Source organism: Sus scrofa, chromosome 1 (genome assembly GCF_054392235.1).
Source record: "Sus scrofa isolate SSC_HxYL_T2T_F1_AM1 chromosome 1, Sscrofa_HxYL_maternal_Yorkshire_Landrace_v2.0, whole genome shotgun sequence".
Lineage (NCBI taxonomy): Eukaryota > Metazoa > Chordata > Mammalia > Artiodactyla > Suidae > Sus > Sus scrofa.
Genome location: NC_139383.1, coordinates 122,465,153 through 122,607,995, shown reverse-complemented (window position 1 = coordinate 122,607,995; position 142,843 = coordinate 122,465,153). Strand labels below are relative to the sequence as shown.

General features: G+C 37.6%; 1 protein-coding gene and 1 pseudogene across 12 annotated transcripts; both read left to right on the top strand.

The window, feature by feature from the left end:
- The first annotated feature begins 23,779 nt into the window (after nt 1–23,779).
- On the top strand, nt 23,780–111,256 carry MINDY2 (MINDY lysine 48 deubiquitinase 2). Of its 11 annotated transcripts, none has more exons than XR_014810433.1 (10): nt 23,780–24,734; nt 43,915–43,972; nt 58,947–59,011; nt 65,079–65,237; nt 75,615–75,717; nt 82,653–82,795; nt 99,672–99,845; nt 102,749–102,982; nt 104,531–109,387; nt 110,306–111,256. XR_014810433.1 is itself a non-coding variant. In XM_021094552.2 (9 exons), exons 1-9 carry the CDS (start codon nt 23,880–23,882, stop codon nt 104,654–104,656), a joined length of 1,917 nt encoding a protein of 638 aa, XP_020950211.2. In that variant the 5' UTR covers nt 23,780–23,879; the 3' UTR covers nt 104,657–111,256. The 11 variants fall into 11 exon arrangements, 4 of the variants coding, with proteins under 4 accessions (XP_020950211.2, XP_020950201.2, XP_084824702.1 ...); XR_014810428.1 differs by having other exon boundaries at nt 104,528–109,387; XM_021094552.2 differs by having other exon boundaries at nt 104,531–111,256.
- Nucleotides 111,257–123,717: 12,461 nt separating this feature from the next.
- Nucleotides 123,718–128,068, top strand: LOC100157447 (small ribosomal subunit protein uS17m-like; annotated as a pseudogene). The gene is made up of 2 exons (XR_014810606.1): nt 123,718–124,431; nt 127,931–128,068. The product of XR_014810606.1 is annotated as a small ribosomal subunit protein uS17m-like (transcript).
- The last annotated feature ends 14,775 nt before the right edge of the window (nt 128,069–142,843 follow it).

Sequence of the window (142,843 nt, the reverse complement as noted above, 5' to 3'; positions counted from 1 at the left end):
TATCTTCTAAAATTAGCAAGGACAGGGAGTTCCCTGGCAGTCTAGTGGTTAGAGCTCTGTGTTTTCACCATTGCGGCTGGGGTTCACTCCCTGGTCTAGGAACTGAGATTCCACCACAAGCCACTGCATGCTGCAGCCCCCCCCAAAAAATATAGTAAAAGTAGCTGGAGTTCCCTTGTGGCCCTGGCATTGTCGCTGCAGGAGTTGCAGTCACTGCTATGGCTCAGGTTCAAAGTCTGGCTTGGAAATTTCCATCCACATGCGGTGGGTACAGACCAAAAAAAAAGTAGCAAGGACAGTAAAATCAGAGTAATAATAGTATCTGGCTGTAGGTAAGGAAATGGAAGCTTAAATAACTTAAATAAGGTGCCATAAGCCTGGATGCTGGTATGCGGCAGAGCCAGTACCCAGAGTTAAATTTGCCTCCAAAGCATGTGCTTTATTCACTACAATATGCTGCTGTTCAAATGCAGTTGTCTTCTCAAACACACATGTCACTTTCCTCTTTTATATCTTTGCACATTTTATTCCCTCAATAAAATTTCAATAATTCATTTTAATATGTGTTTGTTAGAATTTTGCTCTCTGTATAAACGAGGTGATCAGAGAAGGAAAGCACTTAGAAAATCCGCTTTTGGGAAAAGAGATCAGTGAAAAATGGTATTTAAAAGTCATATCAGAAATATCACTTTCCTTTAAAATTAAATATATATATAGTTCAATATATGGCTTGGGTTTCTCCTTTGTAAAATCTTCACTATCTTTACCACTACACAAAATTAAACTTGACTATATTGCAATGGTTTGTTAAAAATTGTCCCTGAAGTTCCTGATGTGGCTCAGAGGAAATGAATCTGACTAGTATCCATGAGGACGCAGGTTCAATCCCTGGCCTCACTCAGTGGATTAAGGATCTGGCATTGCCGTGAGCTGTGGTAGGTGAGTCACAGACATGGCTCGGATCTGACCTTGCTGTGGCTGTGGTGTACACCAGCAGCTACAGCTCTGATTCGACCCCTAGACTGGGAACCTCTATTTAGGGTATGGCTCTAAAAAAAAAGAATAAATAAATAATAAAATCTTCCCTAATTCTTTTTTTTTTTCTTTTTGTGGCCGCACCCAAAATATGTAGAAGTTCCAGGGTCGAGGATCAAACCCATACCACAATAGTGACCCAAGCCACAGCAGTGACAATTCCAGATCCTTAAACCAATGCACCACCATGGAACTAAATCTTCACTAATTCTCTCTTTTCTTTTTTAACTCAATGACTTTTATTACATTTATAGTTGTACAATGAGCATCACAACCCAATTTTATAGCATTTCCTCCCAGACTCCCAGCCCATTCCCACACACCCCCACCTATCTCCTTTGGAAACCATAAATTTTTCCCTAATTCTTAAAGATAGTAATGAATCACATGTTATAGGAGTTTTAAAAACAGAATCTCAGAGAGTTAAGCAAATATATAACAAATGCTTAATCTTAATGCCAGAAGAGGATCCATTTTACTAATTTATTCAAACTAGGAGAGCTCCCCCACTTCTGCCTAAAATCCTAATATCTTATTCTAACATTCAAGGTGCTCCACAAAACTCATTTGTCCAAATTTTCTTTCTTCTCCATTAAATGAGACTTTAACTCTAACCTGTCAAACTACACTTGGGAACACCAGCATCTTAAACTTTCCCCCTTCCAAGATTCTTATAACTCTGTTTTCTTTCTGATTATACATTATGTTAAAAAAAAAAAAAAGACAGTGGACCCAAAATGGAATTGCTTATGCTAAGCCCCAAGTCACCAAACCAAGATTTAATTTAATAGTTTCATTTCCCTCAGAAATAGAATCTTAAACCAGTCAATCAGGAATCAGCTGATCAGAACTTGTTAGGTAATGTACCCAATAGTCCCCACCTATAACCTAGGGAAAGTTACTTTGCAGTAACCAATGCACTTTTTGGGCCTAGTAGAACTTTCTTGTTTTCACTCTCTTCTCCCTGTGAAAGCCTTTCATTTTGTACAGATCCTCACAACTCCTTTGTATTGCTAGATTGGATGCTTCCTGATTCAACTCAATTTTTGCTCAAATAAACTCTTAAAAATTTTTACTATGCCTCAGTATATCTTTTAGCAAGGATTGCATACATAGGTTTTCAAGGGCTGGTCACAACCTGATAGCTTGTAAACAAACAGACTCACAAACAAGTTCAGTTTGATGGGCAGTTAAATTTTATTTTCTTAACTATATGGCAATATTCAACAGTTAGGGGCTTTCATATTAAAAACTTAACTATTCTTGGTTACAGCTCTGATTAAAACATTTTGTTCTCTCCATGAAAAAAAAAAAAAAAACTAGAAGCCAGATTTTCTGCAAAAACTGGAAGGTTAAGTAGACTTAAGTTCCTGCAAAACATCAACTGGCTGAAATTGACTAGAGGCTGCCCTCCTTGAATGAAGGGGGTCTAACATCACCCCAGCCTGCATTATTCCTGTCAGTATTTGACCTTCTGACTCTTGTTTTAAGAATTAGACCAAGTGCCAAAGAGTCCTGAAGTGTTTTCCTAGATTCTCGGGGCCCTCTAATCTCAATCATATTTTAGTTCAAAGTGCCTATTATTTATTATCTTTCATCTGCAATGAATCATGTGTTACTCTATGGAAATTCTCATATTATTATCCTGACATTGCAGAGGACAGAGATAAAGAGGCTTTGAGGCAAAGAAGCAAGCATTTTTTTAACTCGATGAATTTTACTATATTTATAGTTGTAAAACCATCATTATAACCTAATTTTAGAACATTTCCATCCAAAACCCCAAGTCCATCCCTCCCCCCAACCTGTCCCCTTTGGTAACCATAAGTTTTTCAAAGTCTGTGAGTCTATTTCTGTTCTGCAAATAAGTTCATTTGTACCTTTTTTTTTTTTAGATTCCACACATAAGTGATAGTATATGATGTTTATATCTCAATGTCAAACGCTAGCACTTAGCACAATAATTAATTTCTAGGTGCATCCATATTGCTGCAAAAGCCATTATTTCAAACTTTTTTATGGCTGCGTAGTATTCCACTGAGTATATGTACCACATACTCTTTTTTTTTTTTTTTTTTGCTTTTTAGGGCCTCACCTGTGGCATGTCAAAGTTTCCAGGGCTAAGGGTCGAATTGGAGCTACAGCCACAGCAATGCCAGATCCAAGCCTCTTCTGTGAACTATACCAAAACTCGTGGCAACACCAGATCCTTAACCCATTGAGCAAGGCCAGGGATCAAACCTGCACCCTCATGGAAACTAGTCGGATTAATTTCCGCTGAGCCACAATGGGGACTCCCCACATCTTCTTTATCCACTCCTCTGTCGATGGACATTTAGGTTGCTTCCATGTCTTGGCTGTTGTATACAGTGGTGCAATGAACATTGAGGTACATGTGTCTTTTCGAGAGTCATGGTTCTCTCCAGATAGATGCCCAGGAGTAGGATTGCTGGATCAAATGATAACTCTATTTTTAGATTTTTGAGCAATCTCCATACTGTTTTCCATAGTGGTTGTACCAATTTACATTCCCACCAGCAGTGTAAGAGGGTTTCCTTTTCTTCACACCCTCTCCATCATTTATTGTTTGTAGATTTTTTGATGATGGCCATTTTGGCTGGTGTAAGGTGGTAACTCATAGTACTTTTGATTAACATTTCTCTAATAACTAGTGATGTTGAACAATTTTTCATGTGTTTTTGGCCATCTGTATGTCTTCCTTGGAGAAAGGTCTGTTTAGAGCTGCTGCCCATTTTTTTTGATGGGGTCAATTGTTTCTTATTTAATTTTATTTATTTATTTATTTATTTATTTATTTATTTATTTATTTAGACTTTTCTAGGGCCGCACCCACAGTATGTGGAGGTTCCCACACTAGGGGTCAAATCAGAGCTGTGGCCGCTGGCCTTCGCCAGAGCCACAGCAACTCGTGATCCGAGCCATATCTGCAACCCATGCCACAGTTCACGGCAGTGCTGGGTCCTTAACCCACTGAGCGAGGCCAGAGACAAACCCACAACTTTAAGGTTCCTAGTCGGATTTGTTAACCGCTGTGCCACCAAGGGAACTCCGATTGTTTTTTAATATTGAGCTAAAGGAGGTGTTCATATATTTCAGATTAACCCCTTGTCAGTTGCTTTATTTGTAAATATTTTCTCCCACTCTATGGGTTGTCTTTTCATTTTGTTTAGGGTTTCCTTTGCTGCACAAAAACTTTTAAGTTTAGTTAGGTCTCATTTGCTTATTTTTGTTTTTATTTTTACTACTCTAGAAGGTGGATCTGAGAAAATACTGCTGCAGTTTGAGTCAGACATTGTTCAGCCTAAGTTTTCTTCTAAGATTTTTATAGTATTCACTCTTATATTTAGGTCTTTAAACAATTTTGTGTGTGTGTGTGTCTTTTTAGGGCCACTCCCATGGCATATGGAAGTTCCTAGGCTAGGGGTTGAATTGGAGCTGAAGCTGCCGGCCTACACCACAGCCACAGCCATGCTGGATCGAAGCCACCTCTGCAACCTACACCACAGCTCATAGTCCAGGGATCAAACCTGCGTCCTTATGGATTCTAGTTGGATTCGTTAACCACCGAGCGATGACTGGAACTCTTATTTAAACCATTTTGAGTTTATTTTTGTGTATGGTGTTAGAGTGTTTGAATTTCATTCTTTTATGTATAGCTGTCTAGTTTTCCCAGCAACACTTATTGAAGGGATTGTATTATCTCCATTGTATTTTTTTTTGCCTCCTTTGTCATAGATTTGCTGACCGTAGGTGCATGGGTTCAATTCTGGGCTTTCTTTTTTTTTTGTCTTTTTGCCATTTCTTTGGGCCACTCCTGTGGCATATGGAGGTTCCCAGGCTAGGGGTCGAATCGGAGCTGTAGCTGCCAGCCTACGCCAGAGCCACAGCAACGTGGGATCTGAGCCGCGTCTGCAAACTACACCACAGTTTACGGCAACGCCGGATCCTTAACCCACTGAGCAAGGGCAGGGACGGAACCCGCAACCTCATGGTTCCTAGTCGGATTCGTTAACCACTGTGCCATGATGGGAACTCCAATTCTGGGCTTTCTATGCAGTTCCATTCATCTATATTTTTGCCTTTGTGCCGGTACCATACTGTTTTGATGACTATAGCTTTGTAGTATAGTCTGAGGTTAGTGATCCTGATTCCTCCAGCTCCATCTTTCTCAGGACTGCTTTGGCTATTAGAGTCTTTTGTATTTCCAAACAAATTTTAAAATATTTTTTTTCTGTTCTGTGAAAAATGCCATGGCTAATTTGATAGGGAATATGCTGAACCTGTAGTTTCCCTTGGGTGGTATATTGATTTTGACAATATTTATTCTTTCAATCTAAGAGCATGGTATATCTTTCCATCTGGTTGTGTTGTCTGATTTTTTTCATCAGCATCTTACAGTTTTCAGAGTACTTGTCTTTTGTCTCTTTAGGTAGGTATGTTGCTAGATTTTTTTTTTTTTTTTGATGCAGTGGTAAATGGGATTGTTTTCTTTCTTTCTTTCTTACTTTATTTCCTTCTTATGGCCACACCCACAGCATATGGAAGTTCCCAGGCTAGAGGTCAAATCGGAGCTATGCCACAGCCACAGCCACGCCATATCTGAGCCACATCAGTGATCTACACTACAGCCACGGCAATCCCAGATCTTTAACCCACTGAGTGGGGCCAGGAATCTAACCCACATCCTCATGGATATTAGTTGGGTTTGTTACCCCTGAGCCACATTAGGAACTCCCCTAATTTCTTATTCTGATCTTTTGTTGTTAGTATATAGAAATGCAGTTGATTTCTGTGTATTAATTTTATATCCTAGGACTTTATACCAAATTAATCAATGAGCTCTAATGTTTCTCTGGTTGCATCTTTAGGACTTTCTAGGTACAGTATCATGTCATGTGCAAACAGTGATACTTTTACTTCTTCATTTCTAATCTGGATTCCTTTTATTTCTTGTTCTTCTCTGATTGCTGTGGCAAGGACTTCCAAAACTATGTTGAAAAGAAGTGGTTAGAGTACACATCTTGGTCTACCTCCTGATCATAGTGGGAATTCTTTCAGCTTTTCACTATTGAGAATGATGTTAACTGTGGGTTTGTCATATATGGCCTTTATTTTGCTGAGGTGGGTTCCCTCTATTCCAACTTTCTGGAGAGTTTTTTTTTAATCAGAAATGGGCATTGGATTTTGCCAAAAGCTTTTTCTGTGTCTATTGAGAGGATCATATGGGTTTTTTTATTCTTCAGTTTGTTAATGCAGTATATCACACTGATTGATTTGTGGATATTGAAAAATCCTTGGATCCCTGGGATAAATCCCACTTAATCGTGGTGTAATCCTTTTAATGTATTGCTGTATTTTGTTTGCTATTATTTTGTTGAGGAATTTGCATCTATGTCATGAGTGATATTGGCCTGTAATTTTCTTTTTTGTGATGTCTTTGTCTGCTTTTTGGTAGCAGGGTGATAGTGGCCTCATAGAATGAGTTTGGGAGTGTTCCTTCCTCTGCAATTTTTTAGAATACTTACAGAATGAGAGGTGTTAACTTGTCTCTGAATTTTTTTTCTTTTTTCTTTTTTTGCTTTTTACAGCCGCACCTGCAGTATATGGAAATTCCCAGGCTAGGGGTTGAATTGGAGATACAGCTGCCAGCCTTCACCACAGCCACAGCAATGCTGGATCCTTAACCCAGTGAACGAGGCCAGGGATTGAACCCACATCTTCATGGATACTAGTGGGATTAGTTTCTGCTGCACCAGGAAGGGAACTCGCAACTCTTTTTTAAATTTTTTATAGAATTCACCTGTGAATCCATCTCGTCCTGGAATATTGTTTCTTGGAAGTTTTTAAATCTCAGTTTCAATTTCAGTACTTGTGATTGGTCTCTCCATCTTTTCTATTTCTTCTTGGTTTAGTTTTGGAAGATGGTATTTTTCTAAGAATTTGTCCATTTCTTCTAGGTTGTGCATTTTATTGGCATATAGTTGCTTGTAGTAGTCTTTTATGATCTGTCGTATTTCTGTGATGCTCATTGTAACTTCTCCTTTTTCATTTCTAATTTTATTGACTTGATTCCTCTCTCTTTGGTTTTCGCTTTTTTATTTCATTTATTTCTGCTCTGATCTTTTTTTTTTTTTTTTTTTTTTTTGGTCTTTTTGCCTTTTCTAGGGCTGCTCCCATGGCATATGGAGGTTCCCAGGCTAGGGGTCTAATCAGAGCTGTAGCCGCTGGCCTACACCAGATCCACAGCAATGCAGGATCTGAGCCATGTCTGCGACCTACACCACAGCTCACAGCAATGCCAGATCCTTAACCAACCCACCGAGCAAGGCCAGGGATCAAACCCACAACCTCATGGTTCCTAGTCAGATTTGTTAACCGCTGAGCCACGACTGGAACCCCTCTGCGCTGATCTTTATGATTTCTTCGTCTAACTTTGGGGTTTGTCTGTTCTTTTTCTAGTTGCTTTAGGTATAAAGTTAGGTTGCTTATTTGAGACTTTTCTTGTTTCCTGAGGTAGGCTTCTTTTACTATAAACTTTCCTTTTAGAACTGCTTTTGCTGTATCCCATAAGTTTTGGATAATTGTGTTTTCATTTTCATTTCTCTCTAGGTATTTTTTAATTTCCTCTGATTTCTTCAGTGATCTGTTTAGTAGCATGTTGTTTAGTCTCCACATGTTTGAGTTTTTTGCAGTTTTGTTTTCTTGTTGTCGATTTCCAGTCTTATAGCATTGTGGTCAGAAAAGATGCTTGATATGATTTCAATTTTCTTAAATTTACTGAAGCTTGATTTGTGGCCTAGAATGTGATCTCTCCTAGAGAATGTTCTGTGTGCACTTGAGAAGAATGTGTATTCTGCTGTTTTTGAATGGAATATTCTATAAATATCTACTAAGTCCATCTGGTCTAATGCATCATTTAAGGCCTGGGTTTCCTTGTTGAATTTCTGTCTGGATGATCTGTCCATTGCTGCAAGTGGGTTGTTAAAATTCTCCACTATTATTGTGTTATTGTCAATTTATTTTTTTAGGGCTGTTAGTAGTTGCCTTATATATTGAGGTGATCCTATGTTGGGCGCATGTATATTTACAGTTGTTATATCTTCTTCTTGGAACGATCCTTTGATCATTATGTCAAGTCCTTTGTCTCTTATTCTTTATTTTAAGGTCTGTTTTGTCTATTATGAGTATTGCTCAGCTTTTTTTGATTCCCATTTGCATGGAATATTTTCTTCTATCCTCTAACTTTCAATTTGTGTGTGTCCCTAGAACTGAAGTTGGTCTCTAGAAGACAGCATATATATATCAGTCTTGTTTTTGTATCCATTCAGCCAGTCTATGTCTTTTGGTTGGGACATTTAGTACATTTACATTTAAGGTAATTATTACATGTATGTTCTTATTCCCATTTTGTTCATTGTTTTGGATTTGTTTTTGTTTGTCTTTTTTCTTCTCTCATTCTCTTCTTTTGTAGTTTAATGACTATCTTTAGTGTTTGGATTGCTTTTCTCATTTGCACATGAACCTATTGCAGATTTTTGTTTTGCAGTTACCATGAAGTTTTTATATAGGAGTCTATATATATATACAAGATGCTTTGAAGTTATTGGTCTCTTAATTTAAAATGCATCTCCAGCATCCTGGATGTGTACCTTCCTCTTTTCACGATTTCTCGTTTTGGTAGCATATTTGTATGTGGATGATTTCATACCTGTACTATATGCATGCCTTTGCTGATGAGCCTTGTCATTTATAATTTTCTTGTTTGTAGTTGTGGCCTTTTCTTTTCTACCTAGACAAGTTCCTTTAGCATTTGTTGTAAAGCTGGTTGAGTGGTGCTGAATTCTCTTAGTTTTTGATTATCTGTAAAGCTTTTGATTTCTTTTTCAAATCTGAATAAGAGACTTGCTGGGTAGAGTAATCTTAGTTGGATGTTTTTTTCCATTCATCACTTTAAGTATATTGTGCACTCCCTTCTGGTGTGCAGAGTTCCTGCTGAAAAAAATCAGCCTTATTGGGTTCCCTTGTCTGTTTTTTGTTCCTTTTCCCTAGCTACTTTCAATATTTTCTCTTTGTCTTTAATTTTGGTTAGTTTGATTAATATGTGTCTCAGGGTATTCATCCTTGGGTTTATTTTATATGGTATTTGTTGTGCTTGCTAGATTTGAGTGAGTGATTCCTTCCCCATGTTAGGGAATTTTTTAGCTATTATATCTTCAACTATTTTCTCTGTCCCTTTCTCTCTCTCTTTTCTTTCTGACACCCTTATAATGTGGATGTTGGTGTGTTTAAAGTTGTCCCAGTGTTCTCTTAGATTGTCTTCATTTCTTTTCACCCCTCTTTCTCTATTCCACATCAGCGATTTCTACCAGCCTCCCTTCCACCTCGCTTATTCATTCTTCTGCCCTATATATTCTGCTATTGTTTCCTTCTAGTGAATTTTTTATTTGTTATTGTATTTTGCATCTCTGCTTATTTGATCTTTAAATCTTCTATTTCTTTGTTCAGTGTTTCTTGTAATTTATCAATCTTTGCCTCTAGTTTATCTCTAAGATCTTGAGTCATCTTTACCATCATTAGCCTAAAGTCTTTTTCATGGAGGGTGCTAATCTCCAGATCACTTAGCTGTTTTTCTGGGGGTTTTTCTTGTTTCTTTATGTGGGTCATACTTTTCTGCCTTTTCGTTTTGTATGGTGTTTGTGTGGTGGTCCCTTTTTGCAGTCAATAGAGTTGTAGTTTTCTTGCTTCTGATGTCTTCCCCCTTGTGGCTGAAGTTAGTCAGGGGCTTGCTGCAGGCCCACTGGTATTGGGGCTGATTCTTATCCCTCTGGTGGGTGGGGCTTTGTCTGTGGTTGTGATGAGAGGCACCTGTGTGCCTAGGCAGTCTTTAGGCAGCCTGTTTGCTGATGAGTGGGGCTGTGGTCCAGGCTGTTAGTTGTTTGGCCTGGGGCTTCTCTGCCCTGACAGGTGGGGCCGGATTTTTCCAAAATGGCCACCTCCAGGGGATTCCATGCTGAGGATTATTCCTGAGACCTCTGCTTCCGCTGTCCTTCCCCTGTTTTCTCAGGAGATCCTCCAACATTCACAGGTAGGTCTGACCCAGATTCTTGTGGAGTCTCTGCTTTTCCCTGGGACCCAGTGAACATGAAAGCCTATGTGTGCCCTTCAAAAATGTATTCTCTGTTTCCCCCAGTCCTGTGCAGCTCCTACACAAGCCCTGCTGGCCTTTATCACCAAATGCCCTAGGGGACCCTCCTCCCAATGCCAGTACCCCAGGCATGGGAACCTACTATGGGGCTTGAAACTCTCACTCCTGTGGGTGAGCCTCTGTGATATAGCTATTTTCTGGTCTGTGGATTGCCCACCCAGTGTGTATGGGATTGCTTATATCACATGAGCATCCCTCCTACCATCTTCATGAAGTTTCTTCTTTGTCTTTTGGTATAAAATATCTTTTCTGGAGTTCCCATCGTGGCGCAGTGGTTGACGAATCCAACTAGGAACCATGAGGTTGCGGGTTTGGTCCCTGCCCTTGCTCAGTGGGTTAACGATCCGTCGTTGCCATGAGCTGTGGTGTAGGTTGCAGACGCGGCTCGGATCCCGCGTTGCTGTGGCTCTGGTGTAGGCCGGTGGCTACAGCTCCGATTCAACCCCTAGCCTGGGAACCTCCATATGCCGCGAGAGCGGCCCAAGAAATAGCAACAACAACAACAACAACAAAAAGACAGAAAAAAAAAAAATCTTTTCTGGTATTTTTCAGTCTATTTTGTTGATGGTGGTTCAACAGTTGGTTGTAATTTTGTTGTTTTTGTGAGAAAAGGTCAGAGGGCGTTTTTAAAATGTTACAGGGTGCAATGATAATTATTGGTTGCTCAGTCAACAAATACATGTTTTGTTCCTGATTTGGGGATTCCCAGATCACCAAGACAATATTCCTGATGTAGTGCCAGGCACTAAGGTAATCAATACCCATACATGACCCCATTTACTCTTTGTAACAATGCTATGAAGTAGACAATTTCCCACTTTACAAATGAGGAGGCAGGGGCAGACTAGGTCTCTAACTGGATGAATTCATCCTTGTTAACAATGCACAGTCTGGAATCTACTTCTTGGCTTTGAAGATCACTGCAAGCTAGGTGGATCAGCTGACAAAAACTAATTCATTAGAGGTAAATGCTCAAGGGACTTATGTCTTGGTCAAAAATGTCACCTTATTATTTTACAAGTTAGATATTCATGTTAACAAGTCAATGCATTCTCTTTTTTGGTCCTCAATGCTTCAGAAGCTAAGCCATAATTGAAAGTGGCTTAGTATGCAAGGCATCAGTGAAGAAGAAATTAACTGAAGGCTTTTACTGGCCAGTTTATCCAACTATCCAACTTACTATGCCACATTAGAATCTGTCAAGATTCTGCCAGACCACCTACCTGCTCAAGTGCCCTCTTCCCATTTTAAATAGTGATTTAAGCATATTAGACAAACCCACATGTTTTGTGATCTTCTCTAGACTCCATGCAGCCTACTCTCTGCCTTTTTGTTGTTATTATTTGCTTTATTCAGTTATAAATCATTAGGTCACAACTTTTTATATCTACTCAGACTTTGTTTCAATTTCCAGGCCTTACTTTTGCTTCTTTTGGACCTGAAAAGAACCTTGTCTTCTAAGGGAACCATGAGAAATAGCTAATCTGTTTCATTTTATACTGGCTTGGTTACCTAATTCTCATCTTTCTGGGAAGCACTTCATAGTAGCCGTTATGCATTGCTTCAGGTATCCTATTTTTATTTAATTTGTAGGTGCTTATGTTTTGTCTTCCTAACCAGATTGTAAACCAGTTTGAAGGCAGTGATAATAACATATTCGAAGAGTTTTACTATCTGTTCCCATTTTATTCACAAAACCTCTGAGCAAAATCATTCACACTAATATTTTTCCCCTGTTTTTTTTTTTGTTTGTTTGTTTGTTTTTCTTTTACAAAAAGTGAAAATTGAAGTTAGGAGAAGTAAATTGACCTACCTAAGCTTATAAAATCAGTCAATGGCAAGACTAAGTTCTAGTCCCAGGTCTTGTGGTCTAAAATCATCATACTTTCTACTACATTAATCTGCTTACATGTGACTGTTCTTAATGTTCTCTTTTGTGCCCCAAAGCATTACATTGGAAATACTGAATAAATACTTAAAGAGGTTCGTTATTGTAATTATAAGCCAATGAGTCATAATTCTTACTATATGCATATTAACATAGCAATTTGTATACGTCCCAACAATGCAAATGGTTATTATTTGATATCATTCTAGATGAGTTTTTCTCAGTGTATAGCCAGTGGCATACCAGAATATAGTCATTTAGGATGTCTGTCAAAACTGCCATTCCTGAGTTTTTCTCCAATTCTGTTGACTCAGACTGCCTGGAGATGGGAGCCTAGAAACATGCATTTCAACAAGCTTTCCACCTGAGAATTAATCACATTGAAGTTTGACAATCACTGTTTTAAATAAACATATGAGGGCAGAGTGAATATAAAATAAAAGTTTCTCTTGGAAAGACAATGTCAACACATAAAAATATATATTCCAACATACAAAAATAATAGAGAAGAGGGTACATTTCCTTGATTTTAAGATACCCTCAGTTGTAAGATACACCACGGGTTTCATAATAGTTTTTGACGAAAAGAGGATTAAATCCTCAAACAAGTTTAATTCTTAATTTAGAAAATTTTAAATATTAAGAAAATGTACCTTAGGCCTAAGGAAATTCAGTAAATTTTATTTTAAATGGTGTAGTAAAAACAGAAGAGTCTGGAGATGGAAAAGTGGATATTGTGTGAGTAGACTTTGAAAAAAAAATTTTTTTTTGGTCATGCCCAGGCCATGTGGAGGTGCCTAGGCCAGGGGCTGAACCTGCACAACAGCAGTGACACAAGCTGCAAAAGAACACCTTTTTAAATTTATTTTATTTTATTTTATTTTTTTTTTTCTTTCTTTCTTTCTTTCTTTCTTTCTTTCTTTCTTTCTTTCTTTCTTTCTTTCTTTCTTTCTTTCTTTCTTTCCTTCTTTCAACTAGGGAGACTGGGATTCCTGCTGTGATGCAGTGGGTTAGGAACCTGAATGAAGTGTCTCAGGTTTCTACAGATGTATGGGTTTGATCCCTGGCCTGGCACAGTGGGTTAAAGGATCTGGAGTTGCTCCAGCCACAGCATAGGTCACAGTTGTGGCTCAGATTCATTCTCTGGCCCAGGAACTTCCATATACCATGGGCACGGCCATAAAATTAAATAAGTAAATAAATAAAGGAAATGAAATGCGCCAATGATTTGTATAGATATAATTAATGGAGTGAAAAAAACTAATCTATAGAAAGAAGGTTGTTGTTATACTTTAGTAGCTGATAAGGGTGGTTAAATAGAATGAAGATAGGTGAGTTAACGAATCCGACTAGGAACCATGAGGTTGCGGGTTTGATCCCTGGCCTTGCTCAGTGGGTTAAGAATCTGGCATTGCCATGAGCTGTGGCATAGGCCAGCAGCTACAGCTCCGATTGGACCCCTGGCCTGGAAACCTCCATATGCCACGGGAGTAGCACAAGAAATGGCAAAAAAAAGACAAAAAAAAAAAAAAAAAAGAATGAAGACAGATGAAGAAAAGCTTTTACTGCCAGGCCAACTCATGATATTTAGTGGTTAAGGGAGTACTTTAAAAGGTTTTTCAGCAGTAGTTGGGAATAATGAAATCACTATTTAATCTAGCAATATTTACAATATACTCAAAAGAAAAGAAATTGTAGTAGAAAAATCAGTTTACTCCAACACACTCACTGACCTAGGATAGCACCAATGTAATGCAAGGTCTGGATAAACATTGAAGGAAGAGTCAAATCTTGATTTAACTTTCACTTCTGGAAATTTATCTTAGGAATATGATTTAAGTATAGATATAAAAATTTGGTTCCAAGGATCTTGACTGCAATGAAGTTCAAAATACCTAAAAAATGAAAATGATCTAAATGTCCAAGAAATAGGGATTGGCTCAACCATAAAAGAGTATATTATTAATTCACCAGGAATGTTGTGGATGAATGGATATTAATACATAAACTTATTCACAACATATTTATAATTGAAAAAAATGTGTTTAGGATGGTTTAATTCTTATATACAAAAATATGTATGTGTTCAGATGCCTCAAAAAGTTTGGGAAGAAGAGATATACACTGAAGTATCACTAGTGTTGTTTCTAATACTTCATTCTACATAGTGTGACAAAGGGTGTTTTTTATTTTCTTCTTTTTGCTCGTCTATGTTCTCTATTTTTCTTTTTTCTTTTTTTTTTGTTTGTTTGTCTTTTTGCTTTTTAGGGCCACACCAGTGGCATATGGAGTTTCCCAGGCTAGGGGTTGAATCGGAGCTACAGCTGCCAGCCTGTGCCACAGCCACAGCAAAGCAGGATCCAAGCATCTGCAACCTACACCACAGCTCATAGCCACACCAGATCCCCAACCCACTGAGCAAGACAAGGGATTGAACCTACATCCTCACGGATACTAGTCAGATTCGTTTCCACTAGGCCACAAAGTGAACTCCCTCTAATTTTTCTAAAATGAATATGTTTTTGTTTTGTACTAAAAATGGGACTTGCTGACTGTGAGGAAATTAAAACAAAACTACTTGAATGTTTTAAGCCTGGGTGACAGAGACTGATACTAACATGGAAAAATGTGGAAAGACAAGGACAGAAAAGCATTTCGAGATATTTCTCAAGGGAGAGTATATAGAAAAATGGCCAAAAGATTAAGTGTGGAGAAATGTGGAGTTCTGGGAGAATAATGAAAAATAACATTGGTTAAAGACATGGAAGCAACTTAAATGTTCACCAATAGGTGAATGGATAAAGAAGGTGTGGTACATATATACAATGGAATACTACTCAGCCATAAAAATAACAAAATAATGCCATTCACAGTAACATGGCTAGCCCTAGAGATTATCATACTAAGTAATGTAAGTTAGAAAGAAAGAGAAAATACCATATGATATCACCTATATATGGAATGTAAAGTATCACACAAATGAACCTATCTACAAAACAGAAATAGATTCAAACAGAGAACAGACTTGTGGTTGCCAAGGGGGAGCGGGAAGGGAGTGGGATGGACTGGGAGTTTTGGAGTAACAGATGCAAACTATTACATTTAGAATAGATAAGCAATGAGGTCCTACCATGTAGCATAGGGAACTAGATCGAATCTCCTTGAATATACCACAATGGAAAATAATATTTCTTTAGGAAAAGAATATAGGAGTTCCCATTGTGGTGCAATGGAAACAAATCCAACTAGTATCCATGAGGATGCAAGTTCAATCCCTGGGTTAAGGCTCTTGTGTTGCTGTGAGCTGTGCTGTAGATCTCAGCCATGGCTGGGATCCCGCATAGGGTGGCAGCTGTAGCTCTGATTTGACCCCTACCTTGGAAACTTCCATATGTGCAGGTGCAGCCCTAAAAAGAAAAAAAAAGAAAAAAGAAGTAGGAGTTGCCACTGTGGTTCATCAGGTTAAAAACTCAACTAGTATCCATGAAGAGGCAGGTTTGATTCCTGGCCTTGCTCAGTGTGTTAAGAATCTGGTGTTGCTGCAAGCTGCAGCATAGGTTGTAGATGTGGCTTGGATCTGGCGTGGCTACAGCTGTGGAGTAAGCCTCAGGTGAAGCTCTGATTTGACTACTAGCCTGGAAACTTCCATATGCCACAGGTGTGCCCCCCCAAAAAAAGGGCAACAACAACAATAAGGAATGTAGGAGTTCTGTGGTGCAGTGGGGTTAAGGATCTGGCGTCGTCCCCGCAGCTGTTTGGGTCACTGCTATGGCTGGGGTTCAATCCCTAGCTGCCGTGGGTGACTCCAAAAAGGAAAAAAAAAAAGAATGTGAACAAAGTTTAAAAATTAAAGAAAAAATAAAGAGGCTCAAATGTTCTAAAGTTAGATTAGGTGATGGTCACATAATCCTGTAACAATATTAAAAAAAACAAAACTTGGAATTGTGCAACTTAAATGGGTGAATTATATAATATGTGAACTCTATCTCAAAAAACAGGGTTTTTTTTAAATAACATTGTAGAAGGTGAATTTAGAAGCCCTTTTATCTTGCTAAGGTTTATTTATTGGCAGAAGGGATGAGGAGAGGAGGCTTCCCTTAATGCTAGAATAGCAATTCTTTATCAGAATCACCTAGTGGTCTTGTTAAAACACAGACTTCTGTGTTGCTCTGCTCTATACCCAGAGTTTCTGATTCTGTAGATCTGGGTAGGACTAGCTGGCTGCAACAATTCTGTTTATACTGTTGAAAATGGAAATTTGCCGTTGTCTCTCAGAAATGTTAAAGGATTTGGATAAGCATAATGACTCATGCAGATATTCTTTGCTATTAAATTTCAGTCATGGTCAAGCTTAGGGTTACCAACAGGGAAACTGAGGGCAGGAGGGATAAGTTGGAGGATGTAGTTTGCACATGCACACTACTACATATAGGGTAGCTAACAGGGACTACTGTATAGCAGAGTGTGGTCTACTCAGTGTTCTGTATTCTACATGGGAAAAGAATAGAAATATGTATGTATATAACTGATCCACTTTACTGTTAACCTAAAGCTAACACAATTTAATTCAACTATACTCCAATAAAAACTTTAAAATTTCGGGATTAGGAATTCACATTTAGGTAAAGACGGGCTAACACATTTTTGTGAGGAAATTGTTATGGCATATAATGTACATTATGCCAGATGAGTTGTTTAGCTGATTATTTTGGAATCATTTTTCATATTGGTTTGGTATTCATAGCAAAGTTACCATATACCATGCACACAGTATATTTAGCACCGGAATAGTACATTGGGGTTCACTCATGTTGTCATATGTTCTGAGTGCAGACAAGTGCTGACAAACACCTCATACAGAATATGTTCACTGCCCTAAAATTTTTCAAAAAAATATAAAAAGAGAATTTACATTTTTAACAATTCCCAGGCGGTGTTGATATTGCTAATCCCCAAACCACACTTTGAGACCAATTGTACTAGAGGTGAGAGAGATCTGGCAAATTGTTGGGTTGGCAGGGCAGAAATATGCTTGAGAGACGTCCTAAGGCATTGAGATATGCTTAATCCAATAACAAATCCTTAACCAGCTAGCCAGCAGAGCCCCTTCATCCCAAAGCAAAAAGAGCCCAGATTGCAGAGGAGCAAGGGGACTTGGTTTGTGACGGTCAGTGAGAAAGAGCCTGGGTGCAGGAAGTTAAAAAACAAAACAATTACAACAAAACCCTTAACCATTGGGAACAGGGATTGTGAGTTGAAAGTAATGAAATATATTCCTTGAATTCATTCCTGTACTCATATTTAGGTCCCATTTTTAAAAAAGACTACATAAGTAAAATTGAGAAATTTGTTTCATTAAAACTCTAGCATATATTAGAGCTATAATAAAAGGGGAAAGAAGGTCATTTTCCTCCATTCACCACAATGCATCTTTAACACCACCAGGACAGACTAGCATCTGGTGAAACAGCATGTGGTAGAAGCAGCACCTGGTAGAGTATCATAGGATTGGATTTGTTCCTGAACAGGTGTGGGACTCCTCATGGGGGCTCTCAGAAATAATTAAATAGGGGATGTACTTTACAGGAGGCTGGAGTTTTTGCATAGTCAGTTGAGGGCCAGAGCCAGGGCAATTTGAGTTACATGAAAATCTCTGATTTCAACCTAAAATTTTATCACCCTCTCTTGCACAGAAAGCTAAGAGAAGAGGAATAAAGGTATATATGCCCTGGATCTGTGCAATCTTCTGTTCAGAGCCAATTTTGATTCAGATAACAGTAAAGAACCATCATCATTTGTAGGATCATCAACAGAATAAAAGCAAGATGTTTGAACTATAACTCTTATATAAGATAAACTGCAGACTGGGGAATAACTAGAATGTGGTTATAGTCTAGTAGTAATGTGATAAGAACTCAGCTACAAAGTGGCTACAGACGACCAAAATAGTAAAGAGGAGTCTAATATCAGAAAGACCTGATGAGAAAATAATCAGTAAATAAACTAGGGTAAAAGTCAAAGATAGCACCAAGTTTTCTATCATTATAGCTAGAAAAGCTATGATCCAACTACGAAAAACAGGCTTTTAACAGAATAATTATTTTGAGAATTAGAGATACATATTTTTGGATTTCTTAAGCCTGAGATAATAACTAGCCTGTGCTTTAATTAGAAGAGTTTAGCTTAATTTCTCCTTAATTATCTCACACCAAAGATTTTGTTCTTATTCAAATTTAAGTTATTGCTTATACCACTCCTTTAGTATTACTAAACTCACTTATATACTCAACGATCAATCCATGTGACTATCTTATTTCACAAAGAAATTTTGCTCTCTCACAGTATAAAGCCAATGCTTCACACTTGAATTCCCCATATCTCACTCTCTGGCACTAATGATAACTCCATACTAAGTATACTATTTTATAGCATATGGTTTAGATATTCTTTGAAAAATATAAAGGATATATTAAAAATTATGATCAATATTATAAGAGATGAAAGGTCAGAAAGCCATCAAACAATATAAAGGAACTAGAAAGAACTCTTTGAAATTAAATGTACAACAGTGTCAATAAACAATGCATCAAAAAGAATTGAAAAATAAATTTGAGGAAATCTTAGAAAGTAGAACAAAAAGTTAAACAGAATTAGAGAAAAGATAAGAAATATAAAAGAAATGAAAAAATAAATTTCCCAAAACTGAAGGATATAAATTTCTACATTGAATGTGATCTCCAAATGCCCAGCCCACCGACTAAAGCAAGACCCATCCAAAGGTATATCAAATACTGAAATGTCAGAACACCAAGAAGAAAGAAAAGACCAAATAAACATTAGAGAGAGGAAATAGGTTATATACAAAGGTTCTGGAGTTTAATAGTATCAGACTACGACCACCTAGAAGCTAGAAGATAGTTGATCAATGACCTTTTTTTTTTTTTTTTCTGTCATTTTACAAATTCTTCTTTTCCTTTTTTTTTTTTTTTTTTTTTTTTTTTTTTGTATATTTAGTGGCATATGGAAATTCCTGGGCTATGGGTAGAATTATAGCAGCAGCTGCTAGCGTACAGCACAGCTCATGGCAACGCTGGATCCTTAACCCACAGAGGGAGGCCAGGGATCAAACCTTCATCCTCAGGGATACTAGTGATAGTAGTCTACTAGTCGGGTTCGTTAACCACTGAGCCACGACAGGAACTCCAATAATTTTTTTTTTTTTGTCTTTTTTTTTTTGCTATTTCTTTGGGCCGCTCCTGTGGCATATGGAGGTTCCCAGGCTAGGGGTCAAATCGGAGCTGTAGCCGCCGGCCTACACCAGAGCCACAGCAACTCGGGATCTGAGCCGCGTCTGCAAACTACACCACAGCTCACGGCAACGCCGGATTGTTAACCCACTGAGCAAAGGCAGGGATCGAACCCGCAACCTCATAGTTCCTAGTCGGATTCGTTAACCACTGTGCCACAACGGGAACTTCAATGACTTTTAAATGAAGAAAAAGTATCTCCAATGTTTAATTTTATATCCAGACAAACTATAAAATAGCTAGAATAAAGGTCTAGCTATTTTCAGACAAACATGACCTACAAAAATGTGCTTCCTATGCATTCTTTCTCAGAAAGCTAAGAATATGTTCCCCTAAACCATGGAAAAAAGAGAGGAGGTCAAGAAAGGAATCAACATGTAAGAGGGGAAGAAGGAATTCCTAAGATAACACAACAATAAAAAGAAATCCCAAGATAAGAGCTGTGCAGCAAGCCTATAAAACAAGTCCAGATCAGAGCAAGAGAGCTGAGTGTTCCAGAGAGAGGTACTCATGATTAACATGGGTCTGAGAAGTAACTTGATATGGTTAACCATACTATAAGTTAACCATACTGAGTTAGTGATTAGATGAAGAGTAAACCAAACAAACGAAATGATGAGCCAGTTGTTAATTCTAGGAAAAACAAAACTTTAACAAGAAAAGTAACCACAGTCACAGTAAAATACCTGGTTTAGTGGTGAATGATGAATATATAACTGTAATATATTAAATTTTTGAGTTCTTTGATCAAAAATTTGAAATAGGAATTCCCATGGAGGCTCAGTGGAAATGAATCTGACTAGTATCCATGAGGACTCAGGTTCAGTCCCTGGCCTTGCTCATGGATTAAGGATCCAGCCTTGCCCTGAGCTGTGGTGTAGCTCCTGCTGGATCAGGCTGGCAGCTGTATCTCTGATTGGACCCCTAGCTTGGGAATCTCCATATGCTGCAGGTGCAGCCCTAAAAAGAAAAAAAAAAAAAAAAAAGAAAGAATTGATAGGTTGGAGGCAGAGAAGGAAGAATGGTGTGAAAGAAAAGAACTAAATGTTCATCTTTCATGGGAATAAATCAATAAACAATATCTATATATATTTTTTTGGACTTTTTCTAGGGCCGCATCTGCGGCATATGGAGGTTCCCAGGCTAGGGGTCTAATCAGAGCTGTGGCTACACCAGAGCCACAGCAATGCAGGATCTGAGCTGTGCCTGGGACCTACACCACAGCTCATGGCAATGCTGGATCCTTAACCCACTGGGTGAGGTCAGGGATCGAACCTGCAACCTCATCGTTCCTAGTTAGACTCGTTAACCACTGAGCCATGACGGGAACACCTTAATATCTATAATTTGTAAATGAAGAAATCAGAGCATAATTATGTTATTCAGAAATGGGGATAAGGAGCTAAAGATATCTATGAGACTGTGTGGAGGTATACAAACCCACTCCATTGCAGTGACAACTCCCAATCCTTAACCCACTGCCCTACAAGAAAACTCTGGAACAGCTTTGTTTTACATAAACTATTTGACTTTTAAACTATTAAATCTGTAATTTTGAAAATTACTTTAAAACTTTTGCATAGTAACCAGTTTTTTTTAAAAAATGGTATGTTTTACCTCACATTTAACTAAAGATGCAAATAAGTCACAAAGAATAGATATTTTCCAGTGCATTTCCCACTAGACACCACTCTCCACCTCCCTCAGAAAGATAATATGTACATCTTCACAAACTTAAATACTACATACATTTGATCATCTTGACGTATAATTGCTGACAAAACATGAAAAGAACTACTGGTTCTGTTTTTTTCTGTCATAAATAAGTTATTAAATTATGCATATGAGGGAGTTCCCATTGTGACACAGCGGAAACAAAGGAGAGTGAGATGGAAATCCCATCGAGGCTCAGCGGATACAAATCTGACTGGTCCATGAGGATGCAGGTTCAAACCCCTCGCTTAGTGGGTTATGGATCTGGTGTTGATGTGAGCTGTGGTGTAGGTCTCAGAAGCAGCTAGGATCCTGCACTGCTGTAGCTGTGGAGTAGGGCGGTGGCTGTATCTCCTATTTGACCCCTAGCCTGGAAACCTCCATGTGCCTGAGACTGTGGCCCTAAAAATAAACAAACAAAAAAGCTAAAAGAGTGAATTAGCATTTGAAACATAATCCAATAAAAACTACCAGGCAAAGTTTATCTAAGCAGTGTTTTTTTGAAAAATGGTGAGGAGTGGTGAGGCGCTCCTGCTGTGGCCCAATGGGATTAGTGGTATCTATGCAGTTCTAGGATGCAAGTTCCATCTTCAGATCTCTGGCAGATACAATGGGTTAAAGGATTGGTGTTCCCACAGCCGCAGAGTAAGTTGCAACTGAGGCTGGGATCTGATCCCGGGCCAGGGAACTCCATATGTGCTGGGATGGCCAAAAAAGAAAAAAAAAAAGAAAAAAAAAAAGTGAAAGGCCATTATGAGATGCATGTTTCATGAATTTTGGCTCTACTATGGTTTCTGGCCTGTAAATAATTCATTCATTCAATTTATTCATGTAATACACCTTTACAATTTTCCTTTTTTATAATCAAGGCATCATGCTAAATTCTGAACTTCCTGAAATCTGTAATATTCCAGTTTGTACTTAACCTTAAATACTATAAAGTCTTAATCCAGGAATATATGTCTTATTCTGTTAACTTTTGTAATTCCTTTTAAGGAAAAAATTCTAATTTGGGGGGGAGGCAGGGTTCGTGGCACATGGAAGTTCTCCTGGCCAGGGATCAAACCTATGCCACAGCAGCAACCCAAGGCACTGCATCCTTAACACAATACACCACAGAACTCCTGGGTTTTATTTCATTTTTAAAAATTTGGACAAGAATACTTATTGCTTACAGATTGACCTGGAGACCAAAAAAAAAAAAAAAAAAAAAACCCACAAAACTCCTAAATTCAATATTCTGAAGAAGCTTTCTATTATTTTTCAAAATTTCCCCTTTGACAGGAATTGGATAAATATTATATCATGTGGAAGGAGCTCCATCTTCTGCATTATCAGAAAACGGTAATTCCCAAATATTTAAAATGTCGTAATAAGACCACTAGGCAGTAAACCTCAAGAAGCTAGGAGCCCTTTCTCTTATTCATCATGGCATCCCCAGTGCCCAACAATGTATCCAGCAATGTACTGGGGAGGGAGACGTGTTAAATGAATGACTGAAACACTAAGTAATTTTGTCTAACCAAGAGATACAAGAAGACCACATTATATTAGGGATCAAGAATTTATATATCCGACTAAGAAGGAAGACCTGTCTTGTCAATTTTTTGGATCCCCAGAACTTAGAAAATGTTGAAAGACAAAAAAAAAAAAAAAAAAAAAAAACCCAAAAAACAAAAACCCCAGACACACACACACAAAAACCTTTGTGGGAGCAGGTCAGAGTAGGATTCAAATCCCCTTTTATTTGTCACTAACAAAACCTGCAGCCTACTCTGTCTACCCTTTCTGAAAACTGAATGGCCTTCAGAGGAGTTGATTCTCAATAGCAAAATCACTTTTTCAGGAACAGGCACTTTCCCACTCCATGCAAAATGAGGCCAAGTTAACAAAACCGCAAGGACTTGGCTAATGCAAACACAAGCTAATTTATTATGATTGGCCCACATTACCCACTTTTTTTTTTTTTTTTTTTCTCTGAGCAGGCCAATATCCACAACCGCACTGATGCCTCCTGTAGGGAGAACGTTTTCACCAGTAGCTGGTGAAGAGCACAGCATTTCTCAGCCAGAACCAAGGGAGACTGGAATTTGTGCAGTGTAGGCATCCAAACGCCTCAAGTGGATCCCGGCCTTTTAAAATCTGCATCTCGTAAGAAATTCCTTCAATTTTCCAAATTACACACTGAGGAAACAAATCTGCTGAGCCCTTCAGGGACGAGCTGTTTTCCAAGTTCTACAACCACTGCCATCCTTGATCCCAAGGCTGAACCACACACGACCCGGCTCCCAAGGGTCACACCCGAACAGTCCGCCTCCCTGCTCGCCTTTAAAGAAGCCGCGCGCGGTCTAGCTGCCCCGGAGTTCAACTTCCGGCCACAAAATAAGAGGATGTTTTTCCCCTGGCCACGCCCTCCACGCCCCGCCTTCCTAGTGCGAGCCCGGGAGCGCGCGCGCGAGGCGGGGCCGCGTGGGAGGCCGCGGCAAGGTACACCCTCAGCCCGCGGCACGCGGGCACGCGCAGGCCTGTTCAGGGCAGGCAAACAGAGCGGCGCGCGCGTTCGCGCGCTCCCGGTGCCCTCCCCCGTGACGTGCTTGGCCGAGGCCGCGCAAGGGCGCTGTAGCTGCCAGTGCCGCTGTCATGGCGTCCGTGGCGCTGTCTGAGGAGAACCCACCGCGGTTTCTTTAGAGCAAGGGGCGGGCAGCTGGGTATGGAGAGCGGCCCCGAAAGCCTGCAGCCGGTAGAACATGGGGTGGCCACCGGGCCAGTGCCAGAGACAGGTTCTCCACAGGAAGGGCGACAGGACACCAGGCTTTCCGCTGGGGATGGTCCTGGAGTATGGGCGGCGGAGAGCAGCGGCGGGAATGGGCAGGGGGCGGCGGCCGCCGGGAGGAGCCTCCCGGACTCGGTTTCTCCCTCCGGCTCTCCTCCGGTCCTTGTACCCTGCAGCTCCCTCCCGAGTGTGGACTTGAAGGAGAGCGATTTGGAGAGTCGTGCTGCTCAGAAGGCGCCTCTGAGAGGGCAGCACAAGGTGACCGCCTCCCCAGAGATTGCCGAGGCCGGAGCCGGCCATGGGTTGGGTCCGGCCGGAGACGCGGGCGCCCGCCGGGATCCCGCAGGCACCTGCGGGGCAGGGTCGACGGCCGCGGGCTTCGAGGAGCCCAGCAGCGGCGGCGGCCTCAGCAGCAGTTGCAGCGACCCGAGTCCTCCTGGGGAATCGCCGAGCCTGGACTCCCTGGAATCGTTCTCTAACCTGCATTCTTTTCCCAGTAGCTCCGAGTTTAATAGTGAGGAAGGAGCTGAGAACAGGGTCCCCGAGGAGGAGGAGGGCGCGGCGGTGTTGCCGGGGGCTGTGCCTCTGTGCCGGGAGGAGGAGGAGGAGGAGGAGGAGGAGGGGGAGGCGGCTCAGGTGCTGGCGGCCTCCAAGGAACGCTTCCCGGGACAGTCTGTCTATCACATCAAGTGGATCCAGTGGAAGGAGGAGAACACACCCATCATCACCCAGAATGAGAATGGCCCCTGCCCTTTGCTGGCCATCCTCAATGTTTTGCTTCTGGCCTGGAAGGTACATTCCGTAGCTTTCTATTTCCTGCAGCTTTTGGGGAGGGGGGAAAAACGGGGTAAGGGAGCTGCTGCATGTCAGCTGATGGCTTCTTCCTTTCTTTCCTCATTCACTAGTCAGTCCCCTTTTCTTCTTACATGAAACTCATTTCGAGACGCTCTCGGTGAAAGAATATTCTCATATGTATATCAGAAAGAATTGCACTTGCGGGCAACCTCGGGTCTCTTGTAGTGTTTAACAGTTAGAGCTCAGCATTCAGCGGTGGCTGATATACTTAGAAACTACCAGGACTTAGCGCATCCTAAACCCTTTGACCGTTTTTAAACTGTATTTTCCTGTTATTGCTTCTTACTGATTTTATCACGTGCAAAAAGAGTGAAGAATTGGGGGAAATCACCTTCAGAAATTACCACCAATCCATGATATTAGAACAAGTTTTGATGGTTACGTTTAGTCTGTTTTCCAACTCATGCTTGCTCCATTTGGGGTGGATACTTAAGGAAATGGTGATAGAGAAGATGTAGCCCCTTAGACAAATTCCATTTAAGGAAAAGCCATGGTCTGAGACCTAATTACCATAACTTCTTGGTTTTCAAAGATTCTTTTTATTTTATGCCTGATTTTTACTTGCCTCATTTCTTTGACTACATAGTTTGGCATTATTTCCAATAACTACACATCAGAATGTGTTAAGGGAGCTACAATTATAACAGCTAAAATAAAAGATATGTTCAAGTTAAAGGAGCGAAAGAAGGAAGGGCTCTTCAAACGTTAAGTATATTGAGGACTCGAGAGTGAGTTACCTATTAATGTGTTTTATTTAAACTTGCAGTTTTAGAGTGCTAAGAAGGCGCATCTTAGAACACATATTTTACTTTCAAATTGAGACTTTATGGGTAAAATGTTCCCTAAAAAAACCCAAACACCTGAATTATCGTGACCACTCGGAAAGGAAATGAAGTAAAGGGAATAGCATTTATTAAGTACCCTCATCTTTCTGTGTAGCAAGGGCTGATGCAAAAGAAATGAGATTTGAGATCTTACCTATATCTAGTACATAATGGCACTAAAATATTTTGAGTAAGCCTGTCTGCTCTTGAAGAGCTGTCAGGCTATTTGGAGTTGCAGCATTGACTTGACTTGAAATTATTAAAGAACAATGCAAGATGATACACTATAAATACTAGGTTATAGCTAGTACATTGGAATGCATTAACTATCCCAAAAGGAGAAATTTTTCTTTCATCTGCTGTAGTCCCAGAGAGCTTCATGGCATTTTTTTAGCTCTTGAAGGAAGGTCTTAAGGAAAAGTAAGATTTAAAAAACAGGGAAATGGAATTCTTGGGAGAGGGAAGGTTATAAACAAATGGGATAAAAATAGAATGGGTAGTGGTATGTGTGTGTGTGTGTGTGTGTGTGTGTGTGTGTGTGTGTGTTGGATGACAGGAGTGGTAAGTTCATATTGCAGAATAATAGAGGATAAGATTGAAAAGGTAAAGAACAACCACTTGATGAAGGCCGCTGAATGTCAGACTAGGGAGTTGAACTTCATCTTATGAGCCAAAGTCCCCAGTCTTTTTATAGGAAGGAGTAACAGTTTCATTCAGGCTTTTCTCACCTCCTAGTTTCTGTATAGTATTGCAGAAGTTCAAAAGAAAGATCAAGTACTATGGTTTCACACATTTGGGGATAGATGAGCATTGAACTGGTCTTTGAAATACAGGGCTTCAAGTGAATGATCATATGTTTGGGTTCCCATTATGTGTGAGGTACTAGAAATACAAAGATGAGTAAGATGGAGGTGTGCCTCATGTAGCTCAGTATTAATAGGGAAGCAGACATAAACAGTAATCACAATGCAATGTAGAAGTTCTGAATATGCTAGGGAATTACAGAAAAAAGTATAATTGTGAATGGAATGTGTTAGGGGAAAACTTCATAGGAGAGGTAATCTATGATCTGGGTCTGAATGAGAGAAGTTCCTTACATGCAGAGGGGATAGTGTATTCAAAGATGCTGAAGCAAAAAAAGGTTTGTTCTATTTGGGGACTCCAACCTTGGTCTAGTGCAGTGGAGGAGGAGAAGGAAATGGCAGTAGCAGAAAGTAAAATTGATAGGTTGGGTTAGACCATGAATGAGCAGGCATGCTACTGAATTTGGTATTATTTTATAAATCATCAGTTCTTAGACTTCTTTCCGCCTACAGACTATTGATGAATACAAAAATTACTCAGTAATTATCAGTGATTGATAGGGAGATGGATAAAGAGAAACAAGGTTGAATAGAACAGTGTTCTCAAAGTGAGCCATAGGTTCTACAGGTCAAAACTGTTTTCATAATAGTACTAAGCTGTTTTTCGCCTTTCTTACTTTTATTCTCTCACAAGTGTCAGTTTTCGAGGCTGCATGATGTGTGATGACATCATTGCTTTGACAGTTAATGGAATGTGTTGAAAATTTTTCTCAATGCTTATTTCCAGTATTGTAAGTATTGATAGATAATAACCTACTTAAACAAGAACTCTTTGCGATCCTCAGTAATTTTTAGGACTGAGGAGGGTCTTGAAACCACAAAGTTTGAGAAATGCTATAGTAGAGAAAAATGATAAATAGGATATGAAGGTAGTTGTCAGATTTCAGAGGACCCATCACTAGGCACATTTCTATGTAGTTGATAATAGGGTGGTATTATAAATTACTGGATACAGGAATGACATAATGAAAGTGGGTTTGTGGGTTTTTTTTTTTTTTTTTGAGATTTAACTAGAAGTGAGATTGTAGTGAATGTAGCAGGAAAAATTGATGAGGATAGCTCTTTTGCCTGGGGAATTCTTTGCCCCTTCTCTTTGGAGAGGATAATGTCAGAGCCTAAGTGATGAATTGATATCTAAGCAGATATAGGAAATGAAGGATGTGACACTTTTTCTAATCTGGGTAGTAGAGACTGGTTTGGTCATTCAAAAAGATAGGGAAGGTGTTTTAGATGGGAAACGATGTCAAAGTTTGATTGCATCAGGTTGGAAATGTCTGTTATTAGGACATAAAAATAAAAATGTTCATTATGCCTCTAGAAGCATGCAATGGCCCTCAGGAAAGAGGTCAAAATTAACGAGAAAAATTAAACTGGGGAGTTACTGCATAGGTAGAAGTATGATATCTATAAGAATAAATGAGTTCTCCGTAGAGAGTGGTGAATGATAGTTCTCAACTTTTTTCCATCCTAATATTTTTGAGGAACTACAAATTGCCAGCATAAACATCCTATCTATTTCTCTCTATTTTCCCACTCCTTCTTCTATCCAGTTCTCTGGTAGAAATAGAGAAAATGGAGGACTAAAGATTAAAGTTGGTGGGAAGAAGGGAATGCTGAGTGGTAAGAATGAGAATGCAAAAGAAACCAGTATAGGCACAATTTGAGATGTAAATGAAAACTAGAAATAGGACAATGTCATGATAGTAGTCTGGGATAGAGACTCTACTTTAAAAAAAAAAAAAAGGTCAGTTATCATTGTCAAATGCAACAGCATCAACGAACTGGTGGAGTAGGAAAGATTTTGCTAAAAAAGAACAGGTATAACAGAACAACGTTGCTGAAAAGTTAGGATAAGCTTGGAATCTTCAAAGTTGGTGGTAAAATCCTCTTTAGAGCAAGTGAACAACAATCTTTTTTTTTCTGAAATCATCAAAGGAATGGGACAAGGAAGTTACAGGATCATGTTAAGGTAGACAGTTGAAAAATTGAGGCCTCATTTTCTGTTTTGGCAGAATAACAATTGATCTCATCAGTAATAATGACTTTGCCAGTAATTAAGGGGAGAGGTTGATTTTGTGAGAAAAATTACATTGTGTTTTAAAGTAGTTCTAAACTCACTGGAGATTATGCCTAGGAATTTGAGGCATAAGTAGAAAATAGTAAGTGGTAATGGATAAATTGGGGTATTCTTCAAAAACTTCCAATATATCATTTTGCTTTGTTTTTGTTTTTTCCCAGGTAGTTCTCTTATACCTGGAAATAGAAGCAGGAAGTATGGCTGGTTAGGATTATCAAGTTATCAAGGATTGGGCTTTTTTTGGGGGGGGGGTCATATGCTAGGCATATAGAAATTCCTGGGCCAGGGATCAAACCCTTGCCACAGCTGTAACCAGAGCTACATTAAGTGACAATGCTGGATTGTTAACCCACTGAGCCATGAGGGAACTCCAAGGATTGGGCATTTTAAGGGTTGATTCATGGAGTCAGTGGGATTAGAGTTGAATGTGAAAGGTGGTCATCTCTTTTGAGGGAGGATGAACTAATGAGAAAAATCAATTAAACTGAATATATTAGGAGGATTTGATTGATTCAGAGGAAGTAAAAGGTCATGGTTCTGGGTGAGAGATGACAGTTAAACATTAAACAGAGTAAGTACTGAATTGAAAATGTTGGAGTTTTAATTCAGAGTGTTGGTTTAGGACTGATGGGAAGTAGGTGATCATTAATCTTCTGTAAAACAGTTCAGCCCTGATATCCAACAAACCAAGAAAGAAGGAAATCTGTTCATTAAATTTAATTCAGGCTCAAACTTATAATTCTCTTTAACTGACACCAGATAAATTTACCCAAATTTATATCTTGGAATAGATTTTCATTTTGTTTATTTTAGACTGTTTTTTATGTTTTTTTTTAAATCTTTCACTTAATCTACCAAAAACAGTGCCATTTATGGGTGTATATGAGGGCTGTGACCCAATTAATCAGTTGTATTTATAAAACTCAACAAGTCATAACATACATAAACTATAAAATTAAACCTTTTTTTTTTTTTGGCCATGCCTACAGCATACAGAAGTTCCCAGGCCATGGATTGAACCCCACACTACCCCTGTAACCAGAGCCACAGCAGTGACAGTGCTGGATCCTTAACCCACTGAGCCAGGTGGGAACTCCAGTACTCAATTATTTTTATGTTCAGATACTGTGCTAAGTATTTTTCACGTATTATATATGCACTTTCTTTTTTAATTTTCTCAACTATATCATGAAATCCTTTTGTAGATATTGTTTGTATTTTACGCATATAGAAAATTGAGGTGCATAAAGTTTAAGTAACTTATCCAAAGTAAGATTATTACTCACTTTAGAATCTGAACACTTATTTGGGAAATTTGATTAGAAATTTAAATTCAAGTTAACAGTAAGCCTGGTGGACAATAGGTCTGGGACAATGCAGGGTAGAAGAAGAGCTAGTGATAAAGTCAGAGAAGGAGAAATAAACTTCGCGATTCCTTAGAACAAATCCTGGATAGTTCTGTTTTTAGCCTATTATTCTTTATCCCATGTCTTCCAAATTATCTGACACTTCCAATTTCAGACCCTTTCTTGAGTTCTGTGGCAAATGAGCTTGCCTTTACCCTCAGTTTATTAAATATATTCTTTGATATTTTCTTTCTTTTCTTTCTTAATATTTTCAATAATTGGTAACTTTTACCTCTCCTGCTACTACTCTACTTCAGGTCACTTTGATCTTTCATCTGAATTACTTCAGTAGCCTTCTTGGTGGTCTCTTATGTTACCCTGTTCTCATCTATCTTTCAAGCAATTAATCTAAAAGTTTCACTCTCATTTTGGCTTTGGGTAGGTTTTTCAGCAAGGCAAGCTTGCTGAGCTGCCTAAATATAAGCTCAGTGAAATATGAACTAAAGATATCTACTTTTACTCACAAATCTTTTATTGGGGAAATTTCATTGGAACAACATTCTTTATTCTAAAACCCTGTGAATTGCATATAAAATAGGACATTCTTGGAGTTCCCTGGTGGCCTACTGCATTGAGTATCTGGCATTGTCACTGCTGTGGCACAGGTTTGATCCCTGGCCTGGGAACTTGTGCATACCATAGGTATGGCCAAAAAAAAAAAAAAAAAAAAAAAAAAAAAAAAGTCGTTCTTGAAAATCTAATACATATGAATATATCTGCAGTTTCTGCTGTTTTAAAATACTTTTAAATAGGATTCAGTATTACTCGGAGAATGGGGTCTAAGTTACGATGATGGTGAAAGTGTTTGAAATGGGCCTAAGTTCCTAAGCTGAAGGTTGTCTCTTATTAAATATTCCTGATTTGAAATACTGATGGAAGTTCCCCTCGTGGCTCAGCAGAAACGAATCCGACTAGGAACCATGAGGTTGCGGGTTCGATCCCTGGCCTCACTCAGTGGGTTAAGGATCCAGAGTTGCTGTAACCTGTGGTGTAGGTCACAGACACAGCTCAGATCTGGCGTTGCTGTGGCTGTGGCGTAGGCCTGCAGCTGCAGCTCCGATTAGACCCCTAGCCTGGGAACCTCCGTATGCCATGAGTGCAGTCCTGAAAAGCAAGAAGAAAGAAAGAAAGAAAGAAAGAAAGAAAGAAAGAAAGAAAGAAAGAAAGAAAGAAAGAAAGAAAGAAAGAAAGAAAGAAAGAAAGAAAGGAAGGAAGGAAGGAAGGAAGGAAGGAAGGAAGGAAGGGAAGGAAAGAAGAAAGAAAGAAAAAGAAAGAAAGAAAGAAAGAAAGAAGGAAAGAAGGAAAGAAAGAAAAAGAAAGAAAGAAAGGAGGGAGGAAAGAAAGAAAAAGAAAAGGAAGGAAGGAAGAAGAAAGAAAGAAAGAAAGAAAGAAAGAAAGAAAGAAAGAAAGAAAGAAAGAAAGAAAGAAAGAAAGGAAGAAAGAAAGAAAGAAAGAAAAGGCGGGTGGGCAGACAGACTGATGGCAAGTAGAAAGTTAGATTTACCAAAAGTCTGAATTTTACTATAATTAAGTATAGTAATTCTTCTCCCCGCCTCTGTACCTCTGTGCTGTGGCAGGTGAAAGTTCCTAGGCCAGGGACTGAACCTGTACCACAGCAGGGACCCAAGCTGCTACATCACAAGGGAGCTCCCAGTAATTATTCTTAATAATAAATGAATACTACCTTTAAGAAATTAGAATATAAAGCATAATGTATAATAGCCTATAATACATGTTTATTTGCTGGAGCCAGAATTAAAGGCATGTTGAAAGGATCAGGTTTTTTAGTCCTTATTTTGAAAACAACTACAATTCTTCTCTTTGATTCCCATTAATAATACTTCCGGAGTTCCCGTCGTGGCGCAGTGGTTAACGAATCCGACTAGGAACCATGAGGTTGTGGGTTCGGTCCCTGCCCTTGCTCAGTGGGTTGACGATCCGGCGTTGCCGTGAGCTGTGGTGTAGGTTGCAGACGCGGCTCGGATCCTGCGTTGCTGTGGCTCTGGCATAGGCCGGTGGCTACAGCTCCGATTCAACCCCTAGCCTGGGAACCTCCATATGCCGCCGGAGCGGCCCAAGAAATAGCAACAGCAACAACAACAACAACAACAAAAGACAAAAAAAAAATAATAATACTTCCAATACAATTTCTTTACAATTTCAACTAAAAAATCATGAATACTATATGATTTACTACATATTCAGTGACTATGTGAATTTAGTGAATCAATGAAACTTGAACTGAGAAAAAATTGTATTAGTGATCCATTTTACCGTAAATAATGCAGAAATAGACTGCAACACAGTCTATTCATGGACAAATTAAAAATATTTGTCTCCTAAGTTCTTTTTTTTTCTGGCTTTTTGTCTTTTCAAGGCCACACCCACAGCATATGGAGGTTCCCAGGCTAGGGGTCCAGTCAGAGCTATAGCCACAGCCACAGCAACATGGGATCCCAGCCACGTCTGCAACCTACACCACAGCTCACAGCAACACTGGATCCTTAACCCACTGAGTGAGGCCAGGGATCAAACCTGCAACCTCATGGTTCCTAGTCGGATTCATTTCCACTGAGCCACGATGGGAACTCCTGTCTCCTGAGTTCCAATTCGACTTTGAATTTGAATGTTTAAACTTCACAGTTATAAAGCAGACATCATTTTCTTCTACAAACTAATCTTCCCTTACAAATTTCTTATTTTTATTAAGTATATGGATCTTAAGTTTTAGGGTCTCCTGAGCCATAGAGTCAGCTTCAGTTAATCTTTTTTTTTTTTTTTTTTTTGGTCTTTTCTAGGGCCACACCCGAGGCATATGGAGGTTCCCAGGCTAGAGGTCTAATTGTAGCCATTGGCCTATGCCAGAGCCACAGCAAAGTGGGATCTGAGCCACGTCTGCAACCTACACTACAGCTCACAGCAATGCTGGATCATTAACCCGCTGAACAAAGCCAAGGATCGAACCCACAACCTCATGGTTCCTAGTCGAATTTGTTGACCACTGAGCCACGATGGGAACTCCTGCTTCAGTTATTCTTTTCCCAACATCCTTCACTTTTCATTGGTCACAAAGTTCTGTCATTTCTTCATATAAAATATATTTCAGATGAACTATGTAAGATTTCACTGAAAGTATTGCTGTTTTTGAAAGTCAGTGAACACTAGTATAATGGAAGTGATAATTGGCTTTGGAGTCAGCCCTCAATTCACATCACAGCTCTGCTACTTTAGACAGATTAACATTTTAATGCCTTTCTTCTTTGAATGAAGGTAAGTGCTTCATAGGATTGTTGTGGATTAAGGCAACATGCAAATGGAATGGCCATTAGTAGAAATTCAATATATTTATTCTTTTCTGACTATCCTGTCCTACAAGGTCAGAGACTGGCAAATACTTATTTTTTCCCAGTTTTACTGAGATATAATTGACATACAGCACTGTATAAGTTAAAGCTGTACAGCATGATTTGACTTCAATACATCATGAAATGATTACCACAATAAGTTTAGTGGACATCTGTATCTCATATAAAGACAAAATTAGAGAAATAGAAAAAATATTATTTTTCTTTGTGACCAGAACTCAGGATTTACTCTCATAACAACTTTCATTCAACAGTGTTAATATTACTAATCATGTTGTGCATTACATCCTTAGTACTTATTTATGTTATAACTGGTCATATGTATTTTTTGAATGCCTTCATCCCTCTCCCTACTCTGGTAACCACAAATCTGATCTCTTTTTCTATGGGCTCGCTTGTTTTTGAATTACAATTGACCCTCTAACACTGTTAGTTCTATTACACCACATAATGATTCGCCGTTTCTATACATTTCATGATTTCACCATGATAACTCTAGTTTCCATCTGTCACCCTGCAAAGATATTACATAATTATTGAATATATTTGCCACACTATGCATTTCATACCTGTGACTCATTTCTTTGCAACTGGAAGTTTGTACCTCTTAATCTCCCTTAGCCATTTCTCTCCTCTTTGCCCCTTCCTGTTTAGCAACCACCTATTTGTTTCCTGTGCCCATGACTCTGTTACTCTTTTGTTAAGTTTGTTCAGTTGCTTTGTTTTTTAGATTCCACATAAATGTGAAATCATGCAGAACTTATCTCTGACTCATTTCAGTTCATACCTTCAAGATTGATCCATGTTGTCTCAAATAGCAAGATTTTATTATTTTTCATATCTGAGTAATATTCTAGTGTATGTAGGCATATGCCATATCTTTATCCATTTGTCCGTTGATGGGGACTTAAGTTGTTCCCATATCTTGGCTGTTGTAAATAATGCTGCAATGACTATAGGGGTACATATATCCTTTCTAATTAGTGTTTGTTTTCTTCAGATAAATACCTAGGAGTAGAATTATTGGATTCTGCAGTAGTTCTTTTTTTAATTTTTTTGAGGAACCTCTATAATGTTTTTCATAGTAGCTGCATTGCACAAGGGTTCCCTTTTCTCTGCATCCTTGCTAATACTTGTTATTAGTTGTCTTTTTAATAATAGCCATTCTGACAGGTGTGAGGTAATATCTTGTGGGTTTGACTTGCATTTCCCTGATGACTATTGATGTTGAAAATCTTTTCACATGCCTGTTGGCCATCTGTATATCATCTTTGGCAAAATGTCTATTCTGATCCTCTGCCCACTTTTTAATCACATTGTTTGTAGGGTTTTTTTTTTATGTTTTATGACTTCTTTGTCTATTTTGGATATTAACTCCTTGTTTATATATCATTTGCAAATATCTTTTCCCATTCAATAGGTGGACTTTTAATTTTATTGATAGTTTCCTTCACTGTGCAGCTTTTTAGTTTGATGAGTCTTAATTGTTATTTATTTCTATATTTTTGGCTTTTTAGGGCTGCACCTGTGGCATATGGAGGTTCCCAGGCTAGGGGTCTAATTGAACTACAGCTGCCAGCCTATGCCACTGCCACAGCAACGCAGGATCCCAGCCATGTTCGCAGCCTATACCACAGCTCACAGCAACGTTGGATCCTTAACCCACTGAGCAAGGCCAAGGATCGAACCTGCAACCTCATCGTTCCTAGTTGGATTTGTTTCCACTGCACCACGATGGGAACTCCTCAATTGTTTATTTTTGCTTTTGTTTCCCTTGCCTGGGGAAACATATCCAAAAAAATATTACTAAGACTGATGTCAAAGAGCTACTGCCAATGTTTTCTTCTAGAAATTTTATGGTTTCAGGTTTTAAATTTAAATCTTTAACTCATTTTGAATTTATTTGTGTGAATAATGTGAGAAAGTAGTCCAGTTTGATTTTTCACGTGCAGCTGTCCTATTTTCCCAACATGATTTATTGAAGAGGCTGTCTTTTCTCCATTGTATATTCTTTCCTCCTTTGTTATAGATTAATTACCCATGTAAGTATGGGTTCATTTTTGGGCTTTCTAGTCTTTTCCTTGATCTGTGTGTCTATTTTTGTGCCAGTACCATAATGCTTTGATTACTGTATCTTTGTCATATCATTTGAAATTGGGAAACATGATACTTCCAGCTTTGTTCTTTCTCAAGATGCTTTTGGCTATTTGGGGTCTTCTCTGTTTTCATACAGTTTAAAAAATTTTCTATTTTAGGTCTGAAAAATGCCACTGGTATTTTCATAGGGATTGCATTTTATCTGTCAGTTGCCATGAGTAATATGATGACAACAATATTAATTTCTCCAATCTATAAGCATTGTATATCTTGCCATTTGCATCATCTTCAATTTCTCTCATCATTGATCTATAGTTTTCTTTCTTTTTTTTTGCCTTTTTAAGTCCACACCCACAGTATGGGAAATTCCCAGGCTAGGGGTAGAATCAGAGCTAGAGCTGCCAGCCATGGCCACAGCAACTCAGGATCTGAGCTGCATCTGTGACCTCTACCACAGTTCAAGGCAACACCAGATCCCTGGCCCACAGAGCAAGGCAAGGGATTGAACCTGTATCCTCATGGATACTAGTTGGATTCCTTTCTGCTCTGCCACAACAGGAACTCCCTGTTGCATAGTTTTCTGTATACAGGGTTTTTTTTTTTTTGCTTTTTTTTCCCCCCTCCTTAGATTTATTCCTAGGTATTTTTATTCTTTTTGAGGCAACTGTAAAGAGGATTGTTTTCTTAATTTCTCTTTCTGATAATTTGTTCTTAGTGTATAGAAATGCAACAGATTTCTCTTATAATACTTTTGTGTCCTACAGTTTTACTGAATTCATTCATGAGTTCTGGTAGTTTTTTTGGTGATGTCTTTAGGATTTTCTGTGTGTAGCATGTCCTCTGCAAATATGACAGTTTTACTTCTTCCTTTCCAATTTGGATTCCTTTTATTCCTTTTTTCTTATTTGGTTGCTGTAGCTAGAACTTCAAATGCTATGTTGAATAAAAGTGGTGAAAATAGGCATCCTAGTCTGGTTCCAGATCTAAGAGGAAATGATGAAATGCTCTTCGCCATTGAATATGTTAGCTGTGGGCTTGTCATAATGCTCTTTATTACGTTGAAGTTTTTTCCCACTATAACCACTTTGTTGGGAGAGTTTTATCATAAGCGGATGTTGAATTTTGTCACATGTTTCTTCTGCAACTGTTGAGATGATCATATGATTTTTATTCATTACTTTGTTATATGTGATGTATCACATTGATTGATTCGTATCCTTGCATCCCTGGGATAAATTCCACTTGATCATGATTCGTGAGCCTTTTCTTTCTTTTTGATTGTTGGGGAAGGGGGCGAAGGAGAAAAAAAATACCTTTATTGCTTTGCCAGACAAAGGAGGCCACAGCCAGCTAATGCCCTGGAGACTGTGCCCTCCTTTGGAAGAGAATAGGAAGTGGTTTTATAGTCTGGGGATGGAAAATAGAACCATAGATAAGGATCAGGGTAGTACAAGCTTGCATTCTTCTTCAAGGCTAGTGATTTGTCACCCCAGAACTGGTTCTGGTGGTCCTTCTTTCTGTAGTGAGGAATGCTCATGAAGTAGTTTTGGGGGGTTTAGTTCTATCCCAATTTCCAAATTCCTCTGTTGAGAAGCTGGTCCCAGGACTTACTGAAGTTGAGGTTCTTTATGTCTCAGTACGGAAGGAACTCAGGGAGAGGCAAAGTGATTGGCAGTAAGTAGATTTATTAAGAGATAGACAAAGTGTGGGCTGTCTTAAAAGGTGAGAGAGCAACCCTGGAAGAAACACACTCCGTGGACAGAATGTGGGCCATCTCAGAAGTCAAGAGCCCCTTTTTAATGTGTTGTTGGATTCAGTTTGCTAATATTTTGTTGGATTTTTCTATCTATGTACATCAGTGATATTGGCCTGTAATTTTCTTTTTTTGTGATATCTTTGTCTCATTTTGTTATTAGGGTGATGCTGGCCTCATAGAATGAGTTCAGAAATGTTCCTTCCTGTGCAATTTTTGGAATAGTTTGAAAAGGATAGGTATGCTCTTAAATGTTTAGTAGAATTCACCTGTGAAACTGTCTGGTCTTGTTTGTTGGGAGGTTTTTTTTTGTTTTGTTTTGTTTTGTTTGTATTTTCTAGGGCTGCAACTGAGGCATGTGGAGGTTCCCAGGCTAGGGGCCTAATTGGAACTATTGCCGCCGGCCTATGCCAGAGCCACAACAACGCAGGATCAGAGCCACGACTGCGGCCTACACCACAGCTCACTGCAACGCTGGATCCTTAACCCACTGAGCGAGGCCAGGGATGGAACCTCAACCTCATGGTTCCTAGTCAGATTCGTTGACCCCTGAGCCATGACGGGAACTCCGGAGTTTTTTTTGTTTTGTTTTGTTTTTAATTACTGGTTCCATTTAATTACTGGTAATTTTTCTCTTAATTTCTTTTTCTTGCTAGTTCAGTCTTGGAAGATTGTACATTTCTAGAAATTTGTTCATTTCTTCTAGGTTGTCTATTGTATTGGAATGTAATTGTTGGTAATAGTCTCTTATGAGCTTTTGCTATTTCCATGGTTTTGATTGTAACTTCTTTTTCATTCTGGTTTTATTGATTTGGGCCCCCCTCTTTTTTTCTTGATGAGTCTAGCTAAAGGTTTGTCAATTTTGTTTATCTTCTCAAAAAACCAACTCTTGGTTTCATTGATTTTTTTCCAGGCTCTATTTCATTTATTTGTTATAAATGCCCAATTTTTTAATCTCCTTAAATGTATCTTTCCAACTTTAAAGAGGTATTAAAAGAGTTCCCATCGTGGCTCAGGGGAAACAAATCCAACTGGGAACCAAAAGGTTGCACCTGTGGCCCTAAAAAAGCAAAATAAATAAATAAATAGGTGTTAGAATTCAAACTGAGTATTTCTTGAGTAGTTGTTAATTGGTATTCTTTTTTTTAATTTTCTAAATTAAAAAAAAAATTTTGTTGTTATTTCCCCAATACAATTTTTTTTTTACGTACAGCATGGTGATCCAGTTACACATACATGTATACATTCTTTTTTCTCACATTATCAGGCTCTATCATAAGTGACTAGACATAGTTCTGAGTGCTACACAGCAGGATCCCATTGCTAATCCATTCCAAAAGCAATAGTTTGCATAATTGGTATTCTAACTTAACATTTAACAGTGCTCTTTGGCTGGTCATTTCCATACTTGCCATCAGCTATGCAAACTGCTTCTTATTTCTTAGTTATTACTGTGTCCCCTGCATTTCTTTCCCTGTTCAGAATATCAAAATCATAGGCATCAAAATCTTGGCATATCACTTTTGGAATATTTTGCATTCCTGTTAAGGATATTACTGATATTTTAAGCAAAACCTTTTTGTTGTTTTTATTTATTTTTGTTGTCTTTGCTTTTATTTTTGGCCTCACTTGAGTGTATTCTCAAATACACTTTGCTCTTCGAATGACTAAAAATTATAGAATAATTGGGCTGAATTAATGATTTTTTATCCTGTAGTTGAATATTTGAAGTTGTAGTAGCTATTTCCTTTTGTTAATTTAAATATTTAATACTAAATATTTTATTTAAATAGAAATCTAGTTAATATAATAAAATATTACTTATTTATGATAGGACATAATTGTTTCCCTAGGTAATAAAAGCTTCATTTTATTTGGACTCCTTTAATTTGGAACTGTGTTAATATGTAGTGAGAGGCTTTGCTCAAGTTTTAGGAAGAATATTTAAACTACTTAAGAGAGTACCTTCCAGGAGTTCCCGTCATGGCTCAGTGGTTACCGAACCCGAATAGTATCCATGAGGACTCTGGTTTGATCCCTGGCCTCGCTCAGTGGGTTAGGGATCTGGCGTTGCCATGAGCTGTGGTGCAGGTCACAGTTGTGGTACAGATCCTATGTTGCTGTGGCTGTGGTGTAGGTTGGCAGCTACAGCTCCAATTCGACCCCTAGCCTGAGAACCTCCATTTTGCTGCGGGTGCGGCCCTAAAAGCACAAAAGACAAAAAAAAAAAAAAAAAAAAAAAAAAAAAATAGAGTACTTTCCAGGTGTCCTTGATTACATTAAAGTATTCATTTACTTGTAAACAATATGTTATAGATTATTACTAAAAGAGGACCACCTGAGAACTTAGGGCATACTTAATTTGTTTTCCTTCGTAATATTTAAAATTTAGAGATTTAGACGGAATGCCACAATTGTTAATTCTGTATCCTTAGCTGGCTTTCCCATAACCTGTTTTCTCTTTAATAGACTCTAAAGAGACAAAGGAATGGTAGTCTTAGAATCATTAACAAAATCTTTGACATTTGCTTTTGTGGTGATGGTGGTAGAGAAAAGCAAAAAGAGAAGCAAGCTCTCAAGAAGATCATTTTGTGGTTAAAAAATTTTTAAATCTTGGAGTTCCTGCTGTGGCACAGCAGGATTGACAGTGTCGGAGCAGGGATGCAGATTCAATCCTATGCCCAATGCAGTGGTTTAAGGATCCAGTATTCCTGCAGCTCTGGCAGTTCCACAACTCTGCAACTCTGGTTCAGATTCAATCCCTGGCCCAGGAACTCCATATGCTGCTTATGGATTAAAAAAAAAAAAAAAAAAATTTAAGATCTGTTGGTGGCTTCAGAGTATTAGTGGAAAGCAGGCATTCTTCACTATTACACTGTTTTGAACTTAGCTTTATTTTAGAGAATATCCAGAATATTTTGTTGGCTAAGTTTCAGAAAATGAATATAATACAGAGTACGCTTATGAATAAGTTAAAATGGGTATTTGTTGTCCCACTTCTTTTTTTTCTTTTGGTCTTTTTTCCATTTCTTGGGCCACTCCCTTGGCATATGGAGGTTCCCAGGCTAGGGGTCTAATCAGAGCTGCAGCTGCCAGCCTACGCCAGAGCCACAGCAATGCAGGCTCCAAGCCTAGTCTGCAGCCTACACCACAGCTCACGGCAATGCCAGATCCTTAACCCACTAAGCAAGGCCAGGGATCTAACATGCAACCTCATGGATTCATTAAGCACTGAGCCACGACGGGAACTCCTGTTGTCCTACTTCTAAAACCTGTATAAAATTGTCATTTCCTACTTCAACTGTTTGAAGCAAGACATGGTAGGTAGTTGCTATTTGAAAATTTTAAGATTAAACCATTAAATTATCTATTTGTAGAAATCTAGGATTGTAAAATATATTTCCCAAATACATTTATTTGTTAGTGCCTTGGTTTCTTATTTTGACAATTTTATAGGATTACTGCATTGACCAAAAGAGAATAAGCTATTTGTTTATGGAACTTTCTGGTGAATATATTTCTGCAGTGAATCTCTCTGGAATAAAAGAATATATAAATCTTGGAGTACCCATTGTGGCGCAGCAGAAACGAATCTGACTAGGAACCATGAGGTTGCGGGGTTTGCTCAGTGGGTTAAGGATCCGGCATTGCCCTGAGCTGTGGCGTAGATCGCAGATGCAGCTTGGATCCAGCGTTGCTGTGCCTCTGGCGTAGGCCGGCAGCAACAGCTCCGATTAGACCCCTAGCCTGGGAACCTACATATGCCTCGGGTGCGGCCCTAAAAAGACAAAAGACAAAAAAAAAAAAAAAGAAAAAAAGAAAAAGAATATATAGGTCTTATTTTATTTAAGAAACAGTGTTAGGTGTAAATGGGACTTGCTGATTGGTCTGACAATTATTCAGTATGTAAATATTCTTCACAGTGTATTTAAACTACTGGTTTATATATCAGATCTTCATAAGGCACTGAAACACCTTGATAAAATATTATGTAATGGCAGTTAAAATCATTCCAAAGCAGGGATCAAGATATTTTTCCTGTGACAGACCTGATAGTAAATATTTCAGGCTTTGTGGGACATACAGTCTTTGAAGCAAAGATTCAGCTCTACTCTTATAGGCTGAAAGCAGCCAGTGACAGACGATATATAAACAAATTAGAACACCATCAAATAAAATTTTATATAGAAAAATAAGGAGTTCCCATCATGGCTCAATGGTTAATGAATCCGACTAGGAACCATGAGGTTGTGGGTTCGATCCCTGGCCTCGCTCAGTGGGTTAAGGATCCGGCGTTGCCATGAGCTGTGGTGTAGGTCGAAGGCTCGGCTAGGATCAGATCTGGCGTTGCTGTGGCTCTGGCGTAGGCTGGCAGCTGCAGCTCTGATTAGACCCCTAGCCTGGGAACCTCCATATGCTGCAGGTGCAGCACTAGAAAAGGCAAAAAGACAAAAAAAAAAAAAAGAAAAGAAAAGAAAAATAAGAAGGGGACTATAATTTGCCAATGAGTTTCAATTTTTAAAATATACCCTATATGGAAGCTCTCTTTACTCAATTTTTCTGTAAACCTAAAACTGCTTTAAAAAAACTATTACAGTTTTTTAAATGTCCTAGAAAATAAAAATAGAGTCAAGTAATGATCAAAACGTCCATGGCATCTCTTAATTTTCACTGAGTGATGATAAATCTACTGGATGACTGACTCGGGAGCACCAACTGTCATGTATGCTTTCAGAGGATCTCAAACTGTTCCATTTTACAAGGATCTTTTTTAGGACTTACTTTATTCATTTGTTAAAACAAACAAAAAATTGTAATGTACTGTTATTACATTTGGTAACATAAATACCCATTGCACCTTCTTCAACACTTGCTGGAGAAATTGCTGGTTTAAATGATTTCCTTGATTGAACAGAAAACAATTCCTGAAAAATAATTCTTTATTTATTTTTTTTGTCTTTTTGCCATTTCTTGGGCCACTCCTGCGGCATATGGAGGTTCTCAGGCTAGGGGTCGAATCGGAGCTGTAGCTGCTAGCCTACGCCAGAGCCACAGCAACGTAGGATCCGAGCCGTGTCTGCAACCTACACCACAGCTCAAGGCAACGCCGGAACTTTGACCCACTGAGCAAGGGCAGGGACCGAACCCGCAACCTCGTGGTTCCTAGTCGGATTAGTTAACCACTGCGCCACGATGGGAACTCCTGAAAAATAATTCTTAAAAAGAGTTTTAATTATGCTGCTCTTCTTTCATTTATATGTTAATTACTTTGAGTTTCCATCCTACAATATTTATTTTTATTCTGTGAATATACCAAGGAATGTGCTTTTCAATAAGTCAGCTAAAATGTTTACTGTCATTTACTGCAATGTCCATGTAACTCATCTGACAATTTATTTGAAAAATTAATTTAGGGAGTCCCCATTGTGGCTCAGCAGGTTATGAACCCAACTAGTATTGGTGAGGATGTGGGTTTGATCCCTGGCCTCGCTCAGAAGATTAAGGACCCAGTGTCTCTGTGAGATGGAGTGTAGATCACAGACCTGTCTTGGATCCCACGTTGCTGTGGCTGTGTCGTAGGCTGTCAGCTGTAGCTCCCGTTCAACCCCTAACCTGGGAACGTTCATATGCCACAGGTGTGGCCCTAAAAAGAGAAAAAAGAAAAATTACTTTAGACTGTGTTGCAGCTGAATTAACTTTTTAAACTTAAATATGAGTATAATGTATATATCTACTTTTAACCTTTTTTTTTTTTTTGACATGTAGCACATATAGTAAAGTACATAAAACAGTAGTTCTCATTGTGTCTCAGTGGGTTGAGGAACCTGACTAGTATCCATGAGGGTTCTCTCAGTGAGTTAAGGGTTCGGCATTGCCTTGAGCTGTGGCATAGGTCACAGACACAGCTTGGATCTGGCGTTGCCATCGCTGTGGTGTGGGCTGGCAGCTGCAGCTCCAATTCGATCCCTAGCCCGGAAATTTCTATATGCCGTAAGTGAGGCCCTGGGGGTAAAAAACGTACTTGAAACAGATGACCAGTTTAACAAGGCAAACAGTTTAATAAGGCAAAGAGTGGAACTACCATGCAAGTCAAGATATATAGATAGAGGCATTGCCAGCAGTTCAGAAGCCTCTTATATGCCCCATTCCAACTGATTTTTATAGTATCCATTTCCTTTTCTTTTTATATGTACAGCTCTAAATAATATAGTGTAATTTTGCCTGCTTGTAAATTTTACAGGTAGATTCATATAGTATGACTCTTTCAGTTTATAACTAATTCTTGAAACTGTGCTCATTCTAGCTACTCAACAATAAAAATGGTACACTGAAGTAATGGCATATTGAGCTGTGTTCAAGACTGCCTTCAGTGAAACTGCTCCATTAGTGACCTGTCAAAATATGTTTGATGCCTCTTCCTGCCCTTTAACCACATTTTCTATTACGCAGGACACTGTTGCAGGTGCCTAATGACAATCAGGATGTGTGGTGAAAGGCATAGCGCTTGGCTTTGAAAACATTTCTGTGAGATCTTATATTCCCCTGTAAATTTTATGGTGATAGGATTGACTCTGTTGTAGTAAAGATTAGTTATAAAGATGTTTAAATGTGAGTGTTGTATACATATAGTAGATACATATAATACACATACATACTTGTGTTTCTAGCTGAAGAAACACTTTAATTACCTAAAACATTTGATTTTATAGAAAAAAATACTTTGTTTTTCAGGTGAAACTTCCACCGATGATGGAAATCATAACTGCTGAACAGCTGATGGAATATTTAGGTTAGTGTTGAAAAGTGAATGGTTTTTGTATCTCTTTCAAAATAAAACAGTTTGCAAAGCTAACATATATTTAAATTTCATCTTTTTTAAGCTATTTTTAAATTATAATTTTAAGTCTCTTAATTAAAACATCTTATTAATATGTTATTGTTCTTTGATGTTAAAGCCTTCTTTCTTTCTAACCAGCATTAAAATTCTGTAATATAAATAAGGAAATTATTGATATAGAAAATAACGAAGCATATATTAATTTTAATAAATTGCAGAATAGGGTATAGCACAGAAAGTCTAACATTGCATATAGAAAGTGTTTAAAGATACTGGGTAGACTTGACATAAAATCTGGGAGGTGATTTAGAGAAGTGCAACCCAAAATATGATTCATGGACCTATGCCAGTCTATAAAATGTTAGTTACCGGTCTGCAGTGAGATAGTGGCTTGGACTTTGAATGTATAAATTCTGTTTAGTAACCACACTGTTTAGTGTGTAAGCATGCTGTTTAGTTCATCTGAGATTTTTTCATAGCAAATTTTTCTTGAAGGGAGCAGTATGCTAAATTACATTCTTATGCAAGCTTCTTATTTCAAAACAGACCAGTAATACACAGTTTGCAGACCAGCTGCATTGAGTAAAACTTGTTTATAGAGGAGGTAGTTGTAGATCACACTGAGATCTTTTATAGTATAAGAATTTATATATTTTACTATTACCAAATAGGAAATCTTAATCCATATTCTTACAGTTGTTTAGTAATTAAGTTTTTATTTTTAAAAAACTTGTTAGCTGATTAGTTTTTGTCTGTACCATTTCAGGCAACTAGCTAACTGATTTTTTGTGAGATGTAGGTTTAGTGAAGTAATTGAAATTGCAGCTTTTGGAAGATCTTTTTCTTTATGTAATTAATATCATTTAATCCCATTCAGTGATTATAGAACCTCAGAGTTGAGCGTAGATTACTTTGAATACCTCAATATCTGAAAATAGAATTTCTGTTTTTATCTCTTTTACTCTGGTTTGGTGATTCTTAAACTTTGTGATTTCTAAATTATATTTCATGAAGAAGGCTGAAATAAGCTTGGTGCTTTGAGGAACAGCTAGTATGGCTGCCAGACTATGCAAAGGGGAGGTATTAGAGGATGAGATTAGAGAGGTAATCATATCATGTAATAACCTAGGCTGTTGTAACAACTTTGACTTTTTCTGTGAGTGATCTGGGAAACCATTAAAGGATTTTGAACAGAGAGTTGACATGATCTGACTTTGAGTTTAACAAGAATTCTCCAGCTGATATGTTGAAAATAGAACTTGGTGGTAGATAAAGAGAGAAGCTAGGAGATCAATTAGGAAGCCATTACTACTGGCAAAAGATGGTGGTGGTGGCTTCAAATAGCGTAGTAGAAGTAGAGATTATAAAATATGGTCTGATTCTGGATATAGAGCTGACAGGATTGCTGATCAGTTGAATGTGGACTGAGAGTGAAATCAAGGGTTACCCCATAGTTTTTGGCTTTAACACCTGGAAGGATAGAGTTACCATCAACTGAAAGAGGAAAATAATGGAAGGAACATGTTTTGAGAAGAATATCAGGATTTTTGGTTTTGCGATATTTATTGACATCCAAATATGGATATCAGGGAGGCAGTGGGATATCTAAATCTAGAATTCAGAGGAGACATCTATATCAGCCCTGTACAGTGAAACTGTGTATATTGGTGGAAGTATTCTATATCTGTGCTATCTAGCTTTACAACCACTAGCCACATGTGGCTCTTGAGTTCTTAAAATGCAGCTAATGTGACTGAGGAACTGAATATTTAATTATTTTTTAAACTTTAAAAATTTTTTGGTCTTCTTAGGGCTGCACCCATGGCACATGGAAGTTCCCAGGATAGGGGTTGAAATCGGAACTGTAGCTGCCAGCCTATATCACAGCCATAGCAAAATGGGATCCAAGCTGCGTCTGTGACCTACATCACAGTTCAGAGCAACGCTGGATCCTTAACCCACTGAGTGAGGCCAAGGATCGAACCCACATCCTTGTGGTTACTAGTCACGTTTGTTACTGTTGAGCCACAATGGGAACGTCCTAATTTTAATTAATTTAAATTTATATAGCTACATATTTCTATTTGCTACAGTATTAGACAGTGCAGATCTAGCCTGTAAATACACATTTGGAACAGATAGTACATAAATGGTAGTTAGACTGAGTGGGATCATGAATAGAATGGGAGTTCCTGATGTGGCTCAGCAGAAATGAATCTGACTAGTATCTATGAGGACACAGATTTGATCCCTGGCCTCACTCAGTGGGTTAAGGATCCAGTGCTGGCATTAGCTGTGGTGTAGGTTGCAGATGGGCTAGAATCTCGTGTGGCTGTGGCCTAGGCCAGCAGCTATAGCTCTGATTCAACCTCTAGCCTGGGAATCTCCATATGCCACAGGTATGGCTGTAAAAAGACAAAAGAAAGAGAGAGAGAAAGAGAGAAGGAAGGAAGGAAGGAAAGAAGGAAGGAAGGAAGGAAGAAAGGAAGAAAGAAAGAAAGAAAGAAAGAAAGAAAGAAAGAAAGAAAGAAAGAAAGAAAGAAAGAAAGCGAAAGCGTATCAGTGAGAGATTAGCCAAATCAAATGCTGCTAATAGGTCATGCAGAGTGAAGACTAAAAATTGACCATTGATGGAGGAGGTAATTGGTAACTTTGACAAGGGCACAGGATGAAAACCTGACTGGAATGGGCACAAGAGAAGATTAGAAGGCATTATACATAAGCAATAGGAAAGTAATGAAATGCAGCTGCTGTGGAAAAGTTTGTCAGTTCCTCAAAAAGTTAAATATAGAATTACCATATGACCCTACATTTTCACCCAAGAGAAGGAGAAACACATGTCCACACAAAAACTCATTCTGTAACATTTATGGGAGTTTATTCATAGCCAGAAACAACCAAGAGAGCCATCAACTGATAATGAATAAACAAAATGTGGGGAAAAAAAGAAAAAGGAGTTGCCATTGTGGCTCAGTGGACACAAATCCAACTAGGAACCACGAGGTTGCAGGTTCAATCCCTGGCCTCACTCAGTGGGTTAAGGATCCGGCATTGCCGTGAGCTGTGGTGTAGGTCACAGATGCAGCTTGGGTCTCATGTTGCTGTGGCTGTGGCCAGCAGCTGTAGCTCCAATTAGACCCCTAGCCATGGAACCTCCATATACCAGGGCTGCGGTCCTAAAAAGCCAAAAAAAAAAAAAAAAAAAAAAAAGGCGGTATATTCATACAGTGAAACATTATTCAGCCGTAAAAAGGAATTTGCTGGTACCTGATACAATATAGAACAACCTTAAAGGCATTATGCTAAGTCAAAGAAGCCAAGTCACAAAGATCACTTATTGTATTTTTCCATTTATATGAAATGTCCAGAATAGCAAATTTAGAGACAGAAAGTAAATGAGTGGTTGCTTAGCACTTGGGGAAATGGGGAAAATAGACTGGTAATGGGTATAGAATTTCTTTTTGGGAGGACCAAAATGTTCTGAAATTAGATCATGATGATAATTTCACAATGGTGTTAATATGCTTTAAAAACATTGAATTATGTATACTTTAAATGGGTTAATTTTATGGTATGTGAATTCTGTTTTAATAAGGCTTTTCATAAAAAGAAAAAATTAGAGGAAAGGAATCGAAAAGAATACTTTGGACAAATAGAAGAATTAGTTTTAAGCAATATAGATAATTCATCATTAGCAATAGGAAGGAAGATAGAATGTATAAAAAATAGATGCTGATAGGTTGGTAGATGTGGGTGTGGTAGCTTATAGAAGATCTTTTGAGTACTTTTGTTTTCTTAGTGAAATGGGAAACCAGGTCATCAGCTAAGAGTGAGGATGAAGGAGGAGTTTTTGAAGATGAGAAGGAAGGTATAAAATAGTTGCCTGATGGAGTTCCCGTCGTGGCTCAGTGGTTAATGAACCGAACTAGGAACCATGAAGTTGCAGGTTCGATCCCTGGCCTTGCTCAGTGGGTTAAGGATCCTGTGTTGCCGTGAGTTGTGGTGTGGGTTGTAGATGCGGCTCGGATCCCCCATTGCTGTGGCTCTGGCGTAGGCCAGCGGCTACAGCTCTGATTCGACCTCTAGCCTGGAAACCTCCATATGCCATGGGAGAGGCCCTAGAAATGGCAAAAAGACAAAAAAAAAAAAAAAAAAAAAAAAGAAGTTGCTTGGATGAGCAAGAGAATGAAAGGGGGAAATGCAGCATGATTCCTGGGCATTACCTCTGAGGTTACTGAGAGCAGCCAGCATTGGCGTATGATTTCTCCAGTCACCTTCAGCTGCATGAGTATGGGCCTGAATAGTAGAGGAGCAGGATTTAACCACAGCTGGGGTTTTGCCAAGTGAATATGTTGAAGAAACAGTCTAGGGAATGGAAGGTATGTGTAGAGAGTGATTATAATCATGAGCCATAGAATTTAAGTTGCAAGATGAGGAAATGGATATGCATATGTTCAAGGAAAATGCGATGGGATTAATGGATTTTAGGCCCTGATAGAGCTGAAGAATTTTTAAAGCCTGGTAATAACAAAATTGTATGATCATAGGGAATGAGTTTCTGTGATATGATGGAGTATAAAATTTTTGTTGGAGAAGAGGTCAAGGAACAGAACGGACAGGGTATTAAATGGTCATGTCTGTGAGCACTGAAATTAGCAAAAACTATGGCAGGATTTGTGACAGAGAGAAACAGTGAGCTAGGAATGAGGAGGATTGACCTGAAAGTTGGTAAAGAACTATAACCAAGTTGGTGGATGATGGGTAGTATGACATGGGTTTTTAAAACTGAGGAGTTTCGGGGAGAAGAAGGAGAAAGAATGACCATAGAGCAAGTAGATATCTGTTGCACCTCCAGGCTCACTGGTAAAAAAGAATCAGAGAGAAAATAGCTGTTACTTAAGAGGGAGGGCTGCAGTGTCATCAAGGCAGAGCCAAATTTCGTTTAGGCAAAAAGGTGAAGGAAACATTAAGAAAATATTTATAAAATTTTGTTGTTGAGAGACCATGATTTCCAGAGAACAATGAAATTCAGGATAAGAATTTGAGTCGTTAGTATAAAAATAGTATTTAGATCTTTGGAGATTGATGAGATCATTAAGAGAGGAAAGTATAAAGCGAGAAGAGAGGTGGGTCTGGGATTGTCTCCTGAAGTTTCCCAGTGTGCACAGATTGAGTAGAGCAATGTTTCCTCAACTGTTTTTTTTTTCAGTATTGCCTTTATACACATCTTTGTCCTAATCACTCACTCCAGGAAACTTTAATACCAGATTTACTCTGTCTCTTCAGGTACTGTGGCCCTTTGAAGGGCACAGACCACTATAATATCTAAGACATTTTTGCCCTCTTTGCCCACATTAGCCCTACTGAAATACATTGGTTAGAGGACAGAGAAATAAAGGAACGAACACATAGCCATTAAGAAAGAAGTAGAACCGGAAGAGGGTGATAGAAGCCAATAGAAGAAGAATGTTAGAAGAAAGAAGAAGAATCACAGGCAACATGGAAGTTATTGTGGCCTTCACAAAAACAGTGTCAGTACAGTAATGGGATGGAAATGGAGTAGTGAATTGAAGGGCCTCTAAAAGATGAGTACATAGAGACTCAAGTCTAGATACTTTTAAGAAATTTGACTGTAGGTGGGCATGAGAAGTAGGTGAGGAGTAGGAAAAGGCTTAATGGAGAACATGTGACTTGTACAGTTGGATTCTACACCCTTGTAAAGAAAGAAAAAAGAATATTATGGGGCTATGTGGAAACTATTTTAAGCTCAAGCTAGAGGTGAAAATAGGTAAGGCATATTTGGAAGAACAATATATGAGTATGAATTGACTATAATTGATAATTCTACGTGTTGTAAAGTTATAGGAACAGAGATTGAATTAGTTGAGTAGGTTGTGGCTAAACTAAAAAGTGCTGGGAGCCAGGCATAGGAGCATGGGTTTACTATAGTAGGCTGCTTCATGTATTTTAATTTAAGTGGAGTAATAACATGTTAAATAAATATAGTTTTTAGGAGGATCTGGTTGAGACATATAGGAAATAGTAAACATAGTTCAGATGTAGTCAAATATCAATAGATTTTTGAATGCCTAATATATATAGAAAACATATTTTTGAGCCCAGTTTCCTGTCAGTCTCTTCCATATCCAACCACTGTCTGCTGTGCTTTCTTTGTTTTCATAACATGACCATAATCATCTAAACCTTTACTGACCAATATATGGCTAGTGAGCACTTGAAATATTGCTAGAGTGAACTGAGATGTTTTGAAAGTGTAAAATATACAGTGGATTTCAAAGAAAAAAAGTATAAAGTATCAGTAATTTTGGATGATGGTTATGTGTTGAAGTGATAATATGTTTAATATACTGGGCTATATAAAATATTAAAATTAATTTAACCTATCTCTTTTTACTTTTTAAAACGTAGCTACTAAAAATTTAAAGTGGCATACAACCTTGCATTTGTGGCTTGCATTGTATTTCTGTTGAACAGGCTAACCTAAACTGTGCTGCCACTTTACAACTTCTAATTTCATTCCAGTTCTGTTTTCTATGCTGTCATAGGCTAATGCCATTTACCTTACTTTCTCTTTGCTAGTTATTACCATCACTCTACTTGCCTTTGTCTACTCTACCTGCTGAGACAAAATGCTATTAGTTCCCATAGCTAAAGAATACAATTGTTGTGGCAGAGACCCATGAGCAGAGGCAGAGGGCATATGAATGGAGGTACTAATAGTAGAAAAAAGAAAGATTGGAGTGGAAATAAAATCGTCATAAATTATAATACCTCTTCATTTTCAAATGAGGTAACCAAAGTTCAGAAAGTTTAAATAATGTTCTGTCTCCATCTGGGCACATTTTTTGGTCTTTTTTGTCTTTTTTTTTTTTTTTTTTTTTTGTCTTTGCTATTGCTGCACCCACGCATATGGAGATTCCGAGGCTAGGGGTCTAACTGGAGCTGTAGCTGCCGGCCTACACCAGAGCCACAGCAACATAGGATCCGAGCCGCTTGTCTGTGAGCTACACCACAGCTCGTGGCAATGCTGGATCCTTAACCCACTGAACAAGGCCAGGGATCGAACCTGCAACCTCATGGTTCCTAGTTGAATTCGTTAACCACTGAGCCATGACAGGAACTCCTAGGCACCTTTTTATATGACTTTTAAAATGCTGAAAGGCTAGTCTTATCAAAAGTATGTATCTTCTCCCGCCCCACTACTCAAAAGTGTTTTTTTTTTTTTTTAGGGCCACACCTGCAGCATATGGAAGTTCTCAGGCCAGTGGTCAAATAGGAGCTGCAGCTGCTGGCCTATGCCACAGCCACAGCAACAGCAACACCAACACCAGCTCCAAGCCACTTCTGTGACCTACACCACAACTCTCAGCAATGCCGGATCCTTAACGCATTGAGCTGGGCTATGGATCAAACCCACATCCTCATGGATACTGGTTGGGTTCATTACTGCTGAGCCACAATGGGAACTCCCTCAAAAGTGTTTTTGATACAGTATTTTAAATTCCTACTATTTGTCTTTTTCTTACCCAGCAAATATTTACTGATTAGGTACTGTGGACAAGTTATTTGGTGGTATCAATAATACAGTGTGGCTGTATGAATGTACTATGAAAATGTTAATGTGGTCTTTTTCTTGGAAAGAAAATAAATAGTGCATCTTAGTATATTAAATTTATCTAACTGTTAGCTAGCAAAGCCTGAGGAAGCAGGACATAGGATGAAGAGTTTGTTTGTTTTTAATTTTTTTTCTTTAGGTCTGCACCCACAGTATATGGAAGTTCCCAGGCTAGGAGTCAAATGGGAGCTGCAGCTACTGGCCTACCCCACAGCCATAGCAACACCAAATCTGTTCACATCTGCGATCTATACCACAGCTCATGGCAATGCTGGATCCTTAACCCACTGAGCAGGGCCAGGAATCGAACTACATCCTCATGGATACTAGTTGGGTTCATTATCACTGAGCCACAATGGGTTCTCCTGTTTGTTTTTTAAATTTTATTGGAATATAGTTGATTTACAAAGTTGTGTTAATTTCAGGTGTACAGCAAAGTGAATCAGTTATACATATATCATATATCCATTCTTTTTGAGGTTCTTTTCCCATATAGTTTACGACACAGTACTGAGTAAATTTCCCTATACTATACAGTAGTTTTCCCCCATTACCCATCTATTCTATATATAGTAGTGAATATATATCATTCCCAAGCCCCTAATTTATGCCTCCACCACTCCATGTTTCCCCTTTTGTGAACATAAGTTTTGTTTCAAAATCTTTCAGACTATTTCTGTTTAAGTTCTATTGTATCATTTCTATTAGATTCCACCGTGAGTTGATGATATATGATACTTGTCTTTCTCTGTCTGACCTAGTATGATAATTTCTAGGTCCATCCATGTTGCTGCAAATGGCATTATTTCATGGTTTTTATGGCTGAGTAACATTCCATTGTATGTCTACATCTTTTTTATTCAATCCTTTGTTGATGAACATTTTGGTTGCTTCTTTGTTTTGGCTATTGTAAATAGTGCTGCAGTGAACATTGGGGTGCATGCATCTTTTTGAATTGTGGTTTTCTCCGGATAGATAGCCAGGAGTGGGATCGCTGGATCATATGGTAGTTCTATATTTAGTTTTTAAAGGACACTCCTTACTGTCCCCCATAGTGGTTGTACCACTTTACTTTCCCACCACAGTGTAGAGGGGTTCCCTCTTCCCTACACCCTGTCCAACATTTATATTGTATATTTTGTGGATTAATCCTTGTCATTCACTTAGTAAAGATTTTTTCCAATTCTTCGGGTTGTCTTTTCGTTTTGTTAATGGTTTCTTTTGCTGTCAAGAATTTTTTAAATTATAGGAAAAGAAAATCAATGAAGAAATACGTAGATCTAGATCTGGGGTGGCTAAAGAGGCTTGAAAGTCCTGGGTGAGAGGACTCAGCTACTAGGGACTACACTAGTAATATGATCCTAATGGGAGGTGGGGAGAAGTGAGCAAGAATAATGTGAGAAGAGAGATTCTGAAAACTCTACCTGACCAAAAGGAAACTTTATTCAAAGCCAGTCCTGCCAGAACAAATTGTTTCATTTTCTAAGTTATTTGGATTTTCTTCTCTAGATTACTCCAGTTCTTTGGAGGAAACAGAGATATTTTTGCATTAATAAACAAATGCTAGTAGAAAGATTGTAAAAGAAACAATTAATAGCTTTCTTAGCACCAAGCCGAGGAACCACAGAGAATTGGAATTTTGTTGGCAAAGGTTAGAGGAGGAGGAGGAGTGAATTTTAATTTGAGAATTTCTGTTTACTAGAGGATTAGAGCAAGGCCAAGTGTGGACATGGCTTGTTTGGCCTCGAGAAAAGACTATGACAAGCTAGGATACTTAGGAAGTGCTAACAAGTCTAGTAAAACAAGGTGGGGAAGAAGTGTATGTGGAAGGCAGAAAATGGGTAAGAAAATAATGTAGAAAAACACAATACAAACTAGAATGTACATTGTGATTTTAACCACCCAAAATAGTTTGTATGATGGTGAAACTAGTAATACCATAGTAAGAAAAATAGTTGTTGGGATGGTTGTGCTGTCTGACTTTTTAAAAGGTAATTTATTTTATCTTTTGAACACAAATATTATAAAAGCAGGTCAATGTTGGATCATTTTAATTTTGCCAACAGTGGACTATATTTCTTCTTTTCCAAGTGCTGACTTGGGATAAGTTACCTACTGCCAAACCTTCTCTTCTGTTTTTGGCCTAATGTAGCTGTCAGGTTTCTGTTTCTTGATTCCTGTTTGTCTGAAATATCCCATTAGTAGCATAGTCTTATGGATTCTTTCTTTGAAGTTTTCTCTTTCTCTATACTGGTACTTCAGAACATGATATATTGCAAGCTCTTTTGTTTCCTCTCCTTTCCAAATTAACCTATATACCAGTGTTTTCTTCTTAAAGCACCGATTCCATCCTTCACTTGCCTACTTAAAAACATAAGGGTCTCTTATGAGCTTTTACAAGCAGCCAAACTTATCAGTGTATTATTTATGATTTTCTATAATCTGATTAAGTTTACCAATCTAGCCATATTTTCCACCACTCTGCAACATGAATCTCATGTATGAAACTCCTTATAAACTGTTCATATGGGGAGTTCCTGTCGTGGCGCAGTGGTTAACGAATCCAACTAGGAACCATGAGGTTGCAGGTTCGATCCCTGCCCTTGCTCAGTGGGTTAACGATCCGGCGTTGCCGTGAGCTGTGGTGTGGGGCGCAGACGCGGCTCGGGTCCTGCGTTGCTGTGGCTCTGGCGTAGGCCGGTGGCTACAGCTCCAATTAGACCCCTAGCCTGGGAACCTCCATATGCCGCAGAAGCGGCCCCAATGGCAAAAAGACAAAAAAAACAAAAACAAAAAACCAAAACTGTCCATGTGATATGATGTTTCTTACATGTGCTTTTTCCATCATTCTTTCTCCCTCGGAGAATGCCTTTTCCCTCACTGCCTTGGCAAGTTCTGTCCATTTTTTTGAATCCACTTTATCCCCTCCAAAGGATATTTCTAAGTGCTACAGGCTTTATCAATACCTCTTTTCAAATGAGACCCTACTGTATAGCACAGGATTCTACATTCAGTCTCTTGGGATCGAACATGATGGAAAATAATATGACAAAAAGAATGTATATATGTGAATGCCTGAGTCGCTTTGCTGTACAACAGAAATTGGCACAACATTGTAAATCAATTATACTTCAGTTTAAAAAAATCATTTGTACATAAGGCACTTATTACATTTTATACTATTTTTACCTTATTACTAATTTTTAAGAGAAACAGTCACCTTCAAATGGATTATATTTATTTTAACCTATTACTAACATGGACTAGATGCTTAATAAATACTTTTTGATTAAAGTACTATTGTTGATCACTTTTAATAGGAAGGTTAGATAAGCTAGACAAAACAGCATTCTTTTTTTTTTTAATTTTATAGCCACATTCATAGCATATGGAAGTTCCTGGGCCAAGGACTGAATCGTAGCCATAGCTGCAACCTATGCTGAATCCTTTAACTCACTGCAGTGGGCCCAGATCAAACCTGCACCTCCACAGTGACTCAAACTGCTGCAGCTGGGTTCTTAATGTACTATACCACAGCAGGAACTCCCAAAACAGCATTCTTAAGAGATGATTTTAGATATCTAAAAACTGAGAGATGCCCCCTTGAAAACTCAAAATTAGTCTTTTTAAAAGTTTAATTCTCTACTTACAAACTTTTCTAAAAATATAGGTATCTAGTGCTGCATATCACCCCAATATTTAGTTACTTAAAACAATGAGCATTTATTATCTCCAGTATCTATAAGTCAGGAATATTGGTGTGGCTGAATGACTCTGTCATAAGGTCTGTCATGAGATGGCAGTCAGTTTGTCAGCTGGGACTGCAGTCTTGTCTCCAGTCCAATTCAGGAGGATCTGCTTCCAAGCTTACTTACATGGTTGTTGGCAGGATTCAGCTCCTCTCACGTTGTTGGACTGAGGTCCTTAGTTCTTCATTGACTATGGCAAGAAGCCTCCTTTAGTTCTTTGCCATGGGCTTCTTTATAAGGTAGCTCAGAACATATCTCAGAGTGAGCAAGTGAGAGAGCACCATAAAGGCACAATATTTTGTATTCTAATTTCGGAAGTGACAACTCATTAATTCTGTCATATTTTATTCACTAAAAGTGAGTCTAATCCACACTGAAATGAAGAGGATTATACAAAGGTATGAATACTAGGAAATAGGGATCATTGAGGTCCTTCTGAGAAGCTGCCTTCCTTAGCCAGGTTATTCTTCTCTTGCCCAAAGATCTTTTCTGTCCTCAGTAGTTGCTTGTCTGAGTCTTTCCCAATAATGAATTATTCTGCTTTTAGCACCTAAACTTTAATCTGTGATAGCACACATCTGTGGTTTATTTAGTATTGAATTATATAATATTCTGCATCCTGATCCTACTAAAGTTGTTAGGAAAGAATATACTACAATCTTTTATCAGGATTACTACAGAACTTAAATGAAACATAGGATACAAGTATAGCAAATATGTTCTCAATTATTTGAATAAGTAATGTGTAAAATTTACTCAAAGCATTGTTTTTATTTAAATGCCATATTAAAGCCTCAATCTATAACTATGCAATATGCCGTGTATAGTAAGGATTCAAAAATATTTGTTAAATTCCCTTGCTAATGTATTTCTGTGAATTAATTAGTGCTTTTAGAGTTCCTATACTCTGAAAGTGGAATAAAATTGTTATTAGTTAGATTTTGCTATCTTAAAGTTCTAATTAAAAGCACAAATAATAATACATTGATGTTCATAAGAATTCTTTTATTATCAGAGTTGGAAAGATTAAAAGAATATTTGATATAGCCTTTAGATTTTTTTTGAATAAATAAAAGTTATATTAAAAACAATTTTATCAACTAGTGATATGGGAGGCTGCATGAGAAGTTGGTTCCATATATCACTGTTTATACTAAAATAAATTCCCGATAAATTAAAGATTTAAACATTAAAAAAGGACAGACATAAAATTACACATGTATATGTGAATATTTGTATACCCTGAAGAGGTAGAAATCTTTTAAAATATAACACACAACCCAGAAGCTCTAATAGAAGAATTGGACTATATTAAAATTAAATATGGGAGTTCCCGTCGTGGTGCAGTGGTTAACGAATCCGACTAGGAACCATGAGGTTGCGGGTTCGGTCCCTGCCCTTGCTCAGTGGGTTAAAGGATCTGACGTTGCCGTGAGCTGTGGTGTAGGTTGCAGACTCGGCTTGGATCCGGCGTTGCTGTGGCTCTGGTGTAGGCCAGCGGCTGCAGCTCCGATTCGACCTCTAGCCTGGGAACCTCCATATGCCACGGGAGCGGCCCTAGAAAAGGCAAAAAGACAAAAAAATAAAAAATAAAAAAATAAAATATTTCTGTTTGGTGAAAAAGAGGCAAAAAAGTAGCATCATAAAGTCAGAAGCCAATAGGGGAAAAAAAATATTCACCACACATATAAGAAATGTTCCAATTCCTCTGATTGAAAAGAGCATTTCTCAGTTCAATAAGAAAAAAATGATGCTTGTATAGGCAAGCAATTAAAGTATATATAGTTAGTACATAATTAAAGAGGTAAAACAGATAAAAAGGTACTATGTATAGATATATAATTTTTTATTTTATTGGAGTATAGTTGACTTACAATTTTGTATTAGTTTCAAGTGTACAACAAAGTGAATCAGTCATATGTACACATATATCCATTCTTTTTTCCCATATAGGTTATTATAGAATATTGAGTAAATTTTCCCTGTGCCATGCAGTAGGTCTTTTTTAGTTACCTATTTTATATACAGTAATGTGTATATGTTAATTCCATCCTCCAAATTTATCCTCTCCCTCATGGTTTCTCCTTTGGTAACCATAAATTTGATTTCCAAATCTGTGAGTCTGCTTTTGTTTTATAAATAAGCTCTTTTGTGTTATTTTTATTAGATTCCACATATAAGTGATATGGTATTTATCTTTCTCTGAGTTCACTCAGTTTGATAATGTCTAGGTTCATTCATGTTGCTGCAAATGGCATCATTTCAATCTTTTTTTTTTTTTTTTTTGACTTTTTGTCTTTTTTAGGACTTCACCTGAGGCATATGGAGGTTCCCAGGCTAGCAGTCTAATTGGAGCTTTAGCTGCTGCCCTATGCCAGAGCCATAGCAATGCCAGATCTGAGCCGCATCTGCGACCTATACTGCAGCTCAGGGCAACACCAGATCTTTAGCCCACTGAGTGAGGCCAGGGATCAAACCTGCAACCTCATGGTTCCTAGTTGGATTTGTTTTTGTTTCCGCTGCACCATGGCGACAACTCACATTTCATTCTTTTTTATTCCGTTGTATAGATGTACACATTTTCTTTATCCATTTAGTACTATGTATATTAAAATGATGTCACATATATTTAAAAGGTGCCACATATACTAAATGTCACATATGTATTAAAAAGGTATTGCCAGATAAAAATACATATATAAAAAGATAGCAGTTTTTTGGAAGTATAGTTGTTTCCCAGTATTATATTTGTTTCATATTTATAGCAGAGTGATTCAGTATTTTTATGTACTTCTTTAAAAAGTATTATAGGAGTTCCCACTGTGGCACAGTGGGTTAAGAATCTGACGGCAACAACTTGAGTTACGGCAGAGGTATTTGTTCAATCCTTGGCCTGGTACAGGAAGTTAAAGGACCCAGCTTTGCCACAGCTGCAGTAAGTCACAGCTGTAGCTCAGATTCAGTCCCTCCCCCGGGAACTTCCAGATGCCATGTGTGCAGCCATTAAAAAAAAAAGATAAGATAATGGCTATACAATATATTCTTGTTGCTTATCTATTTTATAGTTTGTATCTTTTAAGTTTATACCCATTTCTTGCCCCTCCCCATTCCCTCTCCCCACTGGTAACCACTAAGATGTCAATTTTTTTAATTAAAAAAAATTTTGTTTACTTCTAAAAATGGCAAACATTTAGAAGACTAATTAATGATTCCCATTCTTGCACAGGTATTGGGGTAAAACCTAATTATATCGTTGATAGCAATGAAACTTGGTCAAACCTTTTAGAGCTTTATTGTAGTGACATGAAAAGATGCTCAAATATATTGTAAAGAAGAAGAAAAGTTCAAAAGCATTTTAAGATATACACTGAAAAAAATATGTAAGACTGTATCTAATAATTAACATCAATTTTTCTCTGAATAGAATTGGGGGATCATTTTTTTCGGTCACCTATTGATAGAATTTATAATTAAAATGTTACCTTTGTAATTAGAAAAAAGTAATATTTTAAAAAGGCAACTTTACAATTTCTTTTTACAGGCGATTACATGCTTGATACAAAGCCAAAAGAAATTTCAGAAATTCAACGTTTAAACTATGAGCAGGTAATAGACAAAATTTTTGTTATATTAAAATAGGTAATTTTAACTTATGGATATTCATTGGTCTCTATCAGTGGCTCTTCAGGCCTATTTTTCACTTTCTTTTTTTATTCCCTTTTAAAAATGTAAAAGTCATTCTTTGCTCACAGCCATATTTGACCCACAGGGCATACTCTTTTATATGAACCTGTATGCTGTATAGAATGAAACATGGCTATCATTCTACATACCTATATAGAATGATAACCTAATATTTTCCCTGAAAAAAATTGACTTTCAGGAGTTCCCTTGTGGTACAGCAGGTCAAGGATACACCATTGTCACTGCAGCAGCCCAGGTCACTGCTGTGGCTCAGGTTTAATCCTTGGCCTGAAACTTCCTTATGCTAAGGGTGCCCCACACACCCAATTTTTTTTTTTTTTTTTACTTTCAAGTGAATTTAACCTTGATTCATATCTCCTCATTTATTTATATTTTATATTAAGTTATTTTTAGGAAACAGTTCAGCAAGTGATATCTGGGGGTGTGTCATTAGGACACAATCTAATGTTTCATAGTTTCAATGTATCTTCATGTCTTAACATATAATTCCAAGATACTATTCTATGGTATAGAAAGGGACACTGGGCTCACAATTATTGGAGCTGTAAGAAAGCAAGCAGAGTTCATTTTCTTCAGTATTCTTTCTTTGTCAATGGAAGACAAGAAGAAATCAGGTTCTTAGAGTAGAAGGAAGTATCAGCCAGGGAAGAAACAGATATCATTGGAAGATTTATGTTTACTTTCAAAGTACTGCTTTCTACATACTTTCACTAGTATCCAAATGGAAAAAAGAAAACTCATTTCACTATTGCAAAACTTCTTGAATTTGAATGTTGAGATAATCTAGTCCTGATAAAATTGAAAAGCCAATAATGTTGCATTGCATCACTGTGTAAAGTATAGAATTTATAGCTAAAGCCACATAGGTATGCTAAGTCATTTAAATTCTATTGGAATGTATAGCTTAAAGCAAGGATTTCCAAATACTTTGCATGATAAAAACTTCTTTTCAAGTGAAATCTTAGGCTAACATTCAATATATAAAAATCAGAAAATATTTTATAAGTATCAAGTAGTAAGATAAAATTTATATCATTTATTTGTTAAATTTGTATAATTTCTTATTGGAATCAGTAAGGGTATTTTAATACAAAAACTTGAAATTAGGAATAATGTATGATAGTTGCTGTTTCATAACAACCTCAAAATTCTTTTTACTTCTGTTTCACAGTTCTGAGAAAATCTTGATTGATGAGTGTTTGCAAATTAGCAGTATTTTGTTTCAAGTCGATCTTGCAGTTTCAGGATATGCTTCCATTAAGGTGATCTAGACTCTTGGAAAATGATTAGAAGTAAAGTTTTGTTTCACTGTTGGAAAAACACTATCTAATAACCACTTACATTTCTTATAAGCATATCAGATAGAAAGTGCCCTGGTTTTAAAACAAACTCTGAGAGTTCCTGTCATGGCGCAGTGGTTAACGAATCCGACTAGGAACCATGAGGTTGCGGGTTCGGTCCCTGCCCTTCCTCAGTGGGTTAAGGATCCGGCGTTGCCGTGAGCTGTGGTGTAGGTTGCAGACGCGGCTCGGATCCCGCGTTGCTGTGGCTCTGGCATAGGCTGGCGGCTACAGCTCCGATTCAACCCCCAGCCTGGGAACCTCCATAAGCTGCGGGAGCAGCCCAAGAAATAGCAAAAAGACAAAAACAAAAACAAACAAACAAACAAAAAAAACTCTCAGGAGGGAGTTCCCGTAAGCTCAGTGAAAACAAATCTGACTAGCATCCATGAGGACACAGGTTCGATCACTGGCCCTGCTCATTGGGTTAAGGATCTGGCATTGTGGTGAACTGTGGTATAGGGTCGTAGACGTGGCTTGAATCTGGCTTGGATCTGACGTTGCTGTGGCTGTGGCGTAAGCCAGTGGCTACAGCTCCGATTAGATCCCTAGTCTGTGAACCTTCATATGCCCCAGGGTATGGCCCTAAAAAGATAGATAGATAGATAGGTAGATAGATAGATAGATAGATAGATAGGTAGATAGATAGATAGATAGATAGATAGATAGAAAAAATAAGCTCTAAGGAGTTCCCATTGTGGCTCAGTGGATTAAGAATCTGACTAGTATCCATGAGGATGCAGGTTCAATCCTTGGCACCACTCACTTGGGTTGAAGATCTGGCATTATGGTGAGCTGTGGTGTAGGTCACAGACACAGCTGGGATCCAGTGTTGCTGTTGATGGCTGTGGTACAGGCTGGCAACTGCAACTCAGATTCAACCCCTAGTAGCCCTAAAAAGTGAAAAGAAAAAAAAAGCTTTAATTTATTTATAAGGTATTGTGATTGCATTACCATTAGTTTTCAAAATAATATTTACCAAGCTGATATGGCTGAGTTTAAGCTGGTGTTTAATGTTTCATGGGTGTGATGTAACGGTGTTCTTTTTTGTATAATTTTATGGGAGCAGAGATGTTTAAGCCTAAATTTTGTTTTTTAAGCCTAAATTTTAGAAAGACCATGCAGAGCTACAGTCTGCCTAATTAAAACCCCTTTACCAGGAGTTCCCGTCGTGGCGCAGTGGTTAACGAATCCGACTAGGAACCATGAGGTTGCGGGTTCTGTCCCTGCCCTTGCTCAGTGGGTTAACGATCCGGTGTTGCCGTGAGCTATGGTGTAGGTTGCAGACGCGGCTCGGATCCCGCGTTGCTGTGGCTCTGGCGTAGGCCAGTGGCTACAGCTCCGATTGACCCCTAGCCTGGGAACCTCCATATGCCGCGAGAGCGGCCCAAGAAAATGGCAAAAAGACTAAAAAAAAAAAAGAAAGAAAAGAAAAAACCCTTTATCAGAAGTTGTAATGTAAACAAAGAGCATATTTTTTCCAGTTTTGCTTCATGATGACAAAACGCTGTGTGTTTATGATAGGTTTTTATATGACTGAAAATATTTTTTTAAATACACTTTAAATTTAAAATTTCACCACATTAGAGGTAACTTTAAGAAAAAAGTTGAACTAAGGAACAGTTGAACTGTTGGCTTAAAGGAGTAGTAATCCTTGGTATGTAAGTATCCATCCCTAGGATTTATATTTTATAATACTATCATAATTTAGATTTAGAATCAAGATGGCCAAATGCTTTTTAACTCTTTGTTTATAAATTTATTTTTATCAGTTTTACTAATCTTTATGGGGATTATTCAATGGTATCGATTTAGTTATTTTTAATATTATACAATCTATAAAAAATGTAGAAGATTGGAGTTCCCGTCGTGGCGCAGTGGTTAACGAATCCGACTAGGAACCATGAGGTTGCGGGTTCGGTCCCTGCCCTTGCTCAGTGGGTTAACGATCGGGCGTTGCGGTGAGCTGTGGTGTAGGTTGCAGACTCGGCTCGGATCCCACGTTGCTGTGGCTCTGGCGTAGGCCGGTGGCTACAGCTCCGATTGGACCCCTAGCCTGGGAACCTCCATATGCCACGGGAGCGGCTCAAGAAATAGCAACAACAACAACAACAAAAATCTCAAAAAAAAAAAAAATGTAGAAGATGTGTAAAGGTATAAGCATGAGTCCAGAAGCTATTAGAAATTATACTTACCCTTAAAGGAAATTGGGTGATTGGCAACTAAGAATTTAAGAAATATAACAGAAAAAAAAAAATGGGGATAGTAAAACTATAGTTCTACAATGGCTCATTATTATCACTGTTTTCTCACTTTCATCACTGATATGGCTTTAAGAAGAGTTTTAAAACACTGAAGGAAAAACTATGAGATGTTTTCAAGGGTTAAAAATTTTTCTCAAGACTAAGAAAATATATTGTTTTAGGGGAATACGGTTATTAAAAAGAAGTGAAACTGACAAAACCAAAAACTATGTAAATAACGGTGTTATCCTTTTATAAATTCTTCATTCATTAAATGTAAACCATTTGAATAATTTGTTTTTAGTCTGTACAGTCTCTTAGAATGGAATTTTATTAATTGAAAAAAATGGAACTTTGTTTTTATGACCTAAATTCATCTTTTTCAGATTTCAGAGAGAGTCCTTAATTCTAATATAAAAGGGTTTATTTCATGTTCACCCTTTCTACTATTAGCCCTCCGGGAGGCTACAGTCTACTTCTACTTTATATCTTTAGTATGTAACACAGTGTCTGATTAACAGTAGGGATTCAGTAAAATTTTGTTAAATTTTATATATTGGTTTTTATTTGTTGCATCACATATATCCTCTATAATTATGTCCATATGTGCTATATTAAAATGTTTAGAAAAACATGTTTTAAAATAGTCTTCATTACAGACTTAAATGACTGTCTTTCTCAAGAAAACTAATGTAGATAAAATGAGTCTTTAAATTGGCTAAGAAGTCTTTGTGATCCAGCCACCAGTTACATTGATAAATAATTATCATCTCAAGTCTGTAGTTTATATTAGGGTTCACTTTTGGCATTTATACATTATGTGGGTTTTGACAAATATGTAATGACATGTATCCATGGCTACAGTATCATATAGAATAGTTTCACTGCTCTAAAAATCCACCTGCCAGGATATCCTTCCCTCATCACAACCATTGACAACCACTCATCTTTTTACTCTCTCCTTTGTTTTGCCTTTTCCCACTGAGTCATTTGGAATTATACAGTACATTTCAGATTGGCTTCTTTTACTTAGTAATGTACATTTAAAATTTCTCCATGTCTATTCATGGCTTGATGGCTCATTCCTTTTTCTTTCTTTTTTCAAAATTATGGTTTAAAAACTTAATACAAAATTCACTCTCTTAACTTTTTTTTTTTTTTTTTTTGACTGTACCCGTGGCATAGAAAATTTCCAGGTACAAGAAGCAAACCTGTACCACAGTAGGGACCCAAGCCACAGCTATGACAATGCTATATTCTTAACCTGCTGTGCCACCTGGAAACTGCTCTCTTAGCCATTTTTAAGTATATAGTGCAGTTGTGTTAGCTATATTCACATTATTGTCTAACAAATCTCTAGAACATTTTCATCTTGTAAAACTAAAATTTTTTGTACTCATTGAGCAATCTCCCTCCCTCCAGCCCCTGACAACCACCATTCTACTTTCTGTGATTTTTGACTGTTCTAGATATAAGTGGAATCATGCACTATTTGTCCTTTTGCAAGGACTTATTTCACTCAGTATAGTGTCCTCAAGTTTCATCCACATTGTAGCATGTAGTAGGATTTCCTTTTTAAGACTGAATAATAGTCCCCTGTGTGTGTGTGTATTCCATTGTATGTATATGTGTATGTATGTATATATGCATATACATACCATGTTTCTTTTAAGCATTTATCTGTTAATGGGCATTTGGGATGATTCCATCTCTTGGTTGCTGTAAATAATGCTGCAGTGAATATGGAGGTACACATATCTCTTCAAAATGCTGCTTTTAATTTTGTGGTGTATATACCTAGAAGTGGGAGAGGCCTTCCTCTTTGACTAGGAACTTTTATCTTTGGGCTTCCTGGTCTAAAAATAGGTCCCTCACCTCTCTCACTCTGTACCTCTTTTATCCTATTCAATTTTTCTTACTAATACTTGTAATAATTTATGTGTTTGTCTCTCTCAATATGACGTTAGTTCCATGAGATTGGGAACTTTGTTTCATCCACTATTTTATCTATATCTGTATTTTTTTTGGCCACACCCACAGCATGTGGAAGTTCCTGGGCCAGGGATCAAATCTGAGCCATAGCTATGACCTGCACCACAGCTGCAGTAATGCTGGATTCTTCAATCACTGTGCTGGGCTGGGAATCAAACTCACGCCACCAGAGAGACAATGCCAGATTCTTAACCTGCTATGCCACAGCAGGAACTTCTCCACTATTATATCTTTAGAACTCAGATTAGTGCCTGGCCTATAGTAGATACTTAAAAATTTAAGGGATGAATAAATTGGATAAAATAGAAAATTGGTAGTAAATGTGTCCGCATTTAAATCTCTTTTTTGTTGTTTGATTTTTCTCATTTTTACCCTTCTCCTTTCTATTTTCAGAATATGAGCGATGCTATGGCAGTATTGCACAAACTACAGACCGGCTTGGATGTAAATGTAAAATTCACTGGTGTTCGAGTGTTTGAATATACACCAGAATGCATAGTATTTGATCTTCTTGATATTCCTTTGTACCATGGATGGTTAGTGGACCCTCAGGTAAGTAGAAAAAGTTTAAATTATATAAACACAAATGTAGAAAAAAATACTAATTTGGCAAGTTAATCTAGGTTTCGGTTTTCTGATAATTACATTTTTGTGCCATTGCGTGGAATTAGCCAAATTGTGAGGTTAAGAGCACAGTCCTCCAGATGGCTAAATCTGCGCAAGACTTTGAGTGTAATTTCATGGAGTTAGAGGACATCTACAGCAGAGTCCACATCCTCACCAACACTTGTCATTGTGTCTTTTTGATTACAGCCAATCTAGTAGATGTGAAGTCATATCTCATTGGGTATTTGTTTGCATTTCTCTAATGATCAGTGATGGTGAGCATCTTTTCATACGCTTATTAGCTGTTTGTATATCTTCTTTGGAGAAAGATCTGCAGATCCTTTGCCCATTTTTAATTGGGCTATTAGTCTTTTTGTTATAGGGTTCTAAGAGTTCTTCATATATTTATAATGAATAAAGTATATGTCAACAGATTTATGATTTGCATATATTTTCTCTCATTCTGTGGCTTACTGTTTCATTTTCTTAACAGTGTTCTTTGAAGCACAAAAAAAATTTTAATTTAAAATTTTTTGTTATAGTTGATTTATGATGTTCAATTTCTGCTGTACAGCCAAGTGACCCAGTCATATATATATATATATACGTGTATATATATATATATATATATTCTTTTTCACATATTATCTTCCATCATATTCTATCCCAAGAGATTGGCTATAGCTCCCTGTGCTATATAGTAGGACCTCGTTGCTTATACATTCTTTTTTTTAAGGGCTGCATCCACAGCATATGGAGGTTCCCAAGCTAGGGGTCAAATTGGGGTTGCAACCGCTGGCCTGCACTACAGCCATAGAAATGACATATCCTAGCCTCGTCTTTGACTTATACCACAGCTCACTGCAACACCAGATCCTTAACCTACTGAGCAAGGCTAGGGATTGAACCTGGGTCCTCATGGATACTAGTCAGATTCGTTTCCTCTGAGCCATGATGGCAACTCCGCTTATCCATTCTAAATGTACTGGTTTGCATCTGCTAACCTCAAACTCCTGATCCATCTCACTCCTACCCCCTCCTCCTTCTCCTTGGCAACTATGATTTATTGATCCATTTCTCCCATGAAGAAACAATTGGATTGTTTCTGGCCTTTTTGCCTTTTCAGCAGTGCTTCTAGAAACATCATTTTATGTCCCTTGGTGCACATTGAAGCACAAAATTTTTAATTTTAATGAAGTCCAATTTTTGTTTTTTTGTAGGCTTTGCCTAACCCAAAGTCACAAAGATCTGCCTCTATATCTTCTTCTAAGAGTTTTATAGTTTTAGTGCTTGCATTTAGGAGTATGATCCCTTTTGAGTTGATTTGTGTATATGGTTTGGGGAAGTGATCCAACTTCATTCTTTTGAATGTAGATATTTACCTGTTCCAGTCCCATTTGTTGAAAAGGTTATTCTTCCCTCCAGCAAAATGTCATGGCATGCAGAGTGATCTTTGTGAAATAAACCTTCCCTTTATCCTGGTACCCTACTCCTTTCCTTAAAAGCCTCAACTGTAACTGAAATAAGACATACATTTTTTTTTTTTTTTTTTTTTTTTTTTTTTTTGTCTTTTTGTCTTTTTTGTTGTTGTTGTTGCTATTTCTTGGGCCGCTCCCGCGGCATATGGAGGTTCCCAGGCTAGGGGTCTAATCGGAGCTGTAGCCACCGGCCTACGCCAGAGCCACAGCAACGCGGGATCCGAGCCGCGTCTGCGACCTACACCACAGCTCACGGCAACGCCGGATCGTTAACCCACTGAGCAAGGGCAGGGACCAAACCCGCAACCTCATGGTTCCTAGTCGGATTCGTTAACCACTGCGCCACGACGGGAACTCCACATACATTTTTTATTAGAGTTTTTATGGTATACTGCATGATCTAGACTCTGCCTTCTGTTCAACTTCACCTCATATAATTTTCCCACCTTTTTACTACCCTCCAGCAATACTCTTTCTATTTTTTCAGATATATCAAGCTCATTTCTAACTCAAGTTTGTGTACTAGATGATTCCCCACTATGAAATACTCTTTTGTTTTATTTATTTATTTGTCTTTTTAGGGCCTGATCCCTGGCCACACTCAGTGGGTTAAAGGATCTGGCCTTGGGAGTTCCTGTCATGGCGCAGCAGAAACAATCCGACTAGGAACCATGAGGTTGCGGATTCAATCCCTGGCCTTGCTCAAGGGGTTAAAGATCTGGCGTTGCCGTGAGCTGCAGTGTAGGTCACAGACGCACCTCTGATCTGGTGTTGCTGTGGCTCTGGTGTAGGCTGGCAGCTGTAGCTTCAATTAGACTCCTAGCCTGGGAACCTCCATATGCCACAAGTATGGCCCTAAAAAGCAAAAAAAAAAAAAAACCAGAGGATCCAGTCTTGCTGTGAGCTGTGGTGTAGGTTGCAGATGTGGCTTGGATCTGGTGTTGCTGTGGTGTAGGCCAGCAGCTGCAGCTTGGATTGGACCTCTAACCTGGGAACCTCCATATGCTGCAGGTGCGGCCTGGAAAAAAAGAAAGAAAAAGAAAAATCTAAATGTGTCTAGCATTTTATACCTGCAAAGTAACCCATGCTGGGTCCTGACAGATGGCAATGCTGGATAGCCTAGATTCTTCAGGAGAATGAGCTTATGGCCTAAGGAACTTAAGCCTGAGTTCTTAAAAACTGGACTCAGGGAGTTCCCGTCGTGGCGCAGTGGTTAACGAATCCGACTAGGAACCATGAGGTTGCGGGTTCGATCCCTGCACTTGCTCAGTGGGTTAAGGATCCAGCATTGCCGTGAGCTGTGGTGTAGGCTGCAGATGAGGCTCGGATCCTGCATTGCTGTGGCTCTGGCGTAGGTCAGTGGCTACAGCTCCAAATCGACCCCTAGCCTGGGAACCTCCATATGCTGCGGGAGCAGCCCAAAGAAATAGCAAAAACAAAAACAAAACAAAACAAAAAAACTGGACTCAGATCATCCCTCTGACTGCATGTGTAGCTATATATTACCTGGCAAACAGTTGAATATATATGCTTAAAGAAAAATATATACTCTAATGTAGGGCGGAGATTGTTCATCAGACTTTTCTGGTCTATAAAGTGGTTTTCAAACTTTTGGAAGGGCCTAAGAGCTGTGCTTTTTACCTATTTTACTTGTTTTGTGACAGAAGGATTCTGCTATTGAGAGAAAAAAAAGAACAAGGCAAAAGTTTGAAATCCATAACTCTCTGTGAATATCTCTCAGAACTGGGCTAGTTCTTTGTATACTGATTATGTGTACTGCAATAATTATTTTGCAAGTAAAGATCAGCCATTTTCTGGACAGTGGTCAGGCACCATAATCCAGCCACTGAGAAGGTATTTTCTTCATTATTAATTGATAACTAACTCTTTAGGAGCAACATTAGAAGCCAGAGGACACTGGAAATTATACATTCAATGTACTGAAAAAGTCAAATGCTAACCTATTTCCTATTGCTGGAAAAGTTATATTTTAAGACTAGAGAGATGTAAAGTAATTTTTAGATTAATTAAGATAGTTTTCTGGCAGTAGACCATCATTAATGGAAATTCAAAACAAGGATTTTGAAAAGAAAGAAACTGATCCCAGATGGAAGAATAAATGGAAAGAAAATAACATGATAAATATAAATGATTGACTGTATTAAATAATAACATTATTTTTGGAGGTTTAATGAAAGAACATTAGCATATGCAAAAATAATAACAGAAATTGGGAGAAGCGTAAGGTATTCTAAGGGCCTAGAATTAATTGTTCAAGAAGAGAATATTAACTTCTAAATTTGATATGGTAGGAGTAGATGTGATAGTTTCTGTAACTTTTCTGTCCAATATGGCAGCCAAGTGTGGCTCTTTAAATTTAATGAAAAGTTTATTTCCTAAGTTTTGCTAGACACTTTTGTTACAGTTTCTCAGTAGCCGCATGTGGCTAGTAGATATCTCATTGGACAACAAAGATTTGGAATATTTCCATTATTATAGCATAAGCTATTGGATAATGTTCTTTGAGAGTAACTGTGAATAGAAAAAATAGTGGATAACTTCTAGATTTAGTAGAAGGGGGAAAATTAATTCAAAAAGAAGGAAAAGGGTGCTCCCTTCATGGCTCAGTGGTAATGAACCTGATTAGTATCCTTGAGGATGTGGGTTCAAACCCCGGCCTCGCTCAACAGGTTAAGGATCCAGCGTTGCCATGAGCTGTGGTATTAGGTCGCAGATGCTGCTTGGATCCCACAGTGTTGCTGTGGCTGTGGTATAGGCTGGCAGCTGCAGCTCCAGTTGGACCCCTAGCCTGGGAATTTCTATATGCCACCAGTGAGGCCCTAAAAAGCACAAAAAAAAAAAAAAAAAAAAAAAAGGAGGAGAAGGAAGGAAGGAAGGAGAAGTCAAGGAATATTGAACTGATAGAAAAGAGAGAATGGTAGATTTAATAAATTCAAATATATGACTAATTATAATAAATGTCAGTGGACTAAATGCTCTAGTTAAAGATGGTGATTCTAAAGCCAGATTTTATATATATATAAAACAGTCTGAAGTTAAACAGAAAGACTGCAAAGAGAGAAGAGATGCCATAGCATTGCTAATCAAAAGCTGATGTATCTATAGTAATATCAGAAAGAACAGACTAAGTCAAAAAACATTGCTAATGATATAGTGTTTAATTTGCCAAGAAGATATAATCATTTTAAATTTCTATGTGCCTGAAGACACCTGGAAAGCAAATGCCATTATCGACTGTTCATTCTTTCAGGCTATGGGAACAGTCACAAAGAATAAAGGTCAGTTTCTGACAATGGAAAACAAAATTTGTATACATATAACAACATAACCTCAAAGTATGTAAAGCAAAACTTAACAGAATTGTAAGAAGAAATATATTTTCATACTGGAAGCTTTTAATATAACTTTCTCTGTAATTGATAGAAGCAGAAAAGAAAATCAGTGAGTTGATAGTCTTTAAAATTTTTTTTTTTTTTTTGCTTTTTAGGGCCACACTCATAGCATATGGAGGTTCCCAGGCTAGAGGGTGAATTGGAGCTATAGTTGCCAGCCTATGCCAGAGCCACAGCAATGCCAGATCTGAGCCTCGTCTGCACCCTATACCACACTCACAGCAACGCTGGATCCTTAACCCACTGAGTGAGGCCGGGGGTTGAACCCACAATCTCATGGTTCCTAGTTGGATTCATTTCTGCTGTGCCACGATGGGAACTCCAAATTATTTAACTTTTCGTTTTTGAATACGTTTTGATTTATCAGAAAAATTGCAAAGATATTATTCAGAATTCCCATACAGTCTTCACCTAGTTTCCCCTAATCTTACATGACCATGGTACATGTGTCAAAACTTGGAAATTTAATATTGGTAGATTGCTATTAACTATATTACAGTCTTCATTCACATTTCTCCAGTTTTTTCCACTAGTTTTTTGTTGTTGTTCCAGAATCCAGTTCAGGGTAACACATTGCACTTAATCTTTGTATTTTCCTAGTCTCCTCTTATCTATGCCATTTTCTCAGACATTCCTTGTTTTCTATGGACCTGACTATGCATTCTTTTTATGCACTTATGAAATATACAAAAATTGACCTGATGCTGGTCCATAAAGCAAGTTTCAACAAAATTCTAAGGATTTAAAATGTATGGAGGAGTTCCCATCCTGGCTCAATGGTAAGGAACCTGACTAGTATCCATGAGGAAATGGGTTTGATCCCTGGCCTCACTCAGTGGGTTAAGGATCCCAAGTTGCTGTGAGCTGTGGTGTAGTTTCCACACGTGACTTGGATCCCACGTTGCTGAGGCTTTGGCGTAGACTGGCAGCTACAGCTCCAATTAGACCCCTAGCCTGGGAACTTCCATATGCCTCGGGTGTGGCCCTAAAACAAAACAAAACAAACAAACAAAAAAAATGTATGGAGTATAGAACAGTCTCTGACCACAGTGTAATTAAGCTAGAAATCAGTAGGAAAAAGTAGAGACTGTTTGGATCAGAAAATCATAATGAAACTTAAAGGACACAACAACTAAATCTATGTCAAAACTTGTGAGATTTAGCTAAAACAGTTTTGTTTTTTTGCTTTTTAGGGCTGCACCCGTGGCATGTGGAGGTTCTCAGGCTAGAGGGTCTAATTGGAACCACAGCTGCCAGCCTACGCCACAGCCGTAGCCACGCCAGATTAGAGCCATGTCTGTGACCTACATCACAGCTCACAACAACACCGATCCTTAACCCAGTGAGCAAGGCCAGGGATTGAACCCAGGTCCTCATGGTTCCTTATTGGATTTGTTTCCGCTGCGCCATGACACAACTCCAGCTAAAACAGTTTTTAAAGGGGGTTTTTTAAACACTAAATTCATATATTAAAGGATGATAAAAGACTGAAAATTAATGAGCTAAATGTCTTGAGTGAAAGTATTAAATAGAAAGTAAATATATAATAAAGAAGATTAACAAAGCTAAAATTCTTCAAAAAGGTTTTTAAAATGATAAACAAAATGAAATTTTAAAAATATGTCATTTAATAGCGTAAGTTACTAGGAATAAATCTAACAAAAAGATATGTAAGACCTCTATAGGGACAGTTTTAAATTTGAGACAGATTAGAGAACTATGTAAACATAGGTCTCTACTCTTCCTAGGTTTTTGATTTTAAGATAACTTATGAAGATGTCAATTCTCTCTAAAATGAATTATAGTTTCACTATAACCCCAAACAAAATCCCAGCAGATTTGTGGGGAGTAGGTGTGGAATGTGACAAGTTGATCCTACAATTTATATAGAAATGCAAAGGACCAGGAAGAGAAACCAAGATATTCTTGAAGCAGAACAAGTACGGAGGACTTACTCTTCCAGACACAAAATGTTTTAAGTATCGTAATTAAGAATTAGACCAATGGGAGTTTCTTGAGGCTCAGTGGGTTAAGAACTTTACATAGTGCCCATTAGGATTCGATCTCTGGACTTGCTCAGTGGGTTGTAAAAGATAAAACTGCAAAAGTTTGAGAATATGTTTCTTACCTTAATGATAAGAAAGGATTCCTAAAACAATACACAAATTCAGTAACCATAAAGAACATTGGCAAACATGAATACATTAAAATTGAGACTAGTGTTTGTCTAAAGAGATCCCAAAGAGGGAGTTCCCGTCACGGCTCAGTGATTAACAGAGGCGACTAGTTTCCACGAGGATGTGGGTTCGATCCCTGGCCTCGCTCAGTGGGTTAAGGATCTGGTGTTGCTGTGAGCTGTGGTGTAGGTCGCAGATGCGGCACAGATCTGGTGTTGCTGTGGCTGTGCCTAGTCCAGCGGCTACAGCTTGGATTAGACCCCTAGCCTGGGAACTTCCATATACCACAGGTGCAGCCATAAAAAGCGAAAAAAAAAAAAAAAAAGAAAAAAAAAAAAAGAAAGAAATCCCAAAGAGAATAAAATCAAGCCACAGAGACTAATTGCAATTTATATAATGAATAAAGGATTAATATCCAGAAGGTATAAAGAGTTTCTGCAAATAATTTTTTTAAGATAGACAACCTAGTAAAAAAAGGAGCAGATGACTTGAACAGGCACTTCACAAAAATGGATCCCAAATGGCCAGTAAACATATGAACTAGTTATCAGGGAAATGCAAATTAAAACCAAAATGAGATACTATCATACTCTAATCAGAATGGCTAACATCTAGAAGTCTGACAATACTAAATGTTGGAAAAGATAGGCAGTATGGAAAGTTCTCATTCCATGCTGATGATAATGTAAATTAGCTACCTTCTTTGGAAAGCATTTCCGAGTTATCTGGTAGAGTTGAGGATAAGACCCAAGAACTTGACCAGGTGAATTCCCTGGAGAAATGCTAGATTTGTTTAACAGGATAAATGTAGAAGAATGGTCATAGCAGTATTATTTGTCATAGCCTCAAACTAAAAACAACTTGGAAAACCACCAAAAGATGAATGAGTAAATATAGTGTATTCATACTATGGAATGCTATAGAACAATGAAAATAAATATAGAACTGCTGCATACCACTAGATACCACTATCTAGCATATTATATATTTGCTTGTTTGATTTATTGTCTTTACTCTAGAATATATACATTATCAAAGCAGACTATTTTATTCACTGCTGGATCTGCAATTTCTCTAATAACACATACTGCATAGTAGTGCATGAAAGGCATCCAAATGAAGTAATTGATGAAATATTAATGTAGAGATTCTGCCTATGAAAACTTGAAATCCTTGTGTTGCTCACTGCTTATCTATAGAAGTACAGCTGATTTTTTTTTTTCTTATTAGGTCTGCACCTGCAGCATATGGAAGTTCCTAGTCTAGGGGTTGAATAGGAGCTGCAGCTGTCAGCCTAAGTTACAACCACAGCAACACCAGATCAAGCCGCATCGGCAACCTACACTGCAGTTCATGGGATTATGCTCTCAAATTGTTTCTTAAGGGTCTAAGTTTTCAATGTAAGTAAAAACTGGAATGCATACTCTTTTCTGCCATTTACATAGGGTCATAGCCAAAAGATCTACTTTCAAAAAACAGCCTTATTTGGCTCTGCATCAGAAAATTGACAAGTGGAGAGTTCTCTAGTGGCCTAGCAAGTTAGGGATCCTGTTTTGTCACTGCTACAGTATGGGTTCGATCTCTGGCCCAGGAACTTCCATATGCCATGGATCTAGACCAAAAAAAAAAAAAAAAAGAAAGGAAGAAAGAAAAGAAAACTGAAAAGTGAATACATTTATGTTTTAAAAGTTAACATGGAATGTTTAAGATATGTAAATAACATTTTCAATAAATCCCTGCTTTAACTTATTCAGTTAGCTGTTCTTCAGTCAACCATCAGTCTCACTTGCATGGTTTAGAGGCTTCTACCATCCTAGAATTTTGTAGGAACAGAGAAAATAAATTATAGCCCAAAGGAATTGTTCTCAAATTTTCTATGCAGCATGGAATGAAAACTTAAGATACTTGAGAAACTGCATGATCCTTGAATTCTTTTAGCTTTTTGAAAAGCTCCCAGTTTGAAAACCATTGTCCTTAACTATTGTGCAGATCTTTCAATTCTTGTGTTCACAGAGTAGGTATTCAAGAAGCCCATATGGATGTGGAAAGAAAACATTATCCTTATTTTTTATATCACTCAATTATTGTATTAATTTAAGTACATGTAAATAACTTATAAATAAATACATTTTGGGGATGGGAAGGCAATCAGATTAAGTAGTTTCAACAACAGAAATATTCCTCTTCAGTAGTCAAAGTAAAGTATAATGGAGGGAAAGTAGAGATGCCTAGTTTTATTAAAGCTTAGAACTTTGAATTTACTTTTCTACTATACTTCCACAGACAAAGATTAAATAAGAATCATGAGGCAAATACTTTCCCTTATTAATATATATTAACTCTAGGAAAATAACAGTTAAATCTACTCATTATCTCTGTTATACTTTGCTAGAAACTAAATAATATGGGAAAATCCTGGCAATCCCATAAATTAACACTTTTAGATTTGCCTTGCTTTAAATGCAAACTTTTTTTTTTTTTTTGGTCTTTTTAGGGCCTCACCCAGAGCATAGGGAAGTTCCCAGGCTAAGGGGTCAAATCAAACATGGAGCTGTCAGACTACACCACAACCACAGCAACTCGGGATCCAAGCCATGTCTGTGACCTACACCACAGCTCACAGCAGCACCAGATCCCCAACCCTCTTAGCGAGGCCAGGGATTGAACCTGCGTCCTCATGGATAATAGTCAAGTTGGTTACTGCTGAGCCACATCGGGAACTCCAACATTTGTTTATTAGTTTTAAAAAAAACTATTTTCTTAATTTTCTGCCCAAAATAGTTTACTTTTTTTTTTGGTGTTTGTTTGTTTGTTTGTTTGTTTTTTGTTTTGTTTGTACCCTGCCCATGTCAAAATTCCTGGGCCACGGCTTGAACCTGAATCACAGCAGTGACCCAAGCTGCTGCAATGACAATGCCAGATCCTTAACCTGCTGTGCTGCAAGGAAACTCCAGTTTACTTTTTATTTTAATCACTTAAATGCATCTTTACAATCTTAAGAAATGAAATTGCATATAATAATCCAATTTTATTATTTTTTGCATAATTGAAATATAGGTAAGCAATATTTTTCATAGTATAGTGAGCTATAAACAAAATTGGAAACTGTTGTGTTGATTTCAGTGCTACTTTTTTCAAAAGTAATAATTTTATATTTAGTATTGTATTAAAATAAAACCCTAAAGACTGATATGGGTTTCTTTGTTATTGTTTTTAATTTTATCTCGATTAGTGAGACAGTCATTTGTTTTCTAGATTGCTGACATTGTAAGAGCTGTTGGTAACTGCAGCTACAACCAACTAGTGGAGAAGATCATCTCTTGTAAGCAGTCAGACAATAGTGAGCTGGTTAGTGAAGGTGGGTGAGTGCTGCTACTACCTGACTTATTCTTCGCAAAATAACTTGTCTTACAATTTAGAATCTCTTAAATGTCTTAAATACAACTTCTAAAAAAATAAAAGTAATGCTACTTGTGGGAATTAAAAAGAAGTAATTATTCATAAGGTGCCAGTGAAAAGTTCTTCTTAGAACCTTTTCACTTGTCTTGTAAAATCAGGCCTGGATTTTAATAAAAGTCTTTGGAATCACATGATGTCTTTGATATGGACAGTTAGCGTGGGGTTACTGAGAATTATTTTGTAAATAGAAGATGATTATTTGGGACCACCAAAGGAACTTTATCATTTATCCTAGACACTTCAGTTGATTGAGATGTGTGTTATTGTACTCATGTGTTTATTTTAGTAGAACTATGCCTTATATTTCAGTACAATATAGTATATTTATGCTCCGTATTGGATCAGAGTACACCTCTGATGATCAATTTCCCTAATTCTTAGCTAATTAAGAATTGCTAAATTCATCAACATAGAGGCAGTTTCTTTTCTTTTTTAAGTTGTATTCCCGTCAATGGAGGGAAGAGCAGATTTAAAACCAGAATACCATCAGGAGCTATAGCATTTGGGTATAACCTCCCCAACACACACTGCACATTTTTCATAAATATACACAAATACTGAGACTACTATTTTCCTTGGTTTGAAGGGTTAACCAAAAAAGAGAAATCATGAGAAGCAGGCGATGAGCTTCATCATTCTCTCTCAGACACACAGTTCTTTTACACGAAGTATAATAAAATGTACAGTCACTACATTTTAAAAAATTAAAACCAAGTGACTACAAGAGTGCATAAGAACATAAAAAATAAGTTATATACATGAATCTCATATTGATTAATAAGAACCCAACTAATTATACTACTCACTTATACAGAAGTTTAACATGTTAATGCAAGAGGCAAGTAGCAAGAAAATACATGGTATTTTAATTTAGGCTCATCCTAGTCTTTTACTTGCAATAAACATATAAGTATATAGGGCTATTGATCATTGATTTGTGTGACACCACTTTCACTACAATTTTAGGCAGCATAGTTTAACTTTGGGGGGAGAGAGGAGCAACAAAAGCTGTTACAAAACATGTTTCCCCTCAATTAACAAAATTCCGTTCACTAGAACTTTACATTCTTTATCCAAGCTCTCATTACCATAAATATTCCTAGAAAGCAGGCTTTAAAGAAAATATCCATTTGTGGATTCCTACTTTCTCAGTAACTTCTAGCATGCTATTCAGTAATAATTGGGAGAACAATAGAACCCAGAAAATGTTAACAGATGGAATTATAGCCAATAAGTAATATTTGGGTGAATGTATTTATAAGGTAGGAAGCTATGGGAAATACTGTTGACATCATTTTTCCCAAGCAAGGCTGCGGTGTAACAGGGACTTAATACACTAACAAAATGAACAATAACCAAGAAACGGTCCCTTTATCGGGTCTCCTTTTTCTCAACCTGGTTTTACAACTATTATTATTATTTCTTTGACGTTGATTCCCTGGGATAACAAAAAACTACAGCTAATTTGTATACAATTGATAACTTGAGAAGAATATCTTTGTAAAAGCAAGGAAGGAGCCTTCCTCTTTAATGGTTTAGAATTTTTAGATAATATATATCAGAACTGATTAATACCTTGATGTATACATTTTACAATGGCAAAATTTTATTTATCACATTTCCATACCAAGGAAAAATTATATATGGAATTCAGTACAGTTAAAAAACTAAACTAGGTTTTTGTTTATAAGAAACTACAAATATGTAGTTTGTTTGAAATAAGCATTCAATCCCAGTGGCTACTTGTATAAAGCACTGTGAAATTATTTAGGAAGTAAAAGGCCACAGTGAAAAAAAAAAAGGAGTTCCTGTCATGGTATAGCGGAAACGAATCCAGCTAGGAACCATGAGGTGTGGGTTCAGTCCCTGGCTTCGCTCAGTGGGTTAAGGATCTGGCGTTGGGGTGAGCTGTGGTGTAGGTCACAGATGCAGCTGGGATCTGATGTTGCTGTGACTGTGGGTAGCCTGGCAGATGTGGCTCCGATTAGACCTCTAGCCTGGGAAACTCCATGTGCCATGGGTGCAGCCCTAAAAAAGCAAAAAAAAAAGCCACAAGTGGACATATTTACTTATGAAATGTAGCAATTAGCTTTTTTCCATTTTCTTCATCATATTTTCTTGGGTATGTTTTTCAACTGAAATAGTCTGCTTTCTTCTTCTATTTAGCCTACAATTGCAATTTTCCTTCTGAATCAAAATATTCCAAAGTGTTTTATTTCTAATCCTTCTTTATTAAAAATTATTGAAATGTGGTCTTAGATGATAATTACTTATTTTTTTAACAGATTCAAATATTTCATCTCCATAAGGTACAGAATACAAGAAATATTTTTACCATCGTTCCTTTTTGATGAAAAAAATATTATTTAACAGTTAAATATAATTAGATATACTTTTTTTTTCTTTTTCTTTTTCTTTTTATTTTTATAGCCACACTTGCAGCATATGGAAGTTCTTGAGCCAAGGGTCAAATTGGAGCTGCAGCTGCTGGCCTACCCACAGCCACAGCAACACAGGATCTGTGCGGCACCTCTGACCTACACCACAGCTTTCTGACCCACACTGCAGCTTGTGGCAACTCCAGATCCTTAACCCACTGAGTAAGGCCAGGGATCAAACCCACATCCTCACAGATACTATGTCGAATTCTTAAGCTGCTAAACCACAACAGGAACTCCAAATTAGATATTCTTTCAACTTCTTTCAGAGAACATTCATTTTCTTTTGATGGCAATACTTTGTAAGTAAAAGTACAGAACTTTTACGTGTACATAGAGTACTTATTATTTGCTACCTCCTTTCTGTGTTGATACTTTTGAATCAAGTTATAATGATGGTTGTAGCATGGCAGCAAAATTCAACAAGGAAAAAGCAGTGTAGCACCAGCTGCCAGACTTGACCAGAGCTGGTCATTTAATTCCAAATGCCCTCTCAGGTATAATTTCCTCCTTAACAATTTTTTCTAGGTAAAAAATATGCTTAAGGAAATTATTGCAGCATATTTACTTATTCAGATATTGATTGAGTCTTTACTGTGTGCCATAACCACTGACAATTATAGTTTGAGTTCATATTATTTTTTTTATTTTTTATTTTTTTTGTCTTTTTGCCATTTCTTGGGCCACTCCCACGGCATATGGAGGTTCCCAGGCTAGGGGTCTAATCGGAGCTGTAGCTGCCAGCCTACGCCAGAGCCACAGCAATGCAGGATCCGAGCCTCATCTGCAGCCTACACCACAGCTCACAGCAATGCTGGATCCTTAACCCACTGAGCAAGGCCAGGGATCAAACCCGCAACCTCATGGTTCCTAGTCGGATTCATTAACCACTGCGCCACGATGGGAACTCCCATATTATTTTTGATTAAATAATATTGGTTTCCTTTTCTTTTTCTCTTTTATTTTGGAAAAAAAAACCCTCAAACTGTAAAGTAGGAATAGCACAATGAATGTATGAATATATATATGCTTTATCTAAATTCACCAATTATTAACATATTGAATTTTTGCCATTTTTCTGAATTCACACACACATACATTTTTTTCCTAAATCATGTGACCATTAATTGCAAATACCATCACACTTTATTAACTCTCCAGTATTTATCTCCTAATTACAAAAAAATTTCCTATATAATCGCAATATAATTATCTCAGTAAATTTAGCACTGATACAATACTTTTATCTAATATACTGTTCATATGCAAAATTCCCCAATTGTCCCACTTACAGCTTTTATGTTTTTTCAGTGTCGGCTCCAATCAAGGATCATTTAATTGTTATATCAATTTAGTTTCCTATAATGTAGAACAGATCCCTATCCTTTATTCCTTTTTGATCATCTGTGGTGTTTATACTTTTCTTTATAGTCTATGCCAGTTTTTCTAGCTGTTTTTTGGACTAGTCCTCAATGTGGGTTCAACTGATTGTTTCTTCATGAGTAGTTTGGGTTCTATACTTTTTGTCTTTCCTATTGCATCAAATTAGGTAGCACATGATGTCTGATTCTCTCATTATTGCTGATCTTCAAATGTGATTAAGGTGATATTTACCAGATTTTTCGTTGTTGTTGGAAAGATGGCCCTTTGCCATTTGTAATTAAGTAATTAATGAAATTATGCTTTAAAACTCCGTAATTTGTTTAATTAGTTATGAAAAGTTGAAACTAGATTAGGCTTTTTAATATTACACTAAAATCACGCAGGTGTCACTGTTTAAGAGTTGGCTGAAGAATTAGGAAACATTTTTCTCTCTAAGTCTAAATTAGGCTTTGCTCTATGGTTTAAGGAGAAATAAAGCTCATTTTCCATTTATAATAATCAGCACTAAATTTTTTAACTTAATACCAATAATTCTCCTCGGTTCCATTTTTCACTTTGCTATAACTAGTTTTATGTCCTTGAGTAAGTTGTTTATTCTCTCTGAATCCATGTCCTGTTATATAGAAACAAATAGCTGAGAAAGACTTATCTAGTGTTAGATTTTTGGAATTTCATACACGAAAGTTATGTGCTATATGTCCCCTGAATTTTTGTGTCATTTTCAAAGCAAACGTTTTGTAGAGAGGATGTTGTGTGAATGAGGTGTGGGTGGGGCATTTGGAAACATCTTTCTGAAGAAAATGTTTAGTTACATGGATAGTATAGACAGCAGTGGTGCTTCCCAGCACAGGCATAATGCTTATGTTTTAAATACTATTAATTATAAGTGCTTTAGTATAACTAATACATTCTACTTAATAACTCAGTATTTAGCAAAGTAATAATGATAATTGTGTGGGGGGGTCTTATTTCTAAATGTATAAACCAAGTAGTTGCAAATGTGATGTAAATTTCCTTTGGCTGTGGCCTTTTGTATAGCTTTCTGCACTTTCCCTCCTACCTTACCAAGTCTGTGTAATAGGGATATATTGGTAACTTTTTACAACCACTTTGCCCCCCTAAAGTTCTATGGCTGGACACTAAAAGTGAGGGATGGTGAGGGAGTGGAATAAACCTATATTAATACAGCTGTCTCTGGCCCTACCAAGTTTATTTTCAATTTCTGGTTGAGGCATCAGTTTCTTAACACAGAGTCATCTTTACTCCCTATATCTGCACCTCCCTGCTCACCTATAAAACTATTTAGAGCATTCTCCTTCCCCTTATTCCTTATTAAAGAAGCAGAGCAAAAGGAAAAAGGAGGATAAAGAAGGAAAGAGAGAAATACAGGCTTTTAAAATATTTATACGATTGATTCTCATTATTACTGATAGTCATGTTCTATAAAGTTGCTGTGAACAATGAATTGGTAAATATAGTACCAAACCACTGCTCCTAGGGGAAACACAAGATAGGTTCATGTGAGCCTCTGGTCTCAAGATTTTCATCAACTGATCATAAATAATTGTGTTTTATGTGTGTTTCTGTGTTGAGATCCCTTATTTAATATATGTTATTGATCATTGACATTAAACTCATATCCAACAGCACTATAACTCATGCCTGACTGAAACTGCAAAAATACATATTTTCTCCATAAGGAACATCACAACCTTTATGCACTTAGGAACTAGCTTCAGCATTACACTTGGGGGCCATTTTATACAGTAAAAATCACCCCCCCAAAAACATGAAAATGTGGCATTAAAAAGACCATGAAAATGACACTTGTTCACAGTGTGAGAGCTGAAACAAGAAGGCGCAATGTTGCCTGTTTTGACTTCACTGGGGAATGTGCTTGTTAGGTGACTCAATTTTTCTTTGCTGCTTTGCACATATCCAGGAATGACCCAAAAGTGCAGCAGGTATTGATTTTGTAGTTATAAATTTTAGCCAGTAGGCAAATTTGCAGATATAAACCTATGTGAATAATGAGGATCAACTGTATATATATCTACATATACGTATCTTTTAAATTAAATCCTAGAAAAACTTCATTATATTTATTTTTCTTTTTCTCTCTCTCTCTCTTTTTTTTTTTTTTTGTCTTTTTGCTTTTTCTAGGGCCGCACCCATGGCACATGGAGGTTCCCAGGCTAGGGGTCGAATCAGAGCTTCATCCGCCGGCCTATGCCAAAGCCACAGCAACGCGGGATCCGAGCTGCGTCTGCAGCCTACACCACAGCTCACGGCAATGCTAAATCCTTAACCCACTGAGTGAGGCCAGGGATTGAGCCCTCAACTTCATGGTTCCTAGTTGGATTCATTAACCACTGAGCCATGACAGGAACTCTAATATATTTCATTATGTTTTGAAAACAGATGATTTCCATTTCTAAACATAATGTATCCAATATAATGAGTGGCATATGCTGGAGGAGATTATCCCACTGTTTTCTGTTCAGTCTTATGCCTACTTTTAGTTTTAAGACAAGAATTGAGCAGTTTGTGAATTGAGAATTATATAAGATCTTTGTCAAAATCTTAACTCAATTTCTTGAGGCTACTTTAATTTCTAAACACATATCCATATGTAGCTGTTAACATACAGCTTTTGCTTCTACCTATTTTAAAGTTGCTAACTCTTGCCTTATTTATTTCAATGGGTTTTAGTTTTATTGTGTCTTTGTTACTGTAGGCCACATGAAATCCTTTTTGAAAGTAGGCATGGTATAAGTAAATATATTTACTGATAAAAAGAATTTCACATAACTGTTTTCTTAGCCTGGAAATGTCTATAGATACATCTTCCATAGCAGAATTAGAAAGAAGACTCTCCAATTTGGGGCCATCATGTTATAGTAGAAGTCTTATTTTGATTGGCCTTTCTTCATACTTGGAACACAATGTAAATAGAAAAACGTTTTAATTTTGAAATTATTTTTCCATCTAATATTATGCATTGGTTCCATAGGCTTTGTAGCTGAGCAATTTCTAAATAACACAGCCACTCAACTGACATACCATGGATTATGTGAACTAACTTCAACGGTTCAGGAAGGAGAACTTTGTGTGTTCTTTCGGAATAATCATTTTAGCACCATGACCAAATACAAGGTATGATACAGAAACAGTTATTGTTATTCTAAACTAAAGGAGCTTAATTTAAAGATGTCTTATGATTTGTTTCAAATTTTTAAAAATTTAGCATAATATTCTTTAACCATCAAATTATGAAGGTAATTATTAATTAATTCTTTAGGATAGAATGGAATTAGCAATATGTTACTTCAGTTTTTTGTTTTATTTAGATCTCAACTCCTTTTTCACAAATTACTACTTTAAAATGTATTTATTAATTTCTTTCTAAGAAAAAAAAATAAGCCCTAGAGATAGAACTAGAATCACTGCTAATGATGCATGTTTATATGAGAGGGCTGAAGGAGTTTAGATGAAAGAATCAAGATTTGTGTTTATGATAATGTTTCTTATTAAAGTTATCAGTGTGACTTTAAATTCTTTTTATCATGCCATTTATGGCTCTGCCAAAAAAAAAAAAACTTACTAATTCATCCCTTTTATTATCTCTTCAGCTCTTCCATTCTTATAGATGCAACCTAATTCTGCAGTTTATTAACTTATCCCTAGACTTCTGTGGTAGAATACTGTTCTGATCATGTCAATAATAATAGCAAAAATATTCATAGAACCCAGTGCCTAGAGGATAAAAATGCAAGGTGTTTTCTACTATCCCCCTGTGCCAACACTTTGCTTCAGCCATAATGGTCTGTCACTCAAAAATAATCTTCCATCTCCATACACACTTATGCTTTCCCATTTCTGCACCTTTGATACCATTTCTTACTCCATAATCCCTGTGAAAATTCTCCTTTTTAGCTTTGCCTTCCCAAATTTCACTTGGCTTTTAAAAAGCTTTTCAATAGTAACTCTTTAGTAAAGCTACTTCTTCTCTTCTGAAACCAGTATTTCTCAATCCAGATTGTATGCTAGAACTACCTGGGGAGCTCTTTAAAAAAAAAAAAAAAAAAAAAAAAAAAAAAAAAATCCACCACTCTATCCAGTCTCTTGGGATAGAGCGTGATGGAAGATAATATAAGAAAGAATATATATATATATATATATATATATGTATGTACATGTATGGGTTACTTTGTTGTATAGCAGAAATTGGCACAACATGGTAAATCAACTGTACTCTAATAAAAACATGTATATTGGAGTTCCTGTTGTGGCGCAGCAGAAACAAATACAACTAATATCCATGAAGATATGGATTCAATCCCTGGCCTTGCTCAGTGGGTTAAGGATCCGGCATTGCCATGAGCTATGGTGTAGGTCACAGATGTGGCTTGGATCCCACATTGCCATGACTGTGGTGTAGGCCAGGAGCTGTAGCTCCGATTTGACCCCCTAGCCTGGGAACTTCCATATGCCCTGAGTGCAGCCCTAAAAAACAATAAATAAATAAATGAATAAATAAAATACTAGTGCTGAGAGCCTACCACCAACTCAATTAAATCAGAATTTCTGGAGGTGGGACCTAAGCAACAGTATTTTTTAAATGCTCCCCAGGTAATTTTAATATGCAGCTAAGGCTGAGGATCACTATTTTACCATTCCTTCTTATTTATTGTGGGCCATATCATCCTTACTTGTACTTATTGATAAGTACTTAGTTAACAGTTTTCTTTCCATGTAAATGTGTCTTATTTTTCTAGATGAAAGTAGCTTATTAAAGTCAGGACTTGGAGTTCCCATCGTGGCTCAGTGGTTAATGAATCCGACCAGGAACCATGAGGTTGCGGGTTCGATCCCTACCCTTGCTCAGTGGGTTAGGGATCTGGCGTTGCCATGAGCTGTGGTGTAGTTTGCAGACACGGCTCAGATCCCGCGTTGCTGTGGCTGTAGCGTAGGCTAGCAGCTACAGCTCTGATTCGACCCCTAGCCTGGGAACCTCCATATGCCGCGGGAGTGGCGCAAGAAATGGCAAAAAGACAAAAAAAAAAGTCAGGACTTGATATTTCTTTGAACACTTTAACCAGTTGAAATACACAAAGTGTGTAAAATAATGATTTGTTTGCTTATATGAGATTATTCAATAGCCTTAGCTCTCCTACTCCCCTGTTAGTTATATTAAGAGCTTATTTTGTATTATTCCCATATTTAAGCTAGATGTGTGTTAGATATGGCCCCAGAGTTATTTACCTCAAAATCAGAGTTAATGCAACACAGTAAATGCTGCTAGGTAATCTTACTTCACTTGATCTCTTCAAGTCCATGCTTTATTCATTCATTTAACAAATACCTATTCAGCATGACTAATATCTGGGTGTTCAGCTAAGTACTAATACTGCCATTTAAGGACCTCCTAGTCTGGCAGGTATAGATGTTAAGTAATTGTACAACAGCAGAAATTACTACAACTTTGTAAATTAAGTATAATTCAATAAAACTAAAAAAATAGGACTTCCCACTGCGTTGCAATGGGATTGGTGGTGTCTTAGGAGCACAGGAATGCAGGTTTGATTCCCCAGCCTGGCACAGTGGCTTAAGGATCCAGCATTGCCACAGCTGTGGTTTAGGTTGTGACTGTGGCTCAGATCTGATCCCTTTCCCGGGGAACTCCATATGTCATAGGGGGGTTAAAAAAGGGGGGGAAAAAACCTTAAAAAAATAGTTATTATTTGAGAGACACTCTGTAAAGTGTATATACAATATGCTGTGAGTGTTTTTATTAAGACTTACAACCTATTTGAGGATATCAGTAAAGACTTCCTTGAGAACATAATGTTTAAACCAAAACCTGATTGAAGACTTGGCTTGGATCTGGCATTGCTATGGCTGTGACGTAGACTGACAGCTGCACCTCCAATTGGACTCCTAGCCTGGGAACTTTCATATGCTGCAGATGTGGCCTTAAAAAGACAAAAAAAAAAAAAAAAAAAAAAAAAGAAAGAAAAAGAAAAGAAAAGAAAAATTAAATGAACTGAGATCTGAAAAATAAATCTAGGAGCTTATCAGTTAGCAATAAAAGGGGAAGGAGGGGTGTTAACTTAGCAGATGGAACATGTACGCAAAGGCCTTTTAAGGAGGGAAGGAAAGAACCTTTTAAGGAATTAAAGGACAGCCTATGTGACTGAAGCATAGAAAATAAGAGGCATGATGTAAGGCTCTAGTGATAGGTACCAGATTTTGCAGAGTTCTAAGTTAAAAGGAGAAATAGACCTTCGTCTCCTTATGGCCTAGTGGTTCTTTTTGTTCTCTCTCTCTCTCTTTTTCTCAGCAGGGATGAGATAGTTCAGCTGGAAAAACGTCTCTGGCTGTCATTGGAGATTGTTTCACAACCGTCCCTAATTAAGCTTTAGATGTTCCCTTTTTTATCAAAGCCATACCCCTGACCAGGAATGGCCAGTTATTACTTACCTAAATCTTCCTGTATGATTGGGATGGTGTTCCTCTCCTAGAGCACTTTCTACATTGGGTCTGTTTCTGGACTAAATATGAATTTCCATGAGAGAATAGTAGCTGAGAGAATATGTGCATTCTACTTTTCTCTGCTTCTAAGTTTTTCTTAGTAAACCTTATTCTATGGCTAAACAGTGTATTGGTAGTTGTGTATGTCTCCCTGCCCATTGTTTAACATTAAAGTACTTTGGTCTTTGAGGCAAGAATGGATTTGTATTTAGTTTAGAGGCTATTGTAAGTAAGAAATTGTAATGACTTTAACTAAGGTGGTAAAGAAATGGAGAATAGACAGATTCCATAGACATTTAGGAGATATAATTAACCAGATTTAGTGATTAAAATGTGAAATATAAGGAGGATAAAAGTTATTTCAAGCATCCTTTCCAGCCACAGCAATATGAAACTAGAAAGCAACCACAGGGGGGAAAATGAGGAAAAAAAAAAAATTACATGGAAACTAAACATGCTACTAAAAAGCCAGTGGATCAACAATGAAATCAAAGAGGAAACCAGAAAATATCTTGAGACAAATGACATTGAAACCTTACAGAATCCATGAAATTTAGCAAAAGAAGTTCTAAGAGGAAAGTTCATATCAATACAGGCCTTCCTCAAAAAGAAAGAAAGAAAGATAGACAGATCTCAAATAAGCAACCTATCCGACCACCTAAGAGAATTAGAAACAAAAGAACAAACAAAACCCCAAGGCAGCAGAAGGAAGGAAATAAATAAAATAGAGATATTTTAAAATAAAATAAAAAAAAAACCAAAAACTCAGTAAAACCAAGAGCTGGGTTTTTTCTTTTTTCCTTTTCTTGGGCCACTCCCGCAGCATATGAAGGTTCCCAGGCTAGGGGTCTAATCAGAGCTGTAGAGCTGTAGTCACGGGCCTATGCCAGAGCCACAGCAACATAGGATCCAAGCTGCGTCTGTGACCTACACCACAGCACATGGCAATGCCAGATTGTTAACCACTGAGCAAGACCAGGGCTCAAACCTACAACATCATGGTTCCTAGTTGGATTAGTTAACCACTGCGCCATGACGGGAACTCCACCAAGAGCTGGTTTTTTGAAGGGATAAACAAAATTGACAAACCTCTAGCCAGGCTTACTAAGAAGAAAAGACAAAAAGAGAGGGGGGATTCAAATAAAATAAGAAATAAAAGAGGAGAAATACCAAACAGTACTACAGAAATACAGAAAGAAAAAGAAAATGCCAACAAATTGAGACAACCAAGAAGAAAGGACAAGTTTTTATAAAGAGCCTGCTAAAACTGAGTCAAAAGAAATGGATTTTTTTTCTTTTTTTCTGCTTTTTAGAGCTGCACTTGCAGCATATGGAAGTTCCCAGGTTAGGGGTCTAATCAGAGCTATAAGCTGCTGGCCTACACCACATCCACAGCAACGTGGGATCCAAGCCACATCTGCGACCTACACCACAGCTTATGAATGTGCCATTTGTGTGATTTTTCTGTAGGAGGTATTCATCAGAGTGTAGGCCTGGTGAAGGTAGTTTGTTATTCTAGATTTGGATCGCTTCTCGGCCTTTTGGCTAAGATCAAGTGTTGTTCTAGATTTGGGACTTTGTTAAGTAGATGAAACGAAGAATAGAAGAGAAAGGAATTTAGGGACATGATGATATTGTCCAAAGTTATAAATGTTTGCCTAGATCAGATAAAATACCATTCTTTACAAGGTAGTCCTGTATATATGTGTGTATATATATATATGTGTGTGTGTGTGTGTGTGTGTGTATATATATATATATATATTTTTTTTTTTTTTTTTTTTTCCCTTTAAATGGCTGCACCTGCTGCATGTGGAAGTTCCCCAGCCAGGGACTGAATCTGAGCTGCAGCTATGACTCAAGCCTGCAGCAATGCAGGATCTGGGGATTGAACCAGCACCTCCACAATGACCCCAGCTGCTGCACTCAGATTCTTTTTTTTTTTTTTTTCTTTTATTTTGTCTTTTTGTTGTTGTTGTTGTTGTTGTTGTTGCTATTTCTTGGGCCGCTCCCACGGCACATGGAGATTCCCAGGCTAGGGGTTGAATCGGAGCTGTAGTCACCGGCCTACGCCAGAGCCACAGCAACGCGGGATCCAAGCCGCGTCTGCAACCTACACCACAGCTCACGGCAACGCTGGATCCCTAACCCACTGAGCAAGGGCAGGGACCGAACCCGCAACCTCATGGTTCCTAGTCGGATTCGTTAACCACTGCACCACGACGGGAACTCCTGCACTCAGATTCTTAACTCATGTACCACAGCAGCAGCAGGAACTACTAAGGTAGTTGTATTTTTATAGAGGGGATAAATGGGAACAACTATCCTGTGGACAGTCACCAGGGAGAATTGCTATTGTTTGCAATAGTGACCGCCAAACTGAAACAGTAGCACTGTCTTTTACTTTTTATTATGAAAAATTGCACACTTACAGAGATGAAATGAGACTAATTTAATGTGTTCCTATTACATTCATCACAAACTTTTAATAATTTTGACGTATTATTTTTCATCTTTTTAAATTTTTGCTTATACTTCAACATGTCTCTCTAAGCAAGAATATTTCCTTTCAAATCACAGTACCATTATTGCACCTAACATAATTATCTATCATTTTTAATATCATCTCATACTGAGTCCATATTTAAATTTCCCATTTGTCCCCCCACATGATTTTATGAATAGTTTGTTCAAACCAGGATTTAATCAAGGGCCATGTATTATATTTGGTGAAGTAACTTCTTTTTAATATGATTCCAATTCTGGGTTTTCCAGGAATCTTTTGGGTCTTTGGACTATCTATATATGCTTCATTATAATCCTCTCAGTTCTATCTCCTATAGTCCCATTAAACCATCTTTCTAGTTCTGAGCGGTTTTTTTTCCCTCACCTGCAGCATGTGGGAAGCTCCTGGGCCAAGGATTGACCCCTTGCCACAGCAGTGACCCGAGCTATTGCAGTAACAATGTCAGATCCTTAACCTGTTGTACCACAAGAGAACTCCCCAGATATGAAGGTCTTTAGATACTGCTTTACCTCTGGCAGAGTATTCAACGAGTACATTCTTTATGAGAATCATAGAAACTTTCCCTCCTCATTGACCTAGTGACTGATTAACTGACTTACAACAAAATCTATAATACTTTTTTGATTGTGGGTGTAGAACTAGAAGTCCTAAAGGAATACTTAATAAAATTTATGGAAGGGGTTTCTCCAGTGTGGTGTTCATTTTCTTCATAAGGAAATAAGGTAGAAGATTGTAAATTTCTTCTATTAAATCTGTTCACCACTAACATGATTGTTCTATACCATTAATTCCCAGGTTCTCAGAGTTTCCGTACTTTAGCCCCAGGGAACCTGTGATACAACAAGGATATAAATTAGGACAAACTAGAAAGCTGCTTTTTCCAACAAAATATGGCTACTTTAATACTGCATTAGATCTTCATAAGGCCTTCCAACATTTCACATTTGAAGGACCCTGAGATTTTAGTGCCATTTTATGCATTCATATTTAATGATCACTTTATTTTACATTTTCTTACCCTATGAACTCTTTGGAATACCTAGAGTAAAAACACAGTTCATCCCATGGAATCCCAGATATATTTCAACAAAAATAAATAAATTTGATATCTGGATAGAGTATTTTCTACTACAGATAAATATAGTATCTATAACTAGGGACTTGTAATAATAATAAACTTCTAGTCTATAATAAGTTGGCAATCAGTCAAAAGTATCTATAAGTCTGTTATTTTGTTAGTGAGGCTTACTTTGGCTAAGATTTGCAGAAAGGATCTTTATGTTTTTTGGTACCAATATCATATCATTTGCCATTATTGTCTCAGGACCAAGACCAACAAGGAAGTCCATGTTAAGACAAATAGGATTGCCTAGGAAAGGTAATCTCTAGTTTCTTCATAGGTTGTGCCAATTTCCTTAGGAATTTACTGAAATCTAACTTGTGTGTAAAAATCTTTCATCCTTTGAAACTCCAGAGATTTATGAGCTATGAGCTTTTGTTTGACCAAAAGAAACATTGTCTAGTACTATATTTCTGTTCTAACCCCTGTCTCTAGACTTCCGATAGAGTCAGGGGCAAATCTTCTGTTTGGTTGAACATTTTGGTGACTCTGTACATCAAATCATATTTCTAAAACTGGGCAAAGTATTCTCTGTTAACTAACTTTATGATTCCATTTCCATAGACTTTTTATTAGGCTTTCTGTCATCACAGAGTCATAGAGGATGTGTCAAACTGACTTTTTTTTCCTATTTTTATGCTTTTTTTCCTCTTTATTCCTGATTAATATAGTAAACTATCAATCAGCTTCACACTTCCCAACTATGATCTATGGTTTTCATTGCACAGCCTCTCGTGACATTTTCTCTGACAACAGATACCAATTGACTTCCTATTGTTGGAAAGTCTTCTTATCATTCCTGGTTTTGTGGTTTACTATTCCTAAACTATGGACTAGTACCTTTGCTCTTTCTTCCATTTTGGCAAAGCAATCAAGTGTAGCACTAATTAGTTATTTGTTGTAATAGCACTTTCCATGAACCCTTGATTAAACTGTTCTTCCCTCATCTGTGCATTGGCAACAAATACATACACACCCCCACTTTCTGCTATCACATATATTCCCTTTCTACATGTGATTTCATCTAATCTTGTACATCTAAACTGGGCAGATCATCTTGGCAAATCCACATTGAGCAAATGAGCCTATAAAGATCTGTGCTTTTCATCAGCCTAACTAGATGAGCATCTGAAAACAGCAGGAGAGCAGATATGCTAGTGAGAGAGCAGATATTTTCAGGGCCATTCCTGTGGTTCTAAATAGTGAGAAGACTTTTTATCCAGATAGGAAATTTGAAAGTATAAAAATGGGTTGTAAATAAATCCACACTTTCCTAGAAACAGACCCACTTAGATCTGTTCTACTTCTCAAGTTATCCATGTGATCATGAATATTAATCATATATATAACTCTCTATCCAAGATCTGGCTATTCTGGGGTTTTTTTGTTGTTTTTTTTTTGGTTTTGGTTTTGGTTTTTTTTTTTTTGCCTTTTTAGGGCTGCACCCATGGCATATGGAGGTTCCCAGGCTAGAGGTCAAATTGGAGCTGTAGCCACTGGCCTATGCCACAGCCACAGCCACAGCTACAGCCACACCAGATCCAAGCCACGTCTGCAACCTATGCCACTGCTCACAGCAATGCCGGATCCTTAACCCACTGAGCGAGGCCAGAGATCAAACCTGCATCCTCATGGATATTAGCCAGATTCATTTCCACTGAGCCATAACAGGAACTCCAGCTATTCTGTTTTATTTTAATGATAATGATTCTCCTCCACTTCTCTAATACTCCCTGCTTGCTTTAGAGTAAGGTAAACTTCTGATTCCTTGTTCCTTGTCTAGATTACTTCACTTTTAGATCTTTCATTAAATAATGACATCTGCCTAGTTATTTCACCACTGTGACTACCTGTGATCATCCCTTTCCCATATCGATCTTTATATCCTCTTGGTTTTAAAGTATCGGCATCTCTCTGGGTTATGTTCATAACCATAATCCAGAGGTTGGCTTTTATTTGTTTGCTTTTTTACTTTACATTTAGAGATTGGTTTGTATTTGTTTTGCTTTTTTACTTTACATTTAGAAGTTAGAAGTGAAAAGTAGTTTAGAAGGAGACACATTTTAAGATAAGTACTAGGAATTCCTGTGGTGGCGCAGTGGTTAACGAATCCGACTAGGAACCATGAGGTTGCGGGTTCGATCCCTGCCCTTGCTCAGTGGGTTAATGATCTGGCGTTGCCGTGAGCTGTGGTGTAGGTTGCAGACGCGGCTCGGATCCCGCGTTGCTGTGGCTCTGGCGTAGGCCGGTGGCTACAGCTCCGATTCAACCCCTAGCCTGGGAACCTCCATATGCCGCGGGAGCGGCCCAAGATACAGCAAAAAGACAAAAAAAAAAAAAAAAAAAAGATAAGTACTAAGTCCATGTTAAAGAAATGTTTGTCCATTCACTTTTCTCTTTGAGATGATAGTGAAAATTCACTTAAGTAAAAATTCACTTAGGATATATATATTTTTTTTTATTTTTTATTTTTTGTCTTTTTGCCATTTCTTGGGCCGCTCCCGCAGCATATGGAGGTTCCCAGGCTAGGGGTCGAATCGGAGCTGTAGCCGACGGCCTACGCCAGAGCCACAGCAACACGGGATCCGAGCCACGTCTGTGACCTACACCACAGCTCATGGCAACGCTAGATCGTTAACCCACTGAGCAAGGCCAGGGATCGAACCTGTAACTCATGGTTCCTAGTCGGATTCGTTAACCACTGTGCCATGACGGGAACTCCTTAAGATATTTTTAAAATGTGGTTGATACATCAAAAATTATCACTTTTTTCCTAAATTTTTAAAACGTGGGAAGGGGAGAGAAATATGGTAACAGTAAGAGAAGTGATTCTATAGTACAAGCAGAAAGCTCCATCTTTTATTAAAAATAAGGGGCAGGAAAAGAAGATAGATACACAAAGTAAAACAGATTTAGGGGCTATTCATGTGTCTTGCATTATACTAAGCACTTTACATTCATTATATCATTTAATTTTCACAACTCCTCAGTGAGGTGTGGATATTATTACTCCCACTTGACATCTGAGAGAACGGGCTTAAAGCCCTAAGTAACTTGCCCAAGACCATGCAGCTTGGTTTATCACAGGATACTGAATATTGAATATGGTTCCCTCTACTATACAGTAGGACCTTGTTGTGTATCAATTCTATATATAACAGTTTGCACCTGCTAACCCCATCTCCCAATACACCCCTCTTCCCCACTCCCTTGGCAATGATAAGTCTGTGAGTCTGTTTCAGACATAGTTTCATTTGTGTCATATTTTAGATTCCACATGTAAGTGATATCATATGGTATTCGTCTTTCTCTTTCTGTCCAGTCTGACTTTTAACTACGCAGTTTCAACAACTCTACCTCTCTGGGTGGATGAGAAAGATATTTGTAGATGAGATTGATGTTTGTTAGTGGGAGTAAAGTTCCTCCTTCAATTATAAAATATCTTAGAAATTCTTTGGTATCACTGCCTCTTTCACTTTATAAGAAAACTAAGGTTCAAAGACTTTAAATCATTAGAACCCAAGTTAATTAACCAAAAATATTGGGGCAGTGATTTTCTCTGGCTTCCTTATTTTTATTTTTTATTTTTTATTTTTTGGGGGCCATGTTCTTTGCTTATAGGAATCAAACCTGAGCCACATCGGTGACAATGCTAAGTCCTTAACCACTAGGCCACAAGAGAACTACTTTCTTCTGTATTTTAAAGGCTAGAATTACTTAATTTTTGTATTACATTATCAGCTTTTCTTCTATTTTATTAATTTACAAGTTGTGATAATATTGTATATATTGTTAATACAAGTAACTTATACCATACATAGAATTATCAGGGTATTTTAGATAGAATATGCTTTTATTCAGTCCTCTTTTGTGATCTAATTGCCCACTTTAAAAATTATAAAAAATTATCAAAATGGGGATATCCTATTGTTAAGAACCCGGCTTGGTGTCCATGAGGATATGGATTCAATCACTGGCTTACTCAGTGGGTTAAGAATCCAGCATTGCTGCAGGCTGCATCATAGGTCACAGATGCAGCTTGGATCCAGTGTGGCCATGGCTATGGCGTAGGCCTCCACCTGCAGCTCTAATTTGACCCCTAGCCCAGGAACTTCCATATGCCACAAGTACAGCCACAAAAAGAAAAAAATATATATATCAAAGTGGATTAAGGACCTGCTATAAGACTGGATACTATAAAACCCTTAGAGGAAAACCTAGACCGAACACTCTCTGACATAAACAGCAGCAATATCTTTTCAGATCTACCTCCTAAAGTAATGAAAGTGAAGTAAAAATAAACAAATGGGACTAATTAAACTAAAAGTTTTTGCACAGCAAAGGAAAACAGAATGAGAGAATAAAATTTGCAAATGAAGCAACTGACAAGTGATCAATCTCCAAAATATGCAAATACCTCATTCAGCTCAATATCACAAAAACAAGCAAATCAATCAAAAGATGAGCATAAGCTGTAAATAGACATTTCTCCAAAGAAGACATACATACAGCCAAAAAAAAAAACAGAAGAAAAGATGCTCAGCATCATAAAATATTAGAGAAATGCAAATCAAAACTACTATGAGGTACCACCTCACACCAGCCAGAATGAACATCATCAAAAATTTACCAAGAATGTATACTTGAGAGGGTGTGGAGCAAAGGGAACCTTCTTACATTTTGGTGGGAATGTAAATTGGTACAACCACTATAGAAAACAATGTGGAGATTGCTCAGAAAACTAAAAACAGAACTACCATATGATTTAGCAGTCCCACTCTGGGCATCTATTTGGAGAAAACTATAATTAGAAAAGATACATGCACGCCAATGTTCATTACAGTACTATTTACCATAGCCAAGACATGGAAGCAGCCTAAATATCTATCAACAGAGGAATGGATAAAGAAGATGTGGTACATATATACAATGGAATATTACTCAACCATAAAAAAGCATGAAATAATGCCATTTGCAGCAACATGGATGGACCTAGAGATTATCATATTAAGTGAAGTTAGTCAGACAGTAAAAGACAAACATCATATGATATCATTTTTATGTAGACTCTAAAAAAAGGACACAAATGAACTTATTTGAAGAACAGAAACAGATGCACAGACTTTGAAAACAAACTTACAGTTACCAAAGGGGATAGGTAGAGGTGGGGAGGAATGGACTGGGGGGTTGGTATTGGCATATGCACACTGAGGTATATGAAATGATTGGCCAATGGGAACCTGCTGTGTAGCTCAGGGAACTCTACCCAATATTTTGTGATAATCTATGTGGGAAAAGAATGAAAGAGAATAGATGTGGTGTGTGTAACTGAATCACTTTGTTCTACAGGAGAAATTATTACAACATTGTAAATCAACTACACTTCAATAAAACTTTACAAAATGGAAAAAATAAAAAATAAAAGAATCAGGAGTTCCCATCATGGCTCAGCAGAAACAAATCATGAGGATTCAGGTTTGATCCCTGGCCTTGCTCACTGGGTTAAGGATCTGGTGTTGCTGTGAGCTGTGGTGTAGGTGGCAGACATGGCTCGGATCTGGTATTGCTGTGGCTGTGGCATAGGCCAGCAGCTTCAGCTGCTATTTGATCCCTAGCCTGGGAACTTCCATATGCCACAAGTGCAGCCCTAAAAAAAAGACCAAAAAATTTAAAAATAAAAAATAAAAGATTCAGGAAAAAATTTATTAAAGTTATCTGGGTTTTTTTTATGGCTGTACCTGCAGCATATGGAAGTTCCTGGGCTAAGGGTCAAATCCGAGCTTCAGTTGCAGGCCTATACCACAGCCATGGCAGCACCAGATCTGAGCCACATCTGTGACCTGTGCTGTAGCCTGTGGCAATGCCAGATCCTTAAACCACTAAGTGAAACCAGGGATAGAACCCACATCCTTATGGACACTGTTGGGCTCTTAAACTTCTGAGCCACAACAGGAGCTCCTTGCTTCTTTATTTTTATATAATAAATGACATATTTTATACATTAATAAATAATTTATGAACTTAGTATATGCAATCCGTGTTATTTTTATGAAATTAATATTTTAGTGACTAGCAAGTGAGATCAGGAAGAAGATTTAAAGCTGAGAAAAGAAAGCTTTGACTAGGTAGTGTAACAGGAGTGTTGGGATACAAAAATACTCTTTTTTATAATTTTTTTTCTTTTTAGGGCCTCACCCACGGCATATGGAGGTTCTCAGGCTAGGGGCAAATCAGAGCTACAGCTGCTGGCCTACACCACAGCCATAGCAACACAGGATCTGAGCCGTATCTGCGACCTACACCACAGCTCATAGCAATGCCAGATCCTTAACCCACTGAGTGAGGCCGGGGGTTGAACCCGTGTCCTCATGGATACTAGTGGGGTTCATTAACCGCTGAGCACAGTGGGAGCTCCTGTTATTATTTTTAATGGGCACACCTGCAGCATGTGGACGTTTCTGGGCCAGGGACCAAATCCTATGCCACAGATGCAGTACTGCTGGATCCTTAACCCACTGTGCTGGGCTAGAGATTAAACCCATGCTGCCACAGAGACACCACTGGATCTTTAACCAGCTGCACCACAGTGGGAGCTCCCCAAAAACAAATATGCTTGATGGTGATTTAATTGTAGACACTCAGAAACAAATGGGCCTACTTTGTTCAGTAATATGCTAATACATGATTTGCTCTCTTATACCGCAATTATGTCAAGAAACTGTTGAGTAATAACCAGTATTGTTGACAATGGACAATTTATAGGCCTGTTTTTGAAAATTGTCAAGATCTAAAGGAGGGGGAAATTGAGGCTGATGGTCCATGAGAAAACAGATCAGCTATACCAAGAAATGATACCCTTTTAGTTAAAACTTACAAATAATCATATGCTGTGGATAATAATAGCTTTCAATAGGAGTTCCCGTTGTGGATCAGCAGGTTAAGAATCCAGTTTGTATCCATGAGGATGCAGGTTTGATCCCTGGCCTCGCTTAGTGGGTTGAGGATCTGACATTTCTGCGAGCTGTGGTATAAGTCGCAAACGCAGCTAGGATCTTGCATTGCTGTGGCTGTGGCATAGGCCAGCAGCTGCAGCTCCAATTCAATTTCTGGCCTGGGAACTTCCATATGCTACATGTGTGGCCCTAAAAAGACAAAAAAATTAAAAGCTTTCAGTAGAGGCACTCTCAGAATTTATCTGTCCTAAAGTGTCATTTGGAGAATAATTATTGATAATAGTTCCTTCCCAACAAACAGCCAATCTAATAGATAATCAACATAAAATAAACTGTAAAACTTAGATATTGTATAATATAGTGTTGAAACTTGTAAGTATAAACAGATGGGTCAGATCTATTCAGTGGAAAGCTAGTTTTTCTCTTAAGTTATCCTAAGACAAGGTAGATCCTACCTGGGTATTAAAAATGTTAGGTAGTAAGGATGCATGGGTGAGTAAAACATGTCTGTGGTTCTCAAGGAGCTTGAAATGTTTAAGAGATAGGTAAGTAAACAGACAACTACAATTCAGTATATTAAGTGTTAATAATGGTCGTGTTAAGTGCAGGATTCTGTGGAAAATGAATACAGGGGCACCTAACACTAGAGTAAGGTGGGATCATTACTATCCATGATTTGAATCCTCAAGTAGTTGGCGTGGTGCTGAGCATATGGTAAGCATTCAGTATTTGATGACTTGGAACATACCTGATAGAAAAAACAAAAACAAAACAAAACATGAGGAGTTCCCTCTGTGGCACAGTAAGTTAAGCCCACTGCAGTGGCTCAGGTCTCTGGAGGCATGGGTTTACACAGTGGGTTAAAGGATCCAGCATTGCCACAGCTATGATGTAGGTTGCAGTTGCAGCTCAAATAAAATTCCTAGCCCAGGAATTTCCGTATGCTGTGGGTGCAGCCATTAAAAAAACGTAAAACAAACACGAGCCTGGACTTAATTTTTGCTGAAAACACTGTCTTTGAAATACCATATGATATCACTTATATCTGGAATCTAATATACAGCACAAATGAAACTTTCTACAGAAAAGAAACTCACGGAATTGGAGAACAGATTTGTGTTGCCAAGGGCGAGGGGGAGGGAGTGGGATGGACTGGGAATTTGGGGTTAATAGATGGAAACTATTGCATTTGGAATGGATAAGCAATGAGATCCTGCTGTATAGCACTGGGAACTATATCCAGTCACTTGTGATAGAGCATGATGGAGGATAATGTGAGAAAAATAATGTGTGTGTGTGTGTGTGTGTGTGTGTGTGTGTGTGTGTGTGTGTGTGTGAGTGACCAGGTCACTTTGCTGTACAGTAGAAAACTGACAGAACACTATAAATCAACTATAATGGAAAAAATAAAAATCATTAAAAAAAACACTGTCTTTGAACTTTATCCCAAAATGATGTTCTTTTTTCTTTCTTTTCTTTTTCTTTTTTTTTTTTTTTTTTTTTTTGTTCGTTTGTTTGTTTTCTTTTTTTAAGGCTACACCTACAACATATGGAAATTCCTGTCCAGGGGTCAGATCAGAGCTGCAGCTGCCAGCCTACACCGCAGCCCTAGCAATGCCACATCTGAGCCACATCTGCAACCTATACCTCAGCTTGTGGCAACACCGGATCTTTGGCCCACTGAGCAAGGTCAGGGATCAAACCTGCTTCCTCACAGAGACAACATTGGGTCCTTAACTCACCCAGCCACAACAGGAACTTCTTAAAATGTTTTTCTTTATGAACAATTTTCATGTCACTGTAGTAATTTCAGTGGCCTTTTAAATTGATCAGTATCTATAGCTGATCCTTGAATATACCTACTACTAGACAATAAAAAAGAATTTTTATTTTAGGAAGAGCTATGTTCCACAGTGCTAGGCAGAAGTAAATGTTCAAAAATAATAATTACATCATTTTTTTAAACTTCCAGATTTATTAGTAATTTCTCTGCCATCACCACCAAATTATTTAAAGGAATTTCTTATTATTAAGATTGTGTATAAGTGAGAACATGAAATGTATGATTCTTGTGCAGTAATAAACATTATATTAACCAGTGGGAACTCTGAGCAAGTAAATCCTCAGCAAATCTGAAGAAAAAAATGGCTTACAAACCCTATATGGTATATTCAGGACACTTCACATATAACTGGCGTTAGAACTAGTGCATATGAACTGTTAGAGATCAATAATAAGTTCTCTAGTAGTGACTGTAAATACATTAGGAGTTCATTGATTGACTTAATAAATATTAGGCTAAAGCTTTATGATACACCCTACACTAGGCCCAGAGATAGAGAAATTTAAAAATATAGTCCAGAGAACAAGGCAGGAAAACACAATCATTATGCAATGTGATTCAGTGCTACAATAGAAATAAGTACAAAGTATTTTTGGTGTATAAATTAAGAGCAGTTAATGGTGCAGAGAAAGGAAAAATTGGTATGGGTTGGATTAGTTATATACACTTAATTTTGAAAAAACAGGCAATGTGATATTATTTTATTGTGACTATGCCTTATCTGTTATCTGATGTATATTTTTAGGAACTTGATTTTTTTTCTATTTTATAAAATGAGATTATAAACCCCCAAAGTCTATTTATAAGTTATAAATTAGATGAGCATGCCAAGAACTCTTCTTTTTACACTGTAGTATACCAATCATGAACTATATTCAAAGCCATGTGGATATAATTCAGGGAGCAAATAGGATTATATACTCTGTCGACTGTTTATTATATTGTGCACATCTAACTAGTAGGAATAATTTTTATGTTTTAAACAGATTATAAAATTTAAATATTAACTAGTTTTAATCGATTTAACAATTTTTTTTTTCTTATTTCTTATCAAGGGTCTACTGTATTTGTTGGTAACAGACCAGGGGTTTCTCACTGAAGAAAAAGTTGTTTGGGAAAGCCTACACAATGTTGATGGTGATGGAAATTTCTGTGACTCAGAATTTCATCTACGGCCTCCTTCAGATCCTGAAACCGTATACAGAGGTCAACAAGATCAGATAGATCAGGTAAATCTGTTGTTTCATCTTCTTCACATTGTTTAAAATGCTTATTCCTTTCAGATGTGAATTTAGCTACCCAAAAGTTTGAACTAAAGATTTGTCCATTAATATACTTGTGAAATTTTCCTGACACTTCCTAAACTGGTAAGTGATCATTCTATATGTACATTAATTATATACTGGTTCAGAAGGCGAGATTATATTGAACTGTGAAGGTCATGGTAAAGAGTTTAAATTTTAATCTAATTGTAGTAGGGAAGATATGCCAAGTGTTAAACATGGAAATGACATGATCTATCTTACCTTTTTTAAATTGAGGTAACATTAGTTTATAACATTGTTTCGTGTGTGCAATATTATATTTCTACTTCTATAAAAAATATAAAATGCTCATCTTTTTTGTATCGTTCCGATTTAAGTATATGTGCTGCCAAAGCGAGCACTACTTTACCTTTTTAAGAACCTGCTATGTGGAGGATGTATAGGAAGGGCACATGTGTAAAGCAGACTCACAATCCAAGCAAGAGGTGATGACAGTTTAGCCTTGGTGGTAGAGATGAATAGACAAGTACATATTTGAGATCTATCTTGGCTAGTCAAAAAAAAAGTAGAAAAGAGGGACTCTTGAAGATACCATGCACTGGGTAAAGAGTAGGACTCTAATAAGACACAAAAGCCTTAGAGCCCAAAGTAAGGAGGAACGGACAATTTATCATAGGAGCACTACTGAGTAGAATTCTTATTTAGAACTGCGATAGATGAGATTTTTGCCTGCTCTAGGTGAGGAGGCCTGGAGCCACAAGTATGTTTATTACTAGAAGTATAACAGTGATGTGACACTTTCTTCAACTGAGGGGGAAATATGGTTATGTTAAACAGTTGCCACATGTTTTGCTGATAACACTAAGTGCATAGAGACTGTTAATTTAGCCAGTGTTCGTTAAGCACTTGTATTCCTGGCACTATAACTAGGTCCTGGGGACACTAAATCATTCAGTCCTGTCCTCAAGGATTCTGCAGTCTAGTTGGAGAGGCAGGTATTTGACCAACTAATATTTTATATTAAGTTCTATAATGACAATTTGAATAGCAAGTTATAAGTAGACAAAGGAATACTTGATTCCAAAAATGCTAATCTTTCTAGGACTCTTGGCTTTCCTTTGACAGCTATAATTATTGACACACTCACTTTCCTTCAGAAGGTATACAGGGGCATTTTTAAATATTAAGAGAAATGTACAGGATTCTTCTAAATACCTTAGATAAAAAATATTGGTGCAAAGGGAATGAAGTAAAGCAATAGTTTGCCACAGTGTAAGATGATGAGAATACTGAGAATATTGATATTATCTGTAAAGGTATCAAAGAAGGGACTTGGCAAAGAGTGGAGTTTATAGAATTAAGGAGAAAAATTTGAAGGACAAATTCTTTTTTTCTTTTTTTTGCTTTTTAGGGCCACACCCACAGCATATGGAAGTTCCAAGGCTACAGGTCAAATTGCAGCTGCAGCTACCAGCCTACGCCACAGCCACAACAACGCCAGATCCCAACCGCATCTGCGACCTACACCACTGCCCACAGCAATGCTGATCCTTGACCCAGTGAGCCAGGCCAGGTATCAAACCTGCATCCTCATCAATACTAGTAGGGTTTGTTTCTACTATACCACAACAGGAACTCCTGAAAGACAAATTCTTGATGTCAGTAAGATAATCATTATAGATAGTACAAGGTCTTCACAGGCAAAAACCTCTTATATATCTTCTGTGGTTGTTTAAAATTCTCTTACTTTGAGAGTATATCGCTTCATAAAAGTGGATATTAAATGGATGTGCGTATATGTATATAACTGAACACTTTGTTTTATAGAAACGTAAATCAACTATACCTCAATAAAATTATCACTACATTGTAAATCGACTACATTATAAATCAACTATACTTCAATAAAACTTTTAAAAATGAGAGAAGAGAGTGGATAAATTAGATAATGTAACTTTTAACCAAAGAGACATCACTTTCTTTCATAGGAAATAATCTGGGTGTGTGTGTAGGAGGAGGAAGAATGTGATTAAGTAACTGAATATGATTTTATGATGGGCAGCCATGTTGGCTTTAAAAATCATGTTTTGAAAGAATATTTAGTAGGAATACCCATCGTGGTTCAGCAGTTAACAAACCCAACTAGCATCTATGAGGATACGGGTTCAATCCTTGGCCTTGCTCAGTGAGTTAAGGATCCAGCGTTGCTGTGAGCTGTGGTGTAGGTCGCAGACACAGCTCGGATCCAGTGTTGCTGTGGCTGTGGTAAAGGCCAGCAGCTACACCTCTGATTGGAGTCTGGGAATCTCCTTATGCCTCAGGTGTGGCCCTAAAAAGACCAAAAAAAAAAAAAAAAAAAGTAAATAATTTTGCGAAGTTCTTGTAATTTTATTAAAATAAGACTTTTATGACACTAAATGGAAAAGAAAACATTGTGATAGTTTCAGGGGTTGGGAGATGTGTTTGAATTTGTATCTGAATATAGAAAAAATGAAGTGGACTGTATATTGTTAACAATGGTTGCCTCTCTGTAAAGATATTATGGTTATCCTAACTTTCTTATTTATGCTTTTTTTATTTTGTCTCAATTTTCTATGGACATATTTTTTAAAGCTTCCTTAAATGCCTTATATACTGCTTCTAGAAAGTATTTCAAATAAATTTTTAAAATATTTATAATAATGGCAGCATCGCTGAAATGTTTATAACTCCCAAACAGAAATAAATAACTTGTATTTTTGTATTTAAGCTCTTGTGTGTTTTTTAAAAGCCATTCTCAGAGGCTTGCAGATGAAATCTCTATATTTACACATGCAAGTTCTTGGGTAAATCTCATAGCTAAAGATGGTTATAATGTAATTTCTTAGGACTATCTTATGGCATTATCTCTACAACAAGAACAGCAGAGCCAAGAGATCAATTGGGAACAAATACCTGAAGGAATCAGTGATTTGGAACTAGCAAAGAAACTCCAAGAAGAAGAAGATAGACGAGCTTCTCAATATTATCAGGAACAGGAACAAGCAGCAGCTGCTGCTTCTGTTTCTGCTTCTGTTTCTGCTTCTGCTCCTGCTTCTACTTCTGCTTCTGCACAGGCCCAGGTAAAAACTAGTGTTCTGATTCTTAAATACAATGATCACTCTAGCAATAAAAAAAAATTTGTTCTGGGATTAAAACATTTTTAAATTAGATATTGACTCCTCAATTCTGTTAGCATTTTAGCATCCGTGGGTTTTATGACATTGTTCTAAATTCGTGATTATCTTAATATATTTCTCATTTAGTGAAACTTTTTTCTGAGGTTCTGATGGCAAGATTTTTCAAAATTTTTGGAGTTCCTGTCATGGCTCGGGGAAGAGAATCTGACTAGCATCCTTGAGGACACAGGTTTGATCCCTTGCCCCACTTAGTGGGTTAAGGATCTGGCGTTGCCATGAGCTGTGGTGTAGGTCGCAGACACGCGTCAGATCTAGTGTTGCTGTGGCTGTGGCGTAGGCCAGCAGCTACAGCTCCAATTCAACCCCTAGCCTAGGAACCTCCATATGCCATGGGTGCGGCCCTAAAAAGACAAAAAAAAAAAAAGATTTTTCAAAATGTTTAAGTTCTTAGCAGCTTCAAAGACTACAAACCAATGTGAACAAATCTTTTCTATCAGTTAGAAGGCAGTATGAGGTACTATTGGAAAGAATTTCAATTTTAGAGGCAGATAAATATGGATTTTCATTTCCTGCTTCTATCTCCCCTTACTAGTTGCAACATAGTTTTCTACCTCTCTTAACCTCCTTTTTCCTGTTTGTAAAACGGAAGACAATACTTAACTCTTAGGTATGTGGTTAAAAACAAGTACTATTAGGATTTAATCCAATGTCTAATGTGCTAAGTATTTAATAAAGGTTAGTACCTTTCCACTTCTCACTTTTCCCCATTAAATGTTTTAAGCACTGAAAATGTGACTAAGGAGTTTGTTTGTTAAATCTCATTTCATTAAATGAAAAAAAAAAAATTCCTTCTCTTTTATGTTTAACTGTACCATGATTGAAGTGTTCCTTTCATCTGGGTATATAAGAAAGCATGACGCCCTTTACGGTCTGATGAAACTTTAAATCTATATTTAAAATCTCCATTAAAATAGGTATAACAGTTCTATTTCTAGTTATAATGACTATACCAAGCTTAAAAGTTAAAACCTACTGTGTTATGATTAGCTTTTCACTAAAAAAGTCTTCTCCTTTCAGAATATACTTATTTTACACTCTCAGTTGTCAGAATTCCCCCCCCCCTTTTAAAATCTGTTCGTTATAGTATTTAATGAAATCTTGGAAAATCATTGTAGTTTGCCAAAAGGTGTCACTTTCTTTAGCATTTCCTAAAATTTAGCATAAATATTTCTTGAATTTGAGTTTTCAGTCAAATTGTTTGAAATTTGATTTACTTAGAATAATGGATATGTTAATTATATCTATCCTGAATGGTAGAGACAGTTACTCAGATACTGTGTAACATAACAATTCTCTACAGCAATAGCCTTTTTCCATTAATAACTGCTTTCACTATTGTGGATTTTGTTTCTAGATAACTATGCCTAAGAAAAGTTGAGATAATTTAGAAAAGTTGAGGTAATTTCTTCCTGTTCATTTTTCTTGAAGCAGAGCCAACCAGCACAAGCCTCTCCATCAAGTGGCAGACAATCTGGGAATAGTGAACGTAAACGAAAGGAACCTCGAGAAAAAGATAAAGAGAAAGAAAAGGAAAAAAATAGCTGTGTAATTTTGTAACAAATATTGGATTCTGTTGGAACCATCTATATGTCTTCAGAAACAAAACCACAGGAGGAAAGGAAGAAAAATTGATAAATACCGTCTGTGCCTGATTTCCTAATGGATTTTGTTCATGTTTTTCAGGGGAAAGGTTGTTACTTAGTTACAATCAGACTTTTTCCAAGTCACACAGTACATTCTTTATGAGTTGGAGTTTTATGTTACAAGTTGGAAATGCTGTGTGTTGTCATTAATGAAAAATAATGCACTTGTAGCCAAATAAGCAAATCACAGCAAATTTTGTGTCATAGTGACATTCATAACTCATATCAGTTAGTAAGCTATTTTATCTTCTGTTCTAACAATGAATAGAGGTATTGATTTTGTCTGATTCCTTCCTCTAAATATTAGCACAATAGTTTCTGAAATTAATTTTTCAATGTTAAAGTATGATCTCATACATGAGAAACCAGAGGTTTAATATAGAGATTTAAAAAGAAAAAAAAAAGAGAGAGAGAGAGACAAAGATAACAAGAATATAAATAACCCTCAGTTGTATATTGGACTAGTTCAGCCCTTGAACAGCTTTACCTTTAGGAATGTAAATTTTAGATATATCTTGAGAACTGATTATGGAGCTTGGATTTAATTTAGATAGAAACAATAAAGATTTGTATTTCTTTTCCATTAGCAAAAAAATACATAACACTAATACTCATATCTTATCAAAATTAGATCTTAATGACTTTGTAGTATTGTAAAATTTTGAGGAATTTTGAAATCTTTAATCTAGGTTACTTGGACCACTTATTACTATTTATTGACAATGTGATGAGTGAGTATAAGGAGGAAACAAACCACAGTGGATGCTGGGCCTTGTAAATATGGAGATGTAGAAAAGGAGATTGTCTACCTTTTTCTAGAATTACCTTGAACCTTAAAATTTAAATCATGTTTATTTTCTAGAAAATTAAGTATACTTATTAATACCAACAAAAAAGCACATTTCTGAAAGGATATTAGAGATAATCTCTGAGTCTAGTGGAAAAGCATTTTAAAAATTTCTTTGAGGATAGATAAAAATTTGAAGGAATTTATGTAAAAAAACAATCAGATTTTTTTTAACTTATGAGAACCAAATAAACCTATAACATCATGTAGTGTTTATAGGATTCAGAAAGAATATTTATTGAACTTTATTATGAGGCAACACATATTTTCCTGTATTTCTGTCATTTGGAAAACTACCCTTAATAGGCCTTTTTATATGCTTTATATTTAAAAGTTTGTTTTAGTCATTTTTTGATAAGACTGTTGCTGCTGCAAGTAGTTATGTGATTACATTCTAAGCCTCAGTAAATTTGTTTATTCAAGAGAATCTTTATCTAACCTGAGCATCCAGGTCTGGGATGACAAAAGACTAAAAAAAAAAAAAAAAAATGTTGTCTCGATTTCTTAAGCTATGTCCTTAACATTCTCCATGTTATATAACTCCAAGACCAGTGATAGGATAAATCTATATGTAAAAAGTAAAAGTCTTATTTATGGAAGAAATTATTCTAAGAGAAATATTCAGGGTCAAGCTGTATCTTTTATGTCCTCCTCTATTACATGTCTGTTTATGTTATATCATTTGTTATTCCTTTAAATTTTGTATGATAGCATGATAAGTCATCAGAGAACCTTTTTGGGGTATAAATCCTTCATATAAAATATTTGGTACTCACCAAATATTATCAGTACTCTTGATAATAACCCAGAATATGCATATGTTGCTAAAGTAATCAAATGTACTACAGAATTCTCTATTGGCTCAAACAAGTTGACCTTAGTCCAAGTTTATTCTTGAAATCACTCTATTGGTTGAGGCAAGAAACTCAAACCTCAGGGTTTGTTTTCCCCAGAACAGATAATAGCGATAGTACACTATATTTTATCAAGAAAAAACAATAAATCTTGAGAAATTTTTAAAACCATATTTGAAACATTTTTTCATAATTATATACTTATCTATTTATTGCCCTTGAAAAATATGTGTAGAGGTTATTTTTCTGTTAGTTGTTACTGCTTTCTTAATTTGTTCCAAAGATAACACTGCCATTCTGCATTCCCATTAGAAGAGACAAAACTCAAAACCAGCAATGCTACTATCAGATAAGTAGATATCAATGTATACTTATAAGAAATAACTAAGAAATGTAATGTGTTTGTTAATTCAGCCTTTTTCTATGTAATATTTCCAAGTCAGACTTTCTTACATTCCTAGAATTCAGTTTGATATACCAAGCGTAATAATGATAAAATGTTTGCTTTGAATACTGTGGGGGAAAAATTAAATGTTCAATTCTATTTTTTAAAAAATCTCAGAGATACTGGTTTCCCATCCTTGAAGGTTATAAAGAATTTAGAGCTATTATGTCTTTATTTTCTTATATTTGTTCAAGGCAACAAATTACATATTCAGATATTTCTTTGTTGGTTTGAGTACATTGAAATTTGATAGTGGTATATTAAAGCCTTTCCTTCCCAGTATTTTTTAATGCTTGAAAATTATTAAATGTACACTGCTAGCAGAAATTAGTTCTTAAACCATTTTTTAAGATTTATAGGCTAGATTAGGGGCACATTTACATCAACCAGTCACTATTAGAGCTAGCAAAAGAGGCAGATGAATGAATGGATATGGTCATTGCACCTTCTTGTACTTTCAAAGCCTATTCCTTAAAGTTAGTAACCAGTCTGCTGATTACTATAATATGGAAAATTATAATTAATAATACAAAAATTTTCTTAATGTCTAATACTATTGAATTGATAATGCTGTGATTTATAATAGGTTATCAATACTTAAAAATACATCTGTGTCTGTGTGTGTGTGTGTGTGTGTGTGTGTGTGTGTGTGTGTGTGTGTGTGTTTCCCAAGCACAGATCCATGACTTCTATTAGGTTTTCAAAGAAATCTGGCAACTCTCCCTCAAATTTAAGAATCGCCATTCTAGGAACACATACACCCAGCTATTTGAGGCAGCTAAAATTGGCATTGGCTGCTTCCTATAGCATGATGGTTCAATGTGTATAGGTAAAGTAACGCATAAATGTTTCAAGGTTTAAAGTTGGTAATTGAATGACACATAGATTTAAGTATATAATTAAGCTCTGGGGTTTTTTGTCTCACATTTCTATTTATTATTTGACTATTTATCCCATATTATATTTTGAATTCTTCCTGAGACTTCTTGATCTTATCTTAATTAAGCAAGTTACTATCAGAGATTAGTTAACTGAATACAACATTAACCATTTTTTACTTTCACAAAACCTTAACATTTTGTTTTCAATGAATCACCAACTCTGTTCACTAAGAGACAGAGATCTGGAGAGGAAAGAGGACTAGAAGTCAAATAGATATTTAAGGAAAGAATTATATTAATGTTGGCATATAAATCAGGTATTTGTAAAATCCTGCTGGAGAGAAATATCAAGGCAAGAATTTCTAGAACTGTCCTAAATCTCATTTATTTAAAAAAAAAATTTTTTTAGAGCAAAAAGCAAATCGATTGCATTTCACTTAACTTTCCTATTCAGTGTAGTTATTTAAAAACATGTGGTGCAGTGGGTTAAGGATGCAGCCTTGTCACTGCAGTGGCTCAGGTCACTGCTGTGGCGCTAGTTCTGTTCCTGGCCCAGGAACATCCACATGCCCCAGGTACAGCCTAAATAAATAAATAAATAAATAAAAATATGATGGAAAGCCTATCGCTTTTACCTATCACAGACTGCTTGGGCATAAACTTAAACTATGATAGTAAATTTATCAATATTTGATAAAAAGATGGAGGCATTAAAGATGATATATTACCTGTATTTTAATGAATAAGAAATATGAAATTCTTAATCATTTTGTCTAAAAACCTGGCTTTTATCTTGCCATGGGCAAACTTTCTGTGCCTCAATTTACTCTTAAATATCCAAAGGATTCTCATTGTTAGTGCTTTACATTTTGAATAAAGGGCATAGTATATAAGCACAGACTATTACTGAAATAATCATTAAATATTACACATCTTTGAACTTAAATGTGTAGGTTTTTTCCCCAATGACAATATTTCTAAAGCCAGTTATTTTTTAATGCTTTCAAAGTTTATAAAATTATTCTCTTTGAGTATGGCATCATTTCTTCCCAAATTGTATTTTACAATTGCTCTTGTGTTCTGTGGGCAAGAGGATCAAAACCAAGAGTGTTTTGGGAGAATAAAAGCATTAAAAATGATTTTTTTTCAGTGTCTTTCATATACCTAAATACTTAGATTTTCTTTGCCTCTTCCTTCATGGAACAAAGTACAATGGTATCAGGTTACTGATATGTAAACTTTCTTGCATGGGTGGAATTCATTTACATCTCTTAAGTACTGTCCTTTTTAGGGCTGTTTAAATTATTTGTTTTTTAAGTGTTAAAATGTCATTTGATAATGCACAGTTAAGTTTCTTTTTGAACGTGATTGGAAATGGTGAAAGAATCATTGGAATCAGAGTTCTTAGGTCCTCTGGTAATTGTCTTTTTTTTTTTTTTTTTTTTTTTTTTACTGATGTCCAACACTTCTAAAGCTATTGAAAAAACATGAAAAAAATGTGGTCACTCTTTTTGAGTGACACTTTAAAAGAAACTAAAATTATAATCAAAGGGTTCTTGAACAAAATATATTGCAAAATAGAGATAATGGAGTCTGAGGGACAAATTGCAGGATCCTGGTAAGTTTAACTTATTTTGAAGATTTATCTAAATCTTAACACATGCATGTTCGCTTACTTAATCCCATTGTTTCTCCCTTTTGAAATTAGAGTTCAATAAATCATGATGGGTATATGTATATTTACATGAAGGATTCCCCTTTCTGATATCACTTTTCTGATTTCAAAAAAGTTTAACTTAAACAGGGTAAAAGTCTTCAACTATTGCCTCAAGTTTAGCTTCATCCTGTTGAACCAAGAAAGGGTGAGGTTTAGATTTGTCTGCCTATGATAGCTAATTTTTAGGGCATGGTACTATCCCAGATAAGGTGTTGAAATACCTGGGCAGAAACATAAAGCCTAGCTTTAAACCACAGTAGACTTAAAGAACAAGAAGTTGCATTATTATCTACTTCATCTGATATTAATTCTAAGAAAGAATTCTTTCAAACTACTTAAGAATTTGTCACCATTAACTTTAAAAACTGTATACCTATGCTTACTGTAATAGCCTACCTTGAAGGGCAGAGGTTCCTCCTATATTAGAAGGTGGATAAAGAAAAATTCTTCTGAAAATGATCCTGGCTTATTTGGCTCTAGTAGTTACAACTTTAAATAGAAATTCAGGAAACTGAAGTGCCCATTTAAATTCCTAAATCAGTGACCTGTCCAAATGAGCATTATAAATAAGATAACTTGCAGAACAGTTCTAACCAATTAACTGCATTTTAAGACTAAGATTAGCAATTAATCTGTCCTGTGTATCTCTCAGTTTTGTCAGTTTTTGTTATACCGTACTTGTATGAAATAATTTTTTCCCAGGTATAGAAGATATCCTAGAGCATTACAGATTTTTAAAGACGAGGACTTGAAAAGCTTCCAGTGGTTTCTGTTTAAAGGATATCTTTCTCAATAAAATCACAACTATTGTTTTCACAGATCCAAACATCACAAGTAGGACAATATGATCGGAGATTGATGTATGATTGCTACCCAACAATCAGCAAAAGGGATAATCACGACTTGTGAAACTTCAGAGGTACCCTGAAAGTCATTTCCTAAAGTTAGTGCATGTGAGTCTTCTTCCTTGAATTGTGAAGAATCAATTGGATTGGGGAATAGCATATTTTGGGGAATAGCAAGTGAAGTGGTATGATGATGGCAGAGAAAGTGATCTTGAAATGTAACAAGAAACAAGTTTTCTTTCTCCACTTTACTGCCCTGCTATTTGGGTCAAGAGGTTGCTATGATAGATCTCCTTGTGCCAGGCCAAGATTGGCCAACTGAAATAGAGTTCTCAAAGAGCTGAAATATATAAATTGTGTATGAGTGCCTATTTTTTTCCTCCTTCTTTCCTTTACTATCTTAATACCCTTTCTACTTCTGAAATAATTCATCTGTTTTGCTCTATGACCAGCTTTAATTTCAGTTTAAGAATAACAGCAACCCTAGAAAGTGATAGAAAAGAGCATTGAGATACATTTTTTTAATAAAGACACTAAAAGCAATCTAGCATAGGGTTGAACTGAATTTCCATCAAAGAAAGTTATTGTTTTATAGGCTAATTATGCTAAAACTATTTGATTCTAAAAACCATGTCTTCAGTTTCAAAAGCTTCACTTTTGAAACTCCTTAAAAGGGATACTCCTTAAAAAGGCATATTAACATAGATGGGAAAATACAAAATATTTCTGAAAGAATTATTCAGTATTATTCAATATTTAATTTTATGTTTGTTATTGTACCACAAGGATAGCATCATTCTTGGATTAAAATGTTGGATTTTTTTTTTGTTAACATACTTAAAACTGTAACCAGTGGTAACACTCTTAGTATTTTTTATTATAGATTATATTTTATTTCAATAAAATTTGATATTTAGACCAAAAAGTCTTTCTGCTATGTATATTCATCTCATTAAGCTGCTTCTTACAAATTTAAGATGAGTGGGGAAAATAAGGAATTAACATTGATTCACATTTAACTAGGATTAACTCTTAGCATACTTGGACCAATTCTTGATAAAGACAGTGTTTTTCCCTCAACAGACAGTGAACAAAGAAACAACTCTAAATCATACAGTAGTTTTAACTACTAATGGTAGAGTTCTTATATCTGATACTTCTCTTGGAAGAAAGTTAGAGGGACCTGAGAAGGTAACATTTTCTCTTTACACCAAGCTAATTCTAATATAAAGTTTTGCCTAACAGTTTTTGTCAGCCAATGTCTGGCATTGCTCTGTGAAAGCTTTCTTAGACTCCCCAGGCTTCTAAGCAGAATTAATCACTCTACATAGTGTTTTGCAGACTTCTCCTCATTATTGTGCCTAAGCTCTAGACTATGAGCATTTTAAGAACAGAGATCATGTTTTATTTATCTTGATTTTCTTGACACATTACATGATAATTGGCACTTTAAACAAAACTTCATATCTACATCTGCATAGAGGAATTTTTTCAAATACCTATATGATGTGGTAAGTTATTGCTTGCCTTCTCTTTAAATAAGAAAAGTAAGCTGAGTTATTAAATTGGTTTTCCCCTTTAGCATAAGTTATGTAGGTAGAAGGAACCAAAATCCTAACCCCTTCCCTCCTGTCCCCACACTCCACTGATTTTCCCTAGGTATCATCATGCTGCATTCTCCTAGAACCAATGGAAGAAAGCTTGGGTAAGAGCAGCCTCAACAAAAGTGAAGTAAGCAGCATTGTTCTTTTGCCATTTCATGTCCTTTTTATAGGGTCTCTCCTCATTTTATATTATCATATGACGTATGCACTTTATTAATTTGTTGGAGCTGAGATTTGAAGCCAAGCAATCTGACTCCAAAATCAGTGCTCACAAGTACATCTACAAGGGGACAGATCAGTTTAGGCCATGTGTGTGTTCAAATTCTGACTCTTGACTTTGTAAGTCACATCTGTTTCAAACCCTACAGAAATCTTCAAAATCAGGCCTATTAGCATCCTTTGTACTCACTAGCCTTGGAGCAAGTTAATTCTGCACAGCCTCTTTTCTAATCTCTAAAAGTGAATAATTTCTCCTTTTTAAAATTGCTATAAAGATTAAAGATAATATACTGACAGTGTCATACATAATAAAACAGCTGATAGATTATAAGAGATTGTGGACAACAGACTAGGATATACCAAACTAAGAACTTTAAATGAGAATATTGATTGAGATTAGGAAGGCCCCTTAAACCTTATAAAAATAAACATTTTTCAATTCTCTCCAATTATAAGGCTGATCCTACCATTAGAGCTGAGATCAACCTGGACTCAGAATGGCCCAGAGTGAAAAACATGGAACAAACAAAACTTTAGAACACATAGATAATATAATCATAAATTCCAGGTAAGATTCTGGAAATGGTGGCATATTCTCCTTGGACTATTTCATTTATTAAGGAAAACTCAGGAAACTAGACTTAAAAAGAAAGACCAGATTTGGATCGTCAATGACCTAGATTTAAAGCTGTGGCATTAAATTTTAAAATTAAGTGCAGTAGACATCAAGAGCAGGGAGTTCCCATCGTGGCTCAGTGGTAACGAACCTGACTAGTATCCATGAGGATTCGGGTTCGATCCAGGGCCTCACTCAGTGGGTTAAGGATCCACCATTGTTATGAGCTGTGGTATAGGCTGGTAGTTCTATCTCTGATTTGACACCTAGCCTGGGAAAATCCATATGCCATGGGTGCGCCCCTAAAAAGCAAAAAAAAAAAAAAGTCAAGAACATAGGACCGAAAAAATCAGCCAGAGTAAAGTCAGCTGCTTCAACAATGTCAAAGTCTTAGGGGGAGGAAAAATAATTATCCCTCTAAGTTCTTGGCTGGGTTCCTATACAGAAGGCAAATTAATAAGAGAAAAATTTTAAATAAGTTTAAATGAGAGATAAGGGAAAAATTATAATTCACAGATGTAGCTTAGAATTCTGGCTTAAGTACATTTCAGCTAAAGACAAGGGAAAGTGTGTGTGGGAGACTAGTTATGCAAAAGTAACCATGAAAAGTATAGTAAGAAGAACAAGGTTTGGGGTTCTTGCCATGGTACAATGGATTAAGATACTGACTGCTCAGGTTGCTGCAGAGGCAAGGGTTCAATCCTCAGCCTAGCACAGTGGGTTGAAAATGATCCAGTGTTTAAAAGGATCACATTGCTGCAGCTGTGGCTAGGATTCAATCTCTGGCCTGGGAACATCCATATGCTGTGGGTACATCCATAAAATAAAATAAAATTAAAAAAAAAAAAAAAAAAAGAGGAGCAAGGTTTCTTATACAGATTCAAGTCTTTAAATTGCTGGAGTTCCCGTCGTGGCGCAGTGGTTAACGAATCTGACTAGGAACCATGAGGTTGCGGGTTCGGTCCCTGCCCTTGCTCAGTGGGTTAACGATCCGGCGTTGCCATGAGCTGTGGTGTAGGTTGCAGATGCGGCTCGGATCCAGCGTTGCTGTGGCTCTGGCGTAGGCCAGTGGCTACAGCTCCGATTCAACCCCTAGCCTGGGAACCTCCACATGCCGCCGGAGCGGCCCAAAGAAATAGCAAAAAGACAAAAAATAAATAAATAAATTGCTGCCTTCTCCTTTTCACTATTGAATATGTTAGCTGTGGATTTTTACATGTGGCCTTTATTATGTTGAGGTGGTTTTCCTCTGTGTCCAATTTTTTTGGAGCTTTTTAAATCATAAGTGGACATTGAATTTTATCAAAAGCTTTTTCTGCATCTATTGGCATGATCATATGGTTTTTATACCTCCATTTATTAATGTGATGTATCAAACTGATTGACTTGCAAATAATGAAGAATGCTTACATCCCTGGGATAAATCATGATATATGATCCTTTAATGAATTGTTGGAATCAGTTTGCTAGTATTTTGTTGAGGACTTTGCATTTTATGTTTATCAGTGATAGTGGCCTGTATGTGGTATTCCTTTCTGTGGTATTTTTGTCTGATTTTGCTATCAAGGTGATGGTGGCCTGATAGAATTGAGTTCAAAAGCATTCCTACCTCTGAAATTCTTTGGAATAGTTTAAGAAGTATAGGTGTTAGCTTGTCTGTAAATGTTTGATAGAATTTGCCTGTGAAGCTGTCTACTCCTGCACTTTTGTTGGGAGTTTTTCCTTTTTTTTTGTAGGGCTACACAGGTGGCTTATGGAGGTTCCCAGGCTAGGGGTTGAATTGGAGCTGCAGCTGTCGGCTTACACCACAGCCACAGCCACAGCAACATGGGATCTGAGCAGGATCTGCAACCTACACCACAGCTCATGGCAATGCTAGATCCCCAACGCACTGAACAAGGCCAGGGACCTAATCCGCATCCTCATGGATACTAGTCAGGTTCCTTACCACTGAGCCACAACAGGAATGGGAGTTTTTAAATCACAAATTCAGTTTCATTGTTTGCAATTGCTATGTTCATATCTTCAATTTCTTTCTTGTTCAGTCTTGGGAGATTGTACCTTTCTAAGAAATTGTCTATTTCTTCTAAGTTGTTGATCCTATTGGCTTATTGTTGCTTATGGTCCTATGTATTTTTGTAATGTCAGGTTTAACTTCTTTTTCATTTCTAATTGTATTGATTTGGGCTCTCTCACTTTTTTTTCTTGTGTCTGGCTAAAGTTTTATTGATTTTGTTTATCTTTTGAAAGAACCAGCTTTTAGTTTTGTTGATCTCGTCTACTGTTTTTTAGTCATTATTTCTACTCCAATCTTTGTAATGTCTTTTCTTCTATTAATTTTGGATTTTGTTTGTTCTTCCTTATCTAGTTGCTTAGGTGTAAGGTTAGATTTAGGTGTAAGGTTTGCTTGAGATTTTTTTTATTGATTCTGGAGGTAAGCTTGTATTGCTGTAAACTTTCCTTTTAGAACTGCTTTTGCTTTGTCCCATAGGTTTTTGATAATCGTGGTTTCATTTTCATTTCTCCCTAGGTGTTTTTTTTATTTCCTCTTTGATCTTTACAGTGACCCATTAGTTTTTTACTAGCATATTGTTTAGCCTCCATGTGTTTGTGTTTTTCACAATTATTGTAGTTGATTTTTAATATCACAATGTTGTAGTCAGAAAAGGTACTTAATAAAATTTCAATTTTCATAAATTTACTAAGGCTTGCTTTGTGGCCTAGCATGGGACATATCCTTGAGAATAATCCATGTGCACTTTGACAAGAATGTGTATCCTGGTGATTTTGGATGACATGCTCTATAAATATCAGTTAAGTCTATCTGGTGTAATGCATTATTTAAGGTCTTTGTTTCTTTATTGCTTTTCTGTGTAGATGATCTGTCCATTGATGATAAAGTCCCCCACTATTGTTGTGTTACTGCCTATCTCTCCTTTTATGTCTGTTAACATTTGCCTTTATATTGAGGTTTTCTTATGTTGGGTGCATACACATTTATACTTGTTCTATCTTTTTCTTGGACCAATTCATTGATCATGATGTAGTGTACTTCTTTGTCTCTTGTAATAGTCCCTATTTTAAAGTCTATTTTGTCTGTTATGAATACTGCTACTCCAGCTTTATTTTTATTTCCATTTACATGGAATACCTTCTTATATCTCCCCACTTTTAGTCTGTATATATCTCTAGAACTGAAGTGGGTCTCTTGTAGCCGAAAAGCTGAAAGCATGCCTCTAAGATCAGGAACAAGACAAGGCAGTCCACTCTCATCATTTTTATTCGATATAGATGTGGAAGTCATAGCCACAGCAATTAGAAAGAAAAAGAAATAAAAGGACTCCAAATTGGAAAAGAAGTAAAATTGTCACTGTTTGCAGATGACATGATACTATACATAGAAAATCCTAAAGACACTACCATAAAACTATTAGAGCTCATCAAGGAATGTGGTAAAGTTTCAGGATATGAAATTAATACACAGAAATCTCTTACATGCCTATGTACTAACAATGAAAGGTCAGAAAGAGAAATTAAGGAAAAATCCCATTTACACTGCATCAAAAAGAATAAAACACTTAGGAATAAACCTAGCTAAGGAGGAAAAAGACTTGTACCCCGAACACTAAAATAGAATGACAAAAGAAATTGAAGACCAGACAAAAAAAAAAAAAAAAAATGGAAATATATACTGTGTTCTTGCATTAGAAAAATCAATATTGTCAAAATGACTCTAGGGAGGCAGATCAAGATGGCAGAGGAGTAAGACATCACACTCACCTTCTCCCGCAGACACATCAAAAAAACTCATCTACATGTAAAACGACTCACACAGAGCATCTATTGAATGCTGGCAGAAGAACTTAAACCTCCAAAAAGGGCAAGACACTCTTGACATAACTGGGGAGAACAAAAGAAAAAAAGAGAAAAGGAATCAGGATGGGACTAGCATTCCTGAGAGGGAGCTGTGAAGGAGAAAAGGAATTCACATCCTAGGAAGCCACCTAACCGACATGGAGATCAGCCAAGATGGAGGACCTCAAAGTTGCTGAGAAAAGTGCAGCAGCTGGACTGAGGAGGGCAAAGTAGAGTGAGAGCCACACAGATCATCTGCACCACCACCCCAGACACCACAGCCTGAGATGCTTGGGCCAGGGCTGGGCATTGAGACTTAGGCTCCAGAGGTCAGTCCTGGGGAAGAGGACTAGGGTTGGCTGTGTGGGGACAGCCTAAGGGGCTAAGGAGCACTGTGCCATGGGCAGGGGAGTGGTGTGCTGTGGGCTTGGGAGTGGAATGCCACGGCAGAGGGAACACGGGAGAAGGTCCGGGCCTGCAGGAGAAGCAAGGTGCCATTGTTGGGGAGGGCGAGAGGAGGAGGGGCGGACTGCCATAGGAACCTCCTTGTTCACACGTGCACATGCGAGGACTCTCAGAGGGCAGAGTGCCTCTGGTGCAGGCTATGGGTAGCGAGAAGCCACTTGCTCAGGCTACGGTAGAGTGGGTGCTTCTTGTACAGGCTACGGGTGGCCAGGTACCTCTTGTGTGGGCTAAAGGCAGTGGGGAGCCAAGTTCATTGGGGTGCCTCTAGTGTGATCTATAGGCAGCTGAGACTGACTATGGCAGTTGTCTGGGAGGCCAGAGGGAGGCATGGCTTGCCATCACTGGGGGCTTGTGAGTGGGCTCCACCTGTGGTCCCAGTCACCTCAGGGTTGGCAAAAAAAAAAAAAAAAAAAAAGAGGGCATTCCAACCAAGTACCCCCTGGGAACACACTCTCCTTGCAGCTGCCACTGCCAAATGCTCTGAGCAGCACCCAGATGCTTGATCACCTGTCCCTTCCCAAGACCCTACAACTAGGAGCAGCTAGTGCAACACCTCCTACATGGGCTAAGTGGGATGGGGTGCTTCTTGGGTGGTCTGCAGGTGGCTGGGGCAAACCACCACAGTTATCTCTGACTCCAGAGGTGGGCACAGCCCACCACCACTGGAGATGCCTGAACAAAAACCACTGGCAGCCCAAACCACCTCAGAGGGCACCACAGAGGACGATGCGACAGAACACCACCTGTTGTTGCTCTCACTCAGCTGGGAGCACACCTGCCCTGCTGCTACCACTGCCAAATGCTTTGGGCAGTGCCCAGACTCTTGGTCACTGCCTCTTCCCAGAAACCTACAACTAAGAGCAGCTGGTGCACCTTCTGTGGGGGCTAAGCAGGATGAGTTGCTTCTTGCACAGTCTACAGGTGGCAGGGGCAAACCACCACAGTTATCTCTGACTCCAGAGTTGGGCATGGCCCACCACCACTAGGGGCACGTGAACAGGCACCACTCGCAGACCCAGTTACCTCAGAGGCACCACAGAGGAGAGCACTGTGACTGAATACCACCTATTGTTGCTCTCACATTCTTGGGAGCACAAACATGCTGCTGCTGCCACTGCCAAATGCTCTGGGCAGTGCCAACACACTTGATCTGTGTCACTTCCCAGGATCCTGCAACTAGGAGCAGCCTGTGCAGAACCTCCTGTGTGGGCTAAGTGAAATGGGGTGCTTCTTACGTGGTCTGCAGGTGGTGGGGGCAAACCACGATATTTATGACTCACTCCAAGGTGGGCGTGGCCTGCTACCACTAGGGGCTCCTAAACAGGCACCACTTGCGGCTCCAGTCACCTCAGAGGAAGGTACTGCAATTGCACACTACCTGTTATTGCTCTCACACACCTGAGAACTCACACACCTTGCTGCTGCCACTGCCAAATGCTTTGGGCACCTTGTAAATCTGCCTAAGGCTCATTACCACTTCCCAGGACCTTGCAACTAGGAGTACCTGTGCCACCTTCCTGCAGGCTCTTGCTACTGTTAAGAGCTCAGCAACCAGGAACTGACTACTAGCCCTACCCATTGCCTCCTTCTCCCTAGAAACACACTCAGCACCCTGGGGATAACAGCCTGCTCACACCAAAGGAAAAGACAGCAAATATTCAAATTCCCAGGCCTAAAATAAATAGTAACCCCCCCCCCCAAATACAAAGGGGTGCTCTTGCATAGAAGGAGCCCTTCAAGACTACAGTTTGGCTTCCCTAAACTCATAGAAATAGAAAAACATAAGCAAGATGAATAAGCTCAGAAACCACTCCTAGTCAAAGGAACAGAATTCACATGAAGCAGCAAACAATAAAATAGAACTCTGCAATCTGACAGACATATAGTTCAAAAGGGAGAAAATACTCAAGGAATTAAGGCTGAATATCAAGAGCAGATATGAACAGTAATGCAGATTCCTTTACAAAGGAACTGGAAAATAGGAGGAACATAGAAAAATTAGAAAATTTATTTGCAGAGACACAAACTGAGCTAAAGGCACTAAAGAGCAGAATGAATAATGTAGAGGAACGAATTAGTGACTTGGAAGATAGAATAATGGAAATCACCCAATCAGGATAGCACACAGAAAACCAAATGAAAAAAACATGAAAGCAATCTAAGAGATCTATGGGATAATATAAAGCAGGACAATCTATACATAATAGGAATACCAGAAGGAGAAAACAAAGAAAAGGGGATTGAAAATATATTTGAAGTAATTATGTCTGAAAAGCTTCCAAATCTAAAGGACACTGCTATCAAGATACAGGAAGGGGTTAACATACTTAAAAAACACAGCAACCACAAATCAAAACCAAACATTACATGCACAAAAACTAAAAAGAAAAGTACTCAAGCATAAAGCAAATGGAAATCATCCAACCGAAAAGAGAAAGGAAGAAAGAAGAAACAGAATCAACTAGAAAACAAGGTTTAAAATGGCAATAAATACACATCTACCCATAATTATCTTAAATGTCAATGGACTGAATGCTCCAATCAAAAGACATGGAGAGGCAGATTGGAAAAAAAAAAAAAAAAAAAAAAGCAAAAACCTACAATCCGCTGTCTACAAGAGACTCACCTCAGGGCAAAGGACACATATAGATTGAAAGTGAGGGGATGGGAAAAGATATTTCATGACAATGGACAAGACAGGAAAGCAGGAGTTGCAATACTCATATCAGATAAAATAGACTTTAAAATGAAGGCCATAAAGAAAGACAAAAAAAGGACACTATTTAATGGTAAAAGGATCCAGTCAAGAAGAGGATATTACAATCGTCAATATATATGCCCCTAATACGGGAGCACCCAGATACCTACAACAAATACTAACAGACATGAAAGGAGAAACTGATGGGAAAACAATCATAGTAGGAGACTTTAACACCCCACTCACGTCAATGGACAGATCCTCTAGACAGAAAATCAATAAGGCAACAGGGATCCTAGATGACACAACGGAAAAGTTACACTTAATTGACATTTTCAGGTCATTACATCCCCAAAAATGAGAATATACATTCTTAAGTTCCCATGTAACATTCTTAAGGATTGCTCACATACTGGGTGGGGCACAAAGCAAACCTCAACAAATTTAAGAGTATAGAAATTATTTTAAGTATCTTCTCTGACCACATGGCATGAAAGGAGAAATCAACCACAGGAAAAGAAATGAGAAAAAACTAACTACATGGAGACTAAACAACATGCTACTAAAAAACCAATGGGTCAATGAGGAGATCAAGAAGAAAATTTTAAAAAACCTTGAGACAAATAATAAGACACAACCACTCAGTATCTATGGGAGGCTGCAAAAGCAGTGCTCAGAGGGAAATTCATACCAATACAGGCCTCCCTCAAAAAAGAAAAATCTCAAATCGACAACTTAACCTATCACCTAAATGAATTAGAAAAAGAAGAACAAACAAAACCTAAAGTCAGCAGAAGGAAGGAAATCATAAAGATCAAAGAGGAAAACAATAAAACAGAGATTCAAAAAACAATAGAAAAAAATCAATAACACCAAGAGCTGGTTCTCTCAAAAGGTAAACAAAATGGACAAACCTGTGGCCAGACTCACCAAGAAGAGGGGAGAAAAAACCCAAATAAACAAAATAAATGAAAAAGGAGAAATCACAACGGATACGGCAGAAATACAAAAAAAAAAAAAAAAAACATAAGAAAATACCATAAACAGTTGTATGCCAACAAATCTGACAACCTAGAAGAAATGTCAACGTTCTAGAGACTTACAGCCTGTCAAAACTGAATCAAGAAGAAAGAGACCAACTGAACAGACCAATCGCTAAAATGAAACTGAATATGTAATAAAAACTCTCCCTACAAATAAAACTCCAGGACCAGATAAAGATGGTTTCACAGGAGAATTCCATCAAACGTACAAAGAGGAAATTATACCCATCCTTCTTAAACTTTTTCAAAAGATTGAAGAAGGAACCACCCCAGAGACGTTCTATGATGTCACCATCACCCTAATACCAAAACCAAAGACACCAACAAAAAAGAAAACTATAGGCCAATATCTCTGGTGAATATAGATGCAGAGGTAACAAAGTCCAACATCCACTCATGATAAAAACTCTTACTTTTAACATAATAAAAGCCATTTATGACAAACCCACAGCAAATACTATACTCAATAGAGAAAAGCTGAAAGCCTTCCAACTAAAATCTAGAACACAGCAAGGATGCCTACTCTCACTACTGTTATTCAACATAGTATTGGAAGTCCTAGCCACAGCAATCTGACAAACAAAAGAAATAAAAGGTATCCAAACTAGAAGAGAAGAGGTAAAACTGTCACTGTATACAGATGACATGATACTATATATAGAAAACCGTAAGGGCTCACCCAAAAACTCCTTGAAGTGATCTACAAGTTCATTAGAGTAGCAGGATATAAGATTAACATTCAGAAATCAGTCACATTTCTGTATACTAACAATGAAATATTAGAAAAGGAATACAAACATATAATACCTTTTAAAATTGCACCACAAAAAATCAAATACCTGGGAACACACCTGACCAAGGAGGTGAAAGACTCATATGCCGAGAACTATAAAACATTAATCAAGGAAATTAAAGAGGATTCAAAGAAATGGAACTATATTCCATGCTCCTGGGATGGAAAAATTAATATTGTAAAAATGGCCATACTACCCAAAGCAGTCAATAGATTCAAGGCAATCCCTATCAAATTACTCTATGACATTCTTCACAGAACTAGAACAAATAACCCAAAAATTTATATGGAACCACAAAAGACCCAGAATTGCCAAAGCAACCCTGAAGACCATAAACCAAGCAGGAGGTATAACTCTCCCACACTTCAGGGAATATCACAAAGCCACAGTCATCAAGACAGTGTGGTAGTGGTACCAAAACAGACATACAGACCAATGGAACAGAACAGAGAACTCAGAAATAAACCCAGACACCTACGGTCAATTAATCTTCAACAAAGGAGGCAGGAATATAAAATGGGAAAAAAGACAATCTTTTCAGCAAGGGCTGCTGGGAAAACTGGACAGCTGCATGTAAATCAATGAAACTGGAACACACCCTCACACCATGCACAAAAATAAACTCAAAATGGCTGAAAGACTTACATGTAAGACAAGACACCATCAAACTCCTGGAAGAGAACATAAGCAAAACATTCTCTGACATCAACCTTACAAATATTTTCTCAGTCAGTCGCCCAAAGCAACAGAAATCAAAGCAGAAATAAACAATGGGACCTAATCAAACTGGCAAGCTTTTGCACAGCAGGGGAAAACATGAAAAAAACAAAAAGACAATGTATAGAATGAGAGAAAATAGTTTCAAATGATGCAACGGACAAGAGCTTAATCTCTAAAATATACAAACAACTTATACAACTCAACAGCAAAAAAAGCCAATAACCCAATAGAAAAATGGGCAAAAGACCTGAATAGACATTTCTCCAAAGAAGATATACAGATGGCCAACAAGCACAAGAAAAAATTTTCTCAACATCCCTGATTTTTAGAGAAATGCAAATCAAAACTACCATGAGGTACCATCTCACACCAGTCAGAATGGCCATCATTAATAAGTCCACAAATAACAAATGCTGGAGAGGGTGTGGGAAAAAAGGAATGCTCTTGCACTGTTGGTGGGAATGTAAATTGGTCCAGCCACTATGGAGAACAGTATGGAGGTACCTTAGAAAACTACACATAGGACTCCCATATGACCCAGCAATCCCACTCTTGGGCATATATCTGGACAAAACTTTAAAAAGACACATGCACCTGTATGTTCATTGCAGCACTATTTACAATAACAAAAAAATTTTTTTAAGATTTTTATTTTTTTCCATTATAACTGGTTTACCATGTTCTGTCAATTTACTACTGTACAGCAAGGGGACCCAGTCACATATACATATATACATTCTTTTTTCTCACATTATTATGCTCCATCGTAAGTGACTAGATATAGTTCTGTGTTATACAGCAGGATCTCATTGCTCATCCATTCCAAATGCAATAGTTTGCATCTATTAACCCCAAATTCCTAGTCCATCCCACTCCCTCCCCCTCCCCCTTGACAACCACAAGCCTGTTCTCCATGCAAAATTTGTTTTAATTTGTGTAGAAACACAAAAGAGTCCAAATAGCCAAAACAATCCTGAGAAACAGAAATACAGATGGAGGTATCAGGCTCCCTGACTTCAGACTATTATACAAAGCTACAGTCATCAAAACAGGATGGTATTAGCACAGAAACAGAGGTATAGATCATTGAGATAGAATAGAAAGCCCAGAGATAAAACTGTACACCTATGGTCAATTAAATCTATGACAAAAGAGGCAAGAATATTCAATGGAGGAAAGACAGTATCTTCAATAAGTTGTGCTAGGAGATGGGACAGCTAATGCAAAAGAATAAAATTAGAACACTCCCTAGCACCACAGAAAAAAACAAAATGGATTAACACGTAAATGTAAAACTGGATACTATAAAACACCTAGAGCAAAACCTAGGGAGAATCCTCTTTGACATAAATTTCAGCAATATTTTTTTGGATCCATCTCATAGAGTAATAGAGGTAAAAATGAAAATAAACAAATAAGACCTAATAAAAAGCTTTTGGTTAACAGCAAAGGAAACCGTAAAACAAAAGGACAACCTACAGAATGGGAGAGAATATCTGCAATGATGTAACTGAGAAGGACTTAATCTCCAAAATATATAAAAGCTTATATAGGCAAGCTGTGGAATTGGAGGTCACCACCAGCCAACACGCTGCTGCAGAAGCCAGGGGTATATGGGCCCCAAGGCACTGCTATGTGGGAACAACTCCAGGTGACCCAAGCCACAGGATGTTAATAGCATGTTCATTTGTCCATGCTAGATGGGTCATGGGGAAGGTGATTGGGACAGCAATGCAAAAAACTGCTAAAGTGAGAGTGACCAGACTGGTTCTGGATCCCTATTTGTTAAAGTATTTTAATAAGCGAAAAACCTACTTTGCCCATGATGCTCTTCAGCAGTGCACTGTTGGGGATATCGTGCTTCTCAAAGCTTTACCTGTCCCTTGAACCAAGCACGTGAAGCATGAACTGGCCGAGATAATTTTCAAAGTTGGACAAGTTGTAGATCCAGTGACCAGCAAGCCCTCTGCAGGAACCACCTACCTGGAGAGCCCAGTCAGTCTGGAAAGCACCTGCCTGACCAAAAGCCTGGAAGAACTCCAGCTCTCTTCAGCACAGCAAAGGAGGATTGAAGACAGAGCCAAAGGTAAGGATTTATAAGTTTGCTTTATGGAAAAATTTTTCTAAGTTTCTTCACAAATCATCCAATTTATCTTCTGGTATTTGTGAAACAGTGAAAGTAAATGAAATTAAAACTTTGTTATAATTTTTTTTTTTAAAAAATAAAAGCTTATACAGTTCAATATAAAAAACAAAAACAGAAAAATAACTCAATCAAAAATTGGGCAGAAAATATAGAAAGACATTTGTCCAAAGACATACAGATGGCCAAAAGGCACATGAAAAGATGCTCAATGTTGCTAATTATTAGAGAAATGAAAATCAAAACCACAATGGAGTATCACCTAACACCACTTAGAACACCAAATGTCTACAAATAGGCATTCGCTGGTGGCTCAGTTGGTTAAGGATCCAACAAAACAAAGTCTACAAATAATAAATGATGGAGAGACTATAAAGAGAAAGGAACTCTTCTACACTGTTTTGGGGAATGTAAATTGGTATAGCCATTAATGTAGAACAGTATGCAGGTTCCTTAAGAAATGAAAATTGGAGCTACCATATGATCCTGCAATTCCACTGGTGGTCATATAGCCAGAGAAAAACATAATTCAAAAAGATACATGCACCCAGTGTTCATAGCAGCACTAGTCACAATAGCCAAGACATGGAAGCAACCTAAATGTCCATTGACAGAGGAATAGATAAAGAAGACATGGTACACATATACAATGGAATATTACTCAGCCATAAAAAGCATGAAATAATAGTATTTGCTGCAACATGGATGGATCTATAAATTATCATATTAGGTTTAGTAAATCAGACAGAGAAAGACAAATACTTTATGATAACAGTTATATGTGGAATCTAAAAAAAAAAATATGCAAATGATCTTATTTACAAAACAGAAATAGGAGTTCTTGTCATGGCTCAGTGGTTAACGAATCCGACTAGGAACCATGAGGTTGCAGGTTCAATCCCTGGCCTTGCTCAGTGGGTTAAGGATCCAGCATTGCCACGTGCTGTGGTATAGGTTACAGACACGGCTTGGATCCTGAGTTGCTATGGCTCTGGTGTACGCCAGCTGCCACAGCTCTGATTAGACCCCTAGCCTGGGAACCTCCATATGCCGCAGGAGCGGTCCTAGAAATGGCAAAAAGACAAAAAAAAAAAGAAAAGCAGAAATAGACTAACAGATATAGAAAACAAACTTATGGTTACAAAAGGGGAAGTGTCAGGAGGGACAAATTAGGAGTTTGGGATCAACAAATATACACTACTATATATAAAATAGATAACCCTTAATAGAAGAGAATGTTAAAAAAAAATACACACACACACCTGAATGATGCTGCTGTACACCTGAAACTAATATAACATTGTAAATCAATTATATTTCAATAAAAAGTTATTTTAAAAAAAGAACCAGAAATTAGATGTGCTCTGCTCACAGCATCAAACCTCCACCTCCCCCCAGGCAGAATGGACGACTTTCACTGTCAACTGCTCCAGTGGTTCTCCCTCTCTGAGCTGTGGAGCTGCTGGATGTTGAGCCATCTTGTTGGGGTGGGTCCAGTAATTAGTTTCTGTTCAAAGTAATGGAATTTGTGAAGGGTTTAATTTTTTCTTTTTTAAAATTCAGTGAATTTTATTATATTTATAGTTGTACAACCATCATCACAACCTAATTTTTTTTTTTTTTTTGGTCTTTTTTGCTATTTCTTGGGCCGCTCCCGTGGCATATGGAGGTTCCCAGGCTAGGGGTCAAATCGGAGCTGCAGCCTCTGACCTACACCAGAGCCACAGCAATGCGGGATCCAAGCCGCATCTGCAACCTACACCACAGCTCATGGCAACGCCGGATCGTCAACCCACTGAGCAAGGGCAGGGACCGAACCCGCAACCTCATAGTTCCTAGTCGGATTCAGTAACGACTGTGCCACGATGGGAATCCCCACAACCTAATTTAAGAATATTTCCATCCCAAGCCCCCAGCCTCAACCCTATCCCCAACCCCAACCTGTCTCATTTGGTAACCATGTTTTTCAAAGTCTGTGAATCAGTTTCTGTTCTGCAAATAAGTTCACTGTACCCCTTTTTAAGATTCCACATATAAGTGATAGCATATGATGTTTGTGCCCCACTAAATGACTAAATTCACTTACCATGATAATTTCTAGGTCTACCTGTGTTGCTGCAAATGCTATTCTTTCATTCTTTTTTATGGCCAAGTAATATTCAGTTGTGTATATATATACCACATCTTCTTTATCCATTCCTCTGTTGATGGACATTTAGGTTGCTTCCATGTCTTGGCTATTGTAATACAGTGCTGCAGTGAACATTGGGATACATGTATCTTTTCGAGTCATGGTTTTCTCCGGATAGATGCATGGGAGTGGAATTGGTTTTGGTATCGGGGTGATGGTGGTCTCTCAGAACGAGTTTGGGAATGCTCCTTCCTCTGCAATGTTTTGGAATAGTTTCAGAAGGTTAGGTGTTAACTCTTCTCTAAATTTTTGATACAATTCACCTGTGAAGCCATCTGGTCCTGGATTATTGTTGTTGGAAGTTTTCTTAATCACAGTTTCAATTTCAATACTTGTAATTGGTCCATTCATCTTTTCTATTTTGTCTTGGTTTAGTCTTAGAAGATTGTACAAGAGTATTTGTCCATTTCTTCTAGGTTGCCTGTTTTACTGGCATATAGTTGCTTGTAGTAGTCTCCTACATATTTATATTTATATAAATAAATATATTTATATTTCTGTGACGAGCAGGGCCAGGAATCAAACTCACGTTCTTATAGATACCAGTCAGGTTTGTTACTGTTGAGCCACAATGGCAACTCCCCCAAATTTTTCTTCATTGATTAGATTCTCTTGTTAGTAGTCATTCTCTTTCCCATAAAGGATGATTTCCTTATAAGTGTAAATTTCCATTATAAAAAGTAACTTTGTTTTCAGAGCTCCTCCTGTGTCTGCTATTTCTCAAAATGATACCTATGTCAAAGAGGCATATTTTGGGGTGGCATATTTTACTAGCCTTAAGTCAACTATAGTGAAAGGTGACAGTATTTAAAGCATTCTTGGGAGTTTCCATCGTGGCACAGCAGAAATGAATCCAACTAGGAACCATGAGGTTGCGGGTTTGGTCCCTGGCCTCGCTCACTGGGTTAAGGATCTGGTGTTGCTGTGAGCTGTGGTGTAGGTTGCAGACATGGCTCGGATCTAGCATTGCTGTGACTCTGGCATAGGCTGGGAGCAACAGCTCCCATTAGACCTCTAGTCTGGGAACCCCCATATGCCGCAGGTGTGGCTCTAAAAAGACAAAAAAAAAAAAAAAAGCTTCATTCTTTTGAGGTCTTTTCTTTGGGCTACCAGCTTTACTAAATAAGTCACTATAAAGGAGTGGTGGTACTTTTCATATAGTAGCCTCTGAATCCTTTCATTCCACTAAATAACCTAGTCCTTAAAACAGAACTAACTTGCTACTAATACTAATAATTATTTTATCAACAGTACTCCCTATTTGAGAAAATCTTTGCAAGTGAATCAACTGACAAGGGATTAATCTCCAAAATTTATAAACACCTTCTACAGCTCCATACCAAAAAAACAAACAACCCCATCAAAAAATGGGCAGAAGATCTAAACAGACAGTTCTCCAAAGAAGACATACAGATGGCCAAAAAACACATGAAAAGATGTTCAACATCACTCATTATTAAAGAAATGCAAATCAAAACCATTATGAGTTACGACCTTATACCAGCCAGAATGGCCATCATCAAAAAGTCTACAAACAATAAGTGCTGGAGAGGGTGTGGAGAAAAAGGAACCCTAGTACACTGTTGGTGGGATTGTAAATTGGTGCAACCACTGTGGAAAACAGGATGGAGATTCCTCAGAAAACTAAACATAGACCTACCATTTGATCCAGCAATCCCACTCCTGGGCATCTATCCAGAGAAAACCATGACTTGCAAAGGCACGTGTACTGCGATGTTCATTGCAGCACTATTTACAATAGCCAAGACATGGAAACAACCGAAATGTCCATCAACGGAGGAGTGGATCAAGAAGATGTGGTACATATACACAATGGAATATTACTCAGCCATTAAAAGGAAAAAAAATACCAGCATTTTTAGTAACATGGATGGACCTAGAAATTATCATGCTAAGTGAAGTTAGCCATACGAGACACCAACATCAAATGCTTTCACTGACATGTGAAATCTGAAAAAAGGACAGACTGAACTTTTCAGAACAGATGTTGACTAACAGACATTGAAAAACTTATGGTCTCCAGAGGAGACAGTTTGGGGGGTGGGAGGATGTGCTTGGGTTGTGTGATGGAAATCCTGTGAAATTGGATTGTTACGATCATTATACAACTACAGTTGTGATAAATTCATTTGAGTAATAAAAAATGTAAACAAAACAAAACAAAACAGTACTCCCTATTTACCTTCGTTTACCTACAAAGGATCTATCCGTTTACTCTGCCCCTGTAATATTTTTGATGTCACAATTTGTCTTTTTATGCTGTAGTTTCATTATCACAGTAGTAGTGATAGTTATTTTTTTAAATTTGTCTTTTTAGGGCTGCACCCACAGCATATGGAGGTTCCCAGGCTAGGGGTCGAATCAGAGCTGTAGCCACCAGCCTCCATTACACCACAGCTCACAGCAATGCCAAGGATCAAACCCAAGTCCTCATGGATACTAGTCGGGTTCGTTGACTTGAGGTTGTGAGGATATGGGTTTGATCCTGGGCCTCTCTCAGTAGGTTAAGGATCTGGCAGTGCTGCAGGCTGTGGTGTAGGTCACAGATGCAGCTTGGATCCAGTGCTGCTGTGGCTATGGTGTGGGCTGGCAGCTGCAGCTCCAGTTTGAGCCATAGCCCAGGAACTTCCATATGCCACAGTTGCGACTGTAAAAAAGAAAAATAAAAGCGTTAGAGTATTCTGATTCTGGCTATCTCCTTACTCAGAATTTTATGTACATTTATCTTTTCTTTCAGCTTGAACAGCTATTTCAACATCTGTAAGTAAGGCAGTTCTTGTGGTGGTAAACTCCCTCAGCTTTTGTGTGTCTCGGAAAGCCTTCACTACACCTTCATATCTGAAGGATAACTCTGCTTGATTGAGTATTCCTGGCTGGCAGTTTACCTTTCAATATTTCAAATATGCTATTCTACTCTTTCCTGGCCTGTAAAGTTTCTGCTGAGAAGTCTGCTGATAACCTAATGGGGATATCTTTTTAGGTTAGTGTATTTTATTCCCCTGGCTGCCTTTAAAATTCTTTCTTTATAGTTGACTTTTGAGTCTTAATGTGATGTGTCTTGGAGGGGCTTTTGCATGGAAATAATGTTATATTAGCTTCACAGACTTGTATATCCACTTCCTTCCCAAGTTTTCAGAACTTCTCAGCTATTACTTCTGTAAATATGATCTCATCACTTTTCTCTCTGGAAAACTCATTATTGTTATGTTGGCTTTTCTAATGGAATCAAATTGTTCTTGTATGGTTTCTTCACTTAAAAAAAAAAATCTTAATTCTCAATTCTCCTCTCCCACCTGAATCACTTCTTTATTTCTATTCTTGAGCTCACTAATTCTTTCTTCCATTTGATCTGCTCTATCTTTAGTACATTCTAATGCATCCTTCATCTCATTTGTTGAGTTCTTCAGCACCATGATTTCAGTTTGGTTCTCTTTTAAATTTCAGTATCATTGATAAAATACTCTTTCTGTTCATTAACTTACTCTGGAGATCATTGTATTGCCTTTCTGAGTTTTCTTGGGGCTTGGTGAATTCCTTTACAATAGGAATTTTAAATTCTTTATCAATTAGATCACAATATTCCATTGTTTTTGCAATTGGTTGCTGGAAAATTGTCACTTTCCTTTTGTTTTAATGTATTTACATGATTTTTCATAATGTTTGATGGGAAATGCCTCGGTGCTGCATTTGAAGTAGTGAGACTTTCTTATTAAAGTAAGGCTTTATTTACTTTGATTCCAACCATTCAGCAGATAGTTTTCTTTTTGTTTTCCAGAAGGTACTACACCATAACATTAACATATAACGTATTAAACTCTTACAGGATCAGAGTGACTATAAAGGTTGGGAATATGCACATCAAAAACAATTAAATAGAGAATCAGATTAAAATGGATTAAGAGCTTATAGAGCTCACCTACCCCCAAACACATCAAAAATACATCTATATATGGAACAACTCTCACAAAACTTTGAAACTGACAGAAGAATTCCTATAGAACCTAAGCTAAAAGAATGACTTCCATGTAACTGGGTAGGAGAGAAGAAAAGTCATAAAGTCAGGATCTCTGCCCCCAAGAGAGCTGAAAAGAGTTATGCATGGGCCGGCCCTTGCCCTGGGGAATTAGTTTGAGCCACAGTCTGGGCATCCCAGTCTCATTGGCTGCTGCCAGAATTTCTGGGATAGAGAGAAGGGCTGGAGAGGCCTAGACTCTCCTTGTGAGCGTGAGCGGGTGCTGCCTTACTAACAGTGATGAGAAAGTTCTGCACTGGTGGCTGCTGCATTGCTGGACTTCCCAGCCCAAGTAGGGTCAACACCCTGGCCTTGCTCACTCTATACCACACCACAGCCTGGTGTTGGATCTCAGGCAGACATGGCCTGGAAGAAGACTCAATCTAGATATGTAGTTTAGGAGCCTGGGTGTGGTGTGGGTGGAGTGGTGGTGGCCACTGTTGGCAGTTAGTTGGGTGGTGCCTCAGGTCTAGCAAGTGCTCCAGCCCCACCCATTGCACAACACAGTTTGGTGCTGGATCTGGGTCTTGGGAAAAGTCTTCACACAGAGGCATGCCAAATCTCTGGCGACAGTACTGCCCCCTCAATTCCTACAGCTACAATGCCCCAAACCCCAATCCCAGCATAGTGAACACTCCCGCCCCTCCTACTTCACTCCACAACCTTGCACTAGATCTGAGATGACCACAGCAGGGGAAGGAATGCAACCTTGGGCCGTGTGTGAGTGGAGTCATAGATGCCTGTACAGGCAGCATATTAGAACTCAGTACAATGGGCCTCACTTCAGCACTCTCCCCACTGGGGCAAAGCACACACTCATTGAATGGAGCTTAACTGAACCCGATGCTTAGGTGCCAACCAACGACCGAGAAGCTGCCTCACAGCCTGCACAATATTTAGATCTTGTAACACCAACCACACCCCCTAATCAGTGGGTGTGGCCAGCACACTCTGAGGAAATATATGACTGGTGTTCATATCAAAACCAGCCCTTGAAACAAAGACACTGGACACACACGGTGTACACAGGGACACTCTCACATAAAAACATCCCTTCAGGAGTTCCCATTGTGGCTCAGCAGTAACAAACCCAACTAGTATCCATGAGGATGTGAGTTCAATCCCTGGCCCCGCTCAGTGGGTTAAGTATCCAGCATTGCCATGAGCTGCAGTGTAGGTCACAGACATGGCTTGGATCTGGCATTACTGTGGCTGTGGTGTAGGCCAGCAGGTGCAACTCTGATTCAGCCCTTTGCCTGAGAACCTCCAAATGCCACAGATGCAGCCCTAAAAAGAAAACAGAAAAAGAAAATCCCTTCAAGGAGTTCCTTGTTGGTCTGGTGGTTAAATATCCAGCATTGTCACAGCTGTGGCTTGGGTCATTACTAAGTACAGGTTCAATTCCTGACCTGGGAACTTTCACATGCCATGGGCATGCCAGAAAACACACACACGCAAACACACACAACTCCCTGCAAACAATGTCCAGGATCAGATGGCTTTACTGGAAAATTCTGCCAAAGATATAAAGAACTTACACCTGTCCTTCTCAAACCATTCCAAAAAACTGAAGAGGAGGAAACATTGCCAAATTCATTCTACAAGGCTGCCATTACCCTGATACCAAAACCAGACAGATGCCACAAAAAAAGAAAATTACAATCCAGTATTTCTGATGAAATAGATGCAAAAATCATCAATGAAAGATTAGCAAACCAAATCCAACAATACATAAAAAAGGATCATATGGTCAAGTTGAATTCATTCTAGAATCACAAGGATGGTTCAACATATGCAAATAAATCAATATAGCATGCCACATTAACAAACACAAAGAGGAAAACCACATGATCCTCTCAAGAGATGCAGAAAAAGCATTTGACAAAATTCAACCTCCATTTATGATAAAAACTCCTACCAAAATGTGTATATCTTAACATAATAAAGGCCACTTATCACAACCCACAGCCAACATACTATTCCTTGAAGAAAAGATATTTAGAGTAACTTCATTGAGGCTTATTAGAAGCTAAAACTAAAAATAACCCCAATGTCCATTACCAAGTGAATGCACAAACACGTGTTTCATCTGTAAAATGAAATACTGCCCATCACTATAAAGGAATGAACAATTCATAATACAACATAAATGAATCTCTATGTTGAATAAAGGAAGCCAGATAAAAATTGGGTCCGTATTTATGATCTCATTATATAAAATTCTAGAAAATGAAAAAAATATATATATGCATATACATGGATATATACACATACATAAATGTATCAAGTGTTTATGTGCGATTTATTGCATCATTATTCATCAAGAAAGGATGGAGTCACACTTGTCCCATCATAAATGACTAGAAAACTGGACAAAATATATAAAGGAACTTTCAAACACTGGACAATAGACAGTGCAGGACTGTTATCATCCCTTAGAGAAGAGAACCAAGTGAAGTGAACTCCATCTTTTTACCTGGATGCATTTTCCTAATAGTGATGTGGGAAGGAAGAACTCAATCAGACCCCAATATGATGACTATGAAAAGATAGAGACTGGAGTTCAGGGAGACTGAGCAGTTGGAAGTTGTAGGACCGAGTTCTGGAGAAAAGGGAGCTCTGCAGAAAAAAGTTCCATATAAATCCCCTTCAGTCTTAGTTTTGTATTAGGCCAAACATGCATAAGATGAAACTCATGAGGTTGAGAAACATATAAATACATATATATAGTTGGTTTAAAAGCATATATAAATACTCATCAGTTTTAAACCAAACAATTCCTAGAGGTATGCAGCTCAAGTTCAAGTTTCAACCAGCCAAAGTAGAGCATTCTGGATGATCAACTAGAGTATACATTGTTGACCACAATGAAGCCACCCTACAGTATTATGATTGAGCGAACCCCTGAAAGAACAAAGCCTGTAAACAAAACTCACATTTATCAAACTGATCAACAAATAACAATAACAAAAAATATATATAATAAAAATAATAAAACATAACAAGTGCCGTATACTGCCTGAAGACAACAAAATCCAGACATTCAGCAATATGGCATTTATTATTTCTAGCATCCAAACAAAAATTATTAGACTTTCCAGAAACCAAGAAAATGTGATTCCCTAACCAGGAAAAAATCTTACATAAAAGACATTTTAAGAGATATTAAATTAGTAAACAGGGGAGTTCCCATCGTGGCTCAGTGGTTAACGAATCCGACTAGGAACCATGAGGTTTCTGGTTCGGTCCCTGCCCTTGCTCAGTGGGTTAACGATCCGGCGTTGCCGTGACCTGTGGTGTAGGTTACAGATGTGGCTCGGATCCCGCGTTGCTGTGGCTCTGGCGTAGGCCGGTGGCTACAGCTTCGATTCGACCCCTAGCCTGGGAACCTCCATATGCCGCGGGAGCGGCCCAAGAAATAGCAAAAAGACCAAAAAAAAAAAAAAAAAAATTAATTAATTAATTTAAATAAATAAATAAATTAGTAAACAGGGAACTTAGGTACGATCTTCATGTACTTAAAAGCAAATATGAGCATAATAAAGAAATCAAATATTTTTAAAAATCCAAATAAAACTTCTAAAGATAAAAAAAATATGAAATAAAATTTTCACAGAGTAAGATTAAGAGTGAATCAGAGGAGTTCCCATCGTGGCTCTGCAGAAATGAATCTGACCAGCATCCATGAGGACGTAGGTTTGATCCCTGGCCTCACTCAGTGGGCTAAGGATCTGGCATTGCCGTGAGCTGTGGTGTAGGTCAAGATGCGGCTTGGATGTAGCGTTGCTGTGGCTTAGGCTGGTAGCTGTAGCTCTGGTTCGACCCCTAGCCTGGGAACCTCCATATATATGCCTTGGGTGTGGCCCTAAAATGACCAAAAAGGGGGGGCAGGGATTTGACATTGGAGAAGGCTGGTAAACAGAAAAGCGCAAACATTAAATGAATAAAAAAATATACATGTTAAGTTCAGTGACCTTTGAGGCAACATCAAATTAGAAAATAGATGTAGAAAGAGTTCCCATCTTGGCTCAGCAGTAATGAGCCCTATTAGTACCCGTGAGCATACTAGATAGCCACTTTAATAAGAGACACAGTAAACTCTTGAAATAACTTATTTTTACTTTAGTCTGCAAATAGACCCCTAAATGGGTCTCCATCTTGCCTCAGGGCTTAATCTCTCTTAATTTAAGTCTCTTTGGTTAACTCACACCTTTTAACAACTTAAAACAACTCTAACGCTTTTTCCTACCTTTAAAGGCTATGTCTTGCCTCTTTGCATATGAAGACTCATTATCTATGAGGGCTTTTAATAATATTTCCCTGTATCTCTATAGATCTTAAATACTGCTCCCAACTCATAAGGGCAGGAGGCTAGATCAAGGATTTCTTTTTCAACCTGTTAATTACAGAATGTCTGTTGGGCTAGGCACCTGCTCACCTGGTGGGGACCTTTTTGAGCCTTAACTTAATTCCACTACCTGAAATCTTCTTCAAAATTCAGATTATAAAGGGGTGGATAATTCTTCTGGGATCTCATTCCAGTCCCCTTAAGGAAATAAAAATAGAGTTCTTCAGGGCCATTACCACAGACAGTGTGGACTACCAAGAAGGGAAACAGGAAATCTCATTTAGTAAATGAAAATTACATTCAGAGATAATAATAAAATCAATACCAATGATGAAACTAAGCAGTCCCTTTTTGGTAATAATACCTGCTAAAGGAAAAATCAACATCAGGCAACAGAAGCCTGCCAAGCACTGCTGCACATCATTCCACTGGCTGCTCGTTTTGCTACTTACGGTCTGCAAGCTTTCAGAGGTTTGCAAGCTGGGGGCCCAAACCCTCCAAGCAAGACACTGTTTCACCCAAACACAGCAAATGTTGAGGTCTGCTTACCATCAAGTGTGACTGATGTAAGCTCTACAGCCCAAAGTTCCTGCCAGCTTGCCTGCCAACAGTCAAACCAACACATAAAGAGCCCATAATAATTGGCTAAACTGGAGAACCTGCCTGCAGTGTCATCCTGGAGCTCAAACCACCTCAGTCCTGGATATTTTAAATGGCAAACAAACTGACACTCTATTAGTAACATGCGACTAAATCACGCCGTAAGACTTAAAACCTATTTGCTGCAGAACCCCTCTTATCACCCATCATCCCTCTCAGTCACCAAAACTGTGGACTGTTGGGAGTTTTTTGAGTCGGCCACCCCTATTTGTGGGCTCAATTGGGCCAGGTGGGTTCGAGCAGTTCGGCCCAATTATGGCACTCCCATGGATGCCAGCACCCCTTTTGCTAGCTATGCCCCACAGATCTTCACTTAAAAAGAATTTGCAAGTCAAGCTCCCAGGCCAGGTCCAACATTGCCTTCAAATTCCATAAGCAGCTCAGACTTGTTATCATAAAGATTCACATCAATCTGGGCATCCACTTAGGAAAGATGCACCAGCCCCACATCCCAGATGCCACTGCTCTGGCTCAGGAGTTCACCACTGTAAATGACATCACTACAGACATCACATCTCCCACCTAAGATGTGCACCCCAAACTTTGAGAACACTGCCCAGCAATGCCCACAAGTGGCCTCTCCTAAGGCACTGACAAATTAGACACAGGTCACTTACTATTATCCCTCTTTTGCTGTTAGGGACTCTATTCTTTTTCCTGAGCTTGCCATCTATGTGGCCCATGATCCTGGTATATGCCTTGCTCTCTGCCAAAATGTACACCTTTCACTCCCATGCCTAATGGGAAATTTTCTAGAGCTTACTACTAGCTCTGTCATTCTAAAAATTAATGAAAATGATTGCTTTTCCCAGGAGACAACTATCTTATCAAGTCCACTCCTGGGGAGAGGCCTTCCCATTCTCCACTGCATCGTCCCACTCCCATCTGGCTCGCCACTTCTTACCTTGCATGTCCACTGTGGCTACCACAACTACCAGGGACATTGACACATATATAGCTTACAGAACTCTCAGTTCACTATCTCTAACAATAAAACTACAGAACCTACCACCATGACCCAAGGAATACAAGATTCTGCATGAAAAATATAACTTCGAATTTTAATGTACCTTACAACTCTCCAAGAGACAGTTAGAGACCTCAGAAATTTCAGTTCTGTATTCATGGCTTATCCCATGTAACTGGGGAACTTCGTTATGGGCCAGCCCATTAAGACATTAAGGGGCCAATTGTAATACTTTTTAAAAATGCTGTCTTAAATATTTTTTAAGCTTTATTGAGGTGTAATTTACATATAAGAACTGTATATACTTAGGGTGTACAGCTTGATGTTTTGAGCACCATAATTAAGTAACACATCCATCGCCTGATATAGCTACCATTTCTTTCTTCCTATCTTTTCTTTCCCTCCTTTTTTTTTTTTTTTTTCTTTCCCTCCTTTTTATTGACAACATTGACCATCTATCCTCTTAGCAAATTTGGAGTATAATGTACCAGGTTGATCTCCAGAACTCACTCATCTTGAATAACTGAAATATATATAACAATAATATATAATATACAATATTGTATCTATATAATATCTATAATATATATAATATACGTTATATAATATTTTAGATAGATAACAGAAATATATATTTGGCATGTAATGTACCATGATATCCAGAACTCACTCATCTTGGATAACTGAAACTTTGTATCCTTTGACCAACATTTCCCTATTTCCCCCTTCCCTCTGTCCCTGGCAACCACCATTATACTCACTACTTCTATGAAACTGACTCTTTTAGAGTTCATATGTAAGACCACACAGTACTGGTCTTTACGTGTCTAACATTTCACTTAGCATGATGTCTTTCAGGTTCACCCATGTTGTCTCAAATGACAGGATATCCTTTTTAGATGGCTGAATAATATTTTATATACACACACATTTTCTTTATCCATTCACCCATCAATGAATACTTAGGTTGTTTCCATGCTACAATAAAGACAGGAGTGCAGTGGAGTTCCCGTTGTGGCTCACCTGGAACAAACCTGACTAGCATCATGAGGACACAGGTTTGATCCCTAGCCTCGCTCAGTGGGTTAAGGATCTAGCATTGCTGTGAGCTGTAGTGTAGGCCAGCAGCTGTAGCTCCAATTAGACTCCTAGCCTGGGAACCTCCATATGCCACGGATGCAGCCCTAAAAAGCAAAACAAACAAACAAACAAACAAAAAAAAACCACTATCTTGATCTAATTTTAAGCCCTTGGCTAGTGTCAAGTCAGTTTCCCTTCTTGGCTGACTAAACCCACACCCCAGCCACTTCCCTTATTGGGCTCTCACTCTCCAGGTGACTATGCACCCAGCCTAATTGGACAAGTTACCAGACAAGTAGGGACAGTCTCTATGCCCCTAGTTTAATTATTCAAATTAGCCAATTCACAGAGGAGCCCATGAAACCTAGCTAATTATTGAGTGGAAGATTTCGATACTGTGTGTTAATATGTCAGTTCTCCCAAAATTCATCTACCTGTTCAACACGATGTCATTCAAAATTCCAGCAGCATCTTTTGTAGACATTGACAAGCTGATTTTAAAATTTGTATGAAATACAAAGGAGTGAAATTAGACAAAATAATTTTGAAAAACATTGCACAAGTTATATTACTTGATTTCAAGGCTTAATATAAAGCTACAGAAATCAAGACTTTCGGTTATTAGTCAAAATATACATACAGATCAATGAAACAGAATAAAATATACAAGTAGATTTATATACATAGGGTTAAGTTGATATTTTTAAAAACAGGATGCTAAGATAATTAATGGGGAAAGGACAGTCTTTTCAACAAATTATACTGGAAAAAACTAGATATCCATACAGGGAAAAAAAAATGTATCTCAACCCTTAACTTATGCCATACATAAATCAACTTGAAATGGATTTTATCTAAATGTAAAAGCTAAAACTACACAAGTTCTAGAAGAAAACAAGGGAAAAGCATGGAGTAGGCAGAGATTTCTAAGGTAGGAGAAAAAACATTCACTATTCTTGAACTAAAATTATTAAACTGAACTTATCAAAATTAAGAACTATTCTTTAAAAGATACCATTAAGAAAATGAAAAGGCAGGAGTTTCCTGGTAGCCTATGGTTAAGAACTCAGCATCGTCACTGCTGTGGCTTGGATTCAGTCCCTGGCCTAAGAACCTCCACGTGCCACAGGCATGGCCAAAAAAAGAAGGAGAAAAAACAGAAAATGAAAAGGCAGACCACAGAGTGGAAGAAAACATTCCAAATACATACCTGATAAAGGACTTGTATCCATAATATATAATGAGGTCTTATAACTCAATAAGAAGACAAAGCACAAATAAAAATGGGGTAAAGATTTAAATAGATAATTTACAAACGAAGACTTAACAGTGGTCAGTAGCACATAAAAACATTCTCAACATCATTAGTAAGGAAATGTAAACTAAAACCACAGTGAAATAATTCTGTATGCCCACTAAAATGGCCAAAATTAAGAAGATTACAATAAAAAACGTGGGGTGAGTCTGTGGAACAAATGTAAATTTGGATCTTTTTTCCTAAAGAGTACAGTTGACTTACAGTGTTGTGTCAATTTCTCCTGTACAGCACAGTGACCCAGTCATACATATGTATATTCATTTTCTCATACCATCTTCTATCATGTTCTATCCCAACTGGACATAGTTCCCTGTGCTGTAAAGTAGGACCCCATTGCTTATCCATTCCAAATGTAATAGCTTGCATCTACAAACCCCAGACTCCCCGTCCATCCCACTTCCTCCCCCAGATCCTTTATATTATTGATGAAAATAGTATGACCACTTCAGAAAACTTATTTCCTGTAATGCTAAACACATACTATATATTAAATAATACAGGCATATCTCAGATATTACAGGTTCAGTTCCAAACCACCACAATAAGGCAAATATCACAAGTCAAAAAAAATTTTTGGTTTCTGAGTACATATAAAAGTTATGTCTATACTATAACATAGTCTATTAAGTATGCAATAGCATTATGACTAAAAAATCAACATACATACACTAATTAAAATACATAAAACAAAAAACAAATAGTGACATCGAAGATCAGTGAGCACAGATCACCATAACAAATATAATAATGAAAAAGTCTGAAATATTGCCAAGAATTACCAAAATGTGACACATAGACATAAAGTGAGCAAATGCTGTTGGAAAAATGGTGCCCACAGATTTGTTCAATGCAGGATTGCCAGAACCTGCAATTTGTAAAAAAAGCAGTATCTGGGAGTTCCTGTCGTGGCGCAGTGGTTAACGAATCCGACTAGGAACCATGAGGTTGCGGGTTCGGTCCCTGCACTTGCTCAGTGGGTTAACGATCCGGCATTGCCATGGGCTGTGGTGTAGGTTGCAGACGCGGCTCGGATCCCGCGTTGCTGTGGCTCTGGCGTAGGCCAGTGGCTGCAGCTCCGATTGGACCCCTAGCCTGGGAACCTCCATATGCCGCGGGAGTGGCCCAAGAAATAGCAAAAAAAGACAAAAAAATAAATATAGTAAGAATGAGTGGAAAGAAGCAGAGATGGAAGATGGGTTATGTCCTAATACAACAGAGGTTATGTTCTAATACAGAAAGTTAGGAGGAAGAAAAAAAAAGAAAAAAAAGCAATATCTGTGAAGCACAATAACATGAAGTGCAGTAAAACAAACCATACCTTACATAATAAAAACTATTCATAATAATATTATATATATATATATTCCCAGCAATTCCATTCCTAGATATTTACTCAAGAGAAATGAAAACATGTGCAAAGAGTTGTACACAAATATTCATACCAGTTTTATTATAGCCAAAACCTGTCAGCAACTCAAATTTTCATCAAAAGGCAGATGCATAAAAAATTGTAATACATCCAAACAGTGTAATACTACACAGCAACAAAAAGAACTACTGATATACAAAGCAATATGGCTGAACTGCAAAAACATTACACTAAACAAAAGGAGCTAGATACAAAAGAAGATTACTCTAGGAAGCAAAATGTCCAGTGATAGAAAACACATAAATGGTTGCATGGGCCTGAAGAGATGAACTGCCATGTCCAGGAAAGGGCACAAGTAAAACCTCTAGTGATGAAAATATTCTGCATCTCAAAAAATGGTAGTGGTCACTTGGGTGTGTTCACTTATCAAAACTTATTAAACTGTATACTTAAAATGTGTGCATATTTGTAAATTTTATTCAAAATGTTAAAAATTGTACTTCTATATACTAGCAACAAATGATTGAAAATTGAAATTTAAAAATTCCATTTATAATAGCATCAACTGTACTATTTAAATATAAATTTAACAAAACATACACAAGAACTGTACACTGAATACCAGACCCTGAGTTACCTCATTTCTGTCATTCTGTGTCCACTTGGTTTTTCTGTTTAAAATTTTAAAACTAGTTAAACAGAGTGAGAATTATAAAATGTACTATTTGCTTTATAAGTATAAATTTTGGTTTAACACAAAAAATACTTCACTGAACTGTAATAATATCTTTTAAATTGAACATTTATTTTTAAATTCAAGAGCAATTAAGGAAAATGCTTATTATGGCAAATAATTTTGTCATATGGAGGAGGATGTGTTTAGAAATTGTTTTGTGGTATCAGCTGTACTACATAGGTCATTGGTCATATCTCCCCTACACTGGATGAAATAATTTGAAGTTTGAATCTTGGTTTCACCACTTGCTATCTATATGATCCTGAGCAAACTGTTCCTTAGTTTCCACACATTAAAATGGGAATAGTGCCTATACATAAATCATAAGCTTGTTATTAGAATTAATTAATGCATGTAAATTACCTAATACAATGCTAGCACATGCTGCGCGCTCAGTAATACTAACTTCTGTGATGACAAACAAGCTCATAAGACATTTAACATGCATGACACAGATTAATAAGCATGAAGTATTAGCTATCTCATTGTGTGCTAAGATTTTTTTTTCCCCTTTAGTTTCCTGTGATTAGTTGGAATGACGAGAGTTGACTATATTTTGCATTTTTATGGAAGTCAGACAGGAATCATAAAGGCCATAAATCTGTGGATAAAGGAACCAGGGTCCACAAAGGTTAAATTATATGTTCCAACTAGCAGGATCAGAACCAGACTCCAAGGCTCCTAACTCTGGATCTAGTGTCTTCATCTTTTTAAAAAGAGTTACCTGACCGTAACTCTTGTTGAAGGTGACTCTCCAGTTACTAGAATGAAAACAAAGTACTGTTTCCCCAAATAATACATAGTAGTAGTACTTCACAGCTCAACCAAGTTAGTTCTGAAAGCCACAAGTTCCTAAAGCTGATGCTGAAGTTCCTCTTCCCTTACTCTCAGTGATTCAACTACATCAAATTATTTCATCATTGGTTAACCAGAAAATTAATCAGAGCATCTCATCTCACTGGCAAAAGATGGTATTTCTAAAACTAAAATGACGTGTTGGAGCAGTGAGGAAAACTCTACTAACCATAAAATTGCCAGCTGGTCTTGGAAGAGCATTGGGTCTTACCTACTCTAAGCTCTGCCCCCATAGTGGTTCCCAAACCTGGCTGTGCATACGAATTCTCAGGGGGACTTTTGCAGAAGAACATCCCTAGGTCACACCCTGAATGTCCTGGAGTAGGACTCAGGCTTGAGAACTATTTACTGCCTTATCTTGCCCAATTAGACTTAAGATTTCGCCATCAGCAGCTGTACCCGTTCAGTTCTGTTTAACCAGCAACATTTCCAAATTCACTTTTTCTCTTCTGCTTTATTTTTATTTATTTATTTTGCTTTTTTAAGGGCCGCACCCACAGCATATCAAAGTTCATAAGCTAGAGGTCAAATCAGAGCTGTAGCTGCTGGCCTACGCCACAGTAACAGCAACACAGGATCCCAGCTGCGTCTGAGACTTATACCACGGTTCACAGCAGTACCATATCCTTAACTCACTGAGCAAGGCCAGGGATTGAGCTCATATCCTCATGGATACTAGTCGGGCTCGTTACTGCTGAGCCACAACGAGAACTTCCCTCTTCTGCTTTATAATTAGAGACCATGATATGAATTTGCTAAAACAAGAGAATTAATGAGAATTAGTTCAGGGTTCTACAC

Coding starts and splice junctions, on each gene's coding strand:
- MINDY2 (XM_021094542.2), top strand. CDS start 23,880: ATGGAGAGCGGCCCCGAAAGCCTGCAGCCGGTAGAACATGGGGTGGCC. Junction 59,012..65,078: donor AACGTTTAAACTATGAGCAG/GTAATAGACAAA, acceptor TTCTATTTTCAG/AATATGAGCGATGCTATGGC. Junction 82,796..99,671: donor GCACCATGACCAAATACAAG/GTATGATACAGA, acceptor TTTCTTATCAAG/GGTCTACTGTATTTGTTGGT.